The sequence below is a fragment of the Alligator mississippiensis genome, chromosome 6 (genome assembly GCF_030867095.1).
Source record: "Alligator mississippiensis isolate rAllMis1 chromosome 6, rAllMis1, whole genome shotgun sequence".
NCBI lineage: Eukaryota > Metazoa > Chordata > Crocodylia > Alligatoridae > Alligator > Alligator mississippiensis.
Genome location: NC_081829.1, coordinates 39,109,767 through 39,253,945, shown reverse-complemented (window position 1 = coordinate 39,253,945; position 144,179 = coordinate 39,109,767). Strand labels below are relative to the sequence as shown.

General features: G+C 43.2%; 1 long non-coding RNA gene across 1 annotated transcript; it reads left to right on the top strand.

Annotated features, from left to right (window-relative positions):
• The first annotated feature begins 74,117 nt into the window (after nucleotides 1–74,117).
• Nucleotides 74,118–129,098, top strand: LOC132251257 (uncharacterized). The gene is made up of 3 exons (XR_009463212.1): nucleotides 74,118–74,185; nucleotides 114,791–114,906; nucleotides 126,718–129,098. It is a non-coding gene; the product is annotated as an uncharacterized LOC132251257 (long non-coding RNA).
• The last annotated feature ends 15,081 nt before the right edge of the window (nucleotides 129,099–144,179 follow it).

The following is a 144,179-nucleotide window of genomic DNA, read 5'->3' as shown; positions in this document are numbered from 1 at the left end:
CAGGAATATTTTGGGGCACTCGTGAATAGACGGTTTCCTAAATTAGGTTTAATAATTCAGTGTTTGGTCTCTTTGGGCACATCTAAATGTTCCCTACGGCAATGTAGCAATGTGCCATACAATTCACTATGGCAATGTTGTGATCACGTGGGTCTACACATGATCACCAGCTATGTCACTGTAGTGATGCACTCTCCCAGTATAGTGCACTGCTATGAAAAAGTAGCAGCGAAATCTAACTCTGTGCTGTGTGCATGGTGCACTAACTGCCCATACTGCCCATACTGCATGGTGATGTGTAGACATGCCCTTAATACAGCTATTTTAAAGCTGTTTTTAATGTTACCAATTTATATTTGCATGAACTGCACTATTCAATATTAATGCATTTTCATAAGGGAACAATATTAACCAATCAAGTCATTGCTGATTAGGTGTCAGGAGAGACAAAGATATTTCACACCTAAAAGGTACAATGCCCAATCAGCTCAGGAAATGTAATCACTAAGAATTCACATTTGGAGTGGTTACGCACATTGGCCAGCCACATTGGCTGGAAGTATACTTGAGGTCCATCCCAAACAGTGGTGGCTTATACTTCTGAGTGGGAGGCTAATAGCAAGGTGGATATCTGGTAATGGGGGCTGATATGTAACCTGTGCACAGATGAAGTGAGAGACTATACCTTTCTGATAATTGATAGCTAGGAATACTGGATTAATAAGATAGATGGTTGAAAGAATATAACTATTCCCTAGATATAATTGCATCAGGAAATATGCTTGGCTTGAGAAACAGATGCATATCTGGGGGAGGAAGTTATATGCATAACATATATTCCCCAAGAAGTCAACAGAAGTATGAAGATGATCAGATGCGTTTGGGTAATTAAGGCCTTGAGCCTAGGTACAAACTTTTGAAAAGCCTGAGGTAGAACTGATCCAAGTTATGCAGGTTTCTGTAAGTGGCTAGTTTAGACTGATAGTGAACAGAACACACATTCACCCTTTGGTTGTTGCGGGTAAATCTTAGACTTGGTTCCACCATATTTAAACCAGTCTCTGTGTGCTGAACTTCTGTCTTATTACAGTTATAGACTAGTTTCTGATCACTTATACCTAGCCTGAGAGGCAAATCATTTTCTAAAGATCCCTGGGCACTGGGGGATTTAGCTCCCCAGCTGAGAAGCTGGGTAGCACTGAAATAGGGAGACAAATGACCCTGTTATGAGAGATAATGTGAGTAAAACTTAGAGGTGTAGATGCTGGGCACAGACAGTGATGTCATCAAGCGTTGTCTTGCAGCAGAAGATTCACAAACCTGAAACAAGACTTTGATTATTTACCAGAAGTGAAATGAGGAGGAAGCATTGAAATATCACCACCCACAAGCCTCTACCATGCTGGAAGGGGACAGAGTGTCAGAGAAATCAGAAGCCCATGTGAAGGCATGGGAATTCAGCTGTAATTTGTGAGAATAGACCGCATGGACCCTGAGACACTGAGGCAACTTACTCAAACAAGGAGGTGAGAATGCTCTGAGACATTGGTGATGCTTAGGGGGTGCATACAGGTGCATGTGTACCCCATGAGCTTGGCGGTGAGCCCCCTGGAAGAAGGCACTGTTGACACTACCAGCGGTGCTTGCAGGCAGTTGCTGCTCGTCACTCCCCTCCCGCCCCAATGGCTGACAACACTGGCAATGTCTGTGGGCAGTCCCTGATTGTTGCTGGCTGCCACCAACACTGCCAGCAGCATCTGTGGGTGATTGCCAATTGCTGGTCAGTGATTGCCACCCCCTCCCACTCCACCGCCAACAGCACCATGGCCACCTGTGGGAGCTCACTGCTTGTCACCGCCACACTCCCACCACCAACAGCGCCGCCACCGCCTGCAGGAGCTCGCCATGTCCCCCCACAGCATCCAGGGCACATGGTCTTCATGCTCTGGGAGAAGGATGAACATAGGTCTCTTGAGCTACAAGTTTAGATCTGAAGAATAGAAAATAAAGAAGAAAGAATAGTAAGGTGAGATCTGCTGTTAGCAGCTCACCGGTCATCCAGACTGTAAAATATAGACTTCATTGATTATAATTTTGTGTGTGCCCACACTAAGTAATTTATGTAAGACATATTAAGGAACCTTATATAAATCTGGCTGTATTATCTTCAATTCTCTTCTGTTTGTTTATTGATATCAATGCATTCTCCATCAAAGGAGCAGCAGGTGTAGGATTAGCAGATACTCTACCATGTCTGATGATATTAGGAATTGATTGGCTATCTTTGAGTGAATGAAGATAGCCACCAGTTTCCTAGAGCTATATGTGAGTGCCTTAAGGCATTACTTACAATACTAGTAACACAAGTGGTGCATTGGCTGGGAAGAAAAGCATAATCAACATGGAGACTATGAGTGGAGATGTGAAACCACCATTGGACTGGCAACAAGCACACAGTCTTACCCTGAGGAAAATCTGCAAGCAAAAATGGAGGAGCTGGTGAGAGTGAGAGCTCAGGAGGCAGAAGCATGTATCATGATATTTTATCACCAACAGGAGCTTAGCAAGAAACTTGAAGCCAGGCAGATAATTATGTCACAGGGGGAAGAAGAGACAAAACTACCAAAGATGACACCCCAAGATGATGTAGAGGCCTTCCTTGAAGACTTCAGGACAGCGGCCATAACATCTAACTGGGAACTTGCAGGATGGGCTACACAGCTAAGACCCTTACTTATAGGACCTGTTCAAGCTGCCTGTAGGACTCTTTCAAGAGTGAAAGCCAAAAATTATGAGAAAGTTAAAAATGCCATACTGTACTGGTTGGAAGTATCACCAGAGCATTACAGACAATGCTTCTGGGCTAAGAAGAAGCCAGAGGAAATGAGACCCTGACCCTCCAGCAGCCGTGGAGCCCCCCACTGACCCCCAGCACAGCCAGAGGTAAGCAGGGCCCGTGGAGACAGGGAGCTAACCCCTTAGTGTGTGTGTGGGAGGAGGCGGCTGAGTGGAGCCGGGCCGGGTCAAGCCCCGCCCAGGCCCCTACTTGGCCCAGCCCCCCAGGGAGAGAGAGAGGTAGGTGGGGTACTCACCTGTCCCCCTCCAGTAGGGCAGGGTCCCCCAATCCCGGGCAGGGCCCCCTTTGCCCAAGAGCAGCTTCCCCGATGGCAGGCCCACTGCGCATGCGCGCAGTTTAAAAGGGCCCGCCGACAGGGAAAAAGCCCCAGTTAGACGTGGGAGCAGCAAGAGACATGTGAGTGAAAGCCTGCTGCGCCCCCGCTCCCCCGAAGCCCCCAGAGACCCTCCAGCAGCCGCAGAGCCCCCCACTGACCCCCAGCACAGCTAGAGGTAAGCAGGGCCCATGGAGAGAGGGGGCTAACCCCTTAGTGTGTGTGTGGGAGGAGGCAGCTGAGTGGAGCCGGGCCAGGTCAAGCCCCGCCCAGGCCCCTACTTCGCCCAGCCCCCCAGGGAGCCATGCGACCGGAGCCGCGTGAACAGGCGCACTTCTCTGCCGGCGCGTGAGTTAGCGTGGAGTTTGCACAGAAGGGCTCACGGGAGGGCCCAGGACCCTGCCTGCGCACCCCCCAGGGGAAACAGTCCCAGCCATAGCCAGGCCCCCAGAGGCATGACACGGATGGGCACACACCGCACCCCGAGGGTCCCCTCAGGCTCCGCGCCCCCCCCCCCGGCACCTCAGAGACTGCCACCCAGACGGAGCCCCTGGTTCTGGGCTCCACACAGACGGAGCCCCTGGCTCTCGACTGCGGGGGCTGCCTGTCCCTTTTTCAGGCTCTGGGACCTGGGAGCATGGTGACCTCCCCTTGTGGGGTCTGCTCCCTTTTGGGGTCTCTGGCACACCAGCTGGAGGACCTCCAGGCCACAGTCCAGAAACTGTGTGCCATCAGGGACTGTGAGCAGGAGATAGACTCCTACTGCCAGGCCCTTCTCCCCCAGGAGGCGGAGGATAGACCACAGTCTCCCTCCACGCCAAAGGAGGACTCCGGGACCTCCCACTCTGTCCAGCCAGGGGCGGTCAAGGGCCCTAAGGCCCACCGCACCAAGGCCCCTGCCCTGCCGGAGCTGAGCAACAGGTATGCACCTCTTGCCACTCAGAGCCTGCTGAGTTGCCGGCTCTCGCAGGCAACATGGACCCAACTGCAGCTCCCACCCCTGCTCTCCCCAAGACAAAACGTAGGGTGTTTGTTGTGGGAGACTCTCTCCTGAGGGGGACTGAGGTGGCAATCTACCGCTCCAACCCCTTAGCCCGGGAAGTCTGCTGCTTTCTGGGGGCCTGCATCCGGGACATTGCGGAGAGGATCCCAGAGCTCCTCAAACCCACAGACCGCTATCTCATGCTCCTAATTCACCAGTGACACGGCTCGGAGCACTCCCAGCCAGGTCATGAGGCACTACAGGGATTTAGGAGCGGGGCTAAAGGGTCTGGGGGCACAGGTGCTGTTCTCGTCGATCCTCCCAGTCTCAGGCTATGGGCCAAGGAGGGAGAGGAGGACCCACGTGGTCAACCAAAGACTGCGGTGATGGTGTCGTTGGGAATGCTTTGGCTTTCATGACCACAGCCCGCTCTTTGGCGAGAGAGGCAGTGAGCTGCTGGCAAGAGATGGCCTCCACCTCTCTCCCCTAGGGAGGAGGCTCTTCTCAGCCAGACTGGCTGACCTTCTCCACCGGGCTTTAAACTAAGCCCGCTGGGGGACGGGGGCACTACCTCCACTGCTGGCCTGCTGAGCAATCCTTGCAAAGCCAGCAGTTCAAGGCACTTAAGGGAGCTCACCCCTGCCCCAGCCCTGGCAAAACCTGTGGGCAAGGAAGGAGCCCCCCAGGGGGCACTTGCTTGCCTGTACACAAATGCCAGGAGCTTGGGAAATAAGCAGGAGGAACTCATCCTCCTGCTCAATGCAAATAATTATGATGTCATAGGGATTATGGAGACCTGGTGGGACTCCACCCATGACTGGACCACGGGTATAGATGGCTATACCCTGTACAGGAGGGATGGTGTAGAGAAAAGGGGCGGGGGTGTAGCTCTCTATGTTAAGGAAAGCTACACGTCCCTGCAAGCTGATATTGGTGACCAGGGTGGACGGCTGGAGACCCTCTGGGTTAAAATCCGAGGGGAACACGGCACAGGGGACACAATGGTGGGAGTCTACTACAGACCTCCCACCCAAAGTCCTGAGCTTGACCAGGAGTTTGCCCGGGAACTGGCTGAGGCCGCATGCACCAGGACCATGGTTGTCATGGGTGACTTCAATTACCCAGACATCTCGTGGGAGGATCGCTCAGCAAAATCTGAGCGGTCGCAAAGCTTCCTCTCGTGCGTGGATGACCTCTACCTGACTCAAGAAGTCTATGGGCCAACAAGAGGCAAAGCGCTGCTCGAGCTGGTAATGGCTACTGGGGATGACGTAGTCGGCAACCTAGTGATCGATGGGAAGCTGGGTGACAGCGACCATGAGCTGATCGCCTTCACCATCCGCCGAAAAGCTGGCAAGTCAGTCAGTAACACGGAAGTCCTTGACTTCAGGAAAGCCGACTTTGACAAGCTCAGGAGGCTTGTCAGTGAGGCCCTAAGGGACCATGACCACAGGGAGAGGGGAGTTCAAGAAGAGTGGTTGCTCCTCAAGGGAGCGATCCTCAATGCACAAACTAAGTCTATTCCATCTCGGAGGAAAGGCAGCAAGAGGGCACAGCATCCCCCCTGGCTCTCCATGGACCTAGCAGACCTCCTGAGGCTAAAAAGAAAGGCCTACAAAGGATGGAGGATGGGAGTCTCCTCCAAGGAGAATTATTCTGCACTGGTCCGGTCCTGTAGGGAGCAGACCAGGAAAGCCAAGGCTGCAACTGAACTCCAACTAGCTTTGATCATCAAGGACAATAAAGAGTCCTTTTTCAGATATGTGGGGAGCCGAAGGAAAAGCAGGGGCAATGTTGAACCCCTGCTGAACCAGAGGGGGCAACTGACAACTGACGCCCAGGAAAAAGCCAACCTATTAAATAGGTACTTTGCGTCGGTCTTTCATCGGTCCCATGGGACGCCCACGCCTGCTATGGGACAGGGAAGTCCGGGTGAGGGTGATCCCCTGCCCTCCATTGATGCTGACTTCATGAAGGAACATCTTGAGAAGCTGGATACCTTCAAGTCAGCCGGCCCTGACAATCTTCACCCCAGGGTACTCAAGGAGCTGGCGAGCATCATAGCCCAGCCTCTAGCGTGGATCTTTGAAAACTCTTGGCGCTCTGTTGTAGTGCCCGAAGACTGGAAGAAGGCCAATGTGGTGCCTATCTTCAAGAAAGGGAGGAAAGTGGATCCGGATAACTATAGGCCCATTAGCCTGACTTCTATCCCAGGGAAGATCTTAGAAAAGTTTATTAAAGAGGCCATCCTTAATGGACTGGCCGACGCCAACATCTTAAGGGATAGCCAGCACGGGTTTGTTGCGGGTAGGTCTTGCTTGACCAATCTCATTTCCTTCTACGACCAGGTGACCTATCACCTGGACAAGGGAGAAGAGATTGATGTCATATATCTTGACTTCAAAAAAGCCTTTGACCTGGTTTCCCATAATCACCTCTTAGAGAAACTGGTGAATTGTCGCCTTGGGTCCTCCACGATCCACTGGCTGGAAAACTGGCTCCGGGGTCGGACCCAGAGGGTAGTAATTGATGGAAGTCACTCATCGTGGTGTCCTGTGACCAGTGGGGTCCCCCAGGGCTCTGTCCTTGGACCCATACTGTTCAACATCTTCATTAATGATGTGGACACTGGAGTCAGAAGCGGACTGGCCAAGTTTGCTGATGACACCAAACTTTGGGGAAAAGCATCCACACCAGAAGACAGGCAGGTGATCCAGGCTGACCTGGACAGGCTCAGCAAGTCGGTGGACGATAATCTGATGGTGTTCAATGCCGATAAATGCAAGGTTCTCCACCTTGGGAAGAAAAACCCTCAGCATCCTTATAGGGTCGACAGTGCTATGTTGGCTAGCACTATGCAAGAAAGAGACTTGGGGGTCATCATTGACCACAAGATGAACATGAGCCTGCAGTGCGATGCTGCGGCTAGTAAAGCGACCAAAACGCTGGCTTGAATCCATAGATGCTTCTCAAGCAAATCCCGGGACGTCATTCTCCCCTTGTACTCGGCCTTAGTGAGGCTGCAGCTGAAGTACTGCGTCCAGTTTTTGGCTCCACAATTCAAAAAGGATGTGGAGAAGCTTGAGAGAGTCCAGAGAAGAGCCACGCGCATGATCAGAGGTCAGGGAAGCAGACCCTACGATGACAGGCTGAGAGCCCTGGGGCTCTTTAGCCTGGAAAAGCGCAGGCTCAGGGGTGATCTGTTGGTCACCTATAAGTTTATCAGGGGTGACCACCATTATCTGGGGGAACGTTTGTTCACCAGAGCACCCCAAGGGATGACGACTAGTTTGAATGGTCATAAACTACTACAAGACCATTTCAGGCTGGACATAAGGAAGAATTTCTTTACTGTCCGAGCCCCCAAGGTCTGGAACAGCCTGCCACCAGAGGTGGTTCAAGCGCCTACATTGAACACCTTCAAGAGCAAACTGGATGCTCATCTTGCTGGGATCCTATGAACCCAGCTGTCTTCCTTCCCTTTGGGCAGGGGGCTGGACTCGATGATCTTCCGACGTCCCTTCCAGCCCTAATGTCTATGAAATATATGAAATCTATGCTCGCTCAGACATTGAAAGACCTACTTGAAAGATGGATCCAGCCAGATGATAAATCTGTAGTTGAAATACTGAGATTTTTATGTTAGAGCAATTCTTGTCAGACTTCAGTAGAAGTACCCAGAGGTGAGTAAAACTACATCAAACACAATCTTTAGAAGAAGAACTCCAATTAACTCCTTTCTGGCAGCGGAGCAAGAATCCAAGCCTATGAGAAAAGGAAGAGTTGGGAGTTCATGCTACTCAATTGTCAGGACACTGGGAATCGGGTGTGTAAAATTGAAATTCCAAAAATAATGAATAGAGAATAGAGAAATTAGGAAGCAAAAGAAGTAGTATGTTTTAGATGAGGGAATAAAGGACATACTGCCCGGTTTTGTCCCCAAAAAAGGAGTGGGAGATCAGATATGGGATTTTCCAAAAAAGGAAAAAATTGACTGTTGCTTTGGTAGGCACAGAGGACCTTGGGAAAAGTCCAAACCAATCATTGATGTCAAAATTGGAGAATTTATAATCCCCATGATTGTAGATATGGGTTGTACCCAAACTATGGTAAAGACCTATCTGATTTCTGCACAGGCTGGAGAGCCAAAGACCCCAGTGAATGTAGTTGGCATTCATAGGATATCCTATATGTATGAAAACAGAAGATTATGATTAACAGTTATGGGCCATACTGAAGAATTAGCTGTGGGATTAGTAGATACTCTACCATGTCCAACGCTATTAGGAATTGATTGGTAAGCACCATACGACAGGCTGTTTGATAGAGCTTTGACTCTGGTCAGAATCAACAGCTGCATTCTAGGGAAACGGAGCAGGGGTAAGGTCATATCTAGTTCTCACAAGATTTGTTTGCTTGTTTTTCTTATCTCTGTCTCTATACATTCACTGATTTTTACGGTTTCTCTTGTTTGTGTATCAAATCTTTTTTCTTTAATTTATAGCTTACTGATTGCCTATGACAAATGTGATATTGGATTATTTGACTGCACAGGCTTGTCACTCCTACAGAAGCAAGGACCTATAATCTCTTGCATGAGCCAAATATAGGCATGATTTTTTAAGGTGGCAAAATCTCCTCTACTAAGACCTGGCAAGGCTAGAACTAAGGTGAATCTGAGGTGCCCTGGACCAATTAATAGGCCTTTTGGCATATTTCAGCAGCAGCCTAATGAGGGCAGAGTAAGCAGTGCACCAGCCCTGGCTCCCAACTCAGAGGGGGATGTCAATATAGGCCCCTCTCCCCCAGGAGTCCTTCCTATGGCAGGGGCAGCCCAGTCATAGGGGTCATCAGCATCCTCCATAGTGACTCTGTGTGGGGGCCAGGGTGAATGAGGTAAGTAGAATACACCACACCTCCCCAGGCTTTGCCGTGCGAAGTGCACCCCTATGTCCAGAAGCATATCTTCAGCAAGGGATGGGGGGAAACAAAAAAGGCATCAAAAACAGTCCTTGGGGAGCCTGTGCCAGCTGGGCTTGTGCACTAGTGGCAGCAAGCTCATCCCTCAGCTACAGCAGCCTGAGTTCACACTTCTACAGCAGGAATTGTATCAGGTGCTGCCTGATATAGAGAGTAGGGCTATGTAAGATTCTGTTCCTCCTCTTGTTTTTCAGTGGCCAGCATAATTCCTCCCCTACCTCTCCCCCAGGTGTTGAAAGATCTTGCTACAGCTCTTCATCAAAGGTCAAGCAACAAAGGGTAGACAGAGGTTTTAGGCTGAAGGACACCCTTGAAGATGTAAGTCACACACCAAAGTACAGCCCACAACAATCCCTTAGTCTGATATTTATTGGAAAGAATAGGTTTAAATAAAAATTCCATGTCATTTTGACAGATGAAGAGTATGGAAGCGTCAAGCAAAAACTACTTAGAGAGGGATTAAAAGCAGTAGCTGAGTATTTGATGAGTCTTAGTGATACACTGCCATGCTGTATATCTCCAGAATAATCTCTTTTGGGATTCAAATGCTATGGCAACAACTTTCTTGATTATTCAGTAACATGAGATGGTTGTGATACCATGGGATGCTCTATAGGCAGAAAAATTAATAAAACCTTATTCAATGTATCAGAACATGGAGCCATCAATTACCTGAACTGCTGGATCTTCCAGACAGTGTAGACATAGAGTACAATGTGATTAAAAGTTCATTGCAATGTTATCTTCTCACTAGCAACAGTAATTGAGAGAAGTGAAAGAAATAGAAGAGCAGGCACCTTTTCTGTTGGTACGCTTTGACATCATCATTAATATTTTTTAATGAGAACTCTTCCTGTATTTGGCTACCCAAACAGCACCAGGAAGAAATTTAGAGACTGTTTCTTAATATAGGTTTTAGCTGCCCCCAAATTTTATAGCAATCCTTGGCTCACCCACCATAAATCCTTTCATTTGCATGAGGATTGGCTTAGTTAGTTAATTGCCAGATTCATAGTCAACACTTTAGGGATGTCCTCCTGAGGGAGAAAAACGAGCTGCTCTTATAAGTTGTTTTTTAATAAAAGACTGCAGACTAGAATGGTATATTTATTAGATGTTTCTTCCTTGCTACTTTACCTCTTTAGTGTGTGTCATTATATACATCAGTTTCACCTACAGTAGGTGACAATTCTGAATTTGCTATATCTAGTAAAGTATAGTATGTTATTGAGAATAATTATATCCAAGGGTTCCATGCAAACTTGGTTTTTATCCTTTGAGGAACTAACAGTGGTCCGTTCAAGTCACCTTTTTGTTTTCTAGTTTGAAGTCCCTAGCTCAGATAGTTACAATGCTGCAATAATCGGTATAATTTGTGGCTGTTTGTTAATCATATTCTTCCAGAATGGCCAGAATTTTTTGTTTTTATTTTGTGTAAAAAATGTTCTCTTACATGAATATGTAGTATCAGAAGCTCTTTGAGTAAGTCATTGATTACTTGTTATTTATATGCATACAATGTTTTATTTTCCACTTGTATCATTATTTAGATCTGTCTTTATTTACATAAGGAATACATGCAGACATACAGAGATGGTGACAAATTTAATACCTTGCAAAACAAAAGTGACCACTTTAGTAAATCTGTGAAACACAAGCATTTTATTTAATAACCACCAGTGTTAAATAATTGTAGAATTCTGTTAAAAATACAGGAAAGAAGTGGACAGAGTAATAAAAATTGTCAGACTAGATTAAGCTCTTGGTTCATCTAATCAAAAGTCTGGTCTCTGAAAAAGACCACTAATAGATGCTGGAGTTCACTCATATTTACAGCGTTACTTTGTAGGCAGAAAACATACTGGTTCTTTGCTTTCTATATCCTTTACAGTGGCCAAGTGGATCTGAACCACAGTCAACAGAATGCAAGTTGCTATATTCATAGATGTTAGGGTCAGAAGGGACCTCAATAGTTCATCAAGTCCGACCCCCAAATTAATAGATGCAATCCCAGAAAGCTTGGAGACAACTCAGAAAAGAAATGTGTTAGATGGGATCTGTGTGCTGAATGCTAAAAAGGAAGTGTAGGTAACCTATTCTCTCTCTAACTCTGATTTTTATCTACGCTAACAGTCTGACCTTTCAACAGACTCTCATGTGTACAACATGACTGAAACCTATTCTCTAAAGCCAGAGAGCACTCAGTACAGTGTAAAAACTATACCAAGTATACAAGCATCAGGCATGCTCAGAGGTATCAAGCAAACTCCTCAGACCTGTAGAAAGTAAAATAACTTCTGTTTCCATAATTTCAGGCGTGCAGGAAAAATGAAGAAATGCTAATGTAGTCCCAAGGAGTGGGAACAATGACCAATGGCTAGTGATCACAGATTTAAAAAGGGCTAGATAAGATATACATGTAGATAGCAGATGGTGTTCAAGTATAGCAACATATTCTGGGGAAAACTGCTGAATGTGAAAAAAATGTATATGCAGGGCCACATTCTGTTCTACCTATCAGGAGTCTTATGTGATTTTTTATATTGAGGTGTTTAGTATTGGTCTGGGAACCTTTGGGATGAGTACACAACCCTATACTGATAAATGTGAAAAGGTTAATGTAGTATAAATTGCAAACTACCATCTTCATAAAGACACACCAAAGGTCCCTACATATAATGATAACCCAACTGAAGGAGTTTGCTTGCTTCTGCCCAGTGCTTGTACATGAGGACCTCTCTCTGACTGCTTAAACTAAGCCCTTTACCCTGACTACAATATCCCCATTTATTTCTAGGAATCATGACTAAACCTTAAGAAATGAGAATTATATGTGCATAATATAGGCACCTTGGGACTGAAGTGCTTTTGTTTTCTTCTTTCTAATTTTTGAAGAACATTGACTTGCCATTTTGTGCTAGGAGTTGCTGTAGAATGTTTCAAAGGGAAGAAAGACACCAATCTTTTTCATGGAGATTTTACTTTTGTTTTGTACTTATTTAATTTAAAATAAAACCATTTTAGACAGATTACTCCATGTGAAGAAGTTAGAAGTGATTCCAAGTATTCTGATTCAGCAGTTCAGTGTGGTATAAAAAATGCTTAAAAGGTTCTTGTGGTGGCGACGAGCCTCCACAGCCTCGAGAAGAGGTGAGGGAGATCTGCGGGTTGCACAAAACCCGGAAGCACAACCCCGGGGGGGGGGACTTACCTCTGAAAGACTCAGCGGTGCCGGAGCTGGGACCGTGGCGGCAGCAGCAGCAGCAGCCACAGCTGCAGCCACACGAGCCAGCATTACGCTGGCTATTTAAGCAGTTGTTCCCTGTGAGGGAGAGAGCCAGTCCAATCATGGCGGCTGGCATGGCCACTGCGGGAAAGTTTAAAAACCCCGACGGGACCTGCGGGGAGGAAGCGCCATAGGGAGAGAGAGACGGCTGGCAGCAAGCACAGCGTGCTGAGGCTCCTTCTGGGGAGAGGCATGCTAGAGCCTGTGCCATACTGGCATGAGATGCAGGGGAAGCCTCTAAGCCCCTGACAGAGGCAGAACAGGGGAAATACCCTAGCTCCCTGCAGAAGGCAGGCAGGGAGAGACCCGTACTTCCCCTAGGAGAAGGAGAGCAGGGGGAAAGCAGAAGCTCCCTGCTGAAGATGGGGCAGGAGAGACCAGGGCTTCTCCTAGGAGAAGTAGAACAGGGGAAGGGTTCAGAATCCCCTGGAGGTCACTGGGGAAGGGAAGGCAGCTCCGTAGCCCACTCCTCCCCAGGAGAATCCTATTTCTGAAGAGGATAGGGAGAAAAGGCACTAAAGTACAGGAAGGAAGTCCAAGGAATTGAGAGAGAAGGGAGATGAGCCAGCTGAGCTGTTCAGCTGAAAGTGCTTCCCTCCATCGGAGTTCTATGGTGGGAGAAGCCCACAGAGACTGAGGTTAACTTCTGACCAGCACAGGACCGGTTGGTGAGTGGACGAGGTGTAGGGGAGGCAGAGCCCTGTGTAACAGTGCCCATAACAACTGTCAGTACACCCGTCTTGGGAAACCCCTCTAGGAAGATCTCCACTAGAACCCTCTCGTAAGAATTTAACAGCCAAGTCGTGGCAGGTGAGTTGAGGGGAGGGGCTACTTTACCAATGGGTGACAACATCCATAAGACACCCAACATCCCAGTTCTCATGATGGTTGAGGCATAAGTTGATCTATCATTGTCAATGTCTCTCTTCCTCTCTTCAACCAGTTTTGTTATAGTATTAATTGTGCTTATTCAAAGTAATGTATCAGGAAACAGAGAATGCTAATGGAATTCTGAGTATCTGAGGGGGCTTGGCCGATGTGCTTTACATATAGCACCATGGGTTACAGCACCCCACCTGCCATCGGGGGTGGGGAAAATTGAGCCTTCCTGCAGGAGCCTGAGGAGCCTGCTGACAGCCAAAGGGCTACTTCTCTCCCCTGCAGTGCCCCACCTCCCCGCCCCCTGCTCCCAGCTTTGGGGTTATCTACAGGAAGGGAGAGGGGAGGAGGGAGTGGGAAAGCTGATGTGTGGGGTTTGCTCAGCCTGAGTTGGAGGGGTAGGTTCTAGGGAGGGGCTGTGAGGTGGGGGAGCTCCAATCCACCCTTCCCCCTACTAGCTCAGGCCAAGCAAACCCCAGCCAGCAGCTTGCTCCATGTCCCTTTCTTCCCTACCTCCTCTATCCCTGCAGATGGCCCTAGAGGCAGGGCTAGGCTGCAACAGTCCAGTTCAAATCATTCCAAAAATGAATCCTAATGAACACAAGTTCCCTAAGGTGCTCCAGAGTTCAGCACCTTCATCTGATCTCTCATTTGATGATGGTTATTTTGTCACATGATTGGCCACTTTAAAAGTGTTCTGCAGCTATGTCACAACATTGCTGTAGAGTACTTTGAGGGAGCTGATGGCATGATAAATGTAAATTCTTCCTGCACCGTGGGTGGTAATTGTTTTAGAAACTATTAAGAGAGGGGAGGGATGAAGCCCACAGGGAATTGTTTCTCCAATCAGTAATATTGTCCTTAGGGAATAATGGGAATTCGATGCATATGTTACCAAGGAGCTCGTTAAAAAGTGCCTAGGTAGAGACATACCAGAAACCTGAGGTAGATTTGAAATAACTTACTCTGGTTTCTTTAAACAGACTTGCTTAATTTGGGAGCAAACAGAACAGAAGTTCAACCTTTGTGGAGTGTTTTTGGGTGAAGGGGGTGAGGAGGGAGGCACACAACAGCCTGCACTGACTGAACCAATGAACTTGGGGGTGCTCACACACCTTCCACTGGGATGCTGAATAAGGCCCAGCACAGCCAGAAACCTGCCAGCCCTGACTGGCCAGCCCAGCCAAGCCCAGCCCAGCCCAGCCCCTTCCCTCAGCTCTACCTCCTGCCAGCCACTGGCTAACAGATGAAGATGGCAGGGCGCAGGGTGTGGGAAGGGAGGAGCAGAAACACAGATGCCAGGATTTCCCCATCTCCCTTGACTGCTTCTGGCAGCTGTCCAGAGGCAGGGCTGGGGACAGAGCAGGACAAGTTCCTGTGGACCACCCTGCAAGGGAGGGGGAGCAGGGGAATGCAAAGCAGCCTGGGATGCCAGCAGACAGCAACCAAACATGAGTCAGGAGGGGATCTGATACAGATGTTTGATAGACCAGTCTAACCTAAACTGATTAAGCCTGATACTACATCCATCCAGGTCTATCTTAAACTGGGTTCCACCATTTTTTAAACAGTCTATATGCCCTGAACTTCTGTTCTGTTATAGGTTTAGACTGGTTTCCAATCACTTATATCAGTTTATTTGTAATGTCTGTATGTGGCCAGTATCATGTGCCAGACCTCTGATAAAGTTTGTAGAAATGCTTTAAGAAAGTTTCACCAGTTTTTTTTTTAATTGAACATACTTCATGACAGAGTAGCCTGGTGGATATTCATGAGGAACTGACCTCTTTGTGAATCTCTTTTTAATTTAAGCAAGCTCATGCTTTGCAATACTCAGCTATGTCTCAGGAGTGATATTTTTACAACACAATGAGCAGATTTTTCTAGGGAAAACATAGGGTCTGACATGGGATTGGTAAATGTTGGGGGGAAGGGTGTGCACAGAGGACTAGTTTATTCTTCCTTATTCCCAGGAATAACATATGGTTTGTTAAAACTTGCCCTACCAGCTCTCCAACATTTCTTACTGTAACAGTCAGCAACCAATCTAAAAATAATACATTCAAGAAATTCAGATGCAATCTGTCAAGAGACCCACGTTATGCCACCTGTAATATTTTTCTGTGGTACTGCTAAGCTTGTTCTCATCAGCAGGGCTTTTATTGCAGTGAAAAATAGATGACAAATGAGGAGAAGATAAATCTCAAAGCTTTTTACCAAATGAACACCGAGAAAATGCAAATGTATGTGCAGGCATATCCAACTAGAGAGTGTGAATCAACGTGATCTGCAAGGAGTAGGTCAGCTACGTATTCTTCACAGAGAAACTAGCTGCTTCTTAGTATGTTTGAGTCATATGGATCTACACACAAATTGAGAGAGGCTGCAGCCAAATTCAGTACTAATATTTACAACAAGGGAGTGAAGAACAGTTATAGGTTAAATAAAAACTACAGTCCATGCAAGCAAGAGCACTTGAAAATAAATCTTAATTTACAAGTAGAAATTTACCCATGAAAATTTAAATTTGTCCATCCCATAGAAACTCTTCCTTGCTTACATGAATATGCTACACACTGCAGGATGCTTCAGGGGGATTGAGGAGATAATACTGTTTTTTAATTAACAAGGCACACAAGGCAAACTGAAGTATTAACAATGATAAGGAACACCAAAAGCAGATTGGATCAAGTATGGGATTTATGAACTAAGGCTAGATTTTGAGTTTTTTAATGTTTATCAAACACTCACCTTTAAATAAGCATTATACTGAACCTTCCTAAAATAATTCAACCATACAGTAGTGAGTTAGAACTGGAACAGGTCATGAAGTTCAGAGAAAACGATGATAATTAGGCTGCTGCAAAAGTCAATGGTCCCAATCCCCTAGATTTTAGGGAATATTTTTTTCTGTGCTTACTGAGGAATCTTGGCATAATTAAGGGTTACACTTTGAATGTGGTCACTGTTTCTGTTCTTCAACAAAGATGTTTAAGGGTAATTAGAGTATCATGAATACCTCCCCAGATAATTCACAATGGAAGCATTATTCACAACTCTTCTTGTCTGTCTGAGGAAAATCATCCATTCAGCAAAGAGAAACAAGTGCATTCACACGTGGTGCATCTACATGAGATGGTTTACTGCACAGTAGAGCTAATTACTGTACAGTAAGCAGTAAGCATCCCCACCTACATGTGAAGATTCTTACTATGCAGTAATTAGTTCTAATCATGAGTAAATGTGCTACCTCGCATTTGCAATGCAAGGTAGCACATTTACTCATGATTAGTAACCATGCAGTAGCATGTGTAGACCCCTGACCAGGAGCAAATGTGCTCCTGGGAAGCAGTGGACAGGAGATTGTTCCCTGTCCCCAGGAATTGCCTGGCACCAGAACACAGGAACAATGCTCCCCTGCCCGGGCAGTAGGAAGCTCCCAGCCCCTGCTCCATGATTGTGGGGCCTGGGCTAGGAGATCCTTATCTCACAGCCTGAACAGTCATGGGACTGGGGCTGGGAGATCCTTCTCTGCCAGTCTGAGCTCCATGGTCATGGGAGCCAGGTTGGGAGATCCTTCCTCCCAGCTCCAGCTCCATGATCACAAGGCCAGTGCTGGGAGATGCTTTTTTTAACTTTCCTCTATATAGAACCAAACCTAACCCCTTTTAGCCTGAATGATTTAATTACAGTTAAAAATAGGGGGGAATTGCATGATAGAGCTCAATGTGTTAATCTATTTGATAATACGTTGCATCACACAGAATGCCATATGTTCCTACTGATATATTTTGATAAAACTAGATGTGCAATTATATAGTCATACTTAGTAGGGCTGTGTGCAGCTTTCAGTGCTCTGCCCAGTTCGGTGGCTCAATCTCACAATCAAAACAGGAGACCAATTAAAAGGTCTGAATCACTTCAAAGATTTCTGAATTTATTCAGAAAAGATTCAGAGAGCCTCAGAGATTTGGGTAGTCCCCACTAACCTCTGCAGGGAGCTGGACCCAGACTCTATGCTGGTAAGTAGGGGGCAGGGGAGGGAGGGCTGGAAGAGGGGAGAGGGGACCATGGGGGGACCCCTGCCAGGCCCCATCCCCTGTCTGCTTCCCCAGACCCCCTGAGTGCCCTGACACCTGCCTGCTCTCCCAGGCCTCCCATGGCTGCCCCACCCAGCCCCAGCTCCCAGAGCGTTAAAAAAAGCCCCCACTCACTAGTTACTGCAGCAGCCTCTGGACTTCTGGGAGCTGATGGCAGAGCCCCCCACACAGTATGGGGCATTGGGGGTCAGAGGGAATTGCCTCCCTACCTGGCAGCAGTAGGAGAGTGGGGGGGTTCTTTTTTTTTTTTAAGAGCGAGGAGCTGGGGCTGGTGGGGCAGCCATGGTGGGGGAGCAGGACAGGTTGGGGAGCTCATGGCAGAGCTCCTATGCAGCATGGGACAGTTAGGGGCAGTGGGAATCAACCCTGCTCCACCTGGCAGCAATTGTTGAGTGGGGGCTTTTTTTTTTTCAAAGAGCCGGGAGCTGGGGCCAGGTGGGGTAGCCATTGATGGAGCTGGGAGAACTGGCAGGGGATGGGGCTGATTTGGAGATTTGGCTGATTCAGAGATTTAGCCGAATCAATTTGGTACAGTCATTCAAATTACAAAATTGAATCACTGTCCCCTGAATCAGCTGAATCCGAATCCAAAGTGAATACTAGCCGCTTTCCACAGGCCTAATACTCAGCACTTCCTCCAAATGGAGTTAGGCAAGTACATACAGGTAAAATGCAACACCTAGAGATGGCAGATATGTGTAATTAGCAATGGATCTCTTTTTATCTCTCTTAAAAGCTCATTAAGACTCCTGAATTACATAATGTGCCATAGATTATTATTAAGGGATGCAAATGTTAATCAATGAATCCCAGTTTGCCAAAAATTACTAAAACACACAAAAATAACCCCACACTGCCTTGTTTTCCATTTTGTCACCACTGTTAAGTCAGACTATTGTAAAAATAATGAAATAACTTATTGATATGAGAGAGCTGAAGGAAACCCTTGATAATGCTTATGAAATTGATAGTAAATTATAGTATATAAAGCAGCAGAAACAACAGATACATAAATTCAAGTGGCACAGTCAACAAGGCCTGCCAGTCAACATTTCACTGTGTAAAAACTGCTTTTTGAGGATATCCTAACTGGCTATCAAATAATTGTTAAGCTTAAAAGAAAAGCCATTCTTTTCTCAAAACACACATACTTGTCCCTGAAATACTAAATCTCTTCTATACACTTACCTGTTAAAATTCCTTCCTAATATACTTCCCCCTCTGTCACAAGATATTTGGAATATCTGGTGTCATTTTATCAGTAAATGTCTTGGCATAATACAATCTGTTCTGGAGATCTAAAATGAGTTTGTGCATGTTGCCTAGGCACCTCTAAATATAATACGTGGAAAAAAAGTTGGAAGTTACAGATTAGCCAGTGCTAGTAAAAGTGAAACCTATCCAGGAGGATAAGTTGTACACTGAATGTTTAGCTAATTTATGTTTCCTTCCAAGCCAAGAAAGATCTTGCAAATCCATGACATTAAGGAAACTGGAATGTAGGCATTGACTTTCATTAGAATGCCAATCTGTGATTCCTTTGTTAGAATACAAAATTGTATTTGCATTTCTGCTTGAAATGTTATTGAAATCAAACCAGATGTTACTTTCATATTCAAAATAATATAGACTTGGTTGAAGTAGGACCCCCTCCCATCCTGTTGCCCTGAGGGGTCAGGCCAATGCTCAGGGTCTCAATATTGCACTGTTAGACAGGAGGGCATGGTGTACAATTGCACATGCACACATAAAAATCAATTAAGCACACATACACTCACTAGATGCATACACCCCTACTAGGCATACACAGTCACACTAGCAATTCAGATACACACGTGTTCAAAATAACCAGTATAGGTTCATGCACACCTATCACCAGTTTAAGCCCATACATGCTACACACACCAAATTTAGACAGAATCAGTTACCAGTTACCAACACTTGCACATCCAATACACATACGTGGATTACTAATTCATATACCACACACACACACACAATGATATCTATATATATGTATATATATATATGTGTATTCACTAATTCACAAACATACCACCCACCTACACATACACACAGGTGAGTTCCTAATTTGGGTGTTGTGATGTGTATGTATGTATGTATGTATGTGCTTGGTGTACTTGGGATACCTGGGGAAAGGTTAAGGTAAGAAAGTAGAAGTGTATGGAGTGAAAGTTGCTGGGAGTGAAAGTTACCAGGACCGGGATAAGAACTGGTAGACTAGAGGGGCCTGTGCTGAAGAACTGAGGCTCAGGGGTAACTTTAAGTTAATTGATCTTCATTGATTTAAAAGACAATGCCCAAAGCCTGCAGAACAGGGGAGCGATGCCGGCACAGGGGCTGGGACTGGAGCCAGAGCTACGGGAGAGCTGAAAAGGTAAGTGGGGAGAGGGAAAATGGGACTAAGGGAAAATGTGAGTGTTAAAGAGGGGCTCTGGGTGTGGGGAGCCAGAGGATGGCTCCGGGGCAGCTTGAGAAGTTGCAAGGAGCGGCAGTAGGTGCTGGGAGCTGGAGAAAGGCTCCAGCCACTGGAGAAAACTGCAGGACAGCCATGAGGAGCTGGGAAGCTACAGGGCTGTGGGGGAGGACTACAGAAGGTGTGGGGGAAGCCTGAAAACAGAGAGATGGACAGCAGAAAATCACAGGAAAAGTGGCAGGAGAGACTGAAAGGTGGCAGGGCAGTGGGAAAGCAGAGGAAGGCAGCAGAAAGTCACAGGAAAAAGGCAGTAGATGGTACGGGAGGCTGAAAGGCATCAGGGACAGCAGGAAAGCAAGGAGAGGTTGAGAGGTGGCAGAAAAGGGGAGACGGAATTGGGAGAAAATCAGGAAACTAGTGGGGGGGTGGGAACTGGAGCTGAGAGAGAGAGAGAGAATGAGGCTGGAATTTAAGATAGGGGAGGGACTGGGATTCAGTAAAACATGACCCAACTCGGGGTTGCAAATGACAGTGGTTTTATTGAACAGGGGAGATGGTGACCCAATGTCTTATTGGTTCCTTTGCACCCACATCCACACACACACACACACAATGGCAGCAGGGGTTAGAGAGGCTTGGTGAAGGGGCTGAAGTCCACTGAAGTCCAGGAGGAGAGAGAGAGACAGAGACAGAGAGTCCAAATTGTAGAAGGAGGTGTGCAGGTAATATCTACCTATCCCAGGCCAGAAGTTGATTCTTGATGGGCAGTCGGGGTCTCCTTCAGCTCAGTGTTGTCCAGAGGCCGTCACCGGCAGGGCCTCTGGGGTGGATAGGTGATGTGAAGCTGGTCTGGTCTGGATGGAAATGGTGTTCCCACTGGGTCTGTCTTCACTGCCCCTTTTTATAGGGGCAGACCTTGTGTGACCCTAGTGACAGGAGGCATTCCCAGGCAAGGGTCAGCCCCTGGCGTACTGAGCATGTGTGCTCCATGCAGGGATGTGCAGTTTCAGGTGTCTGTAATGGCAGGATACAATGGTAGAGTTTCTGGTTCTGCAGGATCTTTTGTCTTTCAAATGCTGGGTTCTTGTTTCTGTTCCTGGGCGAGGTCCATGGTTCCTAGATGAACCAATGCAAGTTGATGGCCCAGTCGTTATAGGCTATTCAGTAGAGGCCTGCTATCATTGTATTTCAATCATTTCCAATCACTCTCATTCATCCAGGAACCAATTTGCATGGGAGGGGTACATGAATCATACAGTTGCAACACAGGGGATGCCCGGGCAGAGGACAGAAGATGGAGGCTTGACATATAAAATGGAAACTTAACATGACTTTGGTTCACTTACAAACACAGGCCTAAACCATGCAATATTGATATGAAACAATAAAAACCAATTTGAAAATGATAATAATACAATATACAACAGTAAAAATCAATACAAACTTATTATACAATATAAAACAGTGGATATCCAAAACTGAAAACTTGCTACCAAAATAAAAATGTTAAAGCTTATCCTAAGTCTGACCTCACTTATACTTATCTATAGGGAATAGAGAGGGAGAGAAAAAGTCAAGAATGGTTGGGAAAGGGGAGGGAATGCATTTTAAAATAAATAAAAAAAGAAAAACTGGGTTTTTTGCTACAATCCCAAACATTCAAAAAACACCATTCTACCACATGATAAAATGAAAGAGCCCATATTCAGGATTTTTTGCAGGGAAAAATAATGGAACAAAACAGTGGCACATGGAAGCATCTAGTTAATTCAGACACTTAAAAAGTGTAAGAATGTCAGACCAGGCATCTCTTGGTCTGTTATCTGGTACCATGTAAACCAGTACAACCTGTTCCATGGTTAGGTTGTTGGCAGCTAAACTGGCACCCCCATCTGGGTTAGCCTAGGCGAGGAATGTGTGTGGGCACCAAGAAGGACTAAAAATAAGACCTGTTAAAGGTCAGATAAGCTCCCTCTGAGTCAACAGCCAACCGTACCTAGAGAAGAGATAGGCATGCCACCAGGTCACTCCACCTGAGAATCAGCAATGATGCAAAGTCACTCAACTAACCTCATACCAGATCGGTTGAGGTCTGGATCTATAATGACTGTGTTGTTCATTGGCACTCAGCAGGATTAAGTTGAAAATTATGCTACTGTTAAGCTGACCTTCTCTGCTGAACACACCCAGGATAAGAGGCCAAAATGCTACTGGGTCAGGAATCAAACTCACCAAACAAGAAACCACAACTGGAACCTGGTATGTGAGAACACTGTATGCAAGAGGTAAACTTGAAGAACTTGCTATTGAGGTGAGCTTTACAAATGGAACATCCTTGGGTTTGCAGGGGCTTGGTGGGAAAACTCAGGAGAACTCCTAACAGAAGAAAGACACACGTTTTGGTACAGAAGAAAGGTCATGAGACGAGTTGGATTTCTAGTACATATAACTCAGTCAAATGTGTCTTAGAATGCGGACCAGTTACAAGTCAAATCATTTCTATCAAAATATCTGCCTCACTAAACAATGTCACTGTCATCCAAGTGTATGACCAAACCAGCTATTACACCAATGAAGACATTGAAGAATTTTACAGAAAACTCAAAAAACAATAGCTCAGAGACCAAAGACAGAAATTCTTGTAGTACAAGTTAACTGAAATGAGAAAATTGCCACTGATGTACATAGAGAATGGCACAACATAGCAGGGAAACCTGGATTGGGGTAAACCAGAGGCCTGAAATTACTAGAATTTGCACAACTGTATAGCCTCGTACTTGCTAACACACTTTACCTGCACAAACCATCAAGAAGAGTGACATGGATGTTTCCTGATACACCTGCAAGAATCAGACTACAGTCTCATGTCTAATCAATTCTAATCAAGTATCAACCTGAATAAGACCAGATCATTTCCCGGAGCTGATGTTGGCATCGACCATAATTTAGTAATGATGACAATAAGGCTGAAACTGAAAAAGACTGCAAACAAAAATATATCAAGAATCAAATATGACCTAGAAAAGCTCAGATATCCCACAATAAAGGCTGACTTAACATAAAAAAATGGAAGACAATTTGAACCACTCCTAAAGCTAAATGACTTACAAAGCATTACAGATGGATTCACTCAAGTGATCAAAGAAACATCAGAAGATTTGCTTGGAAGAACTAAGAAAGTGAATCAACCTTGGATGAACAACAAAATCATGGAAATGTGTGATGCACAATGACCACTGAAAGCTAAACATTTTGATTCAAAATCTGGCAGTGTCAATTACAGAGAAGCAAACAGGAATGTAAGAAATGAAATAAGGAAGGTGAAAGAACACCGGATTCTAAACAGGAGTGAAGAAATTCAAAGTGGTTTTGAGAACAAGAACAGCAAGAAAGCTTTTGAGAACCTAAAGAAGATAACCAAAACACACCAAGCAAGAACAATGTCAGTACAGGACAAGCAAGGAAAATTGCTTACTGAAAACAATGCAATACACAAGAGATGGTCAGAATACACAGAGCAACTCTACAACTACAACATCCTGGGGCCTGAAGTACTTGATCAACTAGAGAAAGCAGGTCCTGGAAGCACTGAAAAGGAAGATGCAGACATCACAAGAGATGAAGTTGAGAAGCCATTAGAAGCCTGAAGAATGGGAAAGCACCTGGGGTGAACAACATACCTACAAAACTCTTGAATGCAGATGACAACCTAAAAAGCATGTTTCACAACATTTCCAACATGATATGGAAGGAGAAAACTTGGCCAATGCACTGGATGAAGTCAGTCATTGTTCCTCTTCCTAAAAAGGGGAATCCCCACCAATGCACAAACTGCCACACCATAAGTTTGATCAGCCATCCAAGCAAAGTAGTTCTAAGAATAATACTGAACAGATCCAAGCCTCAAGTAGAGATTGTACTGGCAGAAGAGCAAGATGGGTTCAGAACAGGTCACAGAGCAATTCTTCAACATCCAAGTACAGTGTGAAAAGTATTGTGATCACCAAAAAGAACTTCATCCTAACTTCATACACGTCAATAAAGCTTTTGATAGGGCATGGCACAAACAGTTTTTCTAATGATGAAGAAACACAACATCAGCAGATCCTTGTTAACACTAATAGATAAACTTTACAGCAATGCGAGTAGTGAAGTACTGATTGACAACAACATCATAAAATGGTTTGCAACTTCAGTAGGAGTGCGCCAAGGCTGCCTGCTTTCTCCATGCCTTTTCCACCTCTTCCTCAAGCAAATCATGTCAGACATCTTAGAGAATTTCACATGAACTCTATCAGTTGGAGGGTGGAAGATCAACAACCTGCACCTTGCTAATGACATGGATCTGATAGAAGGGACATCTGAAGAGCTTCAAGAACTTACAGAAATGTTAGGCAAAACTGCAAAGAGCAATGAAATGGAAATAAGTGTTGAGAAAAACAAAGTGATGATAACCTCCATGATCACCAACAGCAATGTTGATGTGAAGATTGGCAATGAAAAACTAGAAAGACTAACAAGTTTTAAGTATCTGGCAGCCACCATCGCAGAAGACTTAACATCTGAAAAGGAAGTCAAGACCAAAATAGCCATTGCCAACAGTCAACTAATAAAGATAAAGAAAATCAGGACAAGCAGCAATATTACACTGAAGGTAAAGTTACAGCTGGTGTGTGCTTTGGTCATCTCTTTGATGCTTTATGGCTGTGAGGCATGGACACTTAATAAGAAGTTAGGGAACAGAATTGATGCATTGAAATGTGCTGCTTTAGGAGGCTGAAGCACGTCTTGTATATTGAGCACTGGACCAATGAGTCTGTCAAGCAGAAAATCAGTCAAGAAATTTGAACCTACGAACCATTGTTGGAGGTTGTGCAACAAAGGAAGCTGCAATGGTTTTAACACACCATGAGAAGGCTGGACACCCTCGCAAACACCATAATTCAGGGTGCAGGGGTGGGGGGAGAGAAAAAGAGGTAGACCCAAGAAGAGCTGGGGAACCAATATTAAGGACTGGATGGGGCGTGAACTGACAGAGTGGACAAAGCTAGCCAATAGGCCTGTGTGAATAGGGAACTATTCAATTTGGATTTGGCCAATTCAGATGCCAGTGATTCAATTCAGAGCTCCAAATCAGTTTTCTGCTTTGATTTGGCTGAATCAGCTGCTAAGAGGCAAAATTTGTGATGTGTGTGGGTGACACTGTGGGTCTGTTCAGGTGCACCCTCACTGGCACTGGGGCCTCTGAACAACATGGTAGTGTGCTCCAGTGAGGTCTCCTCCTCCCCTACAGCCTCAGGTCCAGTCCACCACTTTACATGACAACAGGGTGCAGGGTGTGGGGAGAAGGGTGGAGAGAAAAAGAGGTAGACCCAAGAAGATCTGGGGAACCACTATTAAGGACTGGATGTGGCTTGAACTGACAGAGTACACAAAGCTAGCCAAACACATAGTTGAGGAGGGTTGTTACAGCATGTATAGTGCCCCAACATTTGCAGCAGCCTTGAAACTGACCTGACTAATAGCTGTTTTCATAGGCTGTCCATGGAGTGGAGCATTTCATGATATAAGAAACACAAGCCATTTGTTAATAGGTGGTGTTAATGTATGTCACTGAGCACTGAGTTCTATTCTTTTTCAGATTCTCTTTTCCCCCTGTGGCCTCTCTTTGCAATTTGGCTCACTTTAAGAATGTGATATTAAAAAAAAACAAATTGGGAATCAAACAGATGATATGGCACACATCACCTGCTGAAAGCATTAACTGTTTGGATGAAGGTTCAAAATGCAAAATACAACAGGCTGCTTTGAACAAAAATTACTTTCCACTTCTATGTTCCCTGTAAACCCTCTTCACTGCTAGACATACAAAAAAAGATGGTGTATTAGCTCCAGCCATAATTTATGAACCATCAGGTTTTATACTTAGTTGGGATATAAATATGTTCTTTCACGAGGCTGTGTCTCATGAAGAGCTTTCTGTTTGTTTTTTTTTAAGTTTTATATACAGAGACCTTGAATGTTGTTTGTTTTATATATACTTCCCTGATTTCCTTCCTCTGATGTCAAAGAGATTTTTATTTTAATATAATAAATTATTCATGTTTTTCATAGCTCTGAAACAGTGTACCATCTGACCAAGGAGCTGCAGTTTAATTCAGTATCCAATCAATGGGAATCTTTCTTCTGGCTCCTTTGGACATTAAAATGCCTTCATTTTGCTAACCAAGACCCTGATTTTGAATCCTACTGGATTTATACACTGTGAACAGAACTATGCACCCCAGGTTCAGTTCATTTACTCCTGGCTTCAGCAGGCACTTATAATCTCCAGATTTAAGAACAAAGGGCACCTATGCACGTGATGGACCTTTGCTCCAATGCAAGCTAATTAGCATGCATTGGAGCATACTTGATTAATCAAATCTGCTGGAGAGGGCTAATTAGTGTGCTCCAGCAGCCTCTATGTCATGTGTATTCAGTGTCCCCACATGTCAAAATGGTGGTGCAGGCACTTTAAATGAGCTTTAGTTAAAGAGCTCCCACTGCCATTTTGAAGCACAGGACACTGAATACACATGATACTGCACTCATTTTAATTAGAGTGGCTTTCAAAGTTGATCTAATTAAAGCACCCCATTTTTCATGCCAGAGCATGTGTATAGATGCCCAAAGGGTCCTGAGACTAGAAGAAAAAACAATGCCATACTCATGACTGTTCAGACCCTTCCTACAGGACATAGATTTTTAGCTTCCGAGAACACTAGAGTGTAATCCAAAGTGATTCTCCATCCAATATTGGTTTTAATCTTCAGAAGCTTTCCTTTGACTTTTTCAGATGGGAGAAAGCACACTCTTTATGTAAATTCTCTTCTGGGGTGTATAATAGACAAAAAACCTTTACATCTTCATATCTTTTCTATCCTGTAATGAAATCCAAACTCTTCTAAACAAATGGATATTATGGATTTGGATGTGTTGGTCCACAGTGCTGTCCTTGCTAGAAATATTTCTCATTCTTAAGTGTGGCAGACTGGCCAATAGGCTCACCAGCAGCCTGGATTGTTAGCTTGTGCCTGAAGGGCTTGGGCTCCCATTGGTGGAAGTAATTTTCCCTCCTCCACCAATCGGGGGAAGGCAGAAAGAAGGCATCCCTGCCCTGAACCAGGGGTGAGGTGAGAGAGCGTACCTGAGATGGAACTAACCCCTCAAGCTTCTTGATTGGTCAATTCCCAATCTGGGGTGGAGTCACCAGAGGGAATAAAATGACACATGCTGAGTACATGGGCAGTTTTTCTGTGGGACAATGAAGACGAGAGCTGAAGAGGAGCTGGTAGAGCTGACCAGCAGGGTGGAGCCACTGCCCCAGAAGTGCCCTGAAGGGGCCTCTGGCAAGAAGAAAGGTGCCCCCCCCCCCCCTCGGTGCACAGGGCAGTGCATGGAGTGGTGAGCAGGCTGACAGGCTGGAAGGCTGCACAAGGCAGCTCAGGCCTTCCTACAGCTAGCAGCATGGGTCGATCACTCCAGCAAGAGAGGACACCTTGTCCCAACCCACCGTAAGAGACTAGCCTAATTCTCTGAAAGCTGCAAGAGTCATGAGTTACCTGACAAGGGAATTTCTACAGGGGATGAGGGGCCTTCCCGACTGTGGGTGACTAAGGGGAAGCTCCTGATGGGAGGGGATGATTCATTCTAGGGCACAAAAATGGAATCTAGGCCTCCTGAGTGCAAGGGGAGGGCACACATTCACTGGCCATTCTTAGTCTAATAATTTAGGAGAGGGTAAAGCTGTTCTTTTAGGTAACAGGCTCCTTCCCTGGGTGCCATCTCTTCTTTGGGCACAGCTGCTGTGCCACTGGTTGGAATCCGATTATTTATGTTGTTGGGAGTTGGGTTGTAACCCTGATCCTTTATTGTTGTATGATGAGAAGATTATAAGCTGTACTATATCTGAATCTGTTGTATTGGTCATATTCATATATGGGTATTTCATTTGATATACTGTTATAGTGCATGTTTAATTACTGTCCTATTACTGCCAAATATTTCAAATATTGAATTGTTAATTAACCTGTGTTTTTTTTCCATTGAGTGCCCCTTCGCCTGCTGCCCAGGGGGCTCTGTCGAGAGGCAGGGACTGCATACTAACCAGAAAGCCACCAAGGACTCGGCCTATCCTTGAATTAAGGGTTAATAAGAGTTTTGCCAGAGTAAATTTATATATGTAAATATTATATGTATATATGTATGTATGCAAGTTTATGGTTATAATTTCAATATTATGTTGCATCATTAAGCCTGTAAATAGTTAAATATCACTAGGTGTCACTGATCTCTGCTCCACTCTGTAGGGAAAGGATGTGAGCTGGCCTGCAGCTAGGCAGCTACACTCCCACAGCATACACACCCCCATTGACATCCCTTCAACTGGAGAAGGGGTACCCTCTGCATACCACCCAGGTTACATAAGTATACCCCTAATATATAGCATCTTCTGCATACTATGGTTATCTGGCTCATTCCTTAGGTAATTTAAGTTCCATTTCAGTAAAACAAAAGCTATAAACATACCAGTATTAACATTTTCTTTAGCTGCCAATAAATGTGAAAAGACTTTGAAGTTTAAATTTAGCATGTTTATGTTTCTGGGACAATTAATAATAAACACTGTAGTCTTTCTCTCAACTATTTAATAATGTTTTCTCAGCAGAACTCTGATTTTACTTTGTTATGTGATGAAATAATATTTCAAGGTCACATTATGGCAAGTATTCTCACTGGTTCCAAAACCTAAAACAAACTAAAACCTACCTCTACTCAGCATACATTTAAAAACCAAAGCAGGCAATCTTTCAGGAAGAAACATCAAAATAAAAAGATGCTAAACAGAAGGATGGACGACTATCTAAGTTCTAATGGAAAACCAAGCAAGCAAAGGTGAAAAGCCAAATCTATTGCTGGTATAACTTAATAATTTGGTCAAATGATGAACTGATAAAAGCAACTAGCTGAAATTGGAAAAAAAAACCAAAAAACAAGTGAGGATCACAGAACCTGGACATTACTCATTTACCTGTAGCTGTAAACCAATCAACCTATAGAAATCACTCTATGGATGGTTTGTGACTCTTTGGGGCTATTGTGGTCAACTTATACTGTGAGCTTCCATTTCAGAGAAATATGCTTTCTGCAGAGGCTGTTGTCATATTGGCATAGTTTTGAAATAGAGGCTCACATATTCTGAGACTTCTTATGGGCACTGCTTAACTTTGTTCTTCCTTGTTTCATTTTTTCCCTTCATCTAAAATAAAAAATAATTTACACTTAGAGTGTATTATTGCTCTCCTTGTAGGAAAAAGCATAACATGAGGAACTAGACTGAACAAATTTTTAGCAGCCTAAGTCCAATGTTTAGGCACCACTGGCATTCATATGTAGTCCTATTAGCAATTAAGTTTCCATTTGTAAAACTTTCTAGGCACCTAAGTTTCTGCTGCTGCACAGATGAGCAGCCAAAGTCTGGAGAATGCCAGGTTGCTTGGTACCTCGCTTATACCTGAGCAGGGTGTAGAACATGGGCATTCACTAGTCTTTATTACTTGTAGGGCCTTATCTGATAGAATTACACAGACCACATGTAAGCCTATACAAATGCAAATGGATCAATTTATGTCCATGCTTGAGGAATTTGAATCCATATCTCCTTCCTTGCAGGAGAGTGCTCTAGACATCAGAATTTAGGATATTCTAGAGTAAGGCTCTCTTGGAACCTTGTACTAAAGCTGAGGCCTACAGCTGGTCTACTCTGACTTAGAGAGACAGATAGGGAAGCTGTGTAAGAGAGAACTCAACAGCCTAGTGATTGCAAACACTCATTATTAAGTGAGAGAGAATGGCTTCATTCAGCTGCCTGCTCCAATGAGTATTTGAATATTCCTACTTTGCCTATTGTGTTGCAGTTGCTGAGCTTGCACATTTCCAAGTCCACTTCCCCAGCGACAACCATAGTTCTGGCATTTTGCTTCTTTGTTCATAATTATTTTTTTTGTTCCAACCTTCTCTTACTACCTGCAGCAGAAGCAGTACCTGGCTCACTAGTGTTGCTTCCATCTCAGGCATAGCAGTTTTGATTATCTGTGTATCCCCCTGCCTTATATTCCTAACCTCCTGCAATTTGTACCCATCTTCAGAAATACATAGCATTTGCTACCTTGCTGGGCATTGGACAGATGCTTTCTGTGGTTTCTGTTAGGGTGACAGCATTTGGATCTTGGGGAGCATTGGATTTGCAGTTGAATAAAAGACTATAACCTGTGGCATAGCAAAGCTGCTAACCACAAGGCAGAATGGTATGTTAAAAGTCCATGAGTTTGTGTACCTCGGAGGCTGATGAAGTGAAGTTCATAGAACCAGCTGTGAAAAGTGGTTTGCATTGTAATTTGTTCCCTTGCAGGATCAGGCCTGAGAGACTGGAGAGAGACTGTTTTTTTGTTGTTGTTGTTGAGGAATGTGCCCCCACAGGTAGTTGGGTTTTGTGGTCTTTGATAGATTCTGTGTGCAGTTTGTGGGAGGGACTGGAGAAAGTTGGCAGATTTCGTGTTTTGAGCTGTAGGAAGTTGGCTTCAGTTCTGGTGATGAGGTTGTGTGCTTGTTTGAACGTACAAACCACTTTTCAGAGCTGGGCCTATGAAATGCACTTCATCAACCTCATACCTAGTAGGTACAGAAACTCATGGACTCGATATAGATTAGACAGTGGAATTCTGGCACACTGCAACCTGCTGGTTATCTGACTCCCCATGTGCTTCTGCACTTTTACCTGCGCTGCTACATCCCCCACCCCCTCGCAGCCTGTTCCTCACCCCCTTATGCCTCCATTTCCATTTTCACTGACTGGCTTTCTTGCTTGCATGGAGTGCCAGGCCAGCCTCTGGCTTCTTTACTATTCCTTCCATCCAGGACTGACTGCAGGTACTTCCTCAGTCTAACAAGGGGTTTTTCAATGCTAAAGTTTTCTAAGATATGTTTTTTAAGTACTCCTTTTTTTCATAATAAACATATAGACATAAAAACACAAAATAAGCCATCACACACCACGAGTAACATCATATATCGAACACAACACATCTTTACTTCCTGCTGTCAATACCTTTATAAAAAGAAAGGCTCTGTGACAGTTCCATTTGGGTACCTTTGATGCTACTGCTGGTGCTATTTGTGTTGAGCCAGCCAAGTTATTTTACCTGTTGTCATGTAAAGTGGTGGACCGGATCTGAGGCTGTAGGGGAGGAGGAGACCTCACTGGGGCACACTACCATGTTGTGCAGAGGCCCCAGTGCCAGTGAGGGTGCACCTGAGCGCACACACAGTGTCACCCACACAAGTCACAAGTTTTGCTTGTTAGCAGCTGATTCAACTGCATCAAAGTAGAAAACTCTGATTTCTAGACTTTGAAGCTCTGAATTGAATCACTAACATCTGAATCGGCCATATCCAAACCCGAATTGAATAGTTTCCTATTCGCACAGGCCTATTGGCTAGCTTGTGCACCCTGTCAGTTCAAGCCCCATCCAGTCCTTAATATTGGTTCCCCAGATCTTCTTGGGTCCACCTCTTTTTCTCATCTTTTCTCCTTGACAGACTCACTGGTCTAGTGCTCAATGTACAAGACATGCATCAGTCTCCTAAAGGAGTGCATTTCAACATCTCAATTCTGTTCTCTAACTTCTTATCAAGTGTCCATGCCTCACAGCCTTAAAGCATCAAAAAGATGACCACAGCATACAACAGATGTAACTTTACCTTCAGTGTAATATTGCTGCTTGTCCAGATTTTCTTTAGCTTTGTTAGTCGGCTGTTGGCAATGACTATTTTGGTCTTGACTACCTTTTCAGATGTTAAGTCTTCTGTGATGGTGGCTGCCAGATACTTAAAACTTGTTAATCTTTCTAGTTTTTCATTGCTGATCTTCACATCAACATTACTGTTAGTGATCATGGAAGTTATTATCACTTTGTTTTTCTCAGTACTTGTTTATGTTCCATAGCTCTTTGCAGTGTTGTCTAACATTGCTGTAAATTCTTGAAGCTCTTCAGATGTTCCTGCTATCAGATCCATGTCATCAGCAAAGTGCAGGTTGTTGACCTTCCATCCTCCAACTCCTGCTGATGGAAGAAAGAAGTCCAAATCCAGGATGAAAATGAAGCACAAAACTATCTTCTTCCCTTACATTCCAGAAAATAAATTGGTAAAAACCAGACCTGCTGGAGGCTTATGAAGACTAGTCTGTAGAATGGTGAAGTCAGGAGTTACATAAAGCAGAGGATTAAGGATTCAGGTGACCCAGGTTGCAGTTGCTGCAAATACTATGTATAAAGTGCTTCCTCTCCTGCTCCCTCAATTGTCCAATTTAAATATATATTACTAGTCTTTCTCCTACCAAGAGGCAAGAGAAATGGACAGAGATGAGATGACATAGGTCCTTTTCCTAGCTTTGTCTCTGTCCTGCTGTGTGATCTTGAGCAACTCTGGAATCACTGCTCTATTCCTCAGTTTTTCAATTACTAAAACTCTTCCTAAATGGGCATGCTCTGAGTATACACATGTAACCTAACAAGCCCCTACTTAGCTGGAATGTTAATATGTCGGCCTAATCCAAATAATAATGGCAATGATAGCCGTCTTGGTAAGACTTCGAACAACAGGTTTATGGGAGTTTCTCTCACTGGGAAAAACTAGCATTTGAGAGTACTAAGACTATTCTTCTATTTACTCCACTGTTGCAGGAATACATGGCTTAATTGAATCAAAATTGCAAAACAATACCTAACTCACCACCAGCTTTTACTCTGCTGAAGAGAGTGCAGAAGCTGAGCATAAGAACTTTTTTTTGGTAGTACCATTTGCTAAATATACTAAGCATTTTATTGACCTAGTTAGGTTGATCTAAATGTAACTCCTGTACATACCTATAGTTACATGCTGCTGTGCTTCATTTTGGGCCAGCATCTTTGATTAACGTTCACACAGTTCAGAGGATAGGGTTTGTTAACAAAGTGTCACCAGTAGAGCCAGCCTATTTTTTTTCCATGCACACCACAAAAATGGTGCTTTATATCAGGGCCAGAATTTGCAAATTGTGCTTCTAGGACTTAGGAACTGAAAGTTCCATTTAGTTCCTTGAAAGAGTTCCAGCACATTTTCAAAGGTGCTGGGCATTTATCACTCTCATTCAGTAAGCCACAGGTAATCAATTCTTCTTTAAAATAGGCTTTTGCCTGAATTGAATAGGCTTTTGGTGTCCAAGTTAATAATCCACAAATCTGAAAATGTATCCCTACATATTTTAAATAGTTCTGTTCTGTGATATTACTTTTCTATAAAACAAGTAGAGCAAGATGAGGAATGCAGGAACATAAAGACTAGAACATGCCTCCAAGTACAGTCCGCTCCATTCTCAGGCAACAGTTTCTCTCAAAGTGATCAAAAGACCATCCTCTCAGGCTCCTTTAGCTGACCATAGATCATTCTATATGTATTCCCTTAAAATCTTGAATGGCAAGTATTGTTCAAGATTTTGACGTACAATTCATCCTATATACTTTCTTGATTGGCAGACAGCTTTTTCAAAACCACAGTATAGTGAATTTTTGTGATGTGAATAAAAATGGAGACAACTCTTCTCTGATCTAAAATAGGACTTCAGTTCAGATTGCCAGAGAGGAAATTCTAATGTCTGACAATGTACCCCCAGCTTCTACAGTTTTTATTTCCATCTCTGATCTGCTAAAAGACCAAATAATTATATGTTTTTTATCTATAAAAAAGGAACTTGTTTTCTTCTAATGCATATGAACCAAAGATTTTATATACTGGGATTCTCAGTAAGAAAGAAGCCCTGTTTCTGCATGTTGCTTTCAATAGCTTTTCAAAAGATGCCTATATCCCCAGATCTGCATTACACTGAACATTTATCATTGTTTGCACTACATTTTCTGGGAATTTTCTTGATCCACCTTTATTGGCAAGAACCATTCTTTTTCCACTGGATCCCAACAAGTTACAGTGTATTGTGCTTGGAGCTAATCAAACTATTAATATATTTAAACATATTAAATACCTATTCAGGAATTATCTATTCATAGATAAATCTCTATAAAAGTATCTGTTACTAGAAGATGTTCAAAAAACATTTTGTATGAACGGACATTAGCGAAAGAGGGGTTCTGAGTCTATTTGGTACTAATTATTGGGTGTCCAAGCAAGAAACTTATCTTCACAGTACCATGATAACATTTTTTCTACCCATTTTTCCTACAAGCCCAGCATCCTTTTAGATATATTGTGTACAGTGAAAAAGGGCTCTGATTCTTGATTTGGACTTCTAGGAATTAAGGCACAACAAATATATTATTAATAATCACAATGCTAGTACTTGCTGACCTACATGAAAAAGCATTATGAGCCTTTTCTAAAGGCTTTCTTTTTTTGTCAAAATAGAAACATTTTGAAGAGTTGCTCTAGTGAATAAGGTGACATCTTTACAAATTCATTTTTTTCTGACAGTAATAACACTTCAAAGCATTTCTCGAATTTATAAAAACATTAATTAGAAAATCTATTGATCCTATTTTTATTTGTTAATCTCTGTATCGATACTGCTTGCTATTCTTTAGAGAGGGGTGAACATTTTCCCAGAATAACTTCCATTTCTTTGCTTGCTAGTTTCTTAGTATTGGGGTGCGGTTGGGTGAAGGGTATCTTACTAGATCTTGACTTTTTCTGAATGTTTTCTATCATCTACTACAGCTACCTGCCTCTCTCATTGTTCTTTGCTTCCCTGTTTCATCCCTGTCCTTACTTGGATAACTCTTTTCTCTTCATTTTTTTCTTTTTAGCTTAACCTCCCAATTCCCAAATTCTGGATTTAAAGTGGCACTTGGCAACATTGCATGGTTCATTCTGGATCAGATCCCTTTGCCACACCTTAATGTGGCAGGCTTGCCTATCTTCGCTCGGTTCCTCAGGGTTAGAGAATTGCCAAAGTGATTCGTGGGGCAAACCCACCAATCACAGACCACCAGGGGAGGAGCCTTGGGAGGAGTCTGCCCCACCCCTATGTTGGAGCAAGGCAAGAAGCGGACCTAACTGAAGACTGCACTCTACTTCCTCCCAACTGGCCAGTCTTCAATCCTGAGGTGGAACCCCAAAAAGTGTATATAAGGACCTGTGTGCATAGCACATGGAGGAGAAGACAAGGGATGCAAAAAAAAGAAAATGCTGGGGCAGAGGGGAGCTGGGGAAGAGCTACCCAGGGGGGTGCATCCAGTTGCCCTGAAGAGATCAAAGAATCCTCCATCAGATGGAAGCAGCATCCCCAGCCCCTCACCATGAGGCAGTGCAGTGAGCCAGTGCAGGCATCACTGCATGAAGGGTCCACTAGAGACTAGGACCTTGGGAACTGCTCAAGGCAGCTCAGGTCTCCAACCCCGGCATAAGGCCAGATGGTGCAGGCAGGCGTTGCTGCATGGAGGGTCCAAGAGAGACCAGGACCTTGGGCTCCGCTCAAGGTGGCTTGGGTCTCCAACCCCAACACGAGGCCAGACAGTGCAGGTGTCGCTGCACAGAGGTTCTGAGAGGGACCGGGACCTTGGGAGCTGCTCGAGCTGGCTCAGGTCTCCAACCGCTGTACAGTGAATCATTGTTGGGCCGAGGACCCTTGGACAGGGCAGGGGGTGGTTTGGGCCCCATTCCCTGCTCCCAGGTGTGAGCACCCATTGGCAGCACAGGCTCCGCAGTACGGCGGGCCTGTACTTGAGCCCCAACCCTGTGCATGCATGAGGTGGCCTAGGCCCGCAACCTGCTAAGAAGGCCGAGCCATCCGGGCGTGTGAATGAGCCATGCACCCAGTGCGGGGACTGAGACAGAGTACCTGCTATAAGAGCCATTTGGTGAGCTGGGGATGAAACACTGGGAATCCTTGCTGGACCCTTGGGCAAGGGGTTTCCCACTGGGGAGGGACACAGTGGATAGCCCCATCAGAGGGCTAGGGTTTATGCTAGAGAGAGAGATACTCCTCTAGAGGACGCGGGGGTATTTGGGATTACCATACATATTGGAGTGTTTATTAATTGTTTGCTGCATCTTATATTTTGGGGTGTTTGTTAATTGCTTGTTCCATCTTATATTTTGGAATGTTTATTAACTGTTTATCGTGCTTTATATTTTGGGGTGCTTACCCATCAATTGCTGGGACATACTTACACTCTGCGGATCCATGGGTGAAGTTTCTCTTGTGGGTCTTAGGAGACTGGTATAATTACTTGTTCTATTATTTGCTGACTTGAATATGTATTATATGCAAATATGTATCTTTATCACTGTAACCTTCCATGCCTCTCCCCCTGAGCATTGTGTGTCTGGGTTTCTTTCGAATCTTGCCGTAGCCTCCTGGGCTGCACGGCCAGGCTACTGGGAGCAGCCTTGAGTCAGCTCCCCAGGGGTCTCACTTGCCACGTCTTTGATGGTAAATGGTATTCTAGTGGGAGGATGGTGTCTGGTCCCATCTCCCCTGGTACTCTCCCTTGATCATCCTCACAGCTATTACTTCTTGGGGCTCCACTTCCCCTACACCCCGCCTAATGCCAACCACGATGTTGTCTGTAGGGGCCAATGTTCTGGCCCTCACCGACACTCGGTTTCTTAGGGGCTGTGGCTGTGGGCTATAGGTGGTACTTACACTGAGCATCCGCCATGGCCCTTCTGTGCTTCCTGGCTCACACAGTGCCTGACTCCGCCCAGGCCTCAACCCCCCCTTGTTGTGTTGTTTCCTCCCCGGGTCTGGTACCTGCCATCTCATGTCCGCATCCAGGTTCTGTCCCTGTCGTTTCCACCAGTGTCCCAGTCACTGCTGTTGCTGGCCTCAGTCCATGTTAGCCTCGTAAGAGACTCCTTGGGCCCTCACTGGCCTGGCTTGCCCTCCATGCTCCCCTCTCTGGGGTGCCACCACGTTCCCTCCTCTTCAGGATCCTCTGGGCTCTCTGGCCTCTCTAGGCTGGTTAGGAACACTACTTCCACTCCCCCAGCTTCCTTCCTGCCAGGCCTTTTATCTAGGTGCCGGGTGGCTGCCCGGCCAATCACCTGGGCACAGTTTTACAAAGCTTGCCCAAAAAGACGCAGGAGCCGTTCCCAGTTGCTCCCAGTTCTGCCTTGGGTTTTTCCTTTGAGCTTTGTCCGCAGCGGCTCCAGCCACCATGGTTTCACTTTTGTCACTATCGGCTGCTGGCATGGCATCCCGCTGCCTCTCTCCTGCCTCTGGTAAGTTTCTTCCACATACCCCCGCATTTAAGTTGCCTTGGGGCGTCTCATCATCCATTTCTTTCCTTTTGGCACACCTCAATAGGAAATCAGCAACACGATTAGCTATCCCTGGCCAATACCTTACTCTGAACTTAAACGACTGTAGTGACAATGCCCATCATGTTATCCGGGCATTGTCATGCTTAAACTTATTCAGCCATTGTAGGGGTGCATGATCAGTAACCAGGTTGAACTCTCGCCCCATTAAATAATATCTAAAATAGTTTACCGCCCACTTTATGGCCAGACACTCCCTTTTGATGGTGGAATACGTGGTTTCCATATCGTTTAACTTTCAGCTCACGTAGGTGATCAGTTGATGTACACCCCCTTGTTCCTGGCAAAGCACTGCCCCTATGGCCATCTCGGAGGCATCAGTCTGTAGAATGAAAATTTTTGAGAAGTCTGGTGTTATAACGACTACCTCACTGCACAAATCTCGTTTGACATCTTCAAACCCTTTCTCCATTTCAGGCATCCACTTAATAGGGCACTCCTACATGGCGTAAGTGCTGTTCCCAGGTCTGTGCGTAAATTACTACATCGTTGATGTGTGCAGCTGCATACATCGTATGTGGGGCTAGGATGCATTCTATCAGTCATTGAAAGGTGGCTGCAGCCCCGTGTAGGCTGAAGGGCATTCGTGTAAACTCAAACAGCCCCCCAGGGGGTGCCAAAGGCCATTTTCATCTGGTCTCTTCCTGCCACAGGGTTTTGCCAGTACCTTTGCCATATCGATAGTTGAGATGTATCGAGCCTGCCCTATCCACTCTAGTATCTCTTCTACATGTGGCATGGGAAAAGCATCGAATCTGGCAACCTCATTAACCTTCTGAAAATCAATGCTTAGTCAGAGTGTACCTTCCTTTTCGGCAGCATCTTTTGCAGGTCTCCCGGACCTTCTCTTGCCAGTGATGGGGGGGATGGGCCTCCACCTTTCTCATACAACAACCCCCTTCAGTGTATGTATCTCATGTTGTATCCCATGGGCCTGGCCGGGTCTCTCATTGAACACTCCATGGAACTTTGCCACCATCCTCCCCAGCTGGTCTCACTGTTGGGTGTTGAGTTCTGGTCCATATGCTGGTTGGCCACCTGGTTCCGGCCCTTCTGGTCGCTCTTCTGCCTCGGGTTATAGTTCCTCATGGGGGTCTTCTGGCCTCAACAGCCAACCTTCTGGCTCCTGCCATGCCTTCAATAAGTTGACATGATAAATTTGTTGTTCTTTTCTAAGCCCTGGTTGATGGACTTTGTAGTCCACAGGCCCGGCCTGCCACAGAATTTCAAACAGGCCTTGCCACTGCATCAGCAACTTGTTGGCTGTAGTGGGGAGTAGTATGAGAACCTTATTCCCAATGTAGAAGTCTCTGGCACAGGCTCCTTTGTCGTATCCTCGTTGCTTCCTCTGGGCCTCAGTCAAGTGTTCCTGGGCAAGCTGCCTCGCTTTCATTAACTGCTCTATCATTTCCTGTTGGTAGCATTGTACTCCAATTTTGGACTGTCCCATGCTTTCCCATTCCTCTCTTACCCCTTGTAACAGCCCTCAGGGCTTGTGGCTGTATATCAACTTGAATAGGGACAGCCACATGGACTCCTGCGGGGCATCCTGCAGCGTGAAGAGGAGGGGTATTAGGATCAAATCCCACATCCTTGGTTCATCTTGGGCACATCACCACAATAGGCATTTAAATGTACCATTTAGGCATTCTACCAGCCCGTTGGTCTGCGGGTGGTAGGCTGAGGTACAGAGTTGCCGTATCTTCAACAGCTGACACATGGCCCAAATAACCCTGGACATAAATTTCGTTCCCAATCCGTGATTATCTCCCTCAGAATTCCCACCCAGGACACCCATTTTAATAATTCCTCCACAGTTCGGGAGGCTGTCACTGATTGCAGTGGTATAGTGTCAGGGTAACATGCAGCATAGTCAATGCTGACTAATATATATTGGTGCCCAGTGTTATTCTTCATTAAGAGCCCAACTACATCTAACACTATCTGATTGAAGGGTACTTCAATGAGGGGCATCACTTGCAATAGTGGCCATGGGGTCATCTCTCCTGGACCCTCTGACACTCTGGGCAGGCCTCACAATGCCACATAATGTCATCCCTCATCCCAGGCCAAAAGAACCACTGCCCAACTCTGGTCACTGTCTTGTCTGTCCCGAGATGGCCACCTATGAGGCTAGCATGTGCCAACCTCTGTACCTTCTCACAGAGCCTCCTAGGGACTACTAGCTGTTGGGTCCACTCCCCTTAGACCATGCATTTTGCCACTCAGTATAACAAGCCCTGATGTACCCAAAAATAGGCAACACTTACGTCCATCCCTAGCCATATGTTCTCTTCCTCCACCTGAGCCACCTCCGTCTCCTGGATCCTCTGTAGCTCACTGTCCTCCTCTTGGGCCATCCGAAAGTGCATGCCCTCGGTGCTTGTCCCCAGGCTAACCCACTCTTCCTTGTTGGATAAATACGAATCTTCTTGCGCTATCCATCCTTCCCCCCAGGGCCATCTTCCATGTCTTAGTTCTTCCGTACGTACTTCTTCTAATACTTCATAGAGGGGTGGCCAATCCATCCACACAATCATCTGGCCATCCAGTTGTGGAGCCAGTCCAATGCATAATCTGCCCTTATGACCAGTGATCTTCACATCCACAAAGCCCCTTTCATATTGTTTTATTTTACCATGTATGCAGCACATCCGAACCAGAGGACACCATTCAATAACATTCTTGGGGAGCACCCCTGCCCATATCAGTGTCTGGGAGCAGCCCGTGTCCAGCATAGCTCATAGTGGCTTGCCTGCCACCCACGGTGTCACCATCAGATGGTCCTATCCCTCCACTTCTTGGTTGTGTCTGAAGCTACAGTCCATTTCCTCGATTGGTTCATGGGCATCGTGGTGCTCCTTCAACCCCGTCACTTCTCCAGCAGGTCACTTCTCCGTGGCCTCTAGGGAGCATTCCCAAGACACGTGTCCTGTCTTACTTGCATCAGTAGCATACAATTCCTTGCCTACTATAGCGCATAGGCCGCCATTGGAGCCTGTCCTCTCTCTTAGGGGTTGCCCCATGTTTCTGTAGCTCTTTTCCCACAGGGGTTCCTCTTCTGAGGCGGCGGAAGTCTCTACAATCTTTAAGTCTTCTGAGGCCATCTAAGGAAGGTGCTGGTGTACCCATAGCTGAATGTGCTCATCCAGATCCTTTACAAATTGTTCCAGTAGGATCTGGTCAGCTACGGCCACTTGATCAACCTTCCCTGGTGATACCCATTCATCTAAGAGATCTTTTAATAACTGCATCAAGTTTCAGGGTCTGCAGTCTTCCTTGCTCTTTCAGGCCCAGAACAACCTACGATAGTGGTCTGGGGTGAGTTCTAACTGCTGTAATATTGCCGCCTTGACTTTTTCATGGCTGTACGCCTCTTCCCATGGTAAGGCCATGTAAGCAGCTTGCACCTTGCCTACTACTAGTGACCCGAGCTGGCTAGCCCATTGTAACTGGTCCAACCTTGCCTAGATTGCCGTCCTCTCAAATGATTAAATGTAGGCCTCTACGTCATCCTCTAATGTCATATGATGCATTCGGAAAGTGGTTCAACTTCAGTGCATCCATTCCTGTTGTTGTATGGCTTGTTGTTGTTGGACCTTAAGCACTTTTGATACCTCATGCAACGTCTGGCCTAACAACTCAATCTAGGGGGTTTAGGTTCACCTCCATAATCGTATTGGCCTCCAGGGTTTCCCTGACTCCATCGTTCCTGGCCAATGCACCAAGTTGTAACATTCCGTGCCTCTCCCCACAAGCATCACTCATTCGGGTTTCTTTCAAACCTCGCCATAGCCTCCTAGGCTGCATGGGCAGGCTATTGGGAGCGGCCTTGGGTCAGTTCCCCAGGAGTCTCACCTGCCACATCTTTGATGGTAAATGATATTCTAGCGAGAGGATGGTGTTTGGTACCGTCTCCCCTGGTACTCTCCCTTGGTCATCCTTGTGGCTATTGCCTCTTGAGGCTCCACTTCCCTTACACCCCGCCTAACGCCAACCGTGATGTTGTCTGTCATGGCCAGTGTTCTGGCCTTCACTGATGCTTGGTTTCTTAGGGGCTGTGGCCGTGGGCTACAGGTGGTACTTGCACCAAGCATCTGCCATGGCCCTTCTGGGTTTCCCAGCTCACGCAGTGCCTGAGTCTGCCTGGGCCTCAAACCCCTTTGTTGTGTTGTTTCCTCCCTGGGTCTGGTACCTGCCATCTGGTGTCCACATTCAGGGTCCATCCCTGTCATCTCTGCTGGTGTCCCAGTCGCTGCTGTTACTGGCCTCGGTCCACACTGGCCTCGTAAAAGACTCCTTGGGCCCTCACTGGCCCGGCTTGCCCTCCATGCTCCCCTCTCTGGGGTGCCACCATGTTTTCTCCTCTTCAGGGTCCTCTGGGCTCTCTGGGCCGGTTGGGGACACTACTTCTGTTCCCCCTGGCTTCCTTCCTGCCAGGCCTTTTATCCTGGTGCTGGGTGGCTGCCTGGCCAATTGCCCTGGTACACTTTTACAAAGCACACCCAAACAGATGTAGGAGCCGTACCTGGCTCCTCCTGGCTCCACTGTGGGTTTTTCTTTGATCTTCATCCACAGTGGCTCCAGCTTCACTTTTGCCACTATCAGCTTCCAGTGTGGCATCCCGCTGCCTCTCTCCTGCCTCCGGTAAGTTTCTTCCACAATAACCTATCCAGTTTATTCTATCCTCTCTCCTTTTATGCTGCACCTGAATAAACCATGTATATAGCTAAGATATTCTGTCCTGGTCTTCCTCTATAGAGACACCAGAGAAGGGGAAGCTGTGAGCAAGCTGCAATTTCCATCCCCAGCACGTACACCCTGCTGACCCTCCCCTTCTATTAGATAGGGACATATATACTATGGTACATTTGGGTTACATTAATTTCTTTCCATTTGACTTTTAGACAGTAAGCTCCTCAGGGCAGGGATGATCTGCTACCCTGTACTTGTACTGTGTCCAACAAATTGGGGCTCAGTTTTTGTTTGGCTCCTGTGCATTAGAATAATTAACACGGTGAAAATAATAATCTCACTTCAAAATTTCACAAGGTAGGCATGAGTACTCTGAGCACGGAATGGTAGTTTGTGACTACAGTCATCTAACATATGCATTAATCAGACCTGCCATATGGTCAGTTCTGTTTTAGTGTTTAACAATTATTTACTACTTGTTAAGCAAACAAAATCTGTTAGCCATCATCTGAAGCTCTCCTTTGCTATCCTCCACCTCACTGCTTCTCTGATGTAGTATCACACTTCGGCCTTTCAACCAGGTAACCTGTGGAGGTCTGTCCCATCCTTTGAATGGCAACCACATACTGGGTTCTCTTAATTGGCACTTGAGGTAGCTTTGAAACCCTTAATTGTGGCTGACAAACAGATTTTTTTTTTCCTGCATGCTTCTTTAATGTGTCAAAGCGATTAAGAGAGGTTCTGATTTTTCATTTGCCTACTTCCTGTCAGGAGAGACTAAACAAAGCTGGTACAAAATGTCATATTTCTTTAATGCAGAGTAGATCAATTCTAGGAGAAAAAAGCACATTGTAAGTCTTTGTGCTCAGTTCACCTTTATTGCCATTGATATGTAACATGCATTTCACTAACAATTCTTTCAGTACCGTGGAATAGGATAATATTTAAGAAAAAGACATAGGAAAGCCCAGAGAAACAACCAGATGAAAATGCATGACTATAATATTTGATGTGTATGTTGACAGTTTTTTTTTTCCTTTTATAGATGAATAAACCAAGGCACAAAGAGAGTATAAATGACTCCCCAAAGACTACATACCAAGACAATGTCTAACTCAGTAGACCCCAGGTGTCCAGACTCTCAGTCTTACTTATCTCACCATGAAATCACAATACCTCCTGAAGTACATGGCAGAATCACACTCCCAAGTTTAAAGCAAGACCAGTAGGGTGTCACCAGACTTTCAGAAACCCTACAGTTGGTATGGATGAGTCAGTACAGAAATACAAATGATGTAAGTTTTTTTCTTTAGCTTATAATGTTTGGGGTTTTTTTAACCCAGTGACTTCAGAGTTGAACTTTGAGGCACCTAGGCACTAAAATTGTTTGCTGATCCACAAATAACATGAAGCTTGAGCAGCATTAGGTTCGCCTTCACCTGTACCAACTCTGAAAGCTAGCACTGATCTCCATGAAAGAGACCATCTAAAGACTGGCAGAGCAAAGCTGTGGTTCTTACTGTAAATATTGAGCCTTAGGACTTGGTCCTTCAAAAGCAAGAGGAGAACTTATAGTCCATCTATGACTTATCATATCTTAATATTTTCTTCCTGAACACCCCATCATACTAGACAAGGAGAACAAAAGTGAGTGTTGGCAGTCCAGTTTTTAATGAAATAGCTCATTGGTTTCTCCACAAATATATATTGCTCTGATTCCAGCTTGGAATAAAGCCTCAGAACTCTGTTCCCTGAAACCTCCATTGTCTTTGTCAGTACCTTTTCCTGCACTTTTGTGACTTTTAGCCCTGTTTCTATCTTTCTTCTGATTTTTTTTCCTTCTTTTTGCAAGTTTTATATGCCAGGATTTGCCTAAGACAGTGATTCTCAACCAGTGTGCTGCAAAATCCTTTGAAGGTACCTTGAGGTATGAGGTGATAAACACCTATCCCATTACCAACAATGATTTTTCATGTCTTGTCCACTAATTTTATTTATTTATTCATTTCTACTAATGCATTATCAGTAAAGTAGCAGGTATCCTAACAAACGATCTATGTGCTAATTACCCTACCCCCCCACTCATGACTCCTGGGATCCTCCAAAAATATGTACGCAGATGAGGCACAGGACAACCTGGTCTGGCTTCAGCTTATGGACATCACAGCCACACTAATAATATGCAACAGGCTGAGAGAGGGGGTAACAGAGGAATTCTGGGTGAATTGTTTGGGGCACTGTTTGGTGATGTTTGCCAGACATTTAAAGCTCGTGGAAAAAAAACAGGGATCATTGGACATGGGAAAGAAAGGCACATCTCAACCGTTGGAGTGAAGTAGTCAAAATGTATTAGATGTAGTATCTCATTGTGACTTGAAAAAGAGTTGGTGCTGAGGGAGACTGTGCTCAATGGGCACTACCATTCAGATGAGCTGCACTGGCCCTGTGGTAGGTTCTCATCAGCTCCTCAGCCTTTTGGCTAAGATCAAATGTAGCATTTTTTTGTGAGGATGCTAGGGCCATGTGCTTTATAGTCATGCTCAGTGTTGATTACATTTAATCAACATCATAATTGGTTTCCTTTACTGAGCACGTGCTGCTTGGCAGCAGCTTAATGATACACAATGTATTTAGTGAGGTTTCCTTTTATACAAATGTAATGTGAGGACTTTTTCCCCCATACTTATTGGGGGAAAAAACCTTGTCTTATATTCAAATAAATATGGTAATAGTGCAGAAGGGAACAGTAGAAATATGCACACACAAAATTTATTTATTTCTGATCAAAATATGCTAATTGTACAGAGATAAATATATACTAGGGCTGTGCAAAGTTTCAGTCACTGATTTGATTCAACACAGATTCAGCCTGATTTGGTGGTGAAATCTCTGAATCTGAATTGAATCAGAGGACCCTTTAATCTCTCTGAATAGTATTGCAACCCTCCAAATTGATTCAGAGAGATTCATAAAAAATTGGTGATTTAGACATAGACACAGCTTTAAATGTTTTTTCTACATACTTCTAGGTAGCAGGTGGCTCATGAACACTACAATGCTGGGGTGCATGCAGTGTCCCACAGGAGTGCGGGGGGCTTCCCAGTGCACTCGGCAACAGACCTGGCAGACCAGAAGCACTTCTAAGTCCACTGGGGAGCATGCTAGGGGGCTTCCCTGCACCCCCTCCCCCAGCTCAGTGACAGGTTGGGGGGGCACCTGGAGTCCTCCTGCGGCCAATCACCAAGCCAGGGGGCACAGTGAGGCCTCCCAGCACACTCCCTGGTGTACCCAGAAGTGGACTGAAAGTACTTCCAGTCCACTTTTGGGTTCAGCACTGAGCAGATGAAAACCCTGCCCCCCCTACACTCCTGTGGGATGCTCCATGTGCCCCAGCATTGCAGTATTCACAAGCCATGCTGGTATCTTGAGGTATGTAGAAAAAACATTTAAAGCTGTGCCTATGTCTGAATTGCTGATTCTCCAAATCAGCATCGAATTTTCAGATTCATATTCAGCTGAACTGAATCAGGGACAGTGATCTGAATCAACAAATTGAATCACTGTCTCTGATTCAAACTGAATCCAAATCCAGATTGAATAGGGCCCACTTCACACACACCCAATATATATTAAGCAGTAAAGAAAGAAAAAGTAACACTACAAGTAACACTGCAGCAACCCAATCCTTTTAGATAGTGATTTAATTAGTTTTAGGTAAATTGCAAACCTCAATCCTTGATGTCCAAACAACAACAAAAATACAGTTTTAAAAAATATGTAATTTTTTAATCAGAGAGGATAACTATCATCTCAGGAAAAAACAATGACCTTTAATCCTCTGGTACTATATTGTACCTGTCTCATTATGAGTCAACCAAAATATACTTCCACAGAACCAGTGATACACTTGAATGATTGGTATTTGTGGGAAAAGGTACAAACACTACGCAATGATGAAAGCAGCAAAAGGAATGACAGCTAAAACTGGTAGCAGCAGGCCACAGTGGAAAAGGCAGGAGGTTTTTTGTGAGTGGGAGAGAGATCTGAAAGGAGATCTATGTATGTGACTTTTTCAGAACGCTAACTTAGTACAGTTGCTATTAGCCTCGTCAAAAATGAAGATAGAGGGAGTTTTGTGGATGATCTCATAGAACTGCTAAATAAAGTCTGTGCTACTTAGGGGTGGACCAACAATATTCTGACCTGAATCATAATTTTTTTCAGTGCTCAGTGTTGTTTTCACAGGCTTTGGTTTCTCTCTTACAAACAACCTGACTTCCTTAAAGATATCTGACATGGGGGTGGTTATGGTTTTGTGCTTATTTGGGTATGTTAGATATTCTACTGTAAGAGTAGAATATTCTACTCTTAGAGTAGAATATTTTGTGGTTGCTTCAGAACAGGAGGAGAAACTACTACTCCAGAATGTGTAGAAGCTGTTTTGCTGTTACTGTTATATCTACATGAGCCTGTAACCATACATAGGCTGGTATGCTGCCCTTAGGCTAGGTACAGACTGTGGAGGGCCAGTAGGGGGTGATTCTGCATTAAGCCACCCGCCTCACTGTGCCCGACCACCTTTCAGGCTCCCAACTGCCTCCTGGAGGGCACCTCACATCTGGCCGGCCCCCTTCCTGGAGCACACCTGCAAGCCTTGCAGTAACACTACCAGCACTCAGGGTATTGATTGATCTTGGCCCTGTTCTCCATGGGAAACACAGGCCTAGTGGTCCTTTGGGGGTACTCGACCCACTGCAAGAACTTCGGATGCTTCCCTCAGTCTGAAGCACTAATAGTGGTCTCCCTTAGTCAGCCAAAACAAGAGGACACCAAGGCATAATCTAGATCCTCTCCCAATAAGTCTCCTATTCCAGATACAGAGGAGAACTTTATTGATTACAAGCAAGGAGTAGGTTTGGAATAGGGTACAGGGTAGAATAATATCAGAGAAATCCTGTACAGCAAATAGTGGCATGGTAGCCTTTGATTATGCATCTGTGTTACTGCAAGCTATATATCTAGTTAGATCTCAAGTAGCTTACTCACAAGTATCATCCAGAGGCAGGTGGAGATTCCCTCTGGAGGCAAGCAGTTCACTGAACATGAGTTTCAAGAGAGAGCGAGTTTCAGATGGTCCAGCTTCTCTGAGAGTTGTCATCATGGCTGCCACCCTGCCTCCTGGGCGGTCCTTAACTTATATAGCCCTTATGACATAATTTACCTGATCCAATGAAGGTCAGCAAACATTGGCTGCTGGCTGACCAATTTGAAATGCATCAATGGCTGCCAGGTAGACTGGCAGGGTCTCTAGCACACTCCCAGTCATGATGACATTGCTTAGAACAATAGGGAGTTTAAGCCTCCACTCAGGTGTGTGAGACCAGTCACATAGGCAGAGGGAGCAGGTTTTCCCCTTCCTCAGGAATGTATCCAACTCAGGTTATAACTCAGGATTACCTGAAGCTGATGGGGCTGGAGGTGTCTGCCCTCTGCAGTGACCATGGTAACCAAATTGTCAGATTAGGCATCCACCTGATAGCAGAGTTTGGGGAGAGACAGAGATGGCCTTCTGCCATACAGACATTCAAAAAGTCTGAGGCGGAATTGATCTAAGTTATGCGGTTTTCTGTAAGTGGCATAGTTTAGATTGGTAGTGAACAGAACACACATTCACCCCTTGGTGAGGGGGAGGGGTAGAACCTTAGATTGGTTCCGCCATTTTTAAACCATTCTATGTGCCCTGAACTTCTGGTATGGGTAGACATCAGTTTTGTGTGCTGAACTTCTGTTCTGTTATGAGTATAGACTCTTTTCTGATAACTTATACTGGTAAAAGTATGATTTCTGTACCTAGCCTTAGTGAAAAGTTAAACCAGTTTAATACATGCCACTACTCCACTGATGGTTACAAAATATCAACAGAAATCTGTTTCATTTTCTCAAAGCTGACTATTTTGATTCATTTCTTCAAGAAATCACTACTCTCTCCTGATCTGAGCATAACTTTAAATTTAATTTAGGACAATTTGGAATAGAAAAAAAAATCATTTTTTACTGATTATTGAGGCATTGGAATTCAATCTTATTTTTCGATATGACATTTTTTTTCTTGAAGAATGTATATTATGGACTTCTGCCTCATTAAACATATACATCCATATAGGAGTTAGAAACAGCTTTTTAAGTGACGATTGGAAGACTGATTTTACCTCTGAAATTATTAAATATTAAGTTAATAAAATATGTCTGGAATTCAAGATTAATGGTCAGACACATATCATTTAATCCTTTTCAGCAAGTTTGGTACTTGAAAAGGGATAGGATTTTATTAGGTGCCTGAGAGTATAAATAGATTTAGTTCCCTGATGATGGAACTAGAAGAAGAGTTTTTTGTTTTGTTTTGTTTTTTCTGTTGGACTTCTTTATACTACATCTGTGAAGTTTTTTTCTGTCTTGGCTATGAAAAAAATCATGAAATTCCATTTTAGATTGTACTTCATGTATTCAGAAAAGATAAAGGGACTTTTGAATTCCATAACATGGAAGCTTTCATGAAAGCAAAATCTGACCTTGCCAAAATAGATTGTTCTGTCTTCTCCCCATAATGCATTCAATTAAAATGTATGCTACTCTTACTCTTAGCACTTAACATGTGTAACATTGTTTATGCAAGTTTGACCTTCTGCTTCTTTTCTGTCTTATTTCTGTCTGTGTGAGCACTTTGATCTTAGGGTGACAAGAATATGAAATAAGTTCCTGAAGGCAAAGGCTTTATATACTGGAAAAAGCCTTCAAAAGAAAATGCCATTCTCTGAGACTCTGCAAAACAGTTAAAATAGAACTGAAATGTACCTATTTATATTGACAATGAAACAATTGCAAAAGCAATTACTAAATTAAATAAGTAGAAAAAAAAGTATCAAATTGGCTCTAGCAAGGCAGCAGTTACACAAAACAACCTCCACCATCCCTGTTGGCAGACCTTTGCACCTGAATGGAGCTCCTTTGTAGTGAATTCTTAGGGCAACATAATTGTAAACCACTGCCCATGATTTTGAAAACATGTTACTTTCTGAAAGAATATATCTTTTGTATTATGTTTTAATCTTAACCTTCTTTATAATTTATTTCCTAAGGCTGCATTTTTAGACAATCAACTTGTCCCCAGCTCAATTACTAATATGAATGCACATATATGATCTTAAAGACAAGTATTTAAAACATACAAGTGTTCAGTTAACGTACAAAATCAGCACTGAAGGTTCAACAACCTTGCTCAGTTTCACAAAGGTTTTGGATTGATTTTTCCTGAATGGTTTCTAAATGCCCTTTTTTTCCAGATGATTTAATTAAGTTGGAAATGAATATGAACCTACTGCTATTACTGTAATATTATCTTCATGATTTTATTTTTTTTTTTAAGTATTCTAAGTGCTCTTCTACAACATTGTAAAATTAAACAAACATTTGGGAATTGTTTTCCCCATCCTTTTTAATGTCAAAGTCAATTGATAATCACATTTAAAAATCAAAAAGACACCACCATTGTGTCTTGTCATCAGCATTGAATCACAGATGTTAAATTCCCTTTAAAAAATAAATATATTGAAATGTGAAGCTTTTGTCTGCTTAAAAAAAAATCCTGTGCAGACCCTTTGAACACAAATAAATCAAAACACATCCATATACGAACTGACCAGGGTTCATTGAATTCTGGTATGATATGTTTAACACTGGCACAAACCAGCTGTTTCTTGAGAAAGAAGCAAGAATTTCCATCCTAGAAAATTAAAAAACGAAGGTTCAAGGGAAACTTTCTTTTTCTAATCACAGATCAGTTATTGGCTTATAGCTTAAAGCAAATCTGTTCATACCCCTTACATATTGTTAGCCTAAGTGATTGCTCAGATGTAGCATTACCTAGCAGGGCCAAGATTTTCCCTCGTATAATATTGGGATAAAAGCCCCTAATTTTGCAATTGTGTAAAAGTGGTAGGAACTGCTGTGGCTCTGGCTGCAGTGCCACCCCACTGCCACCCCCCCATCTCTTCTTCCACAGGCAGTGCCCTACCCCACCTCCTGAAGCATCTGGCACTCCCTCCCCACACCCCTTCCTCCACTTCCACTTCCAGCAGACCAGTCCCCACTTTCCCCACCACCAGGTAGCCTTGCTGTGGCTCCATTCCAGTATGGGGCACATGGAAAGTGTGTTCTGGCTCCAGCCTGGTTTGCTAGAAGAGGCAGTAGGGTCCTGACAGCCCTGAACCTGGGTCTGGCCACAGCAGCCACTGCTGCCACAGGCTGGGCTGGGGCTGGAGCATGTCACAGAGCACTTAGGTGCCCTGCTCCTTTTAAAAAGGGGAAACTGCTAGGGAAGAATCCTAACAGTGAGTGAGGAGCCCCAGCTGCTGGTTGCCAGGGCAACCAGAATTAGCTGGTGACCCACAGCTGCCAGCAGTGAGCTGACGGGAAGGGGCAGGACCTGGCTCACATTTAAACCCCAGGGCTGAGACCAGGCTGGGAGAAAGAGCTCTGCCAGAGTAAGCAAAAGGGAGAGGCCTGACTGCATGAGCAGCTCCTGATTGCTGTTATGGGATGGAGAATTCTCTGGTAGGGATTGAATGATGTTTTAGCCGGGCAGCTTATATTTATGTTATAGCCCAGGGACTTGTTTTGTGTTTGCTGTTTTAACCAGTTGGCTTGGGTGTGGCTATAAGGGGATGGAGGAGGCCTCATAGGGGACCTGTGGCAGTGTTGAGACCCCAGCCCCAGAGAAGGGGCAGCGAGAAGCCCCAGAGAGGGGGTAGCATTGATAAGTGCCCAGTGAGGCACAGTGCAACACAGGGCTGTGGAGAGCCCAAGTGCCAGTGAGGGCGTGGAGTGAGACAGGGTTGCGGAGAGCCCAAGGAGGACAAGGGGGCCATAGTAGAGTAAGGCCCAGGCCAAATGATGTGAGTACCATCTGCAAGGCTTGGGCTGTGGTGTAGGGGAAGAAAGGAACTGCAGAGAGTGCCCCTTTGCATTGGGGCAGTAAATGGGCAGCCTTCTGCTTAATTAACATCTTCTAATTAATCAATTAACAACAAGGCATGGCAGAAGAGAAGGTGGGTGGTTGGCCCATAACAGGTGGGTGGGGTCACTGGTAGACGGACCCCAAAGATGCACACCTGTCACAGAGCATTAACATGCTTCATGATCTAAGATGGAGCAGAGCTGGAGCCTGCCAGAGCAAGGTGAAGTGGTGTGGGAGTGGGGAATGGAAGGAGAAAGTGTGTATGAGGAGGTGGCCCAAGGCAGCAGAAGGGGGAAAGAGGCTGCAGGGGAAGATGGGAGGGCAGGGGAGAAGAGGCTGTGGGAGTGGTACAGGTGTCAGTCAGGGCGGGGCAGGAAGTGATGGGGGCAAGCAGAAGGTGATAAGGTGTGGGAAGGCTAGGGTCAAGTTGCTTAACTCTAATAATTAGATTCAAACATGGAAAATTACAAGCAAGTTATAAATTTTCCATTCATAGAATCTAATCATTGGGGGTGGTTATCTTACATTCAGGCTTGTCTTGGATTTGCTTAAATACAGTAACTCAGTGGACATTATCCATTACTGATACTGCTTTTGATTTGCTTACTATTTAGAGCAACTATAACCATGAGAGTAATATTTACCATTCTAGGTTGTTGTCTCATGCTTGATGTTTCACCAAAAAGCAGTACTTCCATATATGAAAATGAAATTGGGGCCAGGGGGGGAGATAGATGAATTATCTCACATTAAAAACTTATTACAACAGTTTCAATTAAGGAGTTCTAGGAATACCTCCAGAAAAGTGAGTTGAAACTTGGCAGGACACTCATTCCTGTGCTGAAGAGATTTTGTTTTTGTTTTGGGGTTTTGGGGGGTTTTTTTTTGGGGGGGGGGGTTTCATTTTTCTATGAAATAGGCACACCCCTAAGTAGAAACACCTTAAATTGGTTGGATGCCACAAAATACAATATAATATTTTTATATCCATTTTGATAAAGTCTTCAGTTACATGATCATATTCTTTTCCTATAAGAGCCTTTTAAATTGGTTTGTGCTCTTGGAACAAATCACAATTGTGTAGAATGACTCGTGTATCTCATTTCTTTCAGAATTTAGATGCATGCAGTGAATGAGGCATATAACTGAAGAAATGGAAAGGATGATCTTGTGCCTTGAATACCTAAAAGCCAACCCAGAAAACTGCCTCTGCTGTAGAGTTTGTATGTGTCATTTAAACCAGAAATACATTTTACATAAGTACTTCTTAAGTACTAGTTTGAAGGAGAAAATTGTAACAATGCAACACTACACCACCAAACACAGTTATTATATTGTACTTTAGGAATAATAAATTCCTTTTGGGAAACACTTTGGCAAATTATATTTTGTTTAAAAAAAAAAACCACAAAATGACTCATGCTGTTAATATTCTCCTAGCACCCAACTCATTAAGTCTCCTTTTTTAATGGAGAGTAAGAAAGAAAAAGCATAAAGCAAAGTGGTCAATTATTCAAGTTAATATTTCACACCTAAGTGTTATGTTAAAATTATCACCTTTCCCATTAAAAAAGGAAGTGGTTGAACTCACCAGACAATTTAAAGGAAATTATGGAAGAGCTGTATTCTGCACATTAGAAAAAATAATGGAATTTAATATTACAAAACACTTTTTTCATTCCAAGATCTGAAGTGTTTTGCAGAGAAATGAACTAGAAGGACTAGTAATCAGTAATGAGGTAGAATGTCTCCTCAGGGTCTTGCTTCAGATGCATCAGGCAACAGGCAGGCTGCAAACAGCTGTGCCAGGCTCCACAGCTCCAGCATCAGCTCCATGCTGGTGGCAACTGTGCATGCACCTCAACACAGACAACAGGGCAGCGCACCCCTCCCCAAGGTTCCTGTGCAGTTGCCACCAGCATGGAGCTGATGCTGGAGCTGTGGAGCCTGGCACAGCTGTTTGCAGCCTGGCCACTGCTTGCTGCATCTGCCCAGAGCCCAGGCTGGCTACAAACAGCTGTGCTGGGCTCCAGAGCCCAGTCACCAGCCCTGTGCTGGGAGCAGGGGAGAGACCGGCACTGCACTGGCTCTGATGCCAGTGTGCACGTGCTAGTATGGAGCTGATGTCAGGGCTCCATAGCCTGGCACAGTTGTTTGGAGCCTCCCGGCTTCAGCAGGCTCTGGCTCTGGGTAGCTGCTGCCAGCCACAGAGCCTGGGCTGGGGGACACAAGGCAGTAGGGCTGGGGAGCAGGGGCTTTGGGTGGGGGACAAGGGGCAGCTGGGCTGGGGGGCACAAGGGCATCAGGGCTGGGGGGCAGTAGGGCTGGGGGGGCATGGGCTTTGAGTGGGGGGAACAGAGCAGCAGGGCATCTTGCCATGTACCCCCTACCCTCAGTTTGCTTTTCTGGCATGCCAGCACTCCAGCACCTTCCAAGGTAGGCATTATGGAGATTTTTGGCACTCCAACAAGAAAACGTTGCCTACCCCTGCCCTAGTGAGTACTGCACTCCCCTTGTATAAGACTGATTTAACACCTTGTTAATCCAAGAATAATTTTCCTTGTGCTTTGGATATGCTGGTGTAAATCTTGGGTCCATAACCTTAACCTGTAGGATGTAATCTCCCACACATGAATCTTAAAGTCCTTATTGTGTTTTCAGTTGCTCTTTACTTGCATAAATTCCTATACCTTTTAGTTTGTTTAAATAAATTTGAGGAATTTAATCTTTACCTTGTAGGTAAGAATTAAGGAAGGGTAGCAGAAGAGAGCTGGCTCATTCCTGCAGCTGGAAAAAAAAAATGTGAAAAATAGTATTGTTTTGCATAGTGGTCTTCAATTTGTGGTAGATATACACACCAATTTGTGTTGGAAGAATTTCCTTCAGAGTTTGAAGTAGGAGGAATTTAGTACTTGCAGTGAAATGAGCCATCAATCTTGTCATTTAAAAATGAAAGAACATTTCCCTTTTATGTTTCTTTAAATCTTTTTTATTGTGATTTTTTTAAAATAAAAGTTTCAAAATGCAGAAATGGAAAAAAATGAAAGAAAAACAAAGTTGGTCCTTTCTTCTTGCTAGTCTTTTAAAGTGAACAGAGTTCTTCATAAACAGAAAACTGCTGCCCTCTTTTCCCCCATTATCATGTATAGTAGGTGTTTATGGGTGAGGAAAAGGGAAAAACTGCTGAATGAAGTTGTTCAGTACAATCTTTGCAAACATCATTGAAGGCTGCATTATTTTGCTGTATCCTTTTATTTGACAAAACAAAATGTACACATCTAATGTCTGACAGGAAAGATAATAAGGAGAAAAGCTGAGATAATCAAAGTCAGACTTTGTCTTCCCATTCCATGGTATAAAAAAAATGGAAAACAAAGATATTTTGCAAACCCGTGAACTGTAGTCAATGTCACTCCCTAAAATACATGCTGCATGACTGGCACTGATACGCCATTATTACAAAATACACACAGTAGGGTACCCTAGCAAGTGGAGGCACCAATAACTGAGCCTTTGATGGCTGAAAAAAACACAGAAACATGAGAAGATAATTGAGAATTAACTGAACTGAAGAATTAACTGAATTTACATATCTGGGTGCCCACTGCCTTAACAACAAAAGATTTGATCAAACCTTGGGAGCCATATATAGAAGATAGATATGATACTATTTCCATAGTTCTTTCTCCTTGTTTCTCCATACAGCTCTTTTCACAGCATAAGGAATGTAGAGGGTGTAGGGCTAGTAAATGTATATTATCCTTTCTAAACATCTGTGAGGTGAGAGGTGTGATGCAGGGAATAAACTCCAAAATCAATTAATACTATTGCAGGTGCAAGGGAAAGCCTAGCTGGGGCAAGGAACATCTCATGGCAGTTCTGTAGCAATTGCTCCCTCCAGAATGGCAATGGAAGCCCCAAGGCAGCTACTTCCAATTGCGAAGAGGGGCAGGCAGGAAGCAACCACAGTGTCCTAGCGACATAGATGCAGGATGACTCTCCAGTCTGCAGCGACCCATGGCAATGTGCAGGTTGTGAGAATGGATTAGCTAGCAGGAGTGGTTGAAGGGCCTCTGCGAAGAGCCTTGGGGCTCAGCTCCGAGGAGCTAGATTTTCCTGACCAGACAGGGGTTCAAGTGGCAGAGATTAAACCAGGAGCTGACAAAAATGAGCTGCTATGCTGGCTGGATACTATAAGCCTGCTTCTCTAAAGCAAAAGCAGGACTTTTAACCACATAAGTGGAAGGCTCACCCTATAGAGAAGGTCAGAATTGTGGGTGAGTCTGCTAAAATTGATTAATTCAATTTTTGATGTTGAAAGAATTACTAAGAGTATTAGGGGACCCTGATGGTAGAAAGCCAGCTTACTCCAAATAAGACAGGTGAGCTTGATTAAAATTGCAACAAGGCCAGGGATGGTCGTTCCTTGCAGGAGTTTCCCTGTGATGGAGGGCATCAGACTGCCCCTATGAAATAATTATGCGCAGGCTCACCATGGGGTGAGCACCATGGTGCTTGCTTGTTAGAGGGTGAACCAGGAGAAACCCCCAAAGGCTCCATTCAGGGTGATGCTAATCATCACCGGTCCTTTTGTGTGCATAGGGTTAGATGTTGTTCAGCCATTTGCCTAAAATTTCAGCTGGCTATCAAGTTATTATTGATTATGTCACTTAGTATCAGTATCCCAAGGCTATGCCCCTCTGAATCATCACAGGACCATGGGTGGCTGAGCAATTAACGAAGTGGATATCAAGAGTGGGGATCCATCAAGAGTGGGGATCCACCAAGAAAGTCATGGACCAGGGGTTCAATTTAATGTCCCATGGTCTCAAAAGCATGTGCTAAGTCCTTAAGATCAAGCACCCGGCGACCTCAGTCTATCACCCCCACACCAATTGACTAGTTAAATGTTTTAATGGGACTTTGAAAAACATGCTTCACTGCTACACCCAAAAAGACTCCAGGAAATGGTATCTCCTGGTACTACCATTACTTTTTGCAGTCAGAGAAGCACCTCAGGCATTTTTGGACTATTCTCCTTTGAGCTAGTATATAGGCATTGTTCCCATAGTTTTCTAGAACTGGTTTGAGGGTGGGGGTGAGAGACAGAAGGAGAAGCTTGGATGCAGGCCTCCCAATATGTGAGCTCCTTGAGGGAGAGATTACAGGCCACCAAGGGGGTGGCCAAGGGCAGCTGGGAGAAAGCACAAAACAAGAAGAAAAAGCACTATGATAAAAATACCCAGGGATGCGAATTCCAAGTTGGCCACAGGGTTTTGGTTCTTCTCTCTAGTTCCACCAGCAATTTCCTGATCTGCTGACATAGCCTCTTCAAAATAGTGAGAGGGGCTGGCCCTGTTGCGGGAGCATCTTGTGGAAAAGCAACACGGAGCATTAAAACAGAGAATCACTGAATTTGAAGATATTTTTTAGTGAAGCTCCAGGGTGAGTGAGAGGGGCTGTGCATAAGATTATCACACCAGAGGGAAAGATAGAGAAAGGTGGAGGAGGCCCTACCACAGATACCAACCTATTAAAGAAGAGATAGATAAAACAATACACAAGGAGTCATCACTGAGTCTTGGAGCCCCTGGCGGATTCCTATTGTGACTCTTCTGAAACCTGACGGAACTTTATGCTTGTATATAGACTTTCAGGAATTGAATGCAATAACATGGTTCAATGCTTTTCCCATGCCGCAGGTAGGCCAAACCAAATTTATTTCAAACCTTGACCTTGCCAAAGGCATTACCAAGTTCCATTGAAACTGGAAGACCAAGCCAAGACCACCTTTGGCACTCCATATGGCCTGTATAAATTTAAACAAATGCCTTTCAGCCTTAGCAGAGCTGCTTCTACCTTTCAATAACTCATAGATTGGGTACTAGCACCTCATCAAAGCGATGCAGCAGCCTACACAAATGATATTGTTATTTATACGGAAGAATGGGACCAACATGTAAGAGCAATTAGGGCAGTGTTTCAAGAAATGAGGTAGGCTGGCCTAATGGCAAACCCAAAGAAATGTCCCTTGAGGAAAGTTGAAACAAAGTATTTTTGTGTTTCCTGGTTGGGCAAGGTCACATCAAACCTTTACTGGATGAAGTAGAAATAGTAAAGAGTTACCCCTTCTCCAGAATAAGAGGCAAATGTGAGCATTCCTGGGGTTTTCCACGTACTACCATAGGTTCATTCTGTGGTTTGCTGAATTAACAAGTCCCCTAACTGACACCATTAAAGGAAGAGGTAATGAGACTATAAACTGGGATATGAGGAAAAGGGAGGCATTGGTAGGGACAAATGCAGCTTTATACCAGGATATGGTTTTACAGACTCCTGACTCCATGCAGTCCTTTATTCTTCAGGTGAACACTTCTGGAAGGGCCGTGGGGGTGGTTTTGTCACAGAAAATAGATGGAACAGAAAGATTAGTGGCCTATGCTAGTAGGAAGCTTAACAAGCATGAGCAAAGGCATGCAACCAAGGAAAGGGAATGTCTTGCCCTTTATGGGGAATCAGATATTTCAGATACTACTTGCTGGGGCATAAGTTTAAACTTATTATGGATTATGCCCCACTAAAGTGGTTTAGATCTGCCAAAATGGATAAAACCAAAATAAAGCACTGGATTTTGGCTCTACAACCTTTAAAAAAAAATGAGGTAGTACAAGAAGTGGAACCTTCATTATGTCAAACAACCCCAACAGGTAATCTTAGAAAATTGCCAAGAGGCATCTTAATGGGTGGGATATGTGAAGGGAGAAGTGTGGTGAAGGGAGGAAACTCTGAAAGCCAAAATCAATTAAAACTCACTGCAGGCATGAGGGAAAGCCCAGCTGGGGCAAGGACCATCCCACGGCAGTTCCACAATGGTGATCCTATACCACTTAGAATTGTCCCCGGAATCCTCCTAACAAAAAGCATTTGGGTAAAAAAGAAGGAAGAGGATCTCTGGCCCCAGTTGTTAGTGCAGAGGCTAAGGGATCTAGTGGAACACTGGCTCTGACCGGAGGCAAGTTCCCTAGGGGAAGTAATTGATATGATAATCCTGGAGCAATTCCTAGAAGACCTAGGAAGGAACACCCAACAGTGGGTCAAGAGGTACCAGCTGAAGACAGTGAAAGATGCCTTGAAGCTGGCAGAAGATCATATAGTGGCTGAAGATGAAGGAGAAGGTAATTGACGGGAGAAGAGCAGGAACAACTCCCCATCTAGCTGGGGAGAGGGTGGATCCAAAAGGAAGAACTCCAAGACAGCTAGACCCCTCAGCAGAGCATTCCATAGCAGGAAACCCTGGGAGCTTACCTGCTATCGTTGTGGGGTAAAATGACACCTGGCCTGATTTTGCCCCCACAAGCTGCACGCCAAAGCTGTTTCAGACTACCCACATGAAGAAAAAATAGATTTCAGCTTCAGGAGATATAAAGGGCCCTGAAAGAGGAATAAACCCCTACTGGACCGCATTACTTTGGGTAGCACACATCCTCCCTATGAAGAGGACACCTGGGGAGGAACAAGACTGAGGCTGAACTCACAAACTGAGTGTCCTGGCCTGGCATTTATAAAATGTTAGAGAAATACTGTCCAGAGTGCCAAGCCTGTCAGAAAACAAGAGGGGTAAAGCCCCCAAGGGCACTGCTGATGCTTCTACCACTGGCAGGAATACCCTTCGATCGAATTGCCATGAACATAGCAGGGCCCTTTCCCCGTAGCCATGCAGAGTACCAATTTATACTAGTGATAATTGATTATGCTACCAGATTCTCCGAGGCAGTCCCCCTAAGGTGCATAACTGCTACCAAAATTGTGGAGGCTCTAATGAAATGGGCAGTCTGGGTTAGTATACCTCAAGAGATCCTCACAGATCAAGGGAAGAATTTCATGTTGGCCATCCTAAAAGGAGTCTGCAAGACACTACAAATTAAACAATTAAGGATGTTGGTGTATCATCTCCAGGCCAATGGCTTAGTTGAAAGATTTAATCGTGCCTTAAAAATATGATATGGGCCTGTATTCAAGGAGATCCAAGGAAATGGGAAGAGATGTTACCGCTCTTATTGTTTGCTATTCAAGAAGCCCCACAAACCTCCATGCAATTCACACCTTTTGAATTAGTTTACAGTCACAAGCCCCATGGGCTGATAGACCTGATTTGTGAGAGTTGGACTGAACCAGAAGAGGAGAGAAACAATATTTTGAAAGTGATAATTGATTTCAGAGAGGGGCTAGAGAAAGTTTGCTCTATCGCACAAGAGTATTTAGGCAAGTGACAAATTAAACAGAAGCAGCTTTATGATAGACAGACCAAGGAGATAGAATTACAGGAAGGGGACCAAGGCCTAATAGTGTTACCAGATAATACTCATAAATTTCTACCCAAAAGACAAGGGCCCTTCCGAGTAATTAGGAAAGTAGTCCCTGTCAATTATGAGGTTTTAAGGACTGAACCTGTCCACAGAAAGAAAATATACCACATCAACCTCTTCTGAAAGTGGCATACCCAAGAGGGATGGTTAATTCAAAGGGATATTGATCTAGAGGACCTCGGGGAATCAGAAATATCCCAAGGGGAAAGAGAAACCCCAGAGATAGGAGATATCTTAGAAAAGGCACAATGAGAAGATCTAAAGAACATAGTAAAATAATTTAGAGATGTGTTCACAGAAGTGCCAGGTGAAACTTGAGGAATACAACACAGAATAAAGACCCCAGCGGGTTGCATAGTACACAACCAGTGAAGACGTCTGCTGAGACATCAATTGGCAGCAGTAAAGAGTGAAATAGAGCAGATGCAACAACTTAGGGTAATTGAAGAATTTCACAGCCCCTGGAGAAGCCCCTTGGTGATAGTGCCAAAACCTGATGGAACCCTGAGGCTTTGTATAGATTATAATAAAGTTAATGAGGTTGTGATGTCCAATGCCTTTCCCATGCCCAGAATAGATGATATGCTAGAATGGGTCGGGGTGGCTAAGTAGATCTAGATGTTAGACCTGACCAAAGGATACTGGCAGATACCCATGGCAACCAGTGATCACAAGAAGACTGCCTTTGGCTCTCCCTGGGGGCTGTTCCAATTGAGGAGAATGCCCTTCAGTCTACATGGGGACACAGCCTCATTCCAGACACTAATGGACACCCCCTTGCCCCTCATCAAGAACATGATTTGGCATATACTGACAACATTATAGTATTTTCAGAAGAATGGGGACAACATTGCCAACACTTAAGAGCAGTCCTGAGGGAACTGAGGCAGGCCGGGTTAATGTCCAACCTGAAGAAGTATGCCCTAGGAAAAAGGAAAACCCAATATCTAGGGTTCAGGGTCAGTCAAGGCCAAATAAGGCCCTTGGCTGATAAGGTGCAGGCCCTGCACTAGTACCAACTCCCAAGGACCCTAAAACAATTCAGATGCTTCCTAGGATTTGCGGATTATTATCACAAGTTTATTAAAGGTTTTTCACATATTGTAGAAGTGCTGACAGACCTTACCAAGGGCAAGAAGAACCCAGTAAAGTGGCATCCCACAGCTGTCCAGGCATTCAAAGATGTCAAACAGACCCTCTGTCAGGAGCTGGTATTCTACACCCCAGATTTCCAAAAGACCTTTTATTTACAAACTGATGCCTTGTTTCAGCAAGACTGGGGAGAAGAAATACCCATTGCTTATACCCAGCAAAAAATTGTCCCCTGCCAAAACTCATCATTCTACAATTGAAAGGAAGCATCTGGCCATTTGCTGGGAAGGTGTTTCATGCTGATAATGGATCATGTACCTCTTAAGTGGCTACAATCTACTAAAACAGACAATGCCAGATTGACTCGATGGGCCTCAGCTTTGCAATACTTTGTCTTTTCAGTTAAACACCAAGCAGGAATAGGAAATGGAAACACAAGTTTTCTGTTGAGACCTGATGGCTGACCTGGAACAACCCAGCCTGGATCCCACGGATGAAGAGGAAACCTCAACACTTATTATTAAGTCATTGTTTTGGTTGGGAACTTAAGGGAGGAGGGAGTTGACCCCGTTACTTGGTTGGGTTCCTTTCCCGGGGTCGGAGGGGTGGAAATTGGGTCATGGAAAAGGCAAGGACTCATGCTCCAGGCAAAGCTGTGCCTCTTTGCACACCAGGGAGAGAGAGACAGTGGTTGAGGGTTAGGGGCTACAAAAGAGTGGACATCGGGGGTGGCAGATTGGCCCTAGGGGCATGTGAAGAGACAAGAAGGAGAGAGGCCAGCACAATCAAGAATTGATTGGAATCAAAAGCTGAAGCTATGGAGTTTCATGAGCTGGGTGAAATGAACCATGGTGCAATCCCCATTATCAAAAGGATACCATATGGTAATAACTTACCTGGTGGGTCCAATGAAGGAAACTCCTTGAAAGACTGAGGTAGGCAGTGGGGACCTACAAAGGTAGAATAAAAAGAAGGAGAGGTAAGGACAGAACCTCCCTGGTGGTAACATAGGAAAAAGGGAAGTAAAGCCACGGGGCATGAGAGAAATGGCCGCAGGCTGTGATTTTAATGGAAAAAAAATTAATAAAACCACTTTTCATTCTGTTTAACAAATGGGTGGTTAAGTATATAATATCTCGGGGCTTAACAACTTTATTTCATTCTTCTAACCACAAAAACATGGCAGATGAGTCCCTGAGGGGGAGAAGCCATTGATCAACCCTATCTGGCCACAGTTACATTAATATGCCTGAACCATTACATGATTGCTCTCAGTGCTCTGAGAAAATCTCTAGGGTATGGATATAAGCCACATTGCCAGGCTATTGGAGAAAAAACAGAAATTCTTGGAATCAGTTTGGAAACAGAAGGATATTCCTGGCCCCCAGCAGATCTTGGAGAGTTTATGAGTTCTTTCTGTGTATTTTCTATAATAATCAGAATCATCATCATCATATTCCTCAATCTTCCCACAGAAAAGAAACACATTCTTCCACATATAGACATCCAAGGGGCTTCAAATCTCAAATAATGGACAGCTTAGTTATGTAGTGCTAAGTTTCAAACAAACTGGATCAACCCAAACATCTTTTTGCACATATATAAAGTCCCAATGAAGTAAATTTATCCTCAGACAGCTTTGACCTATTTTTAAGAGATACTCAATACTCACAGAGTCCACTTACTTTCACTAGATGCTGGCTGTTTAGCACTTTCTAAAACAAGGAGCCCCAAAGCATCTCATATGAGACATCTAGAAACTACGAAGCCTAAAATAATTATTTCAATATCAGCAGGGCAAGGTGAAAAATCAGTGCATCTAATTATTTGACAAACAACTTATGTGCATTTACTTTCTCATGCATGCAATAACCTTTGTAACTTTGTAGTAGATGCACATGAGAACATGACATTTTGCATTAAGTGGTGTTTCATTGTGTTTAGCTCAAATGCCTCCTGGCAGGAAATGAAATGATTAGTTGTTTATTTACATGCAAAATGTCATTTATATAAATCAAATATTGTCCACAAATACCTAGAGATTTTTTTTTTTTACTGTATGCAAACGTTCATCGTGATATTTTGTATGTTCTTGACTATAAGCCTTCAATTAATCATTTGGAACAACTTTTCTAGGAATCTAACTGCACTGTATCCAGCAGCACACAGAGAAATGGAACCTCAGGACAGCTGGTAACTGACTTTAAGGAACTACTGAATGCCCATTTTGCTTCAGTATTTCACTGGACCATGGGGATAGTCAAGTGAGATAAGTCTCATAGGGCACACGCCAGGACTGACAGCCTCCCAACTGTGAATGCTGAGTGGGTGCAATACGAATTAGAAAAGCTAGACATTTATAAGTCAGCAGGACCAGATGGACTCCATCTGAAAGTGCTGAAGAGCCTGGCTGAGGTCATAGTGGAACACCTAGCAAATCTCTTTCAGAATTCGTGGTGCATGGGGGAAATCCCTGAGGATTGGAGGAGGGCCAACCTTGTGCCCATTTTCAAGAAGGAGAAGAGGGAGGACCTGGGAAACTATAGGCCAATCAGCCTAACCTCCATCCCAGGGATAATCCTGGAAAAGCTCATTAAATAATCTATATGTGGTATGCTCGCATAAGGTAATATTCTGAATGACAGCCAGCATGGCTTTGTCACAGGTAGGCCTTGTCTTACCAGTCTCATCTCCTTCTATGGCCAGGTCTCTCACCACCTGAACATGGGAGACAAGGTAGACGTTATATACCTAGACTTCCAAAAGGCTTTAGATCTAGTGTCCCATGATATCCTTGTGGGAAAACTGGAAGATTGTGGGCTCAGCTTCTCGATGGTTCAGTGGGTGGGAAACTGGCTACAGTGTAGGACCCAAAGAGTTCTCATGAATGGATGTGTGTTGTCCTGGTGGGAAGTGGCCAGTGTCTCCCAGAGGTCCATGCTTGGACCGTTGCTTTTCAACATCTTTATCGACGATTTGGATGGGGTAGTGAAAAGCTTGCTGGCCAAGTTTGCAGATGACACCAAGTTATGGGGGCAGTGTGATCATGCCAGAAGATAGGTTGCAGATACAGACAGACCTGGACAGGCTCAAGAGTTGGGAATTCCAGAACCAGATGAAGTTTAAGATTTACAAGTGTAAGGTGCTCCATCTGGTGGCAAACAACCCTCAACATACATACAGGCTCACTGTTGACAGCTTGACTTGCACCAAAGAAAAAAGGGACCTAGGGGTAATGATTGACCATCCTATGAATATGAGCCATCACTGCAAGGTGGTAGACAGTAGGGGAAACAACATGCTGGCATGCATCAACCGATGCATCTCATGTAAAACTAGGGAAGTGATACTTCCACTGTACTCAGCATCAGTGAGACCACAGTTGGCGTCCAGTTCTGGATGCCACTCTTCAAAAAGGTTGTGGAAAAACTTGAGAGGTTCCAGATAAGAGCCACCTGTATGATCAGGCACTTGCAAGGCAAGCCATATGAGGAAAGGCTGAGGGACCTGGGCTTCTTTAGCCTAAAGAAGAGAAGTTTGAGAAGAAACGTGATAGTGTCTTACCACTATATCCAAGGAGCTTGGTGAACAACTGTTCACTAGAGCACTTCTGGGGAAGACCAGGACCAATGGATAGAAACTACTGGAAGGCTGCTTCAGGTGGAATAAACTCCCTCCAGAGGTGGTGCAGTCACCTACCCTGGAGGTTTTCAAGAGAAGACTAGATAGTCACCTTGCTGGGGTCACCTAACCCCTGTTGTCTTCCTGTCTAGAGCAGGGGGGGCTGGACCCGATGATCTACAAAGTCCCTTCCAGCCCCTAACAATATATGAATCTATGAAATGTGGAAATCAGTTATCCTCACTGATATCAAGGCTATATAAAAAACCTACAGCTGTAGGCAAATTTCCAGAAACATGGAAGCCTTTTAGAAATCCAACTGGCAAGCAACCTATTTAATATATTTAAAAAAATGTTTGATAACCCCTCAGACCTAAAAATTAATAGAAAAAAGAATCAGAATGGATATACTAAGAACATACAGTATGAACCAATATAAAGTAGATGAGAAACCAAGAATTAGTATTTGCATTTTAGTAACTTATAAAAGTCCCCAAACAAATCAGATTTTGGACTTCAAAAGGTCAGACTGCAACTTACTTAGGAAAATAGTAAGGTCTAATAAGTAGACAGACTGAAGAAAAAAGGGCCTTAGGAAGGTTGGCAATTTCTAAGGAGCATAGTACTGGAAGTGCAACAAGGAGCTAGTCCAAAACAGTAGAAACATAAGTACAGCAAGAGACCAATGTGGCTACACAAGAAGCATCTTAGCTGAAAAATAAAATGAAAATGTACAGGCAATGGAATAAAGAGCAACTCACTAAGGAAACATAACAAAAAATAGCAAGCACTGTAAGGGAGAAAATCAAAGAAGCAAAGGGAACAAATTACTTATATTTGAAGGAGGTAAGTTAAGAACAAAAGGAAGGGGCCCTATAAATATGTTAGGCAGAAAAAAAAATACCAAAGGAAGTTGTGAGTCCATTGCTTTACAGCCAGAGGGTGTGTCTACATAAAATGATTTACTGCACATTAGACTACTCTACTGCACAGTAAAGTGTCATAATATAACAGTATGCATAAAATACTGAGCAGTAAATTAGTCTACTGCACAGTTAGCTAGTACCTGTAAATACTGTGCAGTAGGGCTTGTATAGATGCTGACCAGCAGCAAATTTGTTCCAAGGTCAGCTATGCCAGCAGGGCTCCTGGTCCTGGTGCTGTTCAGATGCTGGTTTCCCCTAGGAGGTGGGAGCTGATTAGTGTGGGCCTTTCCCACCCCCATTGTTCTGGCACTGTGGGGCTCCCTGCTCCCCACAGAAGCAGGGAGCTGAGAAGTGCTGAGACTTGGGATCTTTTCCTTCCCTGCACAGCCAGGGGCTGGGTTCAAGCTGTTCCACTGTTGGGGCAGCTGGCAGCAAGCCCCAAGCTGGCTGGGGATTCCCAGTTCAGCTGGGAGCTATCCCACTGGTGGGCAGCTAGCAGTGAGCCCCCAGCTGGGTGGGGATTTACTGCCCAACCAGGGGATCACTGTCCACTGCCCCACTGGCCAACTGGGGTAGGGGGCTGGGAAAGAGTCTCCCCAGAACCCAGGTACCCTGACCCGTGTCCCCGGCCAGCCTGGAGTTGGCACCCAGGGGAGCCTAGACCTCTGTTTGGTTGCCATATGGCCAGCTGGGCTGCTCCCCCTCCCACCCCCAACACTATCTAGCATGGGGGAACTGGAAGCAGCCCAGCTGGGATGACTTCCCATTCCCAGCATTATGTCGAAATAGATTTTCTGTTTCAACAGAAGAAAACGGAAGAGCTGTTTTGACTCGAAATGAAATTCGCAACTGAACACTGTTCTGTTGAACCTTCAAAACTGAGGGTGAAACAGAATGGTGCCATTTCACACAGCCCTAATGGTCAAAGTTCTAGGGGACGGGAAAAGGGCTAACATAGTACCTCTCAAAACAGGCAAAAAAGGAGGACATCAGGAATTACAGACTGGTCCACCTGACTTAAGTACTTGGGAACTTATTAGAGAAAATTGTTAAAAAAATCTGTTTTAAAAATCTGAAGGAGGAAAGGCATTTCACTAGCAGCAAGCATGGATTTATTAAGAATAAATCATGCCAAACCAATTTGCTCTCTTTCTTTGACAAAGTAATTAGTTAGGTGGATGAAGGGCATCCTATGGACACAGTGTACTTGGACTTTAGTAAGGCTTTTGATAAAGTCCCAGAGGACATTCTTATAAGCAAACTGGAGATGTGTGTGCTAGATAAAATTACAGCAAGGTGGATAGATAATTGGCTCAATAACTGTAAGTAAATGATAACTATAAGTGGATCAGTGTCAGACTGGCAGGAGGTTTCAAGTGGAGTTCCAGAGGTATCGTTCTTGGGTCTGGTGCTGGTTAACATCTGATTGAAATGCTGTAATATTCAGACATCTAATCAAGCCTGCAGACAACACAAAATTGGGAAGGACTGAAAACACTTTGGAAGATAGGAATAGCATTCAAAAAGATCTTGATAGATTAAGGAATTGGGCTTGAGACAACAGAATGAGGTTCAGTGTGTACAAATAGAAGATTCTACACTTAAGGACAAATAACAAAATGCACAAATGCCGAATGGAAAATAACTGAGTGGGTAAAAGGATTTAGGGTTTTTGGTAGCTCACAGGTACTATATGAGTCAGCAATGTGACACAGTCACTAAAAAAACAAATATAATTTTGGGCTACATCAATGGGAGGATTAGGTCTAAGACCCCAAAGGATGTCAGCACTACTTGACTAATTTATTTTCATGACACTGAAAATATATTATGGACTGCTGCTTTTTTAACACTACCTTGTAAAACATGTACTAAATAGAATAAGAGTGTACAGCTATTTGGTTAGGCTGGATGACCTGAAAGAATGACAGAATAATACCCCAGTACTCTAGGATAGGCCTCTGAAAGAAGGATTTTTGTTTCCTTTCCATAAATATAACCCCTTGCTGTCCCCTATTATTGCATTCTCATGAGACAGACCAGCCTACAGATTTTGGGAAAGGTTAGCAAGGTAATTACTTAGGGTTCAGCCTAAACCTAATAGTCTCTTCTCAAATTAAAAAAAGAACATGAGAGAGATGGGTTGACGTCTTTATCTCTTTCTTCTGATACAACCAGACTTCTGTCTGCTGCCAGGATATTATCTGGAAGCAACAGCTGGAATGGAAAGGGAATTCATTCTGTACCATAGCTTTCATTGCCATAGCTTTCAATAGGCCTCAGAGGTAACACCCACAGGACAGCAGGCAGGATGGAAATGTACCTTATTCCACAGGGAAGTTACTCACTGTGAAATTTTTAGCAATTCCAAATGGGACATATAAAAATTATGCACACATGCCCCACAGTTTTAAATTCAAAAGCAACAGAATAAGTCCAGTCCAAGACCATCAAATCCACTCAGCAGTCCATTATTACAATTTAATTAAAAAAAAAAAAAACCCAAAAAAACAAATAGGGCTTGAGAATGTTCTGGGAGATTTAGAAAAGATTATTGTATTCTAAATTCCCTTTCTCCCAGGGAAACCCAGAAACCTGATATGACTGAGTTTAAATCAGATTTTCACATCAGAAAAATCTGTAGTTACTCTTTTCAACTGACATATGGAGAGATTGTCTTGTCATGGTCATTTCAGTCAGAGAACCCACTCTTCTCTCTGCTCCATTTGGTTTTGTAAAATATGTAGTTTGCAGTAAGGATACTAGACTTCCTTATATTTCATCAGCTGAATTGCTTCTTGCTGCTATACTTGATATATACCTGAGTAGCTTGGCACACAGGGATAGGAGATACATACGGTGATATGCTTGGTTTGCAATTAAGAGTCTAGTTACTGTGTATGAGATTTAAATCAAGAGCTTCGTTCAGTGACATTTTGGTGCAGAATTACTTCAGTCCTTGAAGAATTATGTTATATACAACATGCTCTGTATCAGTAGTTTTAATTCATTGTTTTTTGAATAACAAAAAAAAAAAAAACAACTCTGCATACTTCTACAAATTTCTCAGCTAAGCTCTTATCTGTTCTCATCAAATAATTCTTCCATCTTCAAAACATATGAACAAATGTATCAAGAGCAATGAATGATAAATTCTGGTTTCTTATCTCCAACAAAAGCCTTTTTTAGTCCATAAGTTCCACAAACATTTCACAAATGTAATAAAAACTTTGTAGAAACAGTAGGGCTGTGCAAAATTTCACTGGCTGTTTTGTTTCAACACTGTTTTGACTGATTTTGAGCTTGAAACAGTGAAATTGAATCGAAATGAAGGGCTTCAAAACAGCCTCAAAACAAAATGAAGCTAGTAGAAACGTTTTGAAAGTTTTGAAATGTTTTTAGTTTTGAAGCAGTTAGGTGGTGGGAGACAGGGGAGAACCAGGGCTGTGCTCCCAGTGGCTCCACAGCCCCATGTGGCTCAGCTGGGTGGGGAGCACAGCTCTGGTTCTCCCCGCCTCCCATGGCTGGGCAGCAGGAAGCCAACTGCAGCACAGAGGAAAGGAACTAAGCCCAGGCTCAGTTCCCCTCCCCAGCACTGCGATCAGGCTGGGGAAAGCAACTGAACACTATAGCTCAGTTCCCCTCCTCAGTCCTACAATTGGGCTGGGGAAGGCAAATCAGCCCAGCAGTCAGTTCCTTTCCCCAGCCCAACTGTAGCACTGGGGAGGGGAATTCAGCTCAGCTGGGGTGAATTCCTTTCCCCAGCCCAATTATAGTGCCAGAGAAGGGAACTCAGCTCAGCTGGGCTCAGTTCCCTTCCTCAGCCCAATCATAGGGCTGGAAAGGGGAACTGAGTGATCAGACTCAGTTCCCTTCCCCAGCTCCCCAGTCCCAGGTGGCAGCACCTGGCTTCCCTCCCTCATCTGGCAGGCAGATGGGGGCCTGCAACCCTGGGAGGACTGGCACAGCCCCCACAGCCCTCCTGGGGTTGTGGACCCTAATCTGCATGCCTGATAAGAGAGGCTGTTTCAAGCTTACCCATTATAGCCTATGGGCAAAATGTTGAAACAGCATTGAATCAGCATCACTGTTTTGATTAAATGAAATGGAAGAGTGGTTTCAAATTGAAATGAAATTCAAAATGAAACACTGTTCGGTTGAAACCTTAAAATGCAAGTTTAAATGGAATGGTGCCATTATGCATAGCCCTAATAAACAGTAAGAACCAAAGTCCAGTTACATCTAAAGTGGAAGTGAAAATCTTTAGCAGTATACAAACATGCCATATAGGAGATGAATAAGAAAATATGTAACTACTAATACAGATAGAATTTTCACCATAGGCAGAATGCATTTGCCCACCTTGGATTTTTGTCAAGGTATCAGGGTTATCAAATGAATCCCTGAGGGAATCATACAATTGCTGAAATGTTAGTTTTTCCATGTCATATAACACAAAGTACCACCCAGTAACATGGGGCCCACTTATACCATTCTGGAGACTTGATTCAGTTTAGATTCAGAAGCCAGTCTGCACCATTATTTTACTTCACATTCTCCTTTATTGCACCACCACTATCACTAGTTTGTTTGTTCTAGTAAATTTAGCAATTATACTGTAGACCATCTACTGTGACATTTTAATTACTAGGTCAGTCATCTAGATATAATATGAAGGTCTGATGACACAGTTGAAAACAAATGGCCTGCAGTTCAGACTCATCTAAATAAGCAGCAGCAGAAAATTTTACAAGATGTAGCTGTAACCTCTACAAAGAAAAAAATGGGTCTTTGTTCCCTCTAATAGACACCATATATAAGAAATCAATAATTCCTTTTGCAGTTGATAGCTCAATGACCAAATATTTTACTTCAGGAAGAAGCAGCTCATGAATTAGTTGTTAAGTTTACCTTACATAAGCTAAAAATTAAAAAGGCAAGGCAGAAAAATAATACATATATATATCATCTATAGCAGGGCTGTCCAACTGGTGGCCTGTGAGTATATGTGGCCTGTGAGTGGTTAACAGGTAGCTTCTGGGTTTCCACTCAGCTGATGCTGTCCCTACTACTCTGGTTCCAGCAACAGCCTGAATCTCAGGGTTTCCCTTCCCTTCTCCAGTTTCAGCTGTATGTCAGTGTCTCACGGGTGGTACAGGGTTGTCTGGCACAGCCTGAGATGCTGGACCTGGTAGTTTGGAATGCTTATGCAGTGCAGTGCCATGAATGGACCCTGCAGGGAATTGAAGGTGAGATGGTGTGACACCTGAATGCGTGGCATGTAACCTGGAGGGCCCATGGCTTCTGGTATCAGATGACACTTCATATTTTTTCACCTAACCAATCCACCTTTCCAAACAAAAAGAACCCTCCAAAGCAGGTGGTGTATCTTAAGGAGGCAAACTGATTGTTCTTTTCTAGAAAGGAACAGGACAGCAAGCAGACAATGTGACTTATGGCCAGCAGAACCCAAACAGCCCTGAGATCAGGTTTAGGGAATGAGGAGAAGCTGGCCCATGTAAGCCAGGAGGGGAAATACAAAGCACCCATAGCAACCTCTCTGAGTGGCTGCACAAGCAGCATAGTAGGGAATGCTGCTGTAAGGAGCCTGGGGCCAATGGAGGTCAAGCAGTCCCCGGGAAGGACTGTGAGCAGGGCTCTTCTGCTGTTTGTATGTTGTTTGCATGGACGCTGTGCACACTTCCTTCAAAGCCTCTGAGGGACAAGAGATGACAGGAAAAACTGAAGGCCCAGGGACTGCCCAATGAGCCAGGGATGCATGGAGCCACTAAGGAACCACTCAGAGAGCTAAATGGAAGTTTATTTGTTGGGCTTTATTTTTCTTTTGAAGTTTTTACAAATCCAGAGTGGTCTTGTGGTTTTATAGCCTAGCTTGGCTGCAGCAGAGGTGAGGACCCTGAATAGTTGGTCCTTAACTAAAGCCAGCAGCAAAAGTAAAAGTGGTTGGTTTGGGGTGCCTGACCAAACATACCTAGCTCTGTCCTGCCCCAAAGCTATGTGTAGCAGTGTAAAAATTGGTACCCTGGGTGGAATGGTTATTTTTTCTTTTTCTTTTCTTTTTTCCCAGGTAGGTAAGGGCAGGGCAAGGGGAGCTTAGTGAGAGAGTTGGTAGGGAAAAAAAAATACAGCAGATACTGCAAATCCAAGTCCAGCAGCAGGCAGCAGCCCAGGAGGATGCAAAGTAGCAGGAAGATCAAGTTACATGTATAGTGCAAATGCAGGTGCAAAATACCGAGCAGTTAAGGCTAGCTGTAGAAGGGAACCAGTGGGTGATGGTCTGGACCCTGGGGGCTACTGCAGCCCAAGCTCTGAGGAGGACCTGGAGGCATGGTAATGCCACATGTGCCCAGGGATGATGATCCTGAGACTTTTTTTAGAGGTATTCAAAAAGATGGAAAACAGCAGAAAGATGCCTGGACAGCACAACTGGGTCTGTTCTTGATGGGAGAGGCACAGGTAGCTCATGGCAGAATACCCTTAACCAAGGCCCAGAATTGTGATATAGTGAAAGAGGCCATCTTCCATTGGCTAGAGGTAACAGAGGAGAAGCAGCAATTTTGGAAGCAAAAAATAGGATCTAAGATCACTCATCAACTAACACAGACCCTTAGGGGCCCAAGAGGAGGCTTGTCAGTGGCTATGGCCTCAGGAAAGGAATGCTGAGGAGATAGTGGAGATGGTGGTCCTGGGAACTGGAAGTCCTTGGTGCAGTGATACCAGCCAAAAATGGTACAAGAAGTGGAACAGTTGGTAGATGATTTTTAGCAGCTGGGAGGGGCCACCACCCCAGCAGTTTTCAGCCTGCTGTGCCTTAACACACACAGGGTCATCTAGGTCATGTTTTTCCTGTCAGGAGCTTGAGGTGCAGTTCCCCCCAAAGCCCTGCATCTATCTTCTTGAAACTTGGCAGACTTTGTGGCCTCATCAGGGGCTACCATCCCTGCAGTTTTCATCTACCTGTGCTGTAACACATACAAGTGACATGAGTTTTGCTTTCAAGAATTTGGGATGCAGTTCCTTCCGAACCCCTGCACCATTCTTCTTGAAACCTGGCAGACTTCATGGACTTCACAGAGGCTACCAAACTGGCAAGTTTCATCCAAAGCAGACAAAAAACAACAAAGTTATAGATATTTCATTGATTCCCCATTATACCCTATGGCTGGATCTCCAAGGCGGCTCCAAAGCTTTTCTGAAGCAGTTAAGAAGCTCTGAAACACTTTGTAAAGCCTAAAGAAGCCAGTGCTTCAATCTGGACATGATGCTTTGGACGCCAAAGTGTCCAAAGCTTATCCGGATCCAAAGCATGATCCAAAGCCTCTCACAGCCCTAGTCACTGGGGAATTTCTGAATGAGTGGAACAATCCTATCATCAAGGTCCCAAAAAAGACCGGAACATGCACCTCCAAAAGGTTAACCACATGACTCACTTTGACCCATACCCAATGCCCCAGGTAGAACCCCTCTTAGAAAGAATAGGAGATATATGCTTAATATCTATAATTGATTTATTAAAAGGATTCTGGCAAATATAATTGGAGGAGCACTCTTTGGAGAAAATGGCATTTGCCACCCTCTTAGGGTTATACAAATTTGTGTCCTTTGGTTTTCACAAGGCTGCTGCAACATTTCAGAGACTAATAGGGTGTAAGCCCCTCATTGGGAATATGCAGTGGCCTACATTGATGTTGTAGTGGTATATTCAGGATCATGGGTGGACCATTTGTTTGTATTATATGTAGATGCCTCCAATGTGGCACTGGGTGCAGTGCTGTCTCAGCTGGGGAACAGAGGAAAGCATCTGGTAGTTTGTACTAGTCAGAAAATACAGTCCCAGGAGCAGGCATATACCACAATCGAAAAAAGAATGTCTAGCAGTGAAGTGGGAAATAGAGAGTTCCTGTTATTATTTCATGGGTCATAAGTTTACAGTGGTGACAGACCACACACCACTACATAGGTTAAATAAAGTGAGGTCAGAAAACCAAAAGTTAATGACATGGAACCTGTGCTTACAAATTTTTAATTTTTTTATAGCGCATCAGCCATAGAGCATACACTACAACTCTGTTGTTTTCTTGAGGAAGGGCAAGGAGGTGGGCTTGTTGGCCTCAAAGTGAATTGAAACCTGGAAGGGGGAGGTGTGTACCAGGGCTGGCCCTGTTACTATTGATGCAGTGGAGTCCAAATGGCCCCACACCCAGGTGTAGGGAATGAGGAAAAGCTGGCCCATGTGTGCTAGGAGGGAAAATAAAAAGCACCCATAGCAGCCTCTAAGTGTGGCTGAACTGACATCACAAAAGGGAATGTTGCTGTACTGAGTCTGGGGCGAACAGGGTTCTAGCAGTTGCTAGCAGGGACCATTGCTTCTGAGCTAGGGAAAGACATTACACATGAACCAATTTAAGTGATCAGAAACTGGTTTAAACCTGTTACAGAACAGATGTTCAGTGCACATAAACCAGTTTGAAAATTGCTGAAACCACTTGGAGATAAACCTGATTGAATATAGTATCAGACTTAACTGATTTGTCTGAAACCGGTTTATGCAATGTCTGTCCTAGACCCCTTGCTGGTCTAAGATAAGTCAGACTCCCCCAGCATCCTGGCATGTTATCTAGAATGGGTGAGGCTGTCTGCTCTACAGCATTGCTGAATTCTCTCCTCTGCTCTGGCTGCAGCTCCAGAGACTGTGGGATGCTCCCCTCCTCACCACTCACTGCTAAGCAGGAATTCCCCCCCACCCTATATCTTGCAGAGAGTTGTCTGTGTATTAGCTAGCAGACCACATGCTCACTATGATCTGTGCTGAATCAACAGGTAGAATCAACAGGCATTATTAACAAATAGCTGGTAATGCCCCTCTGTTGTTTTCTAAATGGGGTAATTAACACTGAGTTAGGGGTTATAAATTCTGTTATCGGTTCCCTGCTGGGCTAATCAGAGTGTAGCAGGGCACTAAGGTGCCTGCTATGTGGAGAGCAGGGATAACTACCCAGGTGCGGTTTGCTAGGGCAACCAGAGGGAAATAGAGACCCACACCTGCCAGCGGTCAGCTGACTGGAAGGGGGATGGCCTGGCTTCCATATAAGTTCCAGGCCCGGGGATTGGAGGCAGTTCCCTGCTGGCAGCCAAGGGGAAAGGAGCTCTGCCTGAGTGAGCAAAGAGGGAGGCCTGACTGCACTAGTAGCTACCGATATGGGTAAGAGATGGAACAACACTGGAGTGGCTCGAATGAGGTTTTTAGCTTAGCAACTGGAATTTGTTATAGCCCAGGGGCTTATGTTTTGTGTTTGTTGTTTGTGACCAGTGGCTTGGGTGAGGTTATAAGGGAATGGAGGGGGCCTCATAGGGGACTCACAGTAGCATGGGGACCCCCAGCTCCAGAGAGGAAGCAGCGATTGAGAAGCCCCAGAGAGGGGGCAGAGACTGATGAACACCAGAAAAGGGCAGCATTGGGAGTGTGCCAACCCCGAGCACCAGATAGGGCACAACATTGGGAGAGCCTGAGTGCCCAGTAAGGCGCAGAGTGAGACAAGGTTGTAGAGAACCCAAGTGTCAGTGAGGCGGAGCAAGACAAGGCTGTGGAGAGCCCGAGCACCCAGTAAGGCACAGAGCAAGACAAGGTTGTGGAAAGCCAGGTGCCAGTGAGGCGCAGAGTGAGACAGGGCTGCAGAGAGCCTGACTACCAGTGAGACATTGGGTGAAACCAAACAAGGTCTGTTACATCATTGTGGCTTGGGGCATGGTAAAGGGGTGGTTGGAGCCACGCATAGCCCATAAGGCTGGGGTGCACAGAAAGCCCATTAATGAACGGGGCCAGTGTATAGCAGAAAGCCATGGCCAAGGGGATGGAAAGGCAGCCTTCCTATCATATATATACAACATCAAAGATGTGGTGGGCGAGAATCGAGGGTGCCCTTTTGGTGAACTTGGCACGGTAAAGGGGGCGTTAGGGGAGAGCATGGTGACCCCTAGGACACCGTCCCATTACACAGAGCATCCTGCTGGGGCCTGGCCATGCCCCTCCTCAGCTCAGTGCTGTGGAAGGAAGGGAGGGTTGATCTAGCCCCGCCCCCTCCTTTAGTTTCTAGCCTGAGCCACTGCAGGCATGTGCCCACATTTCTGGGATGCCTGCCCAGTTACAAAACAGATTTAGCCTAGCCAAGTTAGAATAACCAAAAAAGATAGAATCAATTCGGGCCCAGGTTTTTTGAACATTTGTCCCTAGCCCTGCTATTTGTATATTTTGTTTGCATGGAAGCTGTGCATGCTTCCTTCAAAGCCTCTGAGGGACAAAAGGTGACAGGGAAAGACTGAAGCCCCTGGGGACTGCCTAATGAACTAGGGATGCATGGAGCCACCTAGGAACCACTCAGAGAGCTAAGTGGCAGTTTCTTTGTTGAACTTTATTTTTCTTTTGCAGTTCTTAAAAATCCAGGGTGATCTTGTGGTGTTATAGCCTAGCTCGGCTGTAGCAGAGGTGAGGACCCTGAATAGTGGGTCCTTAGCTAAAGTCAGCAGCAAATATTAAAGTGGCTGGTTCAGGGTACCTGTATAAACATGCCTAGCTCTGTCCTGCCCCAAAGCTACCCATAGCATTGGCTGCCACTTGCATACAGCAAGGGTGCATAAAACAAGGGTGGAGTCTAGCGTTAATCTTCTCACAACTGCTGGGGAGGCACTAGCTGAAGAGCTAGTGAGGTGTCTGAGGGTGTGTGAGCTGCTGAATGTTGTCTGCAATGCATGCAGTATCTTGCTGGGGCTTGTAGTGAAATAATGAAGTATTTGTAATTAAAATGAAAATGAAGTATTTGTAATTAATACTTCATTAATTACAAAAACTTATAAAAAGGACTATTTAAAGTAATGAAGTAACTATCTTACTATTGCCCTTGCAAAGGTGGGATATAACCCTGCTGGTATCCTCCCATCCCAGGAAATTCCTGCTGACTCCCCCAGGCTGTTTCTTGGGCTGTCACACTTCTTGTACACTCTGTCTTTCCAGGAGGACTTATTCTATGTTTCACAGTTAGCCATGACTCCAGAAAAACATTCTGCTTTCCAAAAGCAAGATGTAAGCTTTGGTTGGGGGGGGGGGGGGGGGGATGCGGTGTGTCGGTGTGTGGTATGTGATAAAATATGGTACACACCCAGATGGACTCTGTCTTTGAAATCTCACTGGAGCCACAATAAGCAAGAGTGATTTTTATTGCTGCCCCTCGGCATCTTCCATTTATTAAAAAGAATGTTTTTAGCAGAGAAGTAGGGTTGTGCATAGCTTCGGACCGTGCTTTGGATCCGGAGAAGCTTTGGACACTTCAACATCTGAAGCAGCATGTCCAGATGAAGCGCTGGTTCCTTAGGCTTTCTGAAGTGCTTCAGAGCTTCTGAACTGCTTCAAAAAAAGCTTCAGAGCTGCCTTGGAGATCCGGCCATGGGGTATAACGGGGAATCAATGAAATATCTATAACTTTGTTGTTTTTTGTCTGATTTGGATGAAACTTGGAGGGGTGGTAGCCTCTGTTGACAAGTGTTAGATGTTAATGATCAATGATTAACACCTACAAAACCACAAACTAAGGAGACAAAATAATCAATACAGAAAATTAACTGCCCCAAGACAGAAACAGTTGCACAAGCACCCATGTCATGAGTTTTGCCTGTCAGTAGCTAGAGGTGGAGGGACCCAGAACCCCTGCACCTATCTCCTTGACATCTGGCAGGCTTTGGGGCTGCAGCAGGGGCTAGCATCCCTGCAGCTTTCACCCTGCTGTGCCTTAACACACACAATGTCACCCATGTCATGAGTTTTGCTTGTCTGCAGCTTTAGGTGCAGTTCCCTCCAAACCCCTGCAATTATCTCTTTGAAACTTGGCAGGATTTGTGGCCAGATCAGGGGCCACCACCCCTGCAGTTTTCAGCCTGGTGCACTTTAACACACACAGGGTCACCCATGCCATGTGTTTTGCCTGTCAGCAGCTTGAGGTGCAGTTTCTCCCAAACCCCTTCACCTATCATTTTGAAATTTTGCAGGCTTCATGGCCTCAGCAGGGATTACCACCCATGTAGTTTTTACCCCACTGTGGCTTAATATATACATGTGACATGAGTTTTGCTTTCAAGAATTTGGGGTGCAGTTACCCAGAAACACCTGCACCTGTCTTCTTGAATCATGGCAGGCATAATTTTCTCAGGATAGGCTACCACTCCTGCAAGTTTCATCCAAATCAGACAAAAACCAACCAAGTTATAGATATTTAATTGATTTCCCCATTATAACCTAAGGTCGGATCTCCAAGACAGCTCCGAAGCTTCGGAGCCTCTTCGGCCAGATCAAAGCGGTAACCCAGTCCAGCACTCTGAATCGGATTACTGGCATCTGAAGTGGCTGGATCCGCAGCCGGATTGAATACCTGCCTACTCGCACGGGCCTACAGAGGAGTAAATCACTAAGAAAAAAAAAAAAAAGTATTGTAATACAAAAGACCACAGACATGATTCTTGTGGTGTATTTAACTATATAAATAATATGTCATTTTCTGTTTAATGTACCATTTCCTGCAACAGTCTATACTTAAACTTCATATTTTCGTTTAAGTACTTTGTCTTTAAGTGTTTTGATATGAATAGTCATACTGCTGTTGACAGTGCATGTTTATTCCTGCAGTAACCTTGAAAACAGTATTGGGTGCCATTCTGCAGAATATGGAAAAAATTAAAAGGACAGCTTTCAAAGCAATAAATAATAGATCTGTTAAGTATTTCAATGAAACCTTTTAGTTTTCTCATTAGATGTCATTTTTTTTCTTCTCTTTTTAAAATAGGTAGCTATATAGTGCTCATGAAAGTTTCTAAAAGAATAGCCCTAATGACAAGACTTGCATGGAAAAAAATGGGACATAAATGGTCAGTGCAAATTTCCTGTTCAATACTTAAAGAGATGACAGCATAATTCAGGTACCTTTTAAACTAGACAGAAAATGTTTTTCACAGTCTTGCAGCCTTTTTGAAGTTTTAGGGAAAAAAAAATTATTCCCATTCCCATGCCATGCCATTCCATCCCAATCAGCACAACAAGTCAAAATACTGGCAAATCTTTCACAAATGAAAATACAGGGAGAGGGATGAAGGGAGGGCATGGAATTACGTCGGCCTTTGGAAATTTTAGCCTTCTCTCCATCAGCTGTTATTTTCTCATCGTCCTTTAAAAATAATAGATCTATAATTTCCTTCATCTCTCTTACTTCTAAATGTATTGATGGTAACCTTTTCTAATTGCTCTTTATGCCTCTGACTACTAGGGGTGTATGAAGTGGGCCCTATTTGATTCCAATTTGGCCCAAATCAGGGACTGTGATTCAATTCACTGGTTCAGATCACTGTCCCTGATTTGATTTGGCCAAATCCAAATCTGAAGATTTGATGCTGATTCAGAGAATCAGTGATTTGGACATAGACACAGCTTTACAAGTTTTTTCTACATACTGTTAGGGTAACTATGAATCTTGGGGAGTACTGGGTGTGCAGCTGAATGAAGGCTTTTTCCTGTGTCTCAGCAAAAGCTGCGGGTCGCAAGGCTGGATAATATTTTAAAAGGAACCTCCACAAAAGTTGCTGGTCACAAGGCTGAATGATATATTAAAAGCAACTAATTTTGCTAATGCTTAAGTAAGCGGATTCTTAACAAAAGGATTGGATGCAAAATGCATGATGTGTTGGGTAAAAATAGGATGCAGATGACCAGCTATCATCAAGAGAGAAAGCAGAAATATGGCCTTGGAGATGGTGCTGAAGTCAGCAAGAAAACCAGAAAGAAACTGCAAGTGACCAAAAGAAGATAGGAGTCAAAGTCTTACGCATGTGCTCTTAGCAGAGAGGCATGTAAATGAAGGAAATGCATAGGCAATACCTTGCTAATGAAGCAAACAGTAAACAGAGGTGGAGTTAAAAATGATATGGGAGTAAAAAATGGGTGGAACCAAAGGAGGGCTGAAGACAGAGTAAATGTTAATATGTATGAACCAAGGTGTATAAAATGTGAAAAGAACTAGTGTTCAATGCAGGTCCCCTGGTTCACAGGCTGTGTTCTGTGAGGGACCCTTGTCCAAACCTGTCTCCACTCTGAATAAAGCTGTTGTGAGCAGTGTGTGTTGGTGTTTGCTCCCTGCTTGCTCTGGCTAATGAGTACCAGGATCCATGAGCAACTGGACCAGCATCTCCCTAGTCATTGGGCACCACATGGCATCGGGGTTTAACACATACTTTGAGGTAGCAGGCATGGCTCGTGGACACTGTGATTCTGGGGCACATGGAGCATCCCACAGGAGTGAGGAGGGCCCCTCCACGTGCTCAGCAGTGAACCAAGAAGTGGACCAGAAGTACTTCCAGTCCACTTCCAGGTCTGCTGCCAAGTGCTTTGAGGACCCTCGTGCTCCTATGGAACACTCCATGAGTCCCAGCATCACAGCACTCACAAGCTCCTGCTACCTAGAGGTATGTAGAAAAAATAATTAAAGCTATCTCTGTCTGAATCTCTGAATCTCTCTGAATTGATTCGGAGGGTTCTGATTTGATTTGGAGAGATTAAAGGGTCCTCTGATTTGATTCAGCTTCAGAGATATGGCCACCAAATCATGCCGAATTTTCATCAAATCGAATCAGGGACTGAAGCTTCTCTCAGTCTTACTGACTACGCGTAATACTCTTTGTGCTATAGTCTTCCTGCTTTTGTCCCTGTGGTTGTGTTATTTCTTTTTTACTCATCCCTAGAAATGCATACCTATTTCCACTGTTCTATGAGTCCTTTTTCACATCACTATAAACCTCCTGATTCAGCCCTATTGGTTTCTATGTTTTCCATTCTACTACTGCCTTGTGAGATAGATTGTAATACCATAGAATGTATAATATCATCTCTCCCTTATCTCTCAGCTCCCCTGTACATTTTATTAGAATTATTTATGTAGAAACTTTACCTATGATTTCCTCACATGTGGTCTTCAAACAAAAGGTTGTGCTCACTACCTCCTAAGATCCTCTTGGACTGATTGTGTCCTGTCCTGTTGATTTTTCCAGCAGTAATCTGGATTAAATACATATGTACCATCAGTTCTGTATTAGGAACAATTACATTAATTGTTCCAAAAATGCCCCTCAGCCAATTCCTACTCTTGGTTTGGAAGTTTAGTACAGATCCTTATCATGATATTACCTCCTGTACTTTCATCACCTCCATGTACGATCAAGTCTTTCAGACATCAACTTCAGAGTAAGCACAGATATTCTTGATATACAAAGCAACACTCTTGTTTTTGTCATTTTTTTCTTTAAAAAAAACTATGTTCTTTGTGGAGGAATCATCCCTCCATCTGGCTCACTGCTGTGAGCAGGCCACCCCTCCCTGATCTGTTTAATTTAACACTGAGTTCTGACCTGGGCTGGAGACATTCCTGAGGGAGGAGGAACCTGCTCCCTTTGTCTCAAGTTTTCCACCCTTGCAGGTCATGTGACTGGTTCTCTCTTCTGGTCAGTTGTGTGTCATTGGGAAGCACTGGTCAGTAGCCAGTGGGACTGCTTCTGATGGGAACTTAGTGATGAAGTCAGAAGGTCTATTTAAGTGATCCTCTCCAGGAAGAAGGGGACCCACACTGAGCATCATGGACTTCTGCAAGCCATCTCTCATACTCAGGATCCAGAAGTGAGTAATTTACCAGAAACTTAACTAGGAACTCAGATTAATGTACTCTAGTTGCATATCAAAGGGGTACCAAGCCTCTCTGTTTGCTCAGGGTTATTTTTTTGCTACTCTTCAAACTTGTACACCTCCCCATGCCTACCCTCTCTACCCAATAAAGCTGTCCATTATAGCCAGCAGTGTTGTACATGCTCGAGAGGAATTGGGCAGGCCTTCTTGCTCCCTTGGGTTGGCTGACCAAGGGAGGCTACTTCTTAAGCTTCAGGCTAATAGATTCACTCCAACATCCCAAGGTTTACAGGGCCTGTGTATCCTAGGCAGCACAGGGCCCAGACAGAGACCTGAGTCTGGGTGGTGGCGGCACTACCCCAGGCTTGTGGGTGTGCTCCAGGAAGGGGGTTAGTCAGAAGTTGGAACCTGTGGAGAGGCATCTGAAGCCTGGTTTTTGGTGGGGCACAGTGAGGTGGGTGCCTCAGCACAGGAACACCCACTACTGGCTTGCCATACTCTTCACCCAATATTTCAGTCCTAAGATTTATCCCACCAAATCTTTGTGATGCTAGTTAAGATGTAATTTCAGTATTGCACTAAGACGTATGTTTGTTCTGTTTATGCTCCATTTTCCTAGTGTTAGTATATGGATATCTAAGATGTTGAGTGTGTTGCTCCACTCTTTCTTTTTTTCCTCTTGTCTCTCTCATGATTTTATTACTGTTTCCCATATCCCTGCCATACTTAATAAAACATTTTTTTTCTGTTGGCTTTTGTCACCTGCCCCTTCAAACATGGGTATAATCCCTCCTAACTGGGTTGGCAAGCAACTATGTTTAGATGCATCCTCTATTCTTTGTAAGATAGACCTCAAAAACATCCCACTGTCAGGAAAAAAAATCCAATACTCAAGAAAGCTAATACTCTCATGTTGACATTACTTGTGCAATGATTCATCCTCTTCAGAATATATCTGTCTTACTGGACTTTTAAAGCATTTAAAGCTTGATTCTGTACAATCTATGTTCAAAATCTGAGTCAAATTGGACTGAACAAAACATGACTTAGACAGAAACCTATTTAATATTACACAGAATACTGGTGTGGGGCAACAAAATTATGTCTTTATAACTGTGCCCATGATCACTCCCACAGACATGATGTTATATCTAATGGCCTCTGCAAATTTATCTTGCATAAAAGGATTGTGAAGGGAGACAGCTATGTTATTTTTATTTTTAACCAATTCAAATCTTCAAAAGGTTAAGGTTGGTTTGGGTTTGCATATAATTAAGGTTTGGACCAATTTTATCCTAGATGAACTGTCACCCTCACGTCTCTATTAGGGCTGAGAGAAATTTCACCAGGTGTTTCATTTCAAAGCTGTTTCAAGGCATTTTGAACTCAAAACAGCAAAATTGAAATGAAACAAGTCTTCAAAACACCTTCAAAATGAAACAAGGACACTCAAAACATTTAAAATGTTTTGAAACATTTTGAGGTTTGAAGCCAGGCTTATTTGGCTTCAGTGCTGGTCCTAACCAGCAGTAGCAGCCGCCTCCTGTCATCTGGCAGGCAGATTGGAGGCCTGCCTGCATCCCCGGGAGGGTGGCAGGGCTGTGCTGGACTCCTCCTGGGGGTGCGGGGCCCTGATCTGCTGGATGACAGGAGGCTGGTTCAGCCGCCTGCAACCAATCTTTCAAGTGCTGGGCGCACGCTGTGCCCAGCACCAGTCCCAGGTGGCAGCAGCATCCTGTGATTTGGCAGGCAGATAGGGGCAGGCAGACTACTCTCTACCCCCAAGAGTAGTCTGTCACATCCCTGAAGCCCTCCCAGGGAGACAGGCAGGCCCCCGATCTGTGGGCCGAATAACAGGAGGCTGCCGCTGCTGGCAAATGACAGGAGTATTGCTGTCAACAGCTTGAGGTACAGTCTCCTAGAAACCTATGCACCTATTTCCTTGAAACTTGGCAGGCATCATGCCCTCCAAAGGGGCTACTGTCCCTGTAAGTTTTATCAAACTCAGGCAAGAAATGAGAGAGTTTTAGGCATTTTCATGATTCCCCATTATAGCCTATGGGCAAAATGTTGAAACAGCAAAACAGTTTCGACAAAATAAAATGCAACAGTGCTCTCGAAATGAAACAAAACTCAAAATGAAACAGTGTTCCAATGAAACATCAAAATGGAAGCTGAAGTGGAACGGTGCTGTTTTACACAGCCCTAATCTCTCTATGTAGCATTTGCAGTTCTCTTTATTTTATAGAAATGAGGCTATTTATAAGCACTCAAATCTTTCTGCTTCTGATATCCAGGTTTCATAAATGGAATAATATTGAAAATGACTTGGAAAATAAGATCGTGATGTTACAGCCCTATTGCAGACTTTATTTTTATTTTTTTTTATAAAGAATATCTAGAGGCCAAATTAGAAAAGTACCATTGTGATATACATGCTTTTTACCCCTTCCATCATTGACTGTGATATTAATCTATTTAAAATAAAATAAGAAAAGAAATAACCGTATATCCCAGAGATGCTTAGAACCAATATTTGAAGTTTGCTTAATTAAGTTTGAATCATAAGTTTGTTTAAGAATTAAGAGATGTCCTTAAGCTACTGGGAAAGTTATTGTTTGAGTCCAGTACACTTGGATTGTGCACCTTGCTGGTGCTTTCAGTATTGTACTCTCAACTTGTCAAAATGCACATGGACAAGTTGAACTCCAGTAAAAAACAAACTTTTGTTGTTTAAACAGCTGGGCATTATAATTGTAGGGAAAGACTTGTAAACTTGGAAAAATCTCAGGGCTCAACTGGACACTTTCTGAAAGTGTATAAGGATTGGCAAACAAGGTTCCTTGGGTGAATTTGATATCTTTTATTAGACCAACCCAAATGGTTGGAGAATAGTTATTAAGCAAGCTTTCGGGTTCAAAAACCCTTCGTCAGGCTAAGAAAGCTTCAGCAGTTGGTGTGTGCTCTTCCTGGATGGAATGAAAAGTAAAAAGCCAGGGGCTGGGCTGGGCTGGGGAGTCAGCTGCCAGGCAGATTATAATGTACCAAAAATCCAATGTCTATGTTTAGTCCATGATCTCTGGTATCCAGCAGGTTGATGAAATGGAGCTAATAGGCTCATCTCTAGGAAGTGTTGTGTAAAGTTTCCCTTGAGGATCAGGACTGAGATTGGAGAGAGAGTGGCCCTCCTGTGAGAAATGTGCCCCCACCAGTAATTGAGTGTTTCTGTCTTTGATGGATTTCCGGTGTGCATTCATTCTGGTGCGCAGTTGTTGTCTGGTCTCTCCTACATATCTTGCATCAGGGCATTTGGTGCATTGGATGAGGTGTATTACATTTCTGGAGGTGCAGCTGTAAGATCCTGGGATGCTGATGACTCTGTTGTGGGGTGTAGTAACAGTGGGGGTGGTGGAGATGTGTTGGCAGGTTTTGTATTTCTTGTCCTGGCATGGTCTGGATCCTTTTGGTGTGTTCTGGGCATGAGGAAGTTTGCGTCTGGTGATGAGGTTGGCGAGGTTCGGTGCTTGTTTGAAGGCTAGGATGGGTGGCTCTGGGAAGGTCTTTTTAAGAATAGGGTCTCTTTCTAATATGGGTTGCAATTTTTTTTGAGGATTTTCCGTACAGGTTCAAGGGAGGGGCGATATGTCATAACCAGCTGTGTGCGATTTGTGGGTGTTTTTCTTCTGTACTGGAGTTGGTCTTCATGTGGTATCCAGGTGACTCTTTCAAACATGCGATCTACCTCTCTGGAGGAGTGTCCTTGCTGGGTGAAAGCCTTTTTAAGATTGGTGAGGTGGCGATCCTGGGTGGTCTCTTCTGTACAAATGTGGTGATATCTGAGGGCTTGGCTGTATATCACAGCTTTTTTGGTGTTTTTAGGGTGATTCCTGGTTCTGTGCAGATATGTACGTTGGTCTGTGGGTTTCTTGTATACTGTGGTCTGTATTTTACCCTTCTGGATACTGATCATTGTGGCTAAAAAGGAGATGTTGGTGCTGGAGTATTCTAAAGAAAGTCGGATAGAGGGATGGTGATTGTTGAATTTCTGGTGGAACTCAATCGGAGATTGCAGGTTTTCAGTCCAAATGATGAAGATGTCATTGATGTATCTTAAGTATAGCAAGGGTTTGATGGTGAAGTTCTTAAGGAAGTCTTCTTCCAGGTGGCTCATAAAAAGGTAGGCATACTGTGGGGCCATTTTAGTGCCCATAGCTGTTCCCATCATTTGGAGGAAGTGTTGATTCTTAAAAGTGAAATTGTTGTGTGTGAGGATGAAGTGTATAAGCTCAGTAATATCTTTGGGTCTGTATTCTGGGTTGTAATCTTGTTCCTGTAGATATGTAAGGCAGGCTTGGATGCCATCCTGGTGTGGGATGTTGGTATATAGGCTGGTAACATCCATTGTGGCTAGGAGTGTGTTGCTGGGAAGGTGGTCTATGTTTTTAAGTTTCCATAGAAAGTCTGTAGTGTCTTGTACAAAACTTGCTCTGTGGATGACAAGCGGTTTTAGAATTGATTCAATGAAACCTGGTATTTCCTCAGTTAGGGTCCCATGGTTGGATATGATAGGTTGCCAGAGTTTCCTTGTTTGTGGATTTTAGGGAGCATATAAAAAGTCGCCAGGTTAGGTAGCGGGGGGATCAAGGTCTGTAGTTTTTCTTGTAGTCTTAATGGAAATAATTTGATGGTATTGTTGAGTTTGTTTTTTTTTGGTGAAAAGGAGAGTAGGATCTTCTTGTAGTTCTTTGTAGTAGGTGGTGTCAGAGAGCTGTCTCTTGGCTTCCTTTATGTAATCCTCATGGTTTAGGATGACTGGCTCCTCCTTTATCTGCTGGTTTTATTACTATTTGGTGGTTAGATCTTAGACATTCTATGGCCTTTTTCTCTGGTAGAGAGAGGTTGTTGTGGTGGCATGTGTTGCTGATTATTTCATTGTTCATTCTTTCCCTGAAGCAGTCAATGTAGTGGTCAAGGTTAGGGTTTCGTCCACTGCGAGGTGTCCAATCTGATGTTTTTGGGGGCTTTTTGGCATTGATCCTTTCCTGAATGTTGTCAGAGGATGAGTTGTTGTTGGGAGTGGGTTCAGTTTGGTTGTGGAAATATTCTTTGAGGCGCAGGCATCGGAAGAATCCTTCTAGTTCTCCACATTGAAGTATTTTATTAGGGTGTTTTTCTGGACAGAAATTTAGGCCTTTAGAAAGGACAGATTTTTCAGTTTTGGTAAGCGTGTGTGTGGAGAGAGTGATTAATATTTGTGGGTTGGTTGCTGCTTTCAGTTTCATTGAGTCTGAGGTTGGAAGGTCGTAAGGTGTTGGTATTGTTCCTCTGATGGTTGTTTTGTGGCTGGGGAGCTTGTTCTTGGAGTAATTTGTTCAAGGATTGGCAAGATTTTTTTAATCATCAACGTTATGTTGTATACCAGGAAAAATTTAAAAAGCTAGAACTCTTCAGTTAGGAAAAGGGGTGGGCGGGGGGGGATGAGAGTTACAAAGTAATGGAGGGTACATACCAGGTAAACAGGGAACTATTGTTCACCAATTCCCAAAATACTAGAACTAGGGAGGCACCCACTGAGACCAAGTTTAAAAATAACAAGCGGTAATCATTTTTAATGCAACACAGAATTAACTTGTGGAATTCATTGCCATAGGAAGTGGTGGGGGCAGATACATAGGTTAAAAAAGGGGACTGAATTAAAATCATAGCCGATACATCTATTAATGGCTATTGAACAGAGTGCTTGTGTAGCAGAAAGCCCCCTTTTCCTTTTGCCTACAGTTGCTCTCCCCTCCTTGGATATGTTTTTCCTCTTCTACCTTTTCTTCCTTCCTCTTTCTTTCACTTTTAAGATAAGGAACTGTTTTAAAATTTGTACTTGTGCATTTTATATCTCCCCTTGTATTTTGGTATTTTTTATCTATTTGTGTGCCACGGCATTACTTTTGTAGCTTATATTTTATACTCCTCACCTTTCAACTAAATGTGTTTAGTTTCAGAAGTAAGTTATATATTGTAACAATGCTAACAAGGGCAGGAGTCAAACTCCCGCTTCCCTGTATCAGGCGGGCCCCTGAAAGAGCGAGTGATTAAACACGTAACACAGTAGCAGACAGCAATTAACATCTAGGAAAGCCACAGATCAACCAACAGAAGAAATCAATAGAAGACAATGTAGCAAACGAGAAATCTCTAAATGTCACTGTTCAAGGGCTAGAAGCCCTGGTCTGAGTTAATCAATGCTGGGGACCAACTTTTGGGATGAATATCTCTAGATCATAGATTCATAGATGTTAGGGTCAGAACGGACCTCAATAGATCATCGGGTCTGACCCCCTGCATATGCAGGAAAGAGTGCTGGGTCTAGATGACCCCATCTAGATGCCTATCTAACCTCCTCTTGAAGACCCCCAGGGTAGGGGAGAGCACCACTTCCCTTGGGAGCCCGTTCCAGACCTTGGCCACTCGAACTGTGAAGAAGTTCTTCCTAATGTCCAATCTAAATCTGCTCTCTGCTAGCTTGTGGCCATTTTCTTGTAACCCCTGGAGGCGCCTTGGTGAATAAACACTCACCAATTCCCTTTTGTGCCCCCGTGATGAACTTATAGGCAGCCACAAGGTCGCTTCTCAACCTTCTCTTGCGGAGGCTGAAAAGGTCCAGTTTCTTTAGTCTCTCCTTGTAGGGCTTGGTCTGCAGGCCCTTAACCATATGAGTGTCCCTTCTCTGGACCCTCTCCAGGTTATCCGCATCCCTCTTGAAGTGCGGCGCCCAGAATTGCACGCAGTACTCCAACTGTGGTCTGACCAGCACCCGATAGAGAGGAAGTATTACCTCCTTGGACCTATTCGTCATGCATCTGCTCATGCACGATAAAGTGCCATTGGCTTTTCTGATGGCTTCGTCACACTGCTGACTCATGTTCATCTTAGAGTCCACTAGGACTCCAAGATCCCTTTCCACTTCCGTGCCACCCAGCAGATCATTCCCTAGGCTGTAGGTGTGCTGGACATTTTTCCTCCCTAGGTGCAGCACTTTGCATTTCTCCTTGTGGAACTGCATTCTGTTGTTTTCTGCCCACTTGTCCAACCTGTCCAGGTCTGCTTGCAGCTGTTCCCTGCCCTCCGGTGTGTCCACTTCCCCCCATAGCTTTGTGTCATCTGCAAACTTGGACAGAGTACATTTCACTCCCTCGTCCAAGTCGCTGATGAAGACATTAAAGAGTATCGGTCCAAGGACCAAGCCCTGCGGGACCCCACTGCCCACACCCTTCCAGGTCGAAACTGACCCATCCACCACGACTCTCTGGGTGCGACCCTCTAGCCAATTCGCCACCTACCGGACTGTGTAGTCATCCAAGTCACAGCCTCTTAACTTGTTCACCAGTATGGGGTGGGATACCGTATCGAAAGCCTTCCTGAAGTCTAAGTATATGACAACCACCCCTCCTCCTGTGTCCAGGCGTTTCATAACCTAGTCATAAAAAGAGACTAGATTGGTCAGGCACGATCTGCCTGCCATGAACCCGTGCTGGTTTCCCCTCAGCATAATTTGTCCTGCCGGGCTCTCTCAAATGTGAGCCTTGATAATTTTTTCAAAGACTTTGCCAAGGATGGAGGTGAGACTGACTGGCCTATAGTTGCCTGGGTCCTCCTTCCTCCCCTTCTTGAAAATGGGGACCACATTGGCCCTTTTCCAGTCCTCCGGGACTTGGCCCGTGCGCCACGAGCGTTAGAATATTCCCGCCAGTGGCTCTGCAATGATGTCGGCCAGTGCCTTCAGCACCCTCGGATGGAGCTCATCTGGGCCTGCCGACTTAAAGGCATCCAGTTCTTCCAAGTGACTCTGCACCATCTCAGGGTCTATGCATGGAAGTCTGGCGCCTTGCTGCTGCCTCTCTACAACCCCAGTGAGAGACTTGTTGTGCCCCTCAATTAGGAACACTGAGGCAAAGAACTCATTGAGGAGTTCAGCCTTGTCCCCCCTGTCTGTCACCAATTGTTTCTGCCTATTTAGCAGGGGTCCTATTCCTCCCTGGGCCTTCCTTTTACTCCCTATATATCTAAAAAACAATTTCTTGTTTTCCTTTCCTTGGGATGCCATCCTCAGCTCCATGGTAGCTTTGGCCCATCTAACTGCCTCCCTACAAGCACGAGCAGAGGAGGTATATTCGTCTTTGGTGATCTCTCCCTGTTTCCACTTTTTATGTGCTCCCCTTTTGGCCCTTAGGCTGCCCTGGATTTCTGTGCTCAGCAAGGGAAGCCTCCTGGCCCCTTTCCCTCTTTTACCTCGCACGGGGATCGTCTTGCTTTGTGCCCGAAGGATCATTTCCTTAAGGCACAGCCACCCTTCTTGGGCTCCCATCACTTCACTTCAAAACTCCTACTCTGCAGTGCATCCTTGACTAATCGCCTGAGTTCATTTAAATCAGCTTTCCTAAAGTCTAGCACTTTCACCCTACTAGTTACCTTACCCACTCGACGTCTTAAGGTGAATTCTATTATTAGGTGATCACTGTCCCCCAGATGGCTACCAATCTGTAGGTCCCCTACCATGTCATCCCCCGTTGCCAATACCAGATCCAGTATGGCATTCCCCCTAGTGGGACCGTGTACCTCCTGTGTCAGGTGGAGGTCCTGTACACAGGTTAGAAACCTGTGTGAGCGGTGGGACTTTGCCGTCTTTGTCTCCCAGCAGATGTCCGGGTAGTTTAGGTCCCCCATGAATACCGCCTCTTTAGCTTTTATGGTCTCTGAGAGCTGCCTCGAGAGCCCCGAATCTATTTCTTCCCCTTGATGTGGGGGCCTGTAGCAGACCCCTACCACCAAATCCCTTTCTCCTTGCCCCCCATGTAGCCTAACCCAGAATCCTTCTTCCTCATCCTTGGATTCCGTCTTGATGAGGGTCGATGTATATTACTCATTGACATAAAGCGCAACCCCTCTCCCTTTTTTTCCCCACCCTGTCCTTTCTGTACAATCTATAACCCTCAATATGTACCACCCAGTTGTGGGATGAATCCGACCAGGTTTCCATTAGCCCTACTAAGTCATAGGTGTTTTGTGCAAGCAGGAGTGCTAGTTCATCCTGCTTGTTTCCCATGCTCCTAGCATTAGTATATAGACACTTGAGCCCTGCGACAGGTGCCTTTGCTGCCGCCCCCCCCCCCCGAGTCCCAAGGGGCCCCTTATTTCTTACCTTCTCATTTCTTACCAGTGCCGTAGTGCTGGCCGCCCTGCGGCTTGCAGGTTCCCAGTGATCTCTTTCTTCAGGCTGGGCTGTCCTTGTGGGTGCCATATGGTTTGGTGGTCCACAGCTTCCCCCACCCTCATCTTCCCCTCCCCCCAGTGAGCCTAGTTTAAATCCCGCCGGAGGAGATTGACCGCTCCCAGAGCCCTATTCAAAATTCATCAACGGACTCCCAAACCTGCATGTACATGCGGACAACCCCTGTGGCTGACAGATGCCATCCAGTAGCCACCGAGGGGGAAGTCCCACGGGGATCAACGACCCCTGGATTGGGCAAACCTGAAAACTGGGGAGTCACCAAAGTCTGCCAAGGACAGATAAAAAGCAGTGAAAAGTGACCCTCAGCAGCACCCTCTTGATCTCCAACATGACCAGCACCCAACCTGTCTAGCCAGAAGAACCAGATGGCTACCCCCTTCTGGAAGATAACACCACGCTGAAAGAAGCCTCAATGGCAGACTCCAGCACCTGTGGGATAGGTATACCTGACTCTTGTAGCTTGCTACTGTGTGGGTGTGCATGTGTGTGTGGGGGGGGGGGGGACCAGCCCCAAGGTTTATGATTTAACTTCATTACAGTGCTTCAATCTGCCTAATAAACCAGAATTGTAAGGATCCCGAGTTGGACATTTGTAGCCAACAGTTGGAGATATTTCCTTTGGCATCTCTAAATGAATAATGGTGGCTGCCTAGAAGGTTACTGAGTAGTGGAGAGATCATTCTAGAGTTGGCTAGTTCAATGCTCTCTTTCTATAGCATCCACTTCTGTCAAAGATAGGATACTGGTCTAGATGGATCATTTGTATGACCCAGAATGGTGCTTTTGATGTTCTTATTTTTTCATACTTTAGCCAAATTTTTATTCATTGTGATTCTGTTCTACCTGTAAATTAAGATTAATCTAAAGTTTATTTAGATAGTTGCCATAGTAACAATTAACTACCTTTAAACCTTTCAACTTTATTTTATCTTTTTTCATTCACACTGAGATGCCCTAAATTACTCAAATCCTGAACAGCTACAGTAATTCATCCATATCTTTGAACAAAAAGACATGGTTTTGCTGCACCCTCATTACATGAATATTGATTGCAGTTCTAATTGGAACTAGGCATCATCTTGCTGACAGCATCATTGAAAGAAGCTACGTAAGAAAAGAGGTGATTAAGAGAACTAAAAACTAGAACACTGTCTCCTGTGGAAATCTGTTAGACTGATCAGTGTAATAGACACCAAGCTAAAGTAACTGTGAATAAGGCAGAATTTGTTGATCTGAGTATAATTGTATGAATAATAAAGCTTCCCTACTTGTTGTTACTACTTGAATTATTTGATTTCTAAGCTCCTATATTTGTTTCCTTGGCTTTGTCCTTTAAGGTAAATATATATTAGGAACATAGGAGGTTGAAATCTACTTCTGTCTGCATCAATTATGCAAGTGCATGTCATTACCATCTTGAGTTGGTATCATTTTATAACCCCTCTACGCTGGTTTAAATGCTACCACCAAGTATTATAAACAAAAAGAACCAGAATATTTATGACAATCTCCACTTTTCATATCATCCTGTAGTAAATATTAAACTTATTACATACCACTTTTGTCCTATACATGCATTACTGTATATGTCTGAGGTTATATTTGGTCTTCAGTACTATATGAAGATATTCCTTCTCAGTTTCTCTCTGTCTAATACTTTAAATTTCTTACCTTAACTAAATGTAGTGCATTATGATTTTGGAATTATACAGTGGTTAACATCTGCAGTTAACCTGGTCTTTTTACAATGGTAAAAGGGAAGATACATGAGGCTAAATAGCCAATGGGACATGGAGAGTCTTCTCTCTTTCAGTGGTTCCTCTAGAATTTTGTGCCATGGATATCTCTCTACCCTATTTTGTAGGAAACTGTCAAGCACAATTCCATCTGTTAGCAATCATTTGACCTTCCATTTGAGCAGAGAAGGCTTCAGACTCTCAATAGAAGCATCAAACCTACATTCTCGCTAGTCTCAGACTGTCCTAGAGTTTTTTGCGAATTTCAATACATAATTTGGTTTCCTCTGTGTCCGTCAAGGCCTTCATTATTTTTCTAAGTTGTAGCACAACACACCATTCAAATCTCCTCACCCACATAACTGCAACCTAGACAACTGAGACTAGCAGTTCCATTTTTTTACTTTTCAGAAACTTGCATATAAACTCTCTTCATCTGCCCATCTAGATTTTTATGTAAAGCATATTCTCCTCATGTTTGAACACTGCTGCATCTGAACAGAACCCAGAGTCAACTCAGATATTAAATTCCTCTCTCCAGTACCCAGCCTGAAGAGTGAGTTGCAAATTTTCTGAGTTAAGACAAATGTTAGGAAGATCCAGCTTGCACTCGATAATGTACCTTACTCAGAGAAAATGTCAGCTGTGTAGGTGCTTCAACATTTGTGCAGCCACAGAGCCCTCATTTTGCTCTGTTTGTAGAAAAGCGGAGGGTGGACCATAAAAGTGCTGGTCACTTATTGCTATCACAGTATCCCTGTTTCTTCAACTCTTTCCACCCATCCTTGGCATAAAAAAATCACATTGCTTCTGCTGCTAAGTTTACATCCCAAATAACAAAAGAAGGAATAGGATATATCTTTAAAAGAATACATTTCAGCTTTCTTCCATACATAGGGTTAATGGCCACTCTCATGTCCACATTCACATCAATTTTGTCATGTCTTTCAAATTAATCATATTATTTTGTTTATAGTTCTGATTTCTTTACTGCATTGAGAAGCATGGCTTATTTTAACCTCATTCTGTGTTTTAGGCACAAAGACAACATATTCCTAAGAGTCCAAGTGAAAGAGGAAAATCCATCAGTAGCAATGTTCAAAAGTGTACATTCTTACTTATATAAGATGCCTAAAAGTAGTTACTGGTAAAAAGTGAACTTTAAGGGAATTGGAAGAAAATAATTCCACTTACTTGATGGTATGCCTTTCTAAAGTCAGTCCTTAGGCAACGGAGTGAAAGCAGATGACTTTGCTCCACCAAAGACCTATTGCTTTGATGAAAACAATATTCATATGGATTACCCTTAAGCCTGTCCTGGGGTTTTATAATCACTTTAACTGCAAAGAGTTTAAGAAAAATAGCTCAATATTAGTTTTGTATTATTTTCCCCTAATCATGAAAAGAATCTTCATGAGTTTGTTGAATGCTTTCTTTGAATAATAGAAGAACAATATCCTAAAGCAAAGTTAATTCTATTCCTACAACAACCAGAAGGAAACAATTGTCCAACATATATAAAAGCTGCAATAGAAGGATAAGGAATGCCCATTTATTAACTAAAGAAAATGGTGTCATAGATACAGACTTCTAGCCTACAATGCAATTCTCAGAATTTTCATAATTTACATGACTAAGAGGAGCTTAACTTCTAAACATTATTGTTTCACAGTCTTACACTGTTTACACTGTCATACTGACTTAAGATTTTTTTTGGAAATCTGTCTACCTCTACCACTTACAGCCAGATGGTAATAGAAACAAATTAAACCAGAGAACCTACTCTGTACTACTTGGCATAGCTGACTCAAATCTGGGCTGTGTCCAAGCTGCACTCAACTAGCAAGAAAGGGGTGAAAGATAACTTTTTGTGACCTTTATACTGAAGGCTGAACCAATCCCTGTCACAAATTAAGGCAACCCCAAAATAGTAGTGTAGAACTGCTGGCATGTAGGAATGTTCTAGTCACTACATTTTAACACCTTCCACACTGTTTTCCCATTTCAGTCTTTCCACATTTTAAATGTTAGACAATACAGCACCTTACAAGACCCATTACTGGACCCAAAACTCAACCATTCTGGAGGTTCTTACTAAGAGAGCCTAAGGGAAAGAATAACCCTTGATCACCCTCTATAATAGTGCCTATTGAGAGGGTGGGATGGCTGTGAGTACCTGGCTAAGGGAGTGTGCTAACTTCCATAGAAATGATTATGAATCGCTTCAGAGTGAAAATAGGTGATTAGAGGAAAAATTGCTGAGACCCACAAGCAGAATACTGGTTGTGGAGAATTGGGTGGATTTAGGATTAATGATTTTACAGAGACGGTGGAAGCTGAAAAAGGAGTATCACTGAAAAGAAAAAACCCAGAATAAAAACAAAAAACAAGAAAAAACACAAAAATAAAGATAAGAAGAAAACAAAAACCAAGTATAAACATCAGCCACATGGAAGAGAGAAGCTTGAGACCAGATTGAAGATTTAGCGGCCATGGACAGGAGTTAATTTCTACTGCTGCAAAATTCTAGGTAATTTGCAATTGAGAATATCTTCCTGAAAGAGGAAGCATACAGGCATTTCTGACTGAGGATTCCCTACCACCCCTACTCCCCACAATTTACTGAGACAGAGAACAGCCTCCAGAATGGGAAGAGTTCAAGGGAAATATGCCTATACTTTTCCTACACTGGAAAGCTACAGGGGAAGCAGCTGCTAAAATCCTCCCAACCACAGAGGAGTCAAACCTATAGGCATTCATTTTAGAGGAAGAAACTCACTTGCAGGGGAGATCTTTTAGGTGTCAAGGCGCAAGATCTTTCTCACATTTGCAGCATGTTCCCTTTGCAAGAAACTGACTGAATGCCTATGTGCTGGCAATTTCTACTGGGAAAACAATGATTCTCTTGGTAGAAATGTAACCCCAGTATATGGCCAAGGACAGGCAGAATACACGTACTTCATACTGTAGGTCTACCCGACGATTCTTGGGAATATATGACTTGCCCCCCTTCATGCATATATGTTCTTCCCCTCAGCTAAGAGACATGGTCCCCTTATATAAAAGTCACCTTCTTTTTCCTCAGTGTCAGAAAGTACTATAATCTGTGCTTGGTAATGGTTGTTTAGTACAAAAACAGGTGTCTGAACTAGAGGATGTGGCAGTTATTAGAAAGAACAGAGCAAAAATCCTAACAAATAACAGCCTTCATGTAGTAATATAAAAAAGACTCAATAACTGGCAAGGGTTAATTCCAACTTCGTTTTGGTGTTAATCTAAAAGGCTGCATGTATTGAAATTAGTAGACAAAAGATAGCGTTAAACTGGGGGCTAGACTTGAAATTCCCTATCCATGTCAATTCATTCTGAGGGGCATCTACCTTTATTTTTGATCCCTATGAACAACTCAATCACCACTTTTATCCCAAAAGTCATACTTTATTCAGGTAACTGCTTGTCCATTTGGAGTAATAATAAGAGAAACATCATCTTTCAATACATATTAATTTAGTTAAGGGCATGTTAATGAACCAGTAAGGAGGAAACTTGGTATAAAAGCTGAAAGCAAAAACAACTTGAACAGCTGAAAAAGCCTTATTTTTATATTTGTGTCTATAAGGCTTACATTTTCAAAAGCAGCCAATGAATTTTGGAAGAGAGCTAATTTTTCAAGACTTCTTCAGGGTATCTCTTATTATCCACTGTACATGGTCAGAATACCTGAGCATAACACACATTCCCTTACATAAACTTATTCATTCAGTCTTATTTAATTCATACACATTGGACACATTTACCTAAGATGCTAAATGTTCAGTTATCTAAAAACACTAAGCAGTAGTGTGCTGGGCAAAAACCATGCTAATATGCTACTGCACAGTAGTTTTAGGCTATTGTGTAGTAAGCTTCACTAACAATCCATATGCTGGCACTAATCTAGTAACTCTAGTTTGCGTCTTTAGTTAGTACTTCATTGAACAAGTACTAAATTAAATATGCAGTAACTACAGCACATTAATGAACATATAGATGCACCCATTGATTCATGCCTTTACTTTCCTGGGGGATATTACTATCCATTCATAGATATAGAATGATAAGGGACATTGCAATAGCATTGAAACTGATCTGTTATAGATCTTGGCAAAGATTGTTACAACGTCTTCTTGGTATACAATTTAGGTTCCCAGGTGATAAAAAAGATTTGAAAGAGATGAGAAAGGGATAAATAAACCTTAGGTACATGGTTCAAAAATGAAGCAATTTTGTATATTCATTGTTTATGTCTGGATAGGACACTCATCTTAAACCTGTCTGAATCATATTGTGAATATAGGGACAGAAAGGTATTCCATTCATTTCTTGCCAAAACATGCTATGCCATTTCTGTAGAAGACAGAAGAGAAGAGGGTCTTTTGAAAGGGTACACAGTTACACTGAAAGCAACCATCCGAGTCCAGGTAGCATAAGGCTAAAAGCCATTTCCTTAGGGATAATCCTTATTGGTTTCATGGGCTCAGGATCTGGTACTATTCAGTGGAATATACCCTTTATATTGAGAATTGATTTTCTGATGTCCATTGAGCAAGCAATTCAGATTACACATTCAGTGCTCAGAATATCCAGTAGTTTATTTCTTAACTATTATTTAACAGTGTCCTAGATGACCAACCAGGTGGCCCTTTTAAGAGGCAAAGTATCATTATTGGGGATGATTGGAAGTCAAGAGCAGGTACTATGAAAAAACATATAGAAATGAGGGAGGGACAAGTGGACTTTCTGAAAATATTCATTATTTTAAATTGATAATTTAAAATCCTGCTTTGAGATAGTTAAACATTATTCAGGTGACCAAACTAAGAAAGAGAGGTTTTGAAGCTAGACATAAAGACAGTTTACTGGCAGCAGAAGCAGCATTAAAATGAAAAAAGTAGACTTGGCTCCTGTTCTCATGTCCATCTCACATATACATAACCATAAGAGTAGGACAGGGCACAGAGACCATGAATGTATGAAAACATGTCAAGTGTGTGACATACAATGTGATTTCCTCTAATATTTGAAAACTGCAAGGAAGACATCCATATTTTTACCCAGGAAATGCACTGATGAAAATCAAGCATGAACTGTAATTTTTGCTATCAATTAATGAATGATTTGTTTGTTAACACTTACTGGCAATGGTAATCTCTAAAGAATATTTAGATTTTTTTGCTGAAAGCAACAGTCATGTAATCAGATAGCTGTTAGTAATATATGAAGATTTCTAATCACTTCTGGGCTGGACTAATTATTTACCTATGATTTCCCAAAAGGATAAAATAATACTGGTAATGTCCCATATTCTATATAAGGATAATTGCTTTTTTGAAAATGTTCTTACAACATGCTCTTGTGTCTTATTTTCTGACATATGATTTAAAATTTTAGAACTCACTATTTGTGTCCTGTTATATTCTTGATGGAATGAGCAAACCCATTTGTCTATGCAGCAAAGTTTTGCTTTTTTTTCATTAGATGATGCATTATATGTTTTCCATGTCCTATTCTTGTAAATTTTTTCCATCTGTTGTGAGTTACCTAATTGTTATCTTCTAATGTTTTGTTTTTTAATATTTACATATTAGAAATGTATTTTGGAGGGTCTATATATTACCTAATAAATATATATTCACATTGCATCTACAGAACCAGGTATAAACCTTTACAAAACATTTGTGGAACTAGTATAGTAATTGTTTTTGTTACGCATTTGAAAATAATTATGGCTATATGTAGAAAATGTTATATGTACATAAATTCTTTGGCCTACATGAAAAAGTGAGCAAATAATTTTTATATGAAAAATCTATTCCCAAATTTTCACCTTTTTTCCAATTCTTGAAATTTACCAGAGAAAACTGGGAAATTCCTGATGGTATTAAGATTGTTTTTTGATTGCTTAAATGACAAAAGATTAATACTTGATAGTTTGAAAATTTCACTTCACTATTTTTTTTTCATTATTAGATGCCCAAAAGGTTTGCAAAATTGCTATAGCAACTCTGTTCTGTTTCAGATTACCTCAACATGAAAACCTCCCATAGAGCTTGTCAACAAGAGACTCACTATTATTGCCTTTAAGCAAACATTACAATGGAGCCTATAGCATCACTGGGCACATCCAGATGAGCGCACATGGGCCTCTTGCCCCATCTCAAACCCCTTTGAGATGTGGCAAGAGGCATGTGAGAGAACAAAAAAAAGTTCCCCATGCTATAAACTTGATGTGCAGGGAGAAAATTATACCCCTGGATATCCAGGTGTCTAAAAAAAATGGAGTTTTAAAAAGTGGGGCAGGGCAGGGCAGGGCACAGCAGCCCCAGCACCCTTTATGATAGAGACACCAGTAAAATAATGAAAATAACATAAAACATTGCTTAACTAATAGCTGTCTCTGTCTCTCTTTCTCTTTATAGTGGTCTTTTGTTTTAATTGTGGAGGAACATAGATTTTGGGGTATTTTACAGAGTGACTTTGGGATTTTTTTTAACAGGGATTTTTCAGTTTTCCAGTAGAGAACACCAGAATTCCTGCTAGTGGCAGGACCCTGCTGGCTCAGAGCTGGCAACTTCGACCCACCTGGAGTTGGTTGACCTCCTGGCCAATTGGGGCCAGGAGGACGTTTTGACAGTTCAAAACAGGCCACCATACCTGGAACATCTTCCAGGTGATAGCTGCCCAGATGGCCGGGCAGGGGTCATACATGGCAGTAGTGCTGCATAAAGGCCAACCCTGCAGCCACAGCCCACTGGCAGCTGGCCCAGAGGGGAAGATGCCTCCACTGGCTGTGCAGTCCCCATCTGGGTCTGGCAGGTGCACATCAGGTCACAGCCAGGCAACAGCCCTCACTGCCAGGCTGCTGCAGTGGATAAAGGCTGCAGGAAACTCTCAGGGCTACTTCAGCAGTCCAGCTAGCACAAGGGGTAGTGTCCCCTGGTACCAACTGGCTGGGCTTCAGAAGGTCCTGAAAGCTAGTAGCCCTGCACTCCCTGCCAGGGCAGCTTTTTGAGTCCAGTGAAGAGCAGGAAATATATCTTAGAATCTACTACAGTATGCATGATATATCTCAAAGTAGGGTCACAGTCAATAATAAGCCAAAGTACACCTGCTAGAATTGTGCAAATAAACAAGGCACTCATTCATTTTTGGACAGTTGCTGAGTTTCAAACTTGTTATGGAAGTATGCTTGATTGACTAACACGTTATATTGATCCTGTGCTCCCGAAAACCTCCATTAGCACCATTCTTGGCACAGTTCTTTTACACCCAAAGGGAATATTGAGAGACTTTTAAGAAAAGAAGATGAAAGTGAATCCCTACCAACATCATCAAGTAAAGAACATACTTGGTCATCTACTGCAGCAGTTCACTGGATAATATGCATATTTTGCCAGAAGCATTCTAATAAGAAACTGAGTCATGTGCTGTCACTTGAATCAGCCAATGGAATGCAAAATCTGGCAGAGAAGAATGAAATATTGCATTTCTGAATTGGTATTAAATATTTAATGGCAGCTGAGGCACATTACCATCCTGAAAGCAGGCAGGAGGGACAATGGAACAATGGAAGCAACAAGTCTCTCATTCTTCTTTCTCCTGGAAGCATGGCATCAAGTCTGAAAGATATACTTGAAAGATATTGAGATTTAGTAGAAGGTGAAGGTGGTGAATGTACTCTTAAGCAAATGAAGCAAAAACTTCAGACTTACTACCAGGCAGCCATTTAGTTTCAGCACCAAAGAAATGCAACTCTTCCATTCCTTGTCTACTAATCTGTGACAATTGGTAAAGCTGTACAAACAGTTGTAACTTCACATATAAATTATAAGAAAGCTGTTGGCCTGCAGTTAAGAGAAGAATTTTCAGTCACACGAGCCTTGAACTATGTTGCTGTCAAGATCAAAGGATATTTGAAAGTTATAGCCAGCATGAATGGATACAGCAACTTCAAGAGCAAGCCCAAAAATGTGTTCCTGATAACCTTTATACATTGGTCAATTTGGTTTTGGAAGATGACAATGATGACTTGATGTTGAAAGTCATCCACAAGATAAGAATCTAAGCACAAATGTATTGAATATATGTCAAGATTTTCTTTACCTGCATCAAGTGGCAAAAAGCTAATACCAAAACATGGTGGGTTAGGCTTGCTGATACATCACACAACTACATCTAAGAAGCTGGTACAAAGTCTCCATACTGTTGGATGCAGCATATCATATGACACAATTCATCAAATTGAGACCACCATTGCTCAGAAAAACAAAGTAATTTTGGGAAAATGGAGTTACCCCAAGGAATTTCCAGTCCATGCATCTCTAATTGGATTCCAAAGTGTCACTGATTCTGGCATCACCAGCCAGTTCAGTGGTCACACTAAGAAAACTGCTTGGAAAGTGTTTATTTAACATCCACAGCTATTGGCAGATCTTAGAAGTAGTCCTGATGTTGATAAAGATTTGTACAATTGTGTAAGAAAGGTTGTTGTGTTGCTGTATCAGTCATCAATATCTTTGCTGACCCTTCTGGATGTTATGGTGAAATTATTTCATCAAGGAAGAACACTGGATAAACTTCTGCCTACACACAACTCCCTTGTATACCATTGTAGAGACAATTAGCAAAATCTTGCTTGGTGAAGACACTTGAACCTAATCCACCATTGCCATCACCTGACCAGTGTGGTTGGAAAGCTGAAAATGATGGTTATGCTCCCATCATAAACATGCTTGAACCATTACCAGCAGAATGCATTTGGATAAGAAGTTACAAGTGGAAGACAGAATGCTGGGGACCAGCATGCTCAAACAAGCAAGTTAATGTGCCAGGTACTAGAGCTCTGTGAAGCTTCAGTCTCTGATTTGATTTGGGGGAGATTCAGCCTGATTCGGTGGCTGAATCCCCAAATCTGAATCAAATCAGGAGATTCCTTTAATCTCTCCAAATCGAATCAGAACCTTACAAATTGATTTGGAGAGATTCAGAAAGATTCAGAGATTCGGACATAGAGACAGCTTTAAATGTTTTTTCTACATTCTTCATGAGCTGTATCAGGCAGCTCATGAAAACTGAGATGGTGGGGCAGATGGTGAGTCCCACAGGAGCACACACAGCAGCAGACCTGGAAGTCGACCAGTAGCACTTCCGGTCCACTTCCAGGTCCATCGGGGAGTGTACTGGTGGGTCCCCCCCCCAGCTCAGAGACTGGTGCCTCCGGGGTCTGGGGGAACACCTGCGGTCTCCCTGAAGATGATCACTTGATCACTGAACCACACTCTGTGGCGGACCCGGAAGTGGATTGGAAATACTTCCAGTTCAGTTCCGGGTTCACTGCTGAGCATGCAGGGGGCGGGCACACTGCTGCGGGAGGCTCCATCTGCCCCAGTATTGCAGCATTCACGAGCTGCACTTGGTACCTCGAGATATGTAGAAAAAACATTTAAAGCTGTGTCTATGTCCGAATCACTGATTCTCTGAATCAGCATCAAATCTTCAGATTTGGTTTTGGCTGAATCAAATCAGGGACCGTGATCCACATCAACAAATCGAATCACTGTCCCTGATTCATGCTGAATCTGAATCCTAATTGAATACAGCCCATTTTGCACACTGCAAGTGCTTTGCAACAGCATGTTGCAATCCATATAATAACTTCAGGGATTCAGAACTGGATTCAAGTGATGAAGGGATCTGAAAAACTGCAGTTACCCATTGTATTAATGTTATGTATACCATTGTATTACTATGATATTACCATTGGATTAGACTATTATACTTTCCTTTTGCTTCAAGGCAAACTTATGTCTGTGCGTTTGATTGTGATCGAGTTATGTATTATTAATACCTGACATTCTCATTCTGACATTTAAAAAAAAAAAAAAGGATTGTCTTATTCAGTATAACTCAAACAAGTAGGCTAGCCTGAGTTATAATATTTTAAGTATTGTAGGCCTGCTATGAAATTTGTAGTGATAGAATCTGTGAGGTTTTATTATTAAAGTATTGTTTACTAGGTGTTACACTGAGTTGATACATAGATAGTAGTGTCAGCTATTTTGGAATCAAATATGGCTACTGTGACAAAAATGTTGTGATTGATCTCCCTAGTTCAGACAATGTTGTTTCATCATTGGAATTTCAGCCTAGTGGAGGCTGAAATATTGACCAAAACATGAATTGACTGCAGCTATCTTGGGTTCCAATCTAGCGGATGCATGCACTACTTGCCAGATTGGCAACATGAGTTTTCTGACATAGGTAGACCACCCTCTACCTTTAACATACGGTTGCTGCTTGTGGCAATGAGTTAGCTATGACAACAAAATCTCATTGGTCAATTTATATCCTACTATCAGTTTTGAAACAGACTTGTTTTCTCACTAATTTATTCCATGAACTGCAGCTGCTCAATAACTAACATTTTTTTTTTTTTTTTTTTTTTTTTTTTTTTTATGTATGTGTGAGAACATATCCCTGTGGTTTCTTGCTGAACTGTGAGATGGCCTTTGGTGTTTAATATCTTAAATCCACTATTCGAGTTCTGTAACCTGTCACCTTTGCAATATGGCATGTTTTCTGTTTCCTGATTAAATGAACTAACTTCAGCGGACTGAATGAGGGTCTGAAGAGATCCCAAGTTTGTGGTCAGATAATTATGCCTGTTCTCATGTGAATGCATTTGTTTTGCATAGAGACCTATATTTTCATAAGTAGAAACTCCTCCCAAGCCATTTAAACAGAATCTAAGCTCTCATAAAAACAGAGGTTGACATATGGTAGTATATGATGCTACTTTCTGGCAGTTACAGTGACAAATTTCCAATAGTTATATTTTTAGTATAACTATCTGGAAATAGACCTATTTATTTAAAATGTTATTAAAATAAAACCAAATCTCTATGGACCGCCCTCTGATCACATTGCATAAACAAAATTTACTCTTCTGTAATGCCTGAATTAGAACTTCTTCTTCTTCTTCATCATAATGAAACCATAACAAACATTTATACCCTGCATTTTTTCTTTGGCTTCCCACATCAATATAAGTTATTTGAAGTAATATTAGTTTCCTGTTTTGCAATTAAAAGCAAGTTGAATGTTTGGTGTGTGAACTCTTAATTAACCAACTAAGCAACTACAATTCCATTCTTTTTTTTTTCCCTCATCAAGATATTTTTCTTAACTTTGAATTTTCATTTGGTCAGTATTGATACATATATGGCAGCACTGTTCACAAGAAGGAGAAATCCTAGTTGCAGGATCAAATGGATTATTGAACTTTTTATACTTTTCTGAAGTTGGTAACCAGAATACTGCAGGAAAGTACTTAATCTTGTATTCTTTAAGAACAATACAAATTGATGATACTTTTCTAGTCCTAACTTAAAAAAAAAAATCATTGGATATTAATTATTTGGACCATTTAATAAAGAAGCATTAATTAGAAAAATGTCTACTAAAACTTTTGTTCAGAAGAAAGGTATGTTACCTAGATGTTATAAAATAGTTTGCCATTGGCTACATTATCCCATGCCATTAGCTATGAGAAAAATGCATGCTCGTTAATGGGGAATACAAGATTCAAGGGCAACAAGAGATATATATTCCTAAAATCAATCAAGTTTCAAAAGGCTCAAACCAAAATAACATTAGGTGGTCATCTAAGTTTGCAAGGAGAGCAACCTGTTTCTTTTCAACATTTGTCATCTCTTCCCAATCCAATGGAAACAAAGATAAATTCCTGAACTACTTATCATTTGTGTATTATTTTATTCCAGTTTGACTGGCTACGGCAGAATTTGTTTTCATCCTAAATAGATGCACAAGTTCACATAATTATTATATTTATATCATCAATTGAATCAAGGACATAACCGACATCCTGTTGAATTATTATTCATTCTGGTGTTTTAGTAAATACTACTTGATCATGATAAAGACAGCTTCTCTGTATTCTTTATGTACCATAGATAAAAATATAAGTGGCTGAATCTTGGCAGACTGGCCTTGTCATTAACAAAATGACTGATCTGCAAACAAAGCTGAGCCTGGTGCATTCTATAGTCAATAGACTCCTAGATGTATTACTTTGGGCACCAATTGAAGAGGGATGTATGCACATAAATGTTCAGGAAAGTACTTAATCTTAAGCATGAATAAGCTTAAATGCTTAGTATTCAGTTGGAGCAGAGCAAATATTTAAGCGTGTTCTTATGTAGGGACACTTTCTTTGTAGGTATTCAGTGACAAATCATTATTTTTTAAGTAGAGTATAACCAGAGTTTAATTTAAAAATACATGATTAAATGACCTTAGTACAGCCTGGTAAGGTTCTCTGGGTAAATCTGATATAATTTATTAAGCCAAATCAAATAGTTGGAAAAAGTATTCTTTGCAAGCTTTTGGGCACAAATACCCTTCATCAGCACAGACCAACTGCAGATGTTTCCCCAGCCTGACAAAGGGTATTTGTCCCCAAAAGCTTACAAAGAAGAATGTTTTCAACTATTTGAGTTAGTCTAATAAAAGATATTAGATTTACCCAAAGAACTGCCTTCCTACTACTGCCACGGAACTGGTGTATGACCAATTAAAACATTTAGACATATATATAGGCCTAGATGAATTTCATCCAAGGGTGCTGAAGGAGCTGGCTGAAGTCATAGCGGAAACCCTGGTGAAGTTCTTCCAAAACTCATGGCACTCTGGAGAGGTCCCTGAAGACTGGAAGAGGGCCAATGTTATGCCCATCTTCAAGAAGGGGAGGAAGGAGGACCCGGGTAACTATAGGCCAATTAGCTTAACTTCTATCCCAGGGAAAACCCTGGAAAAAGTCACCAAGGAGTCTAAATGCGATAGGCTTGTAGAAGGTAGGATTCTAAATGACAGCCAGCATGGCTTTGCCTTGGGCAAGTCTTGTCTTACCAACCTCATCTCTTTTTATGATCAAGTAACTCACCACCTGGACAAGAGAGAGGAAGTTGACATTATATACCTTAACTTCCACAGAGCTATTGATCTGGTATTCTATGATGTTCTCATAAGAAAATTGGAAGATTGTGAGCTTAACTGTGAGACAGTTATGTGGGTAGGAATCTGGCTATGGGGTAGCACCCAGAGAGTTCTACTGAATGGATCTGTGTCATCTTGGCAAGAAGTGGCCAGTGGTGTCCCTCAGGGGTTGGTGCTTAGTCCAGTGTTTCTTAACATCTTCATCAGTGATTTGGATGTGGAGGTGAAGAGCTCACTGTTAAAGTTTGCAGATGACACCAAGTTATGGGGAAGTGTGATCACACTTGAAGATAGGCTACAGATACAGGCAGACATAGACAGGCTGACAAGTTGGACGGATCCGAACCAGATGAGGTTTAACATTTAGAAATGTAAAGTGCTCCACCTGGGGATGGACAATCCCCTGCACACCTACAGGCTTGGCAACACCAGTCTGACCAGAACTATGAATGAAAAAGTCCTGGCAGTAATAATTGACCACAGTCTGGACATGAGCCGGCAGTGTGATGCTGTAGCCAGTAGAGCAAATAATACTCTGGCATGCATCAATCGATGCATCTCCAGCAAAACCAAGGAAGTGATTCTTCCACTGTACTCAGCATTGGTGAGACCACAGATGGAGCACTGCATCCAATTCTGCGAGTTGCACTTCAACGAGAATTTGGAAAAGTTTAGAAGAATCCAAATAAGGGCTACCCATATGATCAGAAACTTGCATGGCAAGCCATATCAGGTAAGGCTGAGGGACCTGGTACTCTTCAGCCTGAAGAAGAGAAGGCTGAGAGGGGACTTGGTAGCAGCTTACCACTGCATCAGGGGTGTACATCAAGGCCTCGGTGAAAAACTGTTCATCAGGGAACCCTTGGGAAAAGCCAGGAGCAATGGTCACAAATTCCTGGTTGATCATTTCAGGCTCAACACTAGGAAAAACTTTTTCACAGTTATGGTTTCCAGACTGGAATAAGCTCCCTTCAGTGGTGGTGCAATCACCTACCCTGGGGATTTTCAAGAGGAGACTGGATGGTCACCTTGCTGGGGTCACTTGACTCCAGTTGTCTTTCCTGCTTAGTGCAGGGGAGCTGGACACAATGATCTTCCAAAGTCCCTTCCAGCCTACATTGTATGAATCTATGAAAACCTTTTCTGCCTATGTCCTTAGAGCAACATGACTACACCCTATACCACTTAGTACAGCCTGGCATTAATAGAAATTTTTCCACTGATGAACTTTGAAGCATATTTGTAAACAAGCCTGATATTTTTCATGCTAGTCCTGATTAGAACAAACATTTATTCACACACTTAATCATGTGCTTAAGAGCCACTGATTTCAGTGGAACACTATGTTTTGACAAATAGAAAAGCTTTTTAAGACTGAGTTCAAGCTTAGGTATATAATAAATCATGGCAATGCATACCTCTAGCACACAGGAGGTTTGTTTATATTTCATAATGGGTGAATTTATTATAGAGAAGCATTTTTAGACAGGATTCCCATGTTATTACTGTAAATGTTCTGGTTTGGTACCTGAAACTGTATGTCTTAAGAGGCCTTTTTGTAATTTACCTCAGGGTGCCAAGAATTTCAGTATTTGAACAGCTATTTCATGAACTGAGATTCATTGCCTCACAGCACAGCTTATGAACTGCAAATGGTACACTGCACACATACCTACTCCCATAACATGTCTTTATTCTGAAAGCATCGCCAATCAAAGTATATTACTGTGCTGTGCTGATAATACAGGTGGTGAGTTAATGAGCAGAACTAGATATGAAAGATTCAAGTAAGTTCCTCTTCTTTTAATGCTTACTCACTTTGTGCCACCTTACATCTGCTTTCTACTCTGTGACTCTGAAAAGACATTTTTCTTTCTTTGTTTTTATTGTTATTCTGCCTACAGTCCAGAGATGCTTTGGGGAACTCCTTAATCTCTTAAGTGAAAATATCTACAGTCAGATAAGAGTCTTCTCAAATGAAGGATTGCAGCTCTCTTTACCAGTGCAAGTATTTGCACTGCATCATACCTTAACATAAATTATTATTTCAGTAGCATAGGCAAGTGCTGTCAGTATCTGGTTAAGTAGATTGACTCTGTCATGTATGTAACACCAGAATGCTTCAAGTTAGCATATATATATGTAGGGAGTCTTCTATATGTGAGAAAACATGGGAGACTTAGTTTCATTAGAATTTGTATCAAGTCCTTAGTATTCTGTTGATGAGAGGGAAAATATCTCAAGCATAGCACAATTGAGTCCATAATACCTACATCTGGCTGCCAGGCAGGCTTGGACAAAGAGAGAACAAATTTTCTTCTAATATTGCTCAAATAAGCAAAATTCATGTCGCTGACTTGGTATCTATTTTTTGTTTAGCCTGCCTCACACCACTTTATCCCAAAAGTTTCACAGTTATTCATCTTAATGTTGCTGAGTATGTCAGCAGAATCTATACTCTCTCCCACTCTCAACAGGGAATCTTCTATCTACAGAAGAAATGAATTAGTGCGGCTGTCGCCAAAAAGCACATGGCATATGGCATTTGAAGGAGTCTTGTTGACATGGGTATATATGGAGCACCAAAGAGTAGTGCATATGAATAGACAGATAAACAACTATACTCAAGTCTGCCTCAAGGGCAGGGTTTTGCCTTCAGTCTTCGGAACCACCTCAGAGATCTGGCTATAGGTTATAATGGGGGATGAATGAAATATCTATAAATCTGTTATTTTAGCTCTGATTTGGGTAAAACTTGAAGAGCTGGTAGCATCTACTAAGAGCATGAAGTCTGCCAAGCTTCAAGAAGACCTGCACCCCAAATTCTTGAAACAAAACTCCTGTCATGTCTATGTGTTATACCACAGGGGGCTGAAAACTACATGGGTGCTAACCCCTGGTGAGACCACAACGCTTGCCAAGTTTCAAGAAGATTGGTGCAGGGGTTTGGGGGGAACTGCACCCCAAGCTGCTGACAGGCAAAACTCATCATGTGGGTGGGTGCTTGGGTGACTGCTGCGTCTGTCTTGGGATGCAGGGGGGTTAAATCTAGTTCAGGCTTGAATGCTGGCCCCTGCCAGGCCAAGAAGCCTGCCAGCTGTGTGTGTCTCACTGGGTTAGTCTGCCGTGCTGCTTGGGCAATTGCTGCATCTATCTTGGAGCACAGGGGGTTAAATCTAGTGCAGGCCTGACTGCTGTACCCCGCCAGGCCAGATGTCCAGTAGGTCGCAGCGTGCCAGAATTCCATTGTCAGTGTCTATATTGAGTCCATGAGTTTCTGTACCTACTACCTATGAGGCTGATGAAGTGCAGTTCATAGGCCCAGCTCTGGAAAGTGGTTTTTACATTCATACAAGCACCTAACCTCATCACCAGAATTGAAGCCAACTTCCTACAGCTCAAAACACAAAACCTGCCAACTATCTCCAGTACCCCCTCAAACTGCACACCAGAATCTGTCAAAAACAACAAAACCCAACTACCTGTGGGGGCACATTCCTAACCAAAAAAACAGACTGCCTCCAGTCTCTCAGGCCTGATCCTGAGAGGGAACAAATTACAAGGCAAAGCACTTTTCAGAGCTGGGCCTATGAACTGCACTTCATCAATCTCCTAGGTAGTTGATACAGAAGTTCATGGACTCGATATACACAGTGGAGTTCTGGCACACTGTGACCTGCCGAACATCTTACACCCCAGGCAACTCTGCACTTTTACCTGTGCTGCTACATCCCCATTTCCCCCATACTCCCTACCTAGCCAGATCCCTTCCCCGCTGATGCCTTGATTTCCATTTTCACTGACTGGCTTTTTTGCCTTCATTGTAGGTCAGGTCAGACTCTGGATTCTTTACTATTCCTTCCATTGAGGACCATCTATGGGTACTTCCTCAGCCTGATAAAGGGGTTTTCAACCCTAAAGCTGGCATCCCAGGCAGCTAAGCTGAGCTCACCAGGAGCCTCACAACTGCACTGCAACCAGCATGCGTCAGGCCTGTCAAGGATGTGATAGGTCTGGGCGTTCCTCAGCCAGGACTTTGTGTATGCATGCATTAGCTGGATGTTATGGTGCTTCCTACCTGCCTTTCATAATGGGATCATTGGTTCTGGCATTTACAGGGCTGCTGCGCCACCAGCATTCCCACCAGGCCTCCCTACCCTGGCAGGGTGCAGTTTTAGTATTCATGCCCAGGACTGGGGTCTGCTGTGTTTGGACCCCAGCATTGAAGCCATGCTCAGGGCCCACATTGGCAGTGGCTGGTGTGGAGAACACTGGCTGGTGCTGGTGCTGGCACCGGTACTGATGCTGGTGCTGATGCTGGTGCTGGGAGTGCTGGCATGGGAAAGTGGATCCCCCTCTTCCACATCCCCTCACCTCTGCACTTTGCCCTCCATGACTTTGTTCACCAGCACCTGCATTCAGTGATCAAGGGTTTTGAGGCTGCCAGTTCACATGCTCCCCTTCACTCTTGGCTCACACATGCCAGCCATCATGTGGACTGTACTGAACTGCAAGGTATCCAGCTGTTTCTGGATGCTTTCCTTCAGCTGCCTCACCAGTGCCTGCATGTCTGGTGACAGCGGCCTACCCCAGCCAGGAATGTTGATCTCCTGGAACTTCTCCATTTGGTTCTCCAGCTCCCTCACTAGGGGGATCGCCTGGCTGAGGAGGACATTGCCAGTGCTAAGGATCTCAGTGGCCTTGAAGAACAGCTTGAGGACCAGCAAGATCTGGGAGATGGTATCCCACTGTAACAGGGTGTCCGCTCTGGGCTGATCCAAACGTGGCCCGCACACCTGTCCCTGGGGGAACCGCCCGCCTTCTCGCTTGCCACACCTCGTTGTTAATTAGTTAATTGATGTTAATGAGTGGGAGGCTCCCCTTTTACTGCCCCAATGCCAAGGGGCTCTATCTGCAGCTCTGTTTCCACCCCTACACCGCAGCCCACACCTCGCCGATGAAACAGATGTTAGGTCTTGGCCTTGCTGTAATGTGGCCCCTTGTCCTCTCTGGGCCCTACCTCTTTCGATCTGCACCCTCTCTGGTGCTAAGGCTCTCCCCGGCCCTGTCTCACTATGCCCCCTTCTCCGGGCCTTCTCACAACGCTGCCCCTTCTCTGGGGCTTCCCCACAATGCTGCCCCCTTCTCTGGGGCTTCTCCACACTGCTGTCCCTCTCTCTGGGGCTTCTCTACAATGCTGCCCCCTTCTCTAGGGCTTTGCCACAATGCTGCGCTGTCACTGGCACTGGGGTCCCCACACTGCTTTGGGTCCCCTATGAGGCCTCCTCCAACCCCTAGTAGCCTCACCAAAACCACCGGTATTTAAATAACAACAAAACACAAGCCCCTGGGCTGTAACATAAATTAAAGCCACCTGGCTAAAACATCATTCAAGCCTACCGGGGAATAGTCCATCCCTCAGCAGTGTCAAATGCTGCTCCTGCAGTCAGGCTTCCCCTTTCTTCCCTGAGAGAGCTCCTTCCCCTTGGGTCGCTGGCAGGGAACTCCCTCTGGCCTCAGCCCCTGGGCTTTATATGGGAGCCAGGCCCTGCTCCTTCTGGTCAGCTGACCTCCTCTGGTTGCCCCAGCAATCAGCAGCTGGACTCATTACTCACTGCTAGGGCTCTTCCCCTAGCAGTTTTCTCCCTTCTGAGGAGCAGGGCACCTAAGTTCTCTGAGACACCCACTCAGCTCTGTTCAGGGGGCCACTGATCCCAATCTCCCTAAGCAAGGCTATCTCATGGATAGCCTTCTGTTGCTCCACCAACCTTTTGATCATCAGGTGTGTGGAATTCTACCGAGTCTCCACATCGTGTATGATTCTGTGCTGCGGGATGCTCAGCTCTGCCTGTTTCTCCCTCAGCATCTTGCCACCCTTGATCCTGTGGTGGAAGTAGCCCACCACCTTCCTGCATTATGAAATCAGCTGGCTTGTAGCAGTACCGGTGGTGGTGCCATCACCGGCAGCCCTGCCCCCCTCCAAGGCATCGCTCACTATTAGGTGCAGCCTGTGTGCCACACAGCGGATGCCAACAAAGTTGCCGTCATGGACAGCCTTCACCATATGGGCCCCATTGTCAGTGACCATGAACCCATGGGTGAGCTTGGCCTGCTCAATAAGTCACCCGTGCACCATGCAGTTCATGGCCCCCCATGATGTCCCTTACAGTGTGGGACTCATCTAGAACCTTGGCTTTCAGGAGAGCCCACTAATGGCCTGACTGAGTGCACCAGTGTCCCGTGAGGGAGAGGTAGGTGTGATGCCCCGCCCCCCCCCCAGCTGCTCCAGATGTCAGAGGTAAAGTGCAAGGCTACCTGCGGCCCTGCCTTGTGCTGCTCCTCCCTCAAATACTCCCTGCATGCCTCATACAGTGAGGGTACCACAGCCCAAATAAAGGTGGTGCATGTGAGAACTTTTTAAAATGGGGCCAGAAGCGCTAAGAACCACCTGAATCCTGCCCGCTCAACTAGGGAGAAGGGCTGGCTTTCCAGAGCAAGCATCTCCCCAATGTTCTGGGAGATCTTGCTCACCTTGAGAACAGTCCCCACTTTCTGTCCACCTTTCCCCCACTGGTCCAGAGTGGCCTGCCTCTGCTTTGGAGGTAAAGGGGTTTTGGTGCCAGCAGGGGACTTCCATTTTGGGACACACACACTGGTGCCAGGCTGAGCAGGAAGAAGGGCAAGGGGGTGATGCTGCCTCAGATGCAGCAGCATGGCCATGGTGGAGAAGTGTCTTATGTCCTTACCATGGCTCATGTGCCTTTGGCAGTGCTGGCAGATGGCAAACCTGGGATCATCTGCCAAAAATGCTCCCACACTATGCTACTCCCCTACTTCTGGGTTGAAGGCAAGGATCCTGACTTTTCCCCCTTCTCAGCAGGCTGAGGCTGAACAGCAGGAGGAGCTGCCTCAGCTGAGCAAATTGCCTTCACAACCTCAGCCTCCTCTGAGGTGTTGGTTTCTGGAGGAGACCTGGGTCTAGGGGAAACTTAAGGGGTGTGGAGCACAAACTCTGATTCCCCCTCAGTCCCCAGAATTGCTTGAGCCAGTGTGCTCAGCATCCCTGGTTCCAGCTCCAGCTCCTCCTCTGGCAGTGGGAGGCTCATGCTGAGAGCTGAAATTGGGGTGGAGGCGGCAGTGATTCCACTGCTGGTGCCCACTTCTGGACTGAGTGAAGGTGTTGCAGGTACAGGACAACAGGTGCAGACACTGTGCCCACCTCCTGGCTTCCACTGGCAGCACTGATGTCATGGCTGCTCGGGAATAGAATGCATCTGTGTTTGGGAGGGCAGGGCTTGTAGCTCTATCTCTCTCCCTACCCACTCTCCCTTCCCTGCCAGAAGACCTGGCACCTGCCTTTCCAGCATGCTTCATATTGATCTTTCCTGTGCTGCAAAAGGTCTGTGTGTGTGTGTGAATCCTTCTGTATTGTGCGTTTTATTCCCTCTGTTGCGTGCATGCACTGGCCTCTTCTTTGAATGTTTGCTTCGGCATTAAGGGTTATGTAAAAATTGTGTGCTGTCTGTCTGTCTGTCTGTCTTCTTCTGCTGTGATATTTTTCTATATTGTGTGTGTGTGTGTGTGTGTGTGTGTGTGTGTGCATGCAAGCAATCTATGCCTCCCTGCACAGTGATAGATCACACTGGCTGGGAAAACACACCTTTCTTTTTGCAAAGTTTCTAAAAAAAATAAGAGCAAATATAAATTCAAAGAAATAAATTTAATTGTAATACTAAGAATAATGTAATAGAATAACTAAGCTAAGCTAAATCCTACCCACTCCTTCATAACAAGAAAAAGGTGCAGGCAAGTCTCAGTCTGAGCATTCCTCTCTCTCACAGTTGCTGACAGGGAATGAGCTGCAAAAGGCACAGAAGGGCTGCAAACAGTCTTTTATGCTGTTTGTAGTTCTACCCCACAGACGCTGCCATCAGAAAGGTAGCCAGGAAGAAATCCTTCTCACTGGCTACCTACAGACGTCAGTCTTCCCCCCCGCTCCCCCTCCCTCCCCCGCTCCCACTCTCCATCCCTTCCCCACCTTCTCCTCTTCTAATTGTGACTCAAGATGACCAAAGCAGGTCCAAAGCATCCAAAGCAGATCCAAAGTACTTCAGATGCTCCGACCCACTTTGGATATCATTGCTGGGACCCCGCTTCGATCCGGGTGTGCCGCTTCAGATTTGAATGGGATCCGAAGACTTGCACAGCCCTAGTACTTATGACTCCACGATATTTTGACCATTCAGATTTGCTCTTCTATCAGAAGGGGGAATCCATCTTTTCTGAGCACACTGCTGGACAAGAGTGTGATGACTTTACCTGGAAAAACTGCTAAAGGCTGGCAAGGCTTGAGTGGGGGAAGATAGGGCTTAGCCACCACAGCCTTGGAGTTAGTCTCTGGTGCACCTCAGAAGTCTTTCAGCAGACAGCACAGAGCAGTTTGGGGCAGAAGGTGTGGAATAACTATGGGAGTGCGTCTGAAGGGTGCATCTATGCTGCATTGGAGCTGGGGCCCATCACAGTACTTCTTAAATCACACAATGCAAAACTCATTTTAATTATGTCATATCTTTTAGCTACTCCATAGCATACCCATATCTTAGAGTGCTGTAATAACACTGGTTTTTAACAAAAACAACATTTTTTTTTCTCCTTATCTGTACCTCCCACATCTCCTTGCATTTATTGCTGAATGACCCTTCAGATTTTGGAATTTCTGCTAAATGTTGTATGATAGATGACTGTTTATTTGAAGAGACAATGGGCAGTGGTGATTCACTCCACACTAAATTGTTCAATTTATACTGGAACAGTAAGGAAAAAATCCTTCACTTACCCAAACTCAGCAAAATTTTGACACATATATTTTAAATAGAAATCCTGCAGTTATCCAAAGCAGAGTTTTGTTTGTTCTTACTGAAGAGGCAATTCATTTTTAAAATCTATTAAATATTCTTTGCTTACTAAAATGGTACCTTTTATATATTGCTCAGGAAAGATTTGCTTTATAGCTATTTCTTTATGGTATTGCCTTATGGGGATATTATGGTCACCATTGCATCACAAATCCACTAGAAAAAGCAAGATAGTATTGTTTAATTTACTAAACTTTGTGCCAGTAGACTATTTTATATAACAGCTAGTTAATATTGTATGTAAATGTATGGAACATAGACCTCTCTCTCCCCCCATTTATTTATATTCTTGAGTATCTACAGCAGCTTGTAATTATGTTCTTAAATCTCCGGATTGTAATACACTCCAATTGCTTCTCTGCAAATCTAATTTAAGAAAGCTAACTTTATTCCATGTGTTTATTCTACTTTGAAAACCCATTCATGATCTTGTTTTACCACTCTGCAAAATGAGCTTTCCTATAAAGTTTAAATTTTAAATCATTTGCAATTTGCATAGAATAATCTAAACTTGTTAAAGAAATAGCCACCTGTAGCCTAACCACACTTGGGTATGGTATTGTTTTCACTATGGAAATTTCATATCTTATCCAAAAACAGAAGTCCCATATGTATTCAAGGTACTTGAAAATCAAAACTGCACTGCCAGTGAGTCAAGAGTTTCACACTCAGGATAAGTACGGACAATCCAGAAGCCTGAGACTGAATTCATTCAATCTCTGCTGGTTAGTCTAAGCTGCATAGATAGAACCAATAACCAGAAAAGCAGCCACATGCCTGCAGTGGCCCAGACCAGAAGCCAGGGGGCACTAAAGCATGCCTCCCTGCTCAACTGGAGCAGGTAGCTTGGGCCAAAGCTAGCCCCCCCACCACCACCCCCAGGATGGTGGAATTGTGGGAGAGGTACAAATATGCTGGAGGATTGTGAGTTAACTTGATTCTGGAAGGGATTCAACCTAATCAGTTAAGTTTGATACTATATCTATCCAAGTTTATCTTAAACTGGCTTCAGTCATTTTGAAAGTGGTTTATGTGCGCAGAATTTCTGTTGTGTTACAGGCTTGAACCAGTTTCTGATCACTTATACCAGCTTATGCATAACTTTTTTCCCTAGCATCAATGATCACAAGGCAGGAAATAGCTCCCATGGAGGCAGAGGAAGCAAGGCAGAGTAAGAGAATATTGACTGACCTTGGATATGTCACCATTTCCTACTAGAGCAAATTTCAGGTAACTAAAGTCTGAATTGGAATGTTGGAATTTGACATGCTATTTTTAGATAAGTATTACTAAAATTATGTTTTGCTGATCTAGGTGTAAAAGTATTAAATGTGACCATCAAAAACCTATAGCTTGGATACATCTGAAATTCAGCTATTTGAGTGGGTGCAGTTAAAAGATGATGGAGGGCTTTCTTGCTATGGTATTAAATTGCACAGAGGCTTAGTCGGGAAAAATGCTCCTGGGGCAGCCATCCCTTACCCTTCTTCCCCACCAGTTCTCTTTGTCTGCTTTCCTGCTTGCAAATACAGAAAAAGCTGATCAATATCATGGAGTGCAAGAAGTTCTAGTAATCATAAGGCATCTGGATTGTAGGGGGAGCCTCTCAGAGCCACTCTAATTAAAGCACCCACAGAATCATGTGTGTTCAGCATCCTGTGCTTCAAAATGGCAGCAGGGGTGCTTTAAAGCTCATTCAACAAGCTTTAGTTAAAGTGCCTCCACTGCCATCTTGAAATGCGGGGATGCTGAATACATGTGATGTGGATGCTGCTGGAGTGTGCTAATTAGCGCACACTAGCAGAATCTTAGCAGACTCGATTAATCAAGTCTTCTCTGATGCATGCTATTTACTACACATCAGAGCAGAGCTCCATCATGTATATAGATGCCCACAGTTCCCCATATTAGTAATGGACTTTACTGCTGCCAGAAGGGGAACTTGCACTCCATTTTTTGCCACTGATGACCGTATCCAATAGGGAAAAAAAATTACAAAATTAAAAAGCTGAATTTGGCAGCAAAAAAAGGCCTATTGCTCATACTAGCAATGTGTACAATAGCAGGAGACAGTACAGCAGGCAGAAGATAGGCAGAAATAAGGTAAGCAGCAGCTCTAGCAAGAGGTACTCTCTCCCACTTACACTTCCATTGCCTCTTCCCTTAAGTGACATGGACCCTGCTCACCCAACTCACATTACATTATTGAAACTAGGTTCAAATTCCTGGCTCTGACACAAGCTTCTGTCACCCAAAGAAGCTGTCATCATTCTCCTCTTCAAATCTGATGATGAACAGAGCCAAGTGCAGATTAGAATGTTTAAAATTTATTGAACTTTTAACTATGTCCCATATTGCCTGCAGGGTTTTTGAGGCAAAAAACCTAGAGATAAATTATCCTAGGGAACATTTGACAATGGATAGACTGTAAGTTTAGTGTGTTGATTTATACAGGCTAACCGCTTTCTGTGAACACTGGCAAAAATAAGGCAAACTACATGGATTATTAAGAATGGATAATTCTGTTCTAAATAATAAAAACAACAATATCTGTAGCAAGTCATAAGGTCATGACTTCATTTCTTTTTCCTTTAGTCCATGAACAAAGTAACTAATAGGACCTTAGAACTGATACTCTCAAATTCTTTCAGAGTATATATATCAAAACTTCAGTGAACATTGTGGCACTTGAGTTACATTGAGTATAGCCTGGAAGTACTGAGGCAAAGAGCGCATTTCTGATAGTATTTTATTGTGCTTTGTACACCAAAAAGCCCTGTACTATGATTGGATGATGATCCTAGACAAATGTAGATAAGGTATATATAAGTTGCAAATGTTTAGGACTATGATGAAGGTATGATGGATTCCTTGTAACTTGGAGTCTTTAAATCCAAAGTGGTTTGGATGTCTTTCTAAAAGAGATGCTTCAGTTCTACTATAAGGCATGGGCCTGAGATAGGTAAAATTCTATGCTCTGTACCACACTTGATGCTGCAGTCAGACTGAATGATCACTTCTGGCATTAAAATCTAGGAATCTAATATGTATCAAGTTTAAGAGGTCCTCATACTAAGTGGAATCTTCATTTCTGTCTTATCATCACTTGCTCTTACCCTCTTGGTGATGGATCCTTCAATTAACTTTGGAAAATGGAGAACCCAGAAGACGAAACCTATTCATTTTCTAAGACACATTTTTTGTAAGTGTAGGAGCAGTTCTGTTACACACTGAGTGCGCACAAGTGCCCTTAGTACAGGAATAGTACTGCCCTAGAACCATGCAAACATCTCTCTGTGGCCTCAGTGTATTTTGAAACTTGGACAGTTTCAAAAAAGGTAAAATGCACTATTTCTGGGTGAACTGAGTCTATAAATATGATATGCCAAATGCTACAGCTATGTTTATTTAAAAACAAGTATTCTCAAATGTGTTCTTTGCATCCATACGCTCAGGGAGAACAGGGTCTGACATTAAAGAGGAGGGAAGAGGCTGCAAGGATAAGAAGTTGGTGGGGGGTACAGAGGATGAAGGGGCCACCTGACTCCCCAAATTAATTTTCCCTGCTGTAGCAGTGGGAAGTTGACAAATTCAAGAAAAACCTCCAATACTTAGATTCTATACCTGGAAAATAACAACAAATTAATAATTATTCCATATATAAAATCCCATTATTAGGAAGTCATCTTAAAATGAGGGACATCTTACATTCGAGTAAATGCAGTATTTGAAAGATGTCAGGATTCTCCTATATGGAAAATGAAATATTTTAATCTCCTCCCTGCTACCACCCAAACATAATTTGAGGAAAAGTAAAGAGTAATAAAAGTTATGTGATTTCTTGTTAGTGCTGGTGGGCATTCTTTGATACAAGGATGATGGTTTTTCATTAAATAGGGAAGTCGCTGGTGAGTCCATAGATGACTGAAGGGGCTGATCAATATCCACATGTATGACTTCAGATCTGGCAAATAGTTCTAGGATATGGAGAAGATCCTGGTGATGCTGGGTCACAGATCATTCCTTTTGTCCCTCTCATCTATCAGCCCCCATAGTGAGGAAAGTTTGCTTAAAATAATAGATGATTTGTCATATATCATGGCATCACTGAAGACTATTCAGTGCTTGAATTTCCCAGGTATTGATGTTAATATTTCATTTCTCCATATTAACCTTCAAGAGGTCCTTTAATTTCTTCTTTTGCCGATCCCTAGAATAGAGACTGTGAATGCGTTGGTAGTACAGGACCTATTTTGGGAGCTGGTTGTCAGGCATCCTTGTGTGCTTGTCCATTAGATAGCTTTGATTGCACTGAAGGAACTATGCATGTTGTGGCTGTCAACAAACGTTTTAATCTCTTTTGTTTTGTTCTCCCACCATTTGTTCTTTCCCTTTTGAATTTTCCGCTGTCTCTCACCTTTAATGTAGCAATAAATATCTTGATTCTGTTTGGCTTTGATATACTTTTGCCCAGCTTCGAAAGCTTTCCTTTTTCTGTCAGTGATTCTCGTCAAACCAGTCATAATATTTCTGTGTGGAGAAGTCCAGAAATTCTTCACACACCTCATGGATACCTTTCCTGAAGCTTTCCTAATGATCAAGACTATTAAGATCATCAAGGAGGTTAGAGAGCTTCTCACTGAGGCACTGCTGAGATAATTGTTTTTAGCAGGGTCTTTCAAGCACTTAACATTGAATCTCTTCCTTGGTTCCTTGTTTTGTTTGTTATGTGGTAAAATGAAGAGATAAGATGGAATATATCAATCAATGATGCATCCAGCAGACCCCAAAGTGCTCCTAACTCTGGTGAGATATGTATCGTGTCATGAAGATCCCAAGCACATGTTATGATGTAATCAATCAGGTGCCAGTGTTTTGAATGGGTTTGCATCTATGATGTCTTCCATTTGTTACTTTGACAGAATGAGGAGTTTGTGATGACCAAATCATGTTCCAAATGCTTGCTCAGGAGAAGAATTCAATTCTTCTTATTTTTCTCATATCCTATTACCACATTCAAATTTGAGTCCAAAAATGGATGTATATTATTGTATATTATTGCTTGATCTGTAGACTTAGCAAGGTCCTCTTTGGTGCACAGTTCTTCCATATGTGGACATTCCCGTAGGTGTTCTATAGCCTGAAATTTTCCTCCACATTCACACATAGTGTTTGCATCGTTAGTGTCCTCACAGTTGCATGTTAACCTTAGTTTTAGTGTTCCCCTTTTGGAGGTGGTTCAAGCTTCTACCTGTTGACCAATCAAGCTCTGCATCTGCAGGGAGACTTTTGGAAGTTTTAATATATACCCTAACTCCCTCCTGCATCATATCTAGTTCTGACTGCCACATTTTTATTCATGTGGTTGTCAGTGTTTCATCCAGTGGCTTTGTTGTAACAAGGAAACTTTTCTATTATTTTCATCTATTAGGAACCACAATGTGGCCATGCAGTGGATGCATCTCATCCTTGATCTTCCTGGTATATTCATTTTATTTGTTACTGCTCTCCTGATGTCTGGTTGGGTGACTCTAGCAAGTTAGTAGAGACTATTGACAACTGTTGGTTTAAGGCAGGCAGTAATGCATCTGCAACTTTGGTTCAGGATAGTATCTAGCTTCTTTGCGTGTGCCAATCTTTCACAAACTGTGCATGCAAATTCAGTTGTCAAATAACAAAGTGCAAGTGCAGTAATTTGTAACATTGTTGGATGGTCCTGCACTGGGAGTTGACACACTTCTTTAATATGTTGTTCGAGGAACTAACTTTTCACTTTGTCTTTTGTATATGTGTTTTATATGAAAGTGTATGGTCTAGCGTCACTCCTGAGTAGATAGGATTTGGGCAGTAGGTGAGAGCAATTCCATTCCAGGTTAGGGTGAGAAGCTTGCTAGTATCTCAGTTCCAAAGGTGGAAAAAACTAAGCTGTTTTATTTAGACTAGCATCTAGTTGATTTTTCATATATTAGTCTGACAGCTGATTGAACACTGATGCCAACATGGCCTTGATCTGGGCAAATTCCATTTGAATTGACTTTCCCACCCTTTCCTTTTGAAGTGTTCTTTTCCATAGCTCAGATTCTCTGCCTATTTCAGCACTGAAATTCCCCAAAAGAATTATCTTACTTCTTTGGGGGCAGATGACAGGACTTGGTTGAGTTTAGAATAGAATTATTTTGTTTTCTAACCTATATCAAGGGTCAGGGTGTATGCACCGATGACTGTTACATATTGGCTTTTGGTCAGCTCTTCCACTGAAAAATGGTCAGCCATATAAAGTATACATGAAAAAATGCTATCAGGTTTATGCTGATCTTTAAAGTAGTATCCACAGGTATAAGCAAAGAGAAATAATAAATATATATATACATATATATATTTGTATAGCAAAGAGAAAGACTATCCTCATGCTAAAATATGACATGAAGTATTGGAGATAAAGCTGAAAACATATTTACATAAGTGAATAATGGAAGTTAATGTATGATCATCATATTTAAAAAACTGGTGCACTTATTTTTGTTTCAAGATATGGGTTTAGAAGCCTAAAACTTTGTAACTATTTTTGAAAATCTTGGCCAGAATGTGTGAAGGAATTGGTTAAAATTACTACTGGTTTAAAAAAAAAAAAAGCATATTTTGATCATTTTGACCTTTAGTCAGTGTGTCCTTCCAAATATATAATACCATAAATGTGGACAGAATTGCCAGAACCACTCATCGCTGCTGTAGAATATTGACCTGGATTTTTTTCTACCTACTGCTGCAATAACAAAATTACCCACCAAGTTCTGATTTCTGAATGTTTCTACTTGGCAGTAGCTGTTGCTGATGCACAAAGCAGAAAGAACATTGCTTAATTTTTTTTAGACATGTGGATTTAGTTAGCACAGTAAGAGGTTAGAAAGATGTCATTATAATTTGCAAACTCATCAATTTGAAAGCCATGGACTATGAGAATTATGAAAAACCGAGTTGTCATTTATGCAGTGATTTTACTGACTATAACTACACTGAAAAGACAATACTGAATAATTCTTGAACTTCTGTTGCTTCCAGTTAACTATTACTTAAAAAGAAAATACATTGTAATAGGAAAAATGTAAAGGAAAAAAAAAGATTTCGTTAGATTCTCAATTACTGTAAATTGCTGTTACATTAATTTTAATTAGACTCTTTTTCATAGTTTCATAGTAGTTTGAGGTCAAGAGGGACCTAAATAGATCATCTAGTCTAACCCCCCGCCACTGGCTAGAGCACACGCTGGGATCACATGACCCCAGGCAGGTGTTCATCCAACCTCTTTTTTAATTTACCCAAGGTAGGAGCAAGGACCAATTCCCTAGGAAGTTAGTTTCAGATCCTAGCCACCCTGACAGTGAAATAGTGCCTCCTAATCTCTAACCTGAACCTATTCTCTACAGCTTCTGGCCATTGTTCCTCATCACCCCAGGTGCTGCTGGGGGGAATAGGACCCTTCCTATTTGCTGCTGATCTCCCCTACCAAATTTGTAGGCAGCCACCATGTCCCCCCTCAGCCTCCGTTTGCTGAGGCTGAACAGGTTGAGGTCCCTCAGCATCTCCTCATAGGGCGTGCCCTGTTGCCCTCCAACCAAACAGGTAGCCCTCCTCTGGACCCTCTCAAGGCAGGCCACATCCTTCTTAAAGTGCAGTGCCCAGAACTGGATGCAGTACTCCAATTGAGGCCAGACCAATGTTGCGTAGAGGGGGAGTATCACCTCTCTGGACCGGCTTGAGATGCTGCTATTTTGGGGTAAAGTCTGTGTTGATCCCTAAACCACTGTCCAAAGCAATAATGATTCTAGAGTGGGCATGTGTAAAATCCATTTTTAGCTGCTATATAGGCAGGTAAAGTTTGTTGGTTAGGTTATTGGGAGTAAATCATATCTGAACTAACTTGGATTCATATTCACCCCTAGCTTCTCCTGTTCTTTTCCTGATCTTTTATTGCCCCCCCCCAACCCAATCCATATAGCTGAGAAGCCTATCAAGAATCTGCCTCTACATAATATGGGTCACACCTCCATTCTTCCCTTAGGTTAACCTTTCATCTTATTTTGGCCTGCATCCTCTATACACAGATATTCCTGTTCAAACAGGTTTTTCCTCTACAATATGATGTTCATATATATGTGCAAGTGTGCACAAACATTCCTTTGCTATCCCCAAGCTTTTCCACTGAAAAAATGGTAAGCCATATAAAGTACACATGAAAAAATGCTATCAGGTTTATGCTGATCTTTAAAGTAGTATCCACAGGTAAGCTGAACATTTCTAAATAAGCAAATTTTACAGTAAAAATGATGACTGTTGGTCCAATTCACAAACTGTTTTTCACAATTCACAAACTGTAAAAAGCACCATTAGTTCAGAAAAAAACATGCAGAAATGAGTAAGGGATGCAGCACCAATTAATGCAGCACCAATTAATGCACCAATTATTTTTAGCCAAGGTATTTACCAAATGAAGATCTGTAGGAATCAAAGAAAATAGAAAGGATACTCCTTAAAAAAAATAAAGTAAAAACATCCACTCTAAGTAGCCTTTTTATGTTACCACATTTATTCAAATATAAGATGATCCTGAATATAAGATGACCACCTAAAAATTAGATTCTATACATGGAAAAATTATAAATTAATTATATTTTCAAAGGTATAGCATTTAACCATTGGAGGTTTGCTTTTTATTTGTCCACATCTCACTACCACAGCAGGAAAATAAAGCTGGGAGGTCAGGTACCCTCTTTGCCCTCTCCCCCACACCCAAACATCTTTCTGAGCCCTTTCTCTTTCTACTTACTGTCAGACCCTGCTGTCATTGAACACATGGAAGTGATGGGCAAATTTGAAAACACTGACTTTGAAATAAACATACCTGTAGTAATTTGGGTACCCATAGACTTCATTCATCCAGAACTGATGCAATTTATCTTTTTTTGAAACTGATGCAAGTTTTAGCACAGGTACACCATACATACCCCTTTTAAGCACCACTTCTGTGCCTAGTTACATATGGTACAAAATATACATGATTAGTATTAAGGCCAAAAGGTTCATGATTTACCATAGAGTTAATTGGGCCAGGCATTCAAGCCATGGTGATGCCATAGATCAGCAGTGCTCAGTATATGTGTATTTTCCAGATACCCACCCAACAAAGGATTCATGTACTACTTATGCCCTGGGTGTTCTTGTCACAAATCCTGGGATCATCCACAAATTATATGCAGATGAGGAGCAAGGCAACTTGGTCAGCCCCACCTTATGGAGGGCACCCACACTAATCATATGTAACATGTTGAGAGAGGGGGTGACAGAGGAATTCTGTGTGAACTGTTTTGTGTCTCAGTTGCTGATATTTGCCAGACATTTAGGCTCATGAAGAAATAGGAATCACTGGAAATGGGAAAGAAAGACATAACTCAACTGTGGGAGTAAAGAGGGAGTTGAAATGCATTCAGTGTAGTGAAGTATATTGAGTGTAGCTCACCATGACTTAAAAAAAGAGTCAGTACTAAGGGGGACTGAGAACAATGGGTACTACCATGTATCTTATCCAGCTGAGCTATATTAACCTAGTCTTGTGGTAGCTTCACATAAGCATGTTTGTCCCATATGAATGTGCTTTATATTCATTCTCAGTGTTAACTTCATTTAATCAATTTCATAGTTCATTTCCATTTCTGAGGACATGAGGTTTCCTTGTATGTAAATGTAAGATGAAGAAATTTTCTCCCCTTGCTGACTGGAGGAAAAAAACCTTGTCTTATATTCGAGCAAATGCGGTATATATCATGCCAGTTTAGATTACCTATGCTGTGTTAACATTTTTGTAACCCAAAATTTAAGGGTTTTTTTTCTTACATGATGTTTTTATATTCAGGAACAAGAAGGAAAATTTGTAATTAACAAGATATAGAAATCGTTAAACTCTTTAGTCCTGAGATAAAGAAAATGTATTTTGAAGAGTAACTGTCATGAAAGTGAAATGGAGGTCAGGTTGGAAAATGTGTAATCTGTGCAATATAAAAAGGTGTCATTTGGACAAGATTACTCTGTGTGTGTATGTGTGAGAGAGAGAGAGAGAGAGAGAGTATGCATGTGCAAGCAAATGAGCAGTGATAACATAAAAGTCTAAAGAGAGTAAATAAAGAAAAGGTCATTAAAAAGACTAATTAGGCATCAGAGGTTGTGAGATGCAAAAACACTGAGGTTAACATTTCTGATGGAAGACCCTGACTGTGCTGTATTTGCAGCTGCATCCTTTTTCATATTTCTATATTTTAGTTCCTTTCAGAGTCTATTTGACTTAATTAGTCATTCCCTGTCACTGTACTCAATTAGTACAATCCCTTCCATCATGCCCCAGCTGGCAAAAGACATTAAATAATTTTTCCTTGCAGTTTGAATGTTAAACTGTAGGTATTACAAACTGTTTATTGTAAGTCCTACTTAATCTTTGAATCTTTTAATATTCATTCCTTTCTTTCAAGCAAAAAAATAACTAAACAAAGCCACCAAGCGCACTACCTGCAAAGCCTTTCAAAGTGTTAAAATATAATATACAACATGAAAAAAGGTTAATCATGTTCCACAATTTTAGTTATAAAATTATTAGTGTTGAGCTCCCCAAATTAAGAGCTGCAAAAATATCTGGCTGAAAAATTTCAAGCATAGACCGTAAACCTAGTTTTACAACATTTGAAATCTAGGTACTTGGCATAGCTCTGGTGCAGAGTTATAGAAACATATGTCTAAAAGTAAGAAAAAAACCCAAGATCTTTCTTGTTTTCTGCTACTGCAACAGCACTGAAAATTTCAAATATGAGTGTGCTTTTCCTTGGAAACTGTAGAAAGTGAACATGAAAATACTATAGAGAAGTATTTCATTCAGACTTTAATCTATTTTCTGAATATGTGCAATGCTTCTCATTACTATTTTGATGTGCACTGTATTAATGCCTAAATGTAGTGACCAAAATTGGGGTTTCATTTTACAATATTCTTGATTTACAAAGTTAAAGAGAGAAACTTGCAGTCAAAAGGGCAGGTTAAGAAATGGCAAAGTTGCTTCAGCTCTTTGGACAGTGTGTTGTAAACTATTTCATGATTGGAGACAGAGTAGGAACATGATCTTGTATTGGAGGTTTCTAGTCATCTATACAAACATAATATTCACACAGTGGAGGCAATGTAATTTTATTTGTTATTAAAAAATACAAAGTTGAACTTGAGCCCTTCTCAAAGTTTACATACAAAATAAAGTGGACCCTAATGCTGGCAGAAGCATCCACTGAATCTTGTACTACTGCTTTCCACACACTCAAGCTGCATATACATGTTCAAATCATTCAGAAGAACTCTCACAGGTTTGTTTTCCTGAGAGGAACACTTACCTGTACAGAAGTTCAAGCAGAGAAGCAAAAAGCCTGTAGTGCTGCCACTTTGCTGCCAGCAGTCCCTAGATCAGCAGTTCCCAATCTGGTACATGTGCCACCAGTGGTATGAAGGCAACCTGTCAGTGGTACACATCAACAGATTTATTATAATCACTTTATATGGCAAAAATGTCCTTGTGGTACTCAAGGTTGAACTGAAAAGTTTGCTGGTGGTACTTAAGGTTGTATCATTTTACATTGGTGGTGTACAATCTCTTCAGTTTGAAAACCGCTACCCTAGACTATGAATCTCAAAGAGTTTTGCGGGCTTCTCTTTTTCTGCCCGGCAATAGTGACATAAACAAGGGCACAAGTCAGTACTGATTGGATTGCCATCTCAGGGTCTCACGCCCTAAGGAACTCCAGCTCATAATCCCACTTCCCTCCCTCCCTTTGGTGGGACTTTGACAATGGAAATCCTGAGCTTGTCCCCTCTCTTGTCAAAGAGCTGTGTGTCCCAGAACTAAGTGCAGCAGTCCCAGCAGGGGTCTGCTATGTCAGGGAAAGGGGCAGGGGTTGCCACATTGTGGAGGGGAGATGGCAGGTCTGTGCCTATTCCATGCACAGGGCTCTCCTCCCTGAACTCTCTACACTGTATTCCAGCCCAGCTGGAGCCAGGTAGGGACCTATACTTTCCAACACCTAAGTCCTGCAATTAGGCTGAGGTTACCTGGGTAGGTAGTGTGGGTTGTCTGGTTCTGGTCTGTCCTGAGTGGACCCTGAGCCACTGAAAAAACTAGGAGCAGATCATGCTCCCTAAGTGCTTCTCCACCGGACTTTCCCAAACCAAAGCACTCAGGAGCATTCTGTACCCCGCTTAGCTTGCACTGACACATGCTCTCCATGGCCCTGTGGGAAAGGGAGATTTAGGGAGAAAAGTTATTTTTCTCCCAGAGTGACCACTTTTACTCTGGGAGAAAAATTGTGAACTTCTGTACACTCATGGTTTCTCCTAAGACAGCAGGGACTCTCTCTAGAGAAAGTGCACATCTGCCCATAATCTCTGGTGCTAGTTGCTTTCACATTTAAATTTACTGCTTGTTCTCTTTCACTAAGTTAGTGATTTACTGATTGCATGAGGCAGGATGCTTTATCTTTATAAAAATTCAAATATATAGATATATGTCTATAATAAGAAACACTCTTTTCAGTGTCGTACTACCCAATAAAATAATCTTCTCAATGTCAGTAGTAATTCTATTTTGGACACCACTAAATTTATTTCAGTAAGCACACTATTGCCATGTGCCCCTTAAAAAAATAGTTTTTTTAATCTATTTTTGACCAGAAAACTTGTCTCTAAATAGGAAATACAGAAATGCCTACATATATTATTCAGGCCACTGCTCTCTTGTTCCTATATAATTATTTATAAATATAAATGGCATAAAGTACAAAATAACCTTTCCTTTAAAAAAAATGCCATGGTTAGATTAATACTGTGACTCCATTGTGGAAATAATCATGCCACTATATATGAGAAAATCCTTTTATTTTTTATTTATTATCTGCTTTATGATTGCCTTTTATTTACAACATCATGTGCATATGACCTGTAAAATGTTATTTTATTCCTCAGCTCTCTCTTTTGAAGGCACAGAAGTCATACTGTTCACTAATAGAGACTTAACTGCAACAGATGAACCATTTCTTCTGCAACTGTCTTTCTTACAGTATAATGTGCTAATTTAGTTCTCACTTTCAGGTTCTACTTAGAATGGAAAGCTTAAAAAACAAACCTATTTATCATTACCTGAAATTCATGGGGCTGTATTGTTCACATATATATTCTCAGGGTGTGGTATGTCTCACACCCTGTGCCTGGAAACGTTTTGCCAGTCACCTCCCCTGGCAAAGATCCTCAGTGATGGGCAGGAACTGGAGAATGTTGAACACTTGGCACACCTTGGCAGCCATCCCTCAAAAAAGGCCAACATCAATGAGAAGATCCAGTATAGGATCTGATGTACCATCTCTGCCTTTGGAAGACTGAATCATCGTGTGTTCAATGATCTCGACATCAGGACTTGAACAAAGCTGTGGTAATCCCAACTCTCCTCTACATCTGTGAAGCTTAAGTGTCCTACAGGGAGTACATGAAATACCTGGAACGCCATCACCGCCACTACCCCCAGAAGATTCTTGGCAAGTGGGATCATCACATAAGTGCCAGTGTCCTCACTCATGCTAACACCACCAGTATGGAAGCATTGATTATCCAACATCAGCTGTGGTGGACAAGGCACTGTATGTACATGACTGATGTACATTTACCAGAACAACTGAAATATTCCCAACATAGCCAAGGACAAAGGACATGCAGCAGCCAGAAGAAATGATTCAAAGACACGGTTACAAAATTAGAACCCCAGAGGGGAACTCATCTGGGGTGGAAGATAGGCAGAGCTGGTGCGAGACCATGCCAAGCCAAGAGAGAAACAGGCATGGAGCCATGGCTGGAGAAACTGTCATGGCAGAGAAAAAACCCCCCAAAACCCAGATGATCTGAGAGGAGCCAGGATCAATTCCCGCACCAGTGTGGTCATGCTTTGTGGTCACGTGCTGGTGCCAATTCGCCGGCCTGCCCATGGAACAAGGGATAAAAACCCTGCTGGACAGGAAGCCTGGGGGACTGGAAGTGCGCTCCCCTGCAGGCACTCAGCAGCTCAGCACAGAGCTGTGCCCCAAAGAGGGAAAGCAGTGGCAGCCCCAAGAGGGGATTTTGAGAAATATTACAAGCCCAGAAGGGCAGCATTACTTACCTGAAGCAGATACGTGGATTCCTGATGTCTCCCAGACAGATTGGGTTTACCAGGAACCTGTGGAGAGAAGGAGAGACAGCTGTCCATGCCACAATAATGACAAACAAAGAGAATTGAAACCAACACTGGGAGGCAAGGTAACCTCGGGCCAGGTACTGGCCAAATCAACCCTACTGAGGCAAGACCCGAGTGAGGTGAACTGATGTCTATGCACTGTATACCATTTAAAATGGCCAAGACACATACCAACACCATGATCAAACCCAGAAGATTGGGATTCAACATCATTGGTTGGCATTAGGTGGGGTGTAGGGGAGGCCAAAACGGGAAGATTGACAGGAAAATCAGAGGAGGGAACCAGGAGGAACAGAACATACATCTTCCTCCCTACTAAATACATTTATTCCAGCTAATCATGGCAGGTGAGAGCCACTGAGGACCCTCTGGAATCTGTCTCAATAACTGACCATCCTTTCTGTGGACAACAGCAACATCCAATAAACCGGCATGGACAAAGTGCTCTGGTGAATGGCACGGTTGCTTACAGACACCCTCAAAGCGAACATTAAGAAGTGTGGCATTAACACCACAAACTGGGAAAAACTAGTCAGGGACAGGGCTACATGGCAATGCTTTGTGAAAGAGGGTACATCTTTGAGGAAAACCGTCCTGCTGTGGAGGCAGAAAAGTGACAGAAATGAAAGAAAAGGAAACAAGACCAAGAAATCCATGGTTCAAACCTCCCTTTAACCATCACCTGTGGCATTTGCCAGAGAGTTTGTGGCTCTAGGATCAGCTTTCTTAGCCATCAATAGACTCATTTACAACCCTTTACTTGACCTGTGTAAGTGATCATCCTTGAATGTGAGGGATTGCCAACTCTGAGTATATATATTATAATATATTGTAGCACTTAGTGAGAACAAGTATATGTATACTGTAGACATGCAATTGTTTTAATTAGTATATACAAGAGGACCTGGGAACACTTAATTATATGTACTGGCCTTGGGAGCTGTGGCATATATTATACAATTATACACAATTGTATAATATGCCTGTATCATGACTGTAAGTAACACAGCACTATGTGATGGACTGTAAGTAACCCATTTAGCACTATGTGCTGGCTTACCATGGGTGTTAGTGACTAGAATGTTTGTAGACAATAAACTCAAGTGAGTCTTTGTCTTTTGAACTGTGCCTATGGTCATTCTTTCTGTAACGATGTTTGTTAATGGATAGTGTGGCAGAGGACAAGGGTACCTGCCACTTTAAGGGGAGTTGGCAGGTTGTGGAACAGCTGACAGGTGCAGTCAGGCACAATTAGGCAGCCATCTGATGGCTGAGAGGTCTCCTGAATGGAAGAGAGCTAAGCAGCTTGGGTATAAGCCCAGACACAGGGAGCAGGGCTGCCAGTTGCAACTGGGAAGCCCTTCAGACAAACATCAGTAGTTGCAGCTCTCTTGGGAAGGGGTATAGCTGGGTGAGCCTGGAAGAAACACAGTCCTAGGACAGCTGCAGGCATGAGTACCACTGTAAACCAGGTAGTAGGCTCAGGGGAAGTCTGTGGTTTGGGAAGGTCTAACACCAGGTGGAGACCATCTGGGTCTGAGTAGCCCAGTTGAGCTTGGCTGGTACATCCCACTAGGCTGTGGGGTAAGTTTGTCTCCTTGAGGAGGAGTGGGGACAACCAGAGGAAAGGGGGAGCTAGTAGGGGCAGGAGGAAGCTCCAGAGGACCCAGGAGAGGTTTCTTAATATAGAGAAGGCTTTACACAGGTGGGCTAGATTAGTGAAGGCCCAAGACCATTACAGTCTAATATGCTGCCCAGTGTACCTAGGATGAGAGTCTGGCTGTGGCTGCCTGAGCAGCTGGAAGAAGGTTCAGCAAGAACAAGGGGAGTAGAGTCTGGGGCAGCTAAGACCCAGGTTTCCCAGGGCGAGAGACTCTGGGAGAGCAGGGGAGTAGCTCAAACCCAGTCCTGGCCTGAGAAAATCATCAGGAGAGAGACAGAGCCTAGGGTACCTGTGCTTGGAGTTAGATTAGAGCACAGGCAGATGAGCAGCATGGAAAGGGCCATGACTCTGACAAGGAGGTCGAATGGCCTGGTGATTGTGGGCTGTAGAGACATGCCAGGAGTAATGGTAGTGAGGGACCAGTGGCAGGCAGACCATTTACTTCCTTCAGCTGGCTTGGGCAAGGCCAGGGATCCAAGGTGACCTGAAGAGCTAAGACTCACTGAAAGAGGTGAACCAGCAACAGGCAGCCCAGTGCCCCAACTGGCCCAACCTGGGACCAGGGCCTTATTGACCAAAGGTCCCTAATGCAGCAGGGACCACAGATGGGTGAGGGCCTGGACACAAGGAGACATAACAAAGAAGTCCTATAGGTAACTCCTGGAGGCCACAGGGAGATAAATTACGTGGCAGAGGAAGTTGTAGGGCAGATGAGGGTTGGTCCAGAAGTAATATCACACTAAGAGGGAACGGTGAAGTAGGTAGACTCTAGGGCAGCTCTGTGCGGGTCCATTAGTCCTGGGCACAAGCTAAAACCACACCCTGCTGGGGTTGGATGGTGCAGTGGGGCTGCCTATGGTGGGATGGTCTCCAGGAAATGCCACACCTGTGCTGCTCCAGTGAAAGGTGGGTTACCCCTATAGCAGGGACAGGTGTGGAGCAAGCTGAGAGAGGCCTGTTATCACCTGTATGGCCAGGAGAGAGATGCCTGTGATCACCTGGATGGCCTGGGGAAGCTGAGAGAGGCTGGTGATCACCTGGATGGCCAGGGAAGCTGAGAGAGGCCTGTGTTAGTTCTAAAGGTAGGAGAGAGTGTATGCCTGATAAGGGGCAGGGTGGCAAGCTTGATGACAGGGCAGAGTGGTGAGCCCAATGAGGGCAGGATAGTGAGCCCCAAATAGGGGCAACAATTATGGATGCACTTTCAAACTTATGGAGCAGCAGATTAGGTAGGGAAAGGGGATCTGAATGGCACTCAGGGAGGATGTAGGGCTAATCTGCAACATTCCCTCTAAACTGCATGGCATGGCTGTGCAGCTTAGAGGGAACACTGCTAATTTGTGTCATGCCTGCCAAAAAATGATTAGCTCCCACTGGACTAGATGATGATATATTTTCCCCAGATATAACCACAATGACCCTAAATTTCTAATTGAAAATGGAGACAATAACAAGACTCTGGTACTCAAACTATGTTTCTTGGTCATACTGCTTCTTGTGGTTTTCTTAGATTAAATACTTCACAAAGTCCTGTGACAATGTGGCAGCTGCTGCAAGTCAAAATGGAACTTTCATTGGTACCCTATTCCCGTATGTGCTGTTCATCTTTGTCACTTTCTAATCCTTGACCATATATTTGCTGTTATCCACAAAATACAGATTGTGTGCTATACCTCTCATGAAGTATGTAACATGAACAATCCATAAAACTCTAAAGCACAGATAGCTCGATAAAATAGACAGATTAGATATTGTTAGACCCCGACTCCACGTGGTGCCCAACGACTAGGGAGACAATGATCCAGTTAGCCAGAGCAAGCAGGAAGCAAGCAGGGAGCAAACACCAGCACACATTTCTCACAACAGCTTTATTCAGAATGGAGACAGCTTTGGGAAGCTCCCTCACAGACACACAGCCTGTGAACATGGGGAGCAGCAGTGAATATTAGTTCTTTTCACATTTTATACACCTTGGTTCATACTTATTAACATTCACTCCACCTTTGTCCTCCTTTTGTTCCACCCATATCTCCTCCTATCTCAAGCTCCACCTCTGTTTACTGTTTACTTCATTAGCATGGGGTTGTCTATGCATTTCACTCATTTACATGCCTCTCTACCAAGAGTGCATGCTCAAGACTTTGACCTCCACTTCCTCCGGTCACTTGCTGGTTCTTTCTGGTTTCTTGCTGACTCCTTCATCTCCAAGGTCTTGCTTCTGCTTTATCTCCTGACGATAGCTGGTGGGCTGCATCTTGTTCTTCTTATACCATATATTCTACACACTATCCCATTGTTAGGAAACTGCTTGCCTAAGTGTTTGCAATGTTACTTTTAAAATATCATCCTGCCTTGTGACCAGCAGCTCTGCTGAAGCCACAGAATAAAGCCTTTATTCAGCTGCAAATCAAGTGCTTCCCAAGATTCAAATATTGTCACCCTAACAGATATGTGCAGATTTATGCCACATACTTCCTTTTCTAATTGTAAGCTACTGCCTTTTGTCTTGTATCTAAAGCAAAGAGCAGCTAGACCAATTTGTATTTCATCCATTTTCCTTCATCCCCAACATGATATCTCTTACCCTGAATGCCTCTGTGACAGTAACTAATAGGAAAGCTGTGTAGAAGTGTTGAACTGTTCCTAATGTCAAATCAGTGCCAAGAAATTCCCCAGTAGTTATAAAGCCTTCTTTATGAATTTTCATTTCTACGTAGGATAGCTTTTATAATCTTTGCAATCTCCTATGCCTAATGAAGGGTGCCTGTGCCTGAAAGTTTGAAAATAATTTTTTTTTTTTTTGTGCAAATATCTAGTTGGTCTAATAAAATATATCACCTCTGCCATGAGTTTTGATTCCCTTTACCTCTACACCAATATGGTTACAACCTGGATACCTGAAAGAATAATTGTTCATTTTCACCAGTTTTAAAATGGTCAAAGGAAAAGAGACGAAAATGTACTTTTTAATTAAATAAGTTGAAATTTATTTTATTGTTAATTTTCAATTTCATTCCATTATAATGGTTTTGTTTACTTAAAAAGCAGATAAAGATTAGATTTCCCCGTACCTATTATAGCAATGAAATTCTGTTTGTTGATAAGATGTTTATTCTGAAGCATTTCCCCCCCCTCCTCCCCCAGGTGCTGCTCCATTCTATTGAGACCCTAACCTTGGCAACTTTAATGTTAAGGAGAAATATTAGTATTCTTCTGTTGCCAGTGTTGACTTGCCTTTTACTTTTTGACTTTACATTTTTTTCTATGTAGCACCTTAACTGGAACAACAATAACAGCCACGTAACAAAGCAAATAAAGCAGAGGCTTATCAGACATGTATCCTGGGTGGTGGAGATATATGGGGCACTGTCAGTTGCTATACTGCTAGCAGTGGCAGTAGCAGCTGGACCAACAGCACACTGGTTGCAGTTTTTTGTGCATCATCCCTCCCTGCCTCCAACAACTCAGCTTCCAGGACTGGTGCCTGGTCACCCCTGAAAGACAACTCTGGAAATTCAGCTAATACTACCAATTAAGTTAACAGTATGTTCACTTCTTTTATTTAAATATATATACAATGCTGGCAACATCATAACGAATCTTGACAACCATCTGTTCTGTTTTAGTTTACCTGGACTTAATAACAGTCAGTAGAGGATTCCATTTGGATCAGGCTAGTTGAAATCAAACCTGCTGTTAAACATAATTCCCTATTTTATTGAATACCACTTCTTTAGTGAATGGGACATATTTCTTATTTTACCAGCATTAACTCACACCAGGTCCTATTATGTCCCCATTTTGATCTATCTTTCCCTGTACACATGAACACCTTTTTATACCTTTTGTGCATTTATTTCTCTTCATTCAAATTCTTCCTAAAAACCTCCTTGTCCAATAATATGTACAAGAAAGCAGCCAATGGAAGACTTGATGCGAAGACCATTCAAGTCAGTGGTTTTACATTGATTTCAAAAAGCTTTGAATGAGATTTTAAGTCACTTATTTTTTATTGTAAAACTAAAAAGAGAAGGAACATTGACTTTACACTGTGTTGTGCTGTATATCAGCTTGTGCTGAGTGACTTTGTCACTGTTTACACAGTTTCCTTAGTTATAACAGATCTGGGTAGCTTTGTAAGGTCTTCAAGTAAGAACCTTTCTTTTATTTACTCTGACACCCCTGTTTTAAACAACTTAGGTTCTTTAAAATAGTCAGTTGAATTCATGATGGGTTGAATTGAATGGCAGACTGCTTCCAATGACCCACCTTGCATCCATGCTTAACTACAATAAATACCCCAAATAATGCTCTTCTTTTTAACTGCTTTAAATTATATATTAATAATTACTTATCTGGGGGATAAATCTCAATATGGATGCAAAACAATTATTAGTAAGATTATAATTTATAATGGTAATTCTAAATTGTTATTTAGCTGAATTATATTGAATTTTGTTGATATTTACAAGTCTGAATAGCAGTGGTGTCTCACAAAGAAGACCTTGGGTAAGATATGGGATAACATTCTTCTTCTAGTGTTTCACAAAGAAGTATTGTATAGCACCTAGTATATCAAGGCCATGGAAGCTGAACCTAGAGCTTCTAAAATATTGAGCTGCCAGGTGTTTGAAGATCTTAGTCTAAGAAATCATAGTTTATTGCTCACTTGTATCTTAGCATATTTTCCCCCTCCTTTCCTTATCAATAAGCATATATAGCTAATATTTGTGAGAACTTGGATTAATTTTGATCAAAGTGATCCTTTGACATGGTTAGAATTAGGGCTGTATGAAACTTCAGTCTCTGATTCGATTCAGCAGAGATTCAGCCTGACTCGGTGGCCAAAACTCTGAATCCAAATCAAATCAGAAGACCCTTTAATCTCTCCGAATCAAATCAGAACCCTCCAAATCGATTTGGAGAGATTCAGAAAGATTCGGAGATTTGGACATAGACACAGCTTTAAATGTTTTTTCTACATACTTCAAGGTATCAGGTGGCTCATGAATGCTGAGATGCTGGGGCAAATGGAGCATCCCACAGGAGTGTCGGGGATTCCCCAGCATGCTCGGCAGCAGAACCAGAAATGGACCAGAAGCACTTCTGGTCCACTTCTGGGTGAACTGTTCGTAAAAGGAAACAAGGTTAGTCAGGCAGAATTGGCCCACAATGAACCCGTGTTTGTTGCCTCTGAGCATTACCTCCCATGCTGGGCCCCTGCAGATGTGTTCCTTGATAATTTTCTCAAAGGTCTTCCCAAGGACTGAGGTGAGACTAACTGGCCTATGGTTACCTGGGACCTCCTTTCTCCCTTTCTTGTAAATGGTTACTACAGTGGCCCTTTTCCAGTCCTTTGGGACCTGGCCAGAGCACCACAAGTGCTCACACAGCCATGCCAGGGACCCTGCTATGACTTCTGTCAATTCCCTCAGCACCCTTGGATGAAGAGCATCCAGACCTGCTGATTTATACATGTCCAGCCCCTCCTAACTAGATCATCCCTAGGCATGGCATCATATCCCTTGAGCTTGTCTGTAATCCTAGTGGAGAAGTTATCTCAGTCCCTGCTCAGAAATATTGAGACAAAGAACTCGTTGAAGAGATCAGCTTTTTCCTTTGCTGCAATCACTAGATTGCCAAGCCTGTCCTGTAGGGGCCCCACTTTACCTGGTGCCTTCTTCTTACTCCCTATGTATTTGAAAAAGGACTTTTTGTTATCCTTAATTCTGGTTGCCAGCCCTAGTTCCGTCTCTGCCTTGGCCTTCCTAACTGCCTCTCTGCAATCACAAGCAATGAAGGTGTAATCTATACAAAGTTTTCCTATAAAAGCTTTCAGGTTCTGCTAATTTATGTAGAAGCCATGGAACTCCTTAAAATCTACATAGTTATATTTCATTTTAATTTTCAAAATTCTGTTTGAAGCATAAAGATTGAGACACAGATTTTTCCCTGTCTTTGAAGGAAATAGCATCCTTATTTAAGACATTTAGTGTGTGTCTACATGAGATGCTGATTGCGCAGTAGCCAAAAAATACTGCACAGTAGCGTATAACAGCACAGACAGTGCTAATACACTACTGCACAGTATTATTAGGCCACTGTTCAGTAGTGTCACCTCAAAGATGTCCACGAGCTCTACTGCACAGTAACTTCAGTTACTGCTCATTTATTTACTACTTGCTAATACAAGAACTAAATAAATGTTCAGTGGCATCTCATGTCAACATGCCCTGAAAGACTGTGTTGACTTAGGAAATATACTGCTGTTAACAGTATATAGTGGAGGGGAGGGCTAGATGACCTTACAGATAGAGAACTCTTATTTCAAGGCCTGTTACCTGAATCATACATTTCCTGCTGTGACAATTACTCTTACTTTACTTTCCCAAAAGGGGCCTTTGATACCAAAATAAGAAAACACACCAGCTTTATAAGATAGTTACTGACAATGACAAAGTACATAACTCCAACTTGAACTTTGGTTTGATTTACTGAGCTGCAGCTTTGTTTTGTTCTCATCCTGACATTCACCATGTCATCATGACAGAATTCTAATTAAATTTGATACACAACTATTTTAGTCAAATATGATCTGTTTGTTTCATTATAAATAATTCCCTGGTAATTGCTTCCTCTACATGCACTTTTCACAAACTGAGAAGTATGACCACAGAAGATTTATCACAAAATGTTAGAAACTAGAAATTTACCAACTACAAAAATCAACTATATTCTATATTTGTTCCATGAGGGGATATCATAAAATAAACACCCACCTCCAAAAATATTTAATTGGAAGTGTCCATCTTTCAATGATATCATTCTATATATTCTTTAAAAAACAATCCTCATCTCTATTCTACACATTTGCAGATAATTCCCATTCACTGAAAAATATCTTTATATTTATTTGTCCAAAAATATTTGAGTTTGTTGAGAAATATGGTTTTCATTCACAGGAAACAATTTCATTGATTTTTTTTTCTAGTCAAAATATTAAATATAAACATTAAAACAAAAAAACCCTTTGAGAAAAAAAAATGAGTTGAAAATCTAATTTTCTATCAAAAAGTGCTAAAATAAAATGTCTCAACTCTGACCACTATTCAATTAATTTCAATAGAGGTTAAAATGATATACACTGTTTCTAACTTACTGCCAAATTTTAAAGTTTATAGTATTCCCTTAGATGAGATGTTCCTTGACTCATTTTGCTAATTGCTTCAATATAGCAATTAATCTAGACAAGCTTATCAAGGAAATATAAACTCATGGTATCTAAAAAGCAACTGAGAGCTACAGACCTGGAAAAGAAAAGCAAAGATGTTCAGAAATGTTTTGTCAAAGCAAAAACTTTAATTGAGAAAGTTTTTATGGTCCACTTTGGATAACAGAGAGGAAGACTAGGACAGCCAGCAGCCCACCAATTAAGGCACTCAGTTTTCAGATATTAGCAATTTCAAGTCTCCTCCTTTGAATCATATACTGCAGTGCTCTTGCTTTTTCACAGAAAATTGCAAAAGTTCTGGATTCCATTCCACTTGGGCACTCCAGGACCTGCTCTAATTAATGCTATTTTGAAGCATGGGGACACTGATACGTGAGATGTTGGGGGCTGCTGGAGCACTGTAATTGCCACGTTTCAGAAGACTGAATTAATGATGCCTGCACCAATGCACTGCAATTCCAGCACATCAGAACAGCTTCCCTGCTCATGTATAGGCACTGCATAAAGACACAGTAGGAATAAGTCTTAAAATCTCATTTCAGAAATAAAAGTCTTGACTGTTGTCCCAGCCACCAGAGGAGGGTTCAGGATTGATTGAGAGTGTGGTCAGGGAGTAGAAAGGTAAGAAAGGTTGATTCACTTAACAAAAACACAACTACACATAGTAACAAGACACACAATGACAGACAAGAATAATTTGCATCAGCAACATATCGGCAATCCCCTCTGATGCCTGATGTATGACAAGTTTCTCTTTCCACAAAGTTCAACTAAGTCTTGACTCCCGGATCAGCACTGTCCGAGAGGTACTGGGAAGGACCCTGTTATTCAGTCTTTGGGCTCCTCAAGATCCACAGGCCTACTGATCCAGGTCAACAGCTAATTGATCCCTTTCACGGAGCTGTATCTTCCTTCTAAATTATTTCCGGATGGACCAGTCAATTTATAACTTCAGAGCTACGCTGATAACTTACAGCCATTCAGATTCTCTTTACTTCAACTGTCCTTAGGACTGACCGATAACAGTACAAGCCTTGCATTCCTTTGATAAGGTTAATTTTAACTATGCCAGAGGGCCTTACTACTTCAAGGCTTTGTTAAATTTACTATGCCTTATCTTAAACAAGGCTTTACTACATCTTAAACTGTAATTAGGCTCTTAGCAACAACATATAGCTTAATAATTAAATAAATGACAAAAAAAACACGATCTAATCTTCATAGAGCCTTCAGCAAGCACCTTTATCACACATAATTTTCAGCTGTCACAGACCAGATCCCAAGATGTTATCTAGTCCTACCCTCTGTCTGAAGGCAGGAATGTTCACCAAATAAAATTCTAGTTTTCTGACCACCACTATTGAGAGGTATTTTCATGCCATAGTCGTGAAAGCATTGGTTTATGAAGATTTTTTTTACTGAAAGGATCAAAAATATGTTCTGGAAATTAAGGTAAGTTTTTCATATTTGCCATCACTTAGAATTCAGTTTTATGCAGTTTACACTTATTTATATATTACTGGCCTATGCTTATTTTTAGCAAATTGTTGTAACATGTTAAACAAGCTTAACTGGAAGAGTTGGATACAAACGGTATATGCAGTCATCAACCAAAGCAGAAGGAATTGTGACAAAATGCTGAAAACACAGCAATGTGATTAAGACAAGAACTGACTGTTCTTTCAGGCAATTATTGCAACTTTGTATAAGCAACATAACAGTGCCAAAATTCTATAGTCATAGGCATTTTAGACATTCTTATAAAAAGAGAGAGAAAAATGGATGGATTCACAAACACGGACAAAATAACAGATATCCTCACCACATGATTCATAGATTCATAAACATTAGTTCTGGAAGGGACCTTGTAAGATCATCAGGTCCAGCCACCTTTGCAAGGGGCAGGACGTCAGCTAGGATCAAGGATCCCAGCAAGATAAGCTTCCAATTGTTTCTTAAGAGTGTCCAGAGTAGGTTCATGCATCACCTCTGGGGGGAGTCTATTCCAGGTCTTGGGGGCTCAGACAGTAAAGAAGTTTTTCCTTATGTCCTGTTTAAAATGTTCTTGCAGAAGTCTGTGACCATTGGAGCTTGTTATTCCTTGGAGTGCTCTGGTGAATAGGCATTCTTCCAGATCCTGATGCACACCCCTTATATGCCACCAAGTCACCCCTGAGCCTGCACTCCTCCAGGCTGAAGAGTCCCATAGCTCTCAGCCTCTCTTCATAAGACCCGTTCTCTTGTCCTCTGATCTTGCCCTCTCCCCTGGATTCTTTCAAGCTTCTCCACATCCTTTCTGAACTGTGGAGCTTAAAACTGGATGCAGTACTCCAGCTGCAGTCTCACCAAGGCTGAGGACAGCAAAATGACATCCTGGATCTTGCATGAGAAGCATCGGTAGATGCAAGCCAAAGTTTTGTTTGCTTTGCCAGCTACGGTATCACATTGGTGCCTCGTGTTCATCTTGTGGTCCATCATGACCCCCAAGTCTCTTTTGGTCGTGGTGCTAGTGAGTGTAGCATTGCTGAGCCTATAAGTGTGATGTGGGTCTCCCCCCCCCGCCCCCAGCCCGAGATAGAGGAGCACCTTGCATTTCTTTATATTGAATGCCATCAGGTTTACATCCACCCACCTTGCAAGTTTATCGAGGTTGGCCTGGATCACCAGCCTCTTCTCAATTGTGGACACTCTTCTCCAAAGTTTGGTGTTGTCAGTGAACTTATCTAGCCTGCTTCTGGCACCAGAATTCAGATCATTTGTAAAGATGTAAAAAGTACAGGTCCAAGAATGGAGCTTTGGGGGACACCACTAGTCAGTGAGTGCCACGTTGAATTGGTTCCACTGACTAGCACTCTCTGGGTCTGACCTCAGAGCCAGTTCCCCAGCCACTGGACCATAGGGTAGTCAAGGCCGCAGTTGCCAAAATTTTTCGTGAGGACATCATGGGACACCAGGTCAAAGACTTTTTAAAAGTTCAAATATATTATATCAAACTCTTCCCCTTTTTCCAGGTGATGTGTCAGATGGACATAGAAGGAAATGAGATTGTTCAGGCACAGCCTACCCAAAAGAAACCCATGCTGGCTTTCCCTCAATGTTCCCTTCTGTTAGCCTATTTCTTTGATAATTTTTTTCCAAGGTCTTTCCAGGGATTGAGATCAAACTGATTGGCTTGTAGTTTCCCAGATCTTCTTTTCTCCCTTTCTTGAAGATAAGCACTACATTGGCCCTATTCCAATCTTCAGGTACTTAGCCCGAGCACCACAAGTTCTTGAATATCCTTGGCAATGGCCACACTATGATGTCTGCCATTTCCTTTAGCACTCTTGAGTGCAATCTATCTGGACCAGCTAATTTGTGGGTGTCCAGATTCTCAAGCTGTTCCTTCACAAGATCCATGCTAATGGTGGGTGTGTATTCACCCTCACCCTGGCTGTCCCACATCATGTTAGGCAGGGTGGTCCCTATGGGCTGGTGAAAAAACAATTTTAATCCAATCAGATACTGGATTAAAAAAAAAAAATCACAGCTGTAAGTGGCATAATGACCACCTGCGTCTGTTGATCCATATTTTTTGATGGGGGGGGAGGGGGCTTATGTTGAAATATGTGATTATAGGCTCTTTTTTATTTAAAATATTTTTGTTCTTGTGCCCAATTGTAAAAATATCTTGCTTCAAATTTAGTAAAAATCATCTCTACATTTTAAAAGCACATTGGTCCTTGCAGATATTAGTTTCATAATGACTTACCTGGTTTACAGGCACATATTTCTCTCCAGATGCACAAGGTTGTAGTTTGCACATACAGAACAATATGTTCATTTGATCATCAACATTCGCAGCAAAAGTAGGGAGACCTCCCAGTGTCAGAATGAGTAGCCAAGTTTTGGGGCTGGTGCTTCAGAGAAAAGCCATAGCAGCATAGCTTCTTTCTTTTTCCCTTTCTCACCATTTATGGAACAGTAACACCAAGAAAAAACAGTAAAGGCAGCCCCAACTTCAGAATTAGAAATCTGTACCAGGGTTTCTACCTTTACGCGTGTAATAGTAAGGGCTTTGCTAAACGCTAATAGCAAGAGTTTTGTATGCTGAATCCATAGTAGGCCGGCAAAACAGCACGTGACTTCTTGCTTTGTGAGTTTGACCGAACCATGAACCTAGGTAGTAAAATGTTGTAATACAGTGGAATGTGGTAAACACCAGGTGTGTTGGATCATGACTCATCCCCAAATACTTAGCTTGAGATAACCAAATACCTAGTTTGAGAAAACGTTATTTACTCCAGACTATATATGCTGTACATCCTTAAGTTACGATCGGTTCCTCCACTCTGGCAAGAGTTCTGACTTGTGCAGAGCCCCGGAACAGGCTATCACATCCCCGGGATCAGGACACTCCGGGGCCAGGGGAACTATGCAGGGTGACAGCTGCCGCCTAGAGCCAATGTGAAGTGACCATCCTTTCTGCTCTGTCCTATTGCCTGCCTCTGTGAGTATCCTTAAATAAAGCTTTGCAAGGGTGAGAACAACCATTAGTACATCCTTTGTTCAAGCGCAGGGAATCTTCTGAACCCAGTAGCTCATTCTAAGACAATGAGGTAAACAATGACTGAGAAATTTTCCTTTATTCCTCAGCCCTTGAAATAAATGACAACAGGTCATTGTCAGACTCCAGCCCTCCATTTTGGGACATTCAGTAGATGGTGCTATCTCCGGTATACCCCATGCTTCTTTCTTTATATGATAGGAAAACACTACCTTACTCCCATTATGTCCTCAGTACTTTCTTCATACCATACTTTTGAGTTACTGTGCCTGCTAGGTGACCTCAGCTCTCTCCTATCTTTTGTAACAGGAAGAAGTACTATGCAGACAACAGCGCAAGTCAAGGAAACTAATATTTACCCAGCTGTAGGAAAAGAAGTAGCAAGAAACAAATCTGTCAGTCATCAGCAATGACTCAGAAAACCATAAGATATCCATGAGCATGTCCAGATGAGCACGCATCTGCGGTATGCAGCACTGAAGACCCATCTGTACTGCTGCACACCTCACATGGAGGTGTTCCCCATACTGCTAATTTGCAGCCAGGGGACTTGGGGGGGGGGGGGGGGGAGGAGAGGAAGCACACACCAGGAGATCCCAATGTAAAAAAAAAAAAAATGCAGCAGAAAAAAGCAGGGAGGTACATATGATGGCAGCATGCACTGCCTGAAACTGAAGCTTGGCCAACTGAACCCATGCTCTAGCTGCCAGCCAGGCTCCCTGCTTCTGGATCGCTGCTGCTGGAGTCCTGGAAGGCCCCCAGGACCTTAGGTAAAGCTGCTGAGGCCAGCCTGGGTGCTGGCCACAGCCTCTCCTACCCCACCCAGGGCAACATGCCTCACAACAGAGCATGTGTCCATGGCATTCCTCAGAGACAAGTAGCATGTCCCTGGGAAATGCACATGCCTGCACATCTGGATCCGGCCCATTATGTCATCGGTGGTAAGACCCTAATATAGATGGATCTTTGAGACCTTTTTGTATGACATTTGTAGTCCTATTTATTATATACTAGACTATTGTCAGGTTAGTCTAACCTGAATGATTGAAACACATTGCAAAAGGATGGCCATTCACTTCTGAATCAGGAAATGCAGGCATATGCTTGCAGTGACTCAGACTTGAAGTCAGGGGATGCTAGAGTGAGCCTTCCCTTCTTTCCACAGTACTGAGTTTAGGGGGGGGGGGGGGTGACCAGGCTCCAGCAGGTTGATATAATTAGGGAGGGGTTTAAACCCCCACCCTGGCCTGCACAGTCCTTAGCCTGGGTGTGCCTGAAGGGGGAGGGGGAACCAGCCTTCACCAGGTTTTTTCTGGCTTGCCACTCAAGGGGCAGAGAGTGTTGCCAAACTGTGGCCCCTGGCTAGTATTCTGAGTCAAAGGGGGGAGTGGGGAGAGAAGGAGGACTGCATGTGTGGAGTGCTGCATCTGTTGATGATACTGAACTTTTCAATCTCTCTCTCCCTACTTCTTCATACTTGCTGCAGCAAACTGCTGGGCACTCATAGGTCCCATGCATTGAAACCAGGTTATTTCTCACTCCTCTCTCTGTCCCCTCTTGAACACTGTCAGATTGTGGCCTTTGGAGCAAGCAAGCCAGCAGGAAGCTTATCAGAACAAACAGCTTATCAGCTCATCAAGGAAACAAAGCTTCTGTCATTAGTTCAAGCTTTTCTTAAACAGCTTTTTTCAAGGCATTTAAGGAAGAAGGGAGGGACATTACCAGCTGACCTGATGATTAGTTCCAGAAAGCCTTAAGTGGACACTGTTATGTCTGTCTTTGTTCCAGTAAAATTGGAGACACACACACATACACATCTCAGCATTAGCTGGTATGGAGGTAACATTGCCAGAAGCTGGTTGGGGTCCATGCTGTAGGAAAAAAGGGACCCCTGCTTGTGCAGTGAGTGAGGGGAGGGTGGAACAGGGAAAGCTAGGCAGACACTACCGTGCTTGCAGTCTCCATCTCCTTCTCAGCCAGCTGGAGCTCCAGCTAGGGAGGAGAGGGGCAGGACCAGCCCTGTTCTCTGGAGCAGACAGCCCAGCCCAGCCCAGCCCAGCCCAGCCCAACTCAGGGATGAAAAACATGTTGGGATGCTGGGGAACTCTGATTTAACATCAACTAGGAAGGGAGCTGGGACTGAAGTTGCATAAACTTTTTTGACCCAAATCAGTTAAGTCTATATTCAAACAGGTTTATCTTAAACCAGTTTTGGCCATTTTGAAACTAGTTTATGTACACTGAACTTATGTTTTTTTACAAGTTTAACCAGTTTCTGATCACTTAAACCAGTGTATGTGCAACTTAGCCTGAATGGTTAAATTCAGTTACTGACATCCAAATTTGAACACTGATCTAGCTAGGGCATGAGCAAGCACGACTCAAAGTTATACCTGTGTCACTCTGTCTTTGCTGGCACTTTGCATTCATGTGTATGGCACTTACAGATCACCTGCTTCTTTTCACAGTAAGTTGAACCATTCTGGATTTCTTCTAGGTGAAAGTAGGATAACTATTCTCTCATTCTTCTACATGGAAAAAATTTGGGAAGACACTGAAGGGCTATTAACACTCAAGTGGTTAAGGCAGCGTGAATGAAAACAGTACCTTGACTTCAGTTTGTATCACAGAAGTGGACATTTAGCTGAGGTAAGACAGGATGGGCAGCAGCTGTGTGAAAGCCTAGGATAACTTTGCCATGAAGACATATCCTGAGGGTCACTCAGCTTAACACAGACTGTTCAGATTGGTTTCTGTGTATCCT